Source organism: Sphaeramia orbicularis, chromosome 7 (assembly GCF_902148855.1).
Source record: "Sphaeramia orbicularis chromosome 7, fSphaOr1.1, whole genome shotgun sequence".
NCBI lineage: Eukaryota > Metazoa > Chordata > Actinopteri > Kurtiformes > Apogonidae > Sphaeramia > Sphaeramia orbicularis.
The window spans coordinates 21,632,186-21,776,364 of NC_043963.1; the positions used below are offsets into that span (position 1 = coordinate 21,632,186).

Genomic DNA, 144,179 nt, shown 5'->3' on the forward strand with positions numbered 1-144,179 from the left:
TCTGTGGATACATAGTGTTGATTTGTTGGAGGTGTTGGCAGAACTAAGTACGTTCTGGTACATGACTTCCCTTTGCTGTGGAGAGTTTGGAGTAATAAAAATACACATAACCCCTTACCCCTTTAAGTTATATTTATTATCCCACAAATTTTTCCTTTGCTCCCTGTTCCATTAACCCAGTGTTTTTCAACCTTGGGGTCGGGACCCCATGTGGGGTCACCTGGAAATAATATGGGGTCGCCTGAAATTTCTACTAATTGATAAAAAAAAAAGTCAATAAATTACTAATAAAAAATATCTTTTAATGATTCAATATATATTTCATTATAATTAAAACACCACACATTTTTTCCTAATAACAATCAAGTTCAAATAAAATGCAGGATATAACATTTGAGATGGCATATCTTGATTGACCTGATCATGTGACCGCATGCATTACTACGCTTCAACCTGCGTTGAAACTGGACTGAAGAGAGAATGGAAAGATTTCTTCACCTACCTGGCCCCGCTGGGAAATCTCCAAGAGAAAAATGTCTCCGTTTTGGATGTCTGGGGTCGCCAGAAATTTGTGATGTTAAAATGGGGTCACGAGCCAAAAAAGGTTGGGAACCACTGCATTAACCTGAGAATCAGACACCTTAGGTTTCCTCTTGCAGATCAATCTAGTATCAGTCCCATTCAAACTGATTTCCATGGCCCGGAACAATCACAACCATTTTCCTGCTGTGGGTTCACATTGATTTGTTTTTGTCCATGTGGGAGAGTCAACTAGTCCTTCCTTAGAGGAACTGAGGGTAACATGAACTACATTCTGTCACAGGCTGATCTGCTCCAGTTCTCCAGGGGCCTCGATACAGATGTTAATTCAGTTAATTGTAAGTTAAGTGGTCGGGGACACCCAGCTGCAGTTGGCTGTTAAACTGACTGACTATATTCATCGTATACAGCAGTGGGATTTTTAAAGAGTTAGCAATATGGCCTTTTAACTCAGTTATTTTCAGTGTTGTCCAAATTGCCACAGATATTAGATTAGAAAAATTAAATAAAAAGGAGCAAATCTTGGTATTAAACAGTCAAATCTGATTCGACTGATAACATTCTCAGTCTGGTACAGTGCTTGTATTTTACACAAAAAACAATAAACAACTACACATAAAACCCTACTTTAGAAATAAGACGTCTTCTCGTATTTCCAACAGAATCTGGAGAGTTTAATTTACCAGCTGGCCCAACATCCCATGTGTCATCTCAGATTGGTTGGACATCTGTCTGGTTGGATCCAAATGAATTTAGGTCTGGATAACACAACTTGGAAATCAAAACAAAATTGCCAGGCAACAGCTCTGCAAAAATGTCAGGAAATTCCTTAAAGGGGATTAATTAAAGCTACCAAGATATACCAAAGATGCCAGTGTATTGGATTGTAGAGATATGACCCCAAATACGGTCACACTGACTGACCACTAGACAGCGCAGTCTGTCTCTGTGCCGGTTTCTCATTGAAATTAAAATTAACATCTTTAAAAATGTTAGGAAGTGGTGGCATGTGGTGAGAACCATTAAGAAACAACATGTAGAGTCAAAGAAAGTGATAAAAGCTAGAGGCAGAGTAGTAGTTTTCACCACTGGACACAGCTCGGAATGAAAGAAAATTGAGTTTGATGTTGAAATCACAACTTTTTCGAAACAGATGAGTTTGATTACGAACCTTATGCTATTATAAAGTTATTATGTGACATTTTTATTTTTTGCTAAACTGCCATTTGTTGATCCACTGATCTAGACTAAACTGTGACAGTTCTGACCTTTTTTGGACGATTCTAAACAGATCTTTAGTGCAGCTATTGATAACACAAACCATACAGAACCAAGGTTATAATAGTTTTGGAGTTTTCATTATAGTTTAGTTTTATTTAGTTTTGACTTTTTTTCTCTAATTCAGTTAGTTTTAATTTGTTTTTAGAGCAGGTTTACTAGTTTTTATTAGTTTTCATTTTTTTTTCTAAATGCTTAGTTGTAGTTTAGTTGTAGTATTTTAATAATTATTTTAGTAATTTTATATTTGTCGTATCTTTTGTCTTCTTCACCATCCTATTCAAATAAATCCCATACGGGACTCTGCTTTCTCCCAACTTTAGTCTCCATGTTGCCAGGTAGAGTGTGGACAAGAAGACGATTCTAAACAAGTGACGGACCGTGAAGTACTGTATGGTGCCGCTAGCTAAAATTACTGGAGCAAAATAAATCAGTTTCGTATCAATGCAACATTGACAAAGACGAAAACGAAGGGAATTTTACACATAATTTTCATGTGTTTTAGTTAGTTTTGTAAGCACACAATACAGTTTCAGTTAGTTATCATTTTTTTCTTCTAATTACAGCTTTTATCTTTCGGTTAACAAAAATGTTTTTTCAATTGTAGTTTTCGTCATTTCGTTAGTTTTCGTTAACGATAATAACCTTGTACAGAACATGGAGGTGAATTATGGTTTTACTGTGGCTAAGCTAACAGAGCTATAATGTAACCTATCAGCTGACATAACGTAAAGAGTATAAGACACTGTCATTTTGAACAGCTGCTAAAATGACTGGCCATGACTTATTCAACCTTAAAAACAATCATCATATACATATTGCGATGTATTATGCATGGTAGATACATAATAAAAAAATCCAATTTTTAATCCATACATTAACAAAGCTCCCAGCTTTTATTAGCTTCTCTGTCTTTCACTTGAGGATAACACTTAAACTTGTGATGTGAAAAAAGTGATTGAAACCTCAGGTGTTCTTGTCATTATTATCAGTTCAGTGTGCAATAATCTGCAGGACTACCATTGTGTAACCTCAGCAGCAACATTTCATCACACGATGAGGATGGAGGAGGATTTCTGGAGATGGATTTTTGCAGCGAATGAAAAAAGAGAATATTCCGACATTTCAGACATCTCTGCTACCCCTGATCTGTAGCTTCTCAGAATGAGTAAGCATACCTTTGTCTCTTCTCCCTAATGTGTAGCTTGGAACCCTCTCTACTCCAGGTTATTGGCCCTCTGAAGGTAAAAAGAGGTTTGAGATTGCAAATTTACCCATTATTTCTCTCTCTGAGACTCTGTGAAGGAGACTTTAAAGGAAATCAATAAATGGTTGAAGGCATTTCAGTCAGAGAGAAGAGCCCAGACTAAAGCTGCAGAAAGCAACTACAAGAAAAGTCCATATCCATTTAAATAAGGAAGATATCTCACCATTTCTTTTGATATTACATCGGGTATGTTACATGATTATTGCAACATCACAGTATCATCTTACGGTATTACCTCCTCTGATTAAAAGTGTCCATCTCCTCTTTGAACGCTGCAGATGTAAAAGCTGTGAGTGCAATTTAGATGTCAAACTGTGCTTGACAAGCTCCATGAAGCGCACTCCGGCAGAGGTCCTGATGTCTTATGTGAATGTCCCTACAAAACAACATTGGACTTTTTGTTGTAATTCATTGTGTTTCTGATGACAGGCTGATGGTGTTCAATCCCATTACCTGCATCATATTATGTCTGTAGTCGTTGAGATGACATAAAGTCACAGCGGAGGAAATACTCAAAGAAACGTAAATCCTCCCATGTGTGTTTTAAGAAATGAAAATAAATGGCTTCCCTCAGTGAATCCTCAGAATCACTTCCTATAATGTGCAATAATCCTTCAAATGTGAATTATGTGCAATAAGTATAACTGTGCAATAATCTGTCCTGCAATAACAATGCAATATTTATTCAATATTTATCAAAAAATAAATGCACTATTTTCATATAGACCTAGTTCATAGGTATACATACTGTTTAACATAGATATACATACTGTTAATTCTGTTAATAGAGATGCATACTGTTTCATAAATATACATACTGTTATTCATGGTAATACATACTGTTGATATTGATCATAGATACATATACTGTCACATCCTGTTAATACTATAAATTATGCCGATTCGTATTTCATCCAGTTTTATTTTTTATTCTACTAAGCTTTATTCTTATATTACTTTGTTAAATTGTAATTTTTTTTTTAGGTTTTGTAATTTTATATTTACTCTATTGTTATTTCTGTAGCACTGGTGTTTGTTAATATTGTTACACTGACTGGAGTTGCCTATTCTATTCTATTCTATTCTAAACCATGTTTTGTAAGAAAATGCTAGCATATTCTTGTGACTGAGATATGTATCATCTGTCACAAAAATTAAAATTAAAGACAAAATGTATAGTATTTATGACAATGTTTTCTTGAAATGAAATCAAATTTAAAAAAAAAAAAAAAAAAAAAAAAAACACCCAAGGCTTTAGAATGGAATAAAATCTTCAGTTTTTGCCAGTGTATTACATGAATGAGCCTAATCACTGTTAGTCATTTAATTATGGATTCATATGAGGAATACTCCCCTTAATGGAGAGAAAAATAGAAGAAAAGCAGGGGAGGGGGATGCATCCTCTTGAGCACACAGGCTGTCTGCAGGTGTCATGTGTATTTCCATATATATCACTGAATATTCAAAACGTAATCCAAGAGATGGTTAGCAGCTTCCTGCCAGTGTGGAGAACCTGAGCCACACATGTCCATCATGGTGATGTGGATGAAACGAACAGGAAAGAGGAGAGAGAGAGAGCGAGACAAAGACAACATGTACAAAGAAGGATAGAAAACAGGAGACACAAAGAAAGAGAAGCAATCACGGACAGCAAATGAATTCAATTAGTCAGCACCAATCAATTTGTCACGAAAGAGACAATAAGATAAAAATCGATTAATGCATCACAGTCCCTAGAGGCACTTCCAAGGGACTGTGATGACCGAAGCTCCATCTGCCCCTGAGGGATGGTCGTGTCTCCCATCTGCAGTATGTGCATTCGAAGATCAGCACTAATCCTCATCACATCTTCTTTTACATCAATTAAGAATAACAGCTGTATGTGTTTAACACAAGGAGAGATCGATTCACAAAACAATATCTATCACAGTGTTTGAGTCACCCTTATTCTCCTCATTATCATCCAAAACTTGTAGTGCGTTTTATGTATTGTCACATCACAAAAAAAGGCAAGAGAATGTGCAAAAAGGACAAGAACTAAATGTCTCAACAAAATAAAAGAAAAACAGCTCCATGGTATTTAACAAAAAGAAAAAAAAAAAACTTACAGAACTGGTAAAGGATGAGGTGAGCAAACCATTAAAAGAGACAAAATAAACAATAATGTAATGTTATCTCTGTCGACATACCTTTAATGCAAAAATGCCCATGATCTACCTGAACGTCAACAACTACTGAAATGTCTCCTTCCTGTCTTCCTCTCTTATCTCTTTGTTCTAAATACTCAAGGACTGAACCATGCAAACCTGAACTCACCCTCTCTAATGAACAGCTAACCTCCACACACATAAATAAACCACAAACATACCACCCACATTCATAACTCATAACCATCTAAAGCGGATTAAATCGATCAATAATTGAATCATAGATGATAATGTTGGGTGAACAGGGCATACAGGGTACTGACACTGATACACTGCGGGGTCGTATTTGCAGTGTACACTTTAAAGTACCTACCCTCACCAGTTACATCCATCTGATGAATAAACAAGTGGTGTCAGGCACAACAAACCCCGCCTCTCGAAAGTATTGTATCTTATTTTGGCATCGATCCAGCTGATGTCATAATGTTTATGCGTGTGATGATGTCAGCATAGACATAGACAGTATAAACAAATTTGGCCCATTATAAAAGAAAAAGATTTTTAAAATTAAAAAAAAATTACAACTTTGACCTACTTTTCCCAAAATGTAACTACATCTGTTCTGGGTCAATGGCAATCTTTAAGCCCAATCTGGCATGAATTCAACCAATAGTTTTGCTGCTAAAGTGTTAACAATCAAAGAAACAAATAAACAAACAAATAAGTGGTGCCAGGCACAACAAACCCCGCCCCTTGTATGTATTGTAGCTTATTTTGGCATCGATCCAGCTGATGTCATCATGTCTATGTATGTGCTGATGTCAGCATATCAATTGCCTCTATATATGTACCAAGTCTGAAGTAAATTGAATCAAAATTGATGTTTTTATAGACATTTAAAATGTCGCTCTTTATAAACGAAAAAAAAAAAAAAATTAAAAATTCATTAAAAAATTGGGACTTTGACCTACTTTTCCCAAAATGTAATCAGTTCTATTCGGGGTCACTGGCAATCTATAAACCCAATTTGGTATGAATTCAACCGATAATTTTGCTACCAGAGTGTAAACAACGAAACAAACAAAGAAACAAAGAAACCAAACCAAAAACAATACCCCTCGCCTCCCCTTTGGGGGGCGAGGTAATGAATGAATGAATGAATGAATGAATGCTATTATTACCATTGTACTTTGCAAATACAACAAAATTAGGTGTGTTGATCCTGACTTGAGGATGCTATAATACATTATATATTAATAAAGTCATAGAAATAAAAATCAATACAATTTAAGGTAAAAATCTGAAATGTTGGATGTCATCAAAAGCCAACAAACTCTACTCTGTACACTGCAACTGACAGATCAGTATCTTTACATCATATTGCAGTGTGAATATAAGTTGAAAATTTTCAGGAAAAAAAAAATCCTCCGCAGTAATCACAACAGCACTGAAATTGATCAGAAAATATTCATTTTCCAACCCCATGTTGATGCAGTACCAGAAATCGCATTTGAATGCAGCATCTGGATGAGCTACAGCTGCAGATGACAGAATGCAATTACATCCCAGCTTCATATAAAACAAAGAGAAAGCACAGTTGGCATGGTAATGCAATATCCAGTATCTGCAGCTTCAGTATAATGTGTTCAGAAGTCAAGAGTTCACATAAGCTGGTACCAGAAATAGCATAAGGTCTCAGCCCTGTATGTGGTTTTTTTTTTTTTTAAAGAAGATGTTGTGAAGGTAGAATAATGATTTCTGTGGTCATTTTACAAACTGTCTCCCTTCCTCGCTGCCTCCTCTCAAGAGACTTTATGTTCAGTATGACCTGCATGACTTATTTTTCTTTGCAGGCAGATGGTGGATACTCTCAAAGCACAGAATCCCCGTCGGTGGCTGATGCACGGGTTGAGGTTATGTACTGTGTTGTTTTCAGAGACTTCATCCTTCACTTCCACTGGGTCATGATGAAATGTTTGCTCTTGGAATCATACATTTCTTACAGAGGAAAGAGAAGCACTGAGTTAATGACCATAATCACTACAATTTGGACTTTGCACCTGGACAAAGCATCTGACTCTTATCTGAGTGTGTACATCTGTAAAGGCTTCAAGACATGTTAAATAATATGAAATATCAGAGACACATACTAAATTATCTAGATTTAACTCTAACATACACTGCTTTTATATGCTCACATTAACAACAAACATTTATTCAACTTCCAACTTCCAACTTTGCTCCTTTGAAAGTGATTTTGTAGATTTTGGAAATAATTATTAAGCCACTAGTGATTTTCTGTACAAATTCAGTTCAACATGACCTTTCAGTTCTATGTTCTTAGAATATTAACTGTCTCTAGGTTGCTATTCATAGTCACATATTTTTTTTATTTATGTGCTACTTGTTCATCAGAAAATGAGTTTTTGTTCATTCATTCATTCATTCATTCATTCATAATTATGTGCATTATTATAATGCACATATAATGATGTATAGATTCAAAATTAGACATTAATATTAATTTAATGATTTTTGTCATGAACATTTTGAAACAATAATAATCATAGTAATGTTGTTTTGTAACCATTATTATATAACACCATACTGAGATTATGACATATTATAAGTGTGTTAGTTATGTATTGCAATGCATCATAGATATGGGTTTCATAGAAAGCACAAAAAAGGAAAAAAATAATAATTAGTTTTAAAAAATGCACAACAGCAATTATTTTCCGAGAAATATAAATAAAATTCTATCACATCCAATTCTATCATCTTTCTTTATTTTCTGATCAGCTTTCTCAAGAGGGTCAGTGCCAATAAGTGAAGGTGGTGTACACCCTGAATGTGTCATGAATTAAAATACAACTTATTTATATAACAGCAAATATTAAATGTGTCTTATGCAAGAGTTGTGTTTCATACTCTAGTTAATATTCCCAAACCCTATCTCAGGTCATATTTGAAAAATTAGATAGGAAATATATATATATATATATATATATATATATATATATATATATATATATATATATATATATATATATATATATATATATTCAGCTTCTTGTAGATGACAGTCACTATAACAAAATAATATTGTGAGTTACTGCTTTGAAGTGATTTATTGTTTAAAGGAATGTATTTTTTCTCCTGCTCACACAGGGGTTTAGCATTGGGCTGCTTCGACCTGTGAGCGTAGAAACACTGAAAAAGCAAATACATTAATAATACAGTGACTGATGGCTGCTTTCCAGTTTGTTGTTTTCTGCCATTTCTCATTGACACACTTGGGGACAACGGAGTCTTGTTAATGTTTAGTAAAACTAGTGCCTTCCTATTGTCTTCTCTGTCCATTCACATGTAATCTAATGTTACACAGCCATCGTTTCAATACATAACATGAATAATGCACTTTTACAATATTATAAATACATTATTGATGAGATAAGCATGGTAATATTAATAATACAGCAAAATCTACTGTTACTTTGTGTATAAGAAAGAGCCACATTCGCAGTACAGCTTATTACACTGGTGCTTCCAGAATAAAAGTACTTAAGTTTTTGCAACTATTTGTGCGACTACTAAAGAAAAATTAAGTCAAAAGTGCTAGTTGGTTTCTAAAATATAGGCTTGGGCCAAAATGTGAAATTCTGAGAATTAACAGGAGAATGTTTATTTATTTATTTATTTATTTAATTTTATGGGTTTTTTTTTATTAATTTTAATTAATTAATTGATTTTATTGTTTTATTTATTTATTTATTTATTTATTGAGTGGGGAGAATGGGTTTTATTCAAAAGGAATGTTTGTCTTAGAGCTACCAGATCTACCTCAAAACAGTGTCTGCACATTAAAATACTTTGACTTTGCAGGTTCTTTCTAGTGGAACATTTATGAATCCATTGTATAAATATACATAAACCAACACACTGTATATGAGCGATAGCACACCATCATATACATATTGAAAACATGAGCTAACCAGCATTTTTATAATATGTTTCTGATTCATCTTATTAAAGTATGTAAGATTTAGCACATTTAATGTGTGAAGCAGATATTTTCTAATATATTGTAGAGCAGTGTTATAGATTCAACACTGCTCAAACATATACGTTCATATAGACTGATAACTTGTAACATCTCTTTTTGGTATTCAGAAGTAGACCCACACTCATCAGGCTACAAATGTTTACTTATTCTACATTCCAACCAATTTATCCTGTAATTAAATCACTTTACTAACAAGACACTGTTTCTACAGGAAAATGACACTTCCAAGGGAGATGCCAGCGTTTTAAAGCTCTCATCCTGCTGACGGTGAGCAGTTGATGACCTTTGGCTCAGAGAGCAGCAAGACTCATCCCTGTGGAAATGCTGTCATCTGAATGCTGGGGGAGTTGTGAAAATGAGAAACATGTAGTGTACATCCTCTTGAAAATGGCATGATGGGTCACTGTGGTGTGAAGGTCAGCAAACAGGGCAGGAAACAGAGAGGTTTCTTAAAAATGCTTGAGAAATGTTCAATAGAGGATCTAAGAGCATGTGATTTGTTTGTCTGTGAGCAGCATACTGAGCAAAGTATTGCATTAACAAGGTATTTTCAGCATCTCTTGTATTGATTTTGAAACATTATGTCTTTTTGTGACTTTACTGACCTTTATTCCAGCCATTAGTTCACTGGTGCCCAACTTTTTATGGCTCCATTTTGACATCAAAAATTTCTGGCAACCCCAGACATTCAATTATTTTGCTAAAATTAATTTATTTTTGATCATGAAATAGTTTGCTATACTATGTTGCAAATAAACATTAAATTTAGATGATATTTAGGATTCAAAGGCGTCAAAGGAGTTTATTTATCTTTCCATCACAGAGAAAAACGAAACTAGTTACTGAGGACCCATATTAGCCATAGCGATATAGAATAAATAACTAATAAATAAATGAATACATTAAAATCGACTAAAATCTAAGGCTAATTTAAAAAATAAAGTAAAATATGATATACTCCTGAAAGATAAACAGTACCACAGTGCTTCAGTCTCAGCTTCAGAGTTTGTCATGTCTTTTATGTATTGGGATTGTCTCTCTCAACTCATCACATATTTTTTTATTAGTAACTTTTATTTTTTTATTTTTATCAATTACTAGAAATTTCAGGTTACCCCAAGGTTGAGTACTGGATCAGATCATGAACATTTTATTTTATGAGTATAGGGTCAGATGGATATACTTATTGGTAAAGAACAGCCAAACCCTTAAAGCAAATGTACTTATTCAGATCTGAAATGTACATGTATATATTTAGGAGCCAGCAAAATGTTTTCACAGCAACAGGTGAAGGCATTTTCCTTTAATTTTATATGACAATGTGTTGAAGAAGCGTCATCTTTGGATGTAATTCCATAGACAAGTCCCTGAGAATTACCATTGTAAAATTATCCACTCCTATATAAAGAAGTGTTGTTACTGAAGAAAACATATAAATATCCATTGTTTGAAGGTTAAATCGGTTTCCATGGATACCACATTGTTGCCATGTTACAGAGTTGTAAGATTAGTTGCACCGTGGCATGGACAGACGTCTGATACATACATGCATACATGTAGTTTATATTCATGGTAAATGGAAAGGACGTGGCAGCTGTTGTTTCCTTCCTGCAAGTGATTTCATTTTTTTTTTTTTTTTTTACCAGTGCTTTAAAAAATGATTTCAGTAACACGTCTGAAGCTAAATGCAAATGTGTGAGCTCTGCTGTGAATATTATACACCTTTTCTGTGATTTATAATTAAACTGGAGTCATTGGTGAGAGGGTTGAACATGTTTGTCAAAGGGCTCAGATTAACCCAATTCCTCATTAGTAAAGGTTCATTAATTCACACAGACTGGTTCCTGCTGTCCTTTGTTTTCAAGATTATTTGGAGCCTTCTTGTTTTTGTGTTTAGACTTTATTGAACAGATGGTAAAAAAAAAAACCAACAACAACAATAATTTAGAAGAAAAGGCGTACATAAGGTAAAAAAAAACCCAACATTGCTTCTCCTTCTGCTTCTGTTTAAGTCATTTTTAAGTGCCTGTGTTAAGGACATGTCCGTTTATAACTCAGCAGGTCTGTTGATCACTGTGGCTTTGATTATACCGTAGCTGTGCAAAATAACAGCTGCTCTTTCATTGCTCTTCCTTGGTCTCCTAAGCCATTTAATGGAGCTCTTTGTTTCTTTCATGTGTTTCTATGATAACTGTTATTATTATAGCAGCTGCATATTATTTCTATTACAATATTCTCTCTTCATGTCGGCTGGTTGGTAATTAAATACAAAACTTTAACTAAGTACCTTGAACTTGTGATGTTAAGAACTGAGATGATAAAGTTCCCTTTCTAATCTATGCAAAAAAAAAAAAGAATAAAACGAAATAATAGACAAATAAAGATGCCTTTCCAAACTCCATCGTTTCCTTATTATTTTAATTCTGCGTCTTCGTGGACAAAGTTAGTCACACCATTTTGACTCAGCTTCCTGCTGTTTGACACAGTCTGTGCTGGATGTAAATGTCTTGGACTCGATGTATATGTGAAATGAAGCAACAGGAGGCTTTTGGTGTCTGTTCTCAATTTGGCAGATGGAACTTTTTTTTTTTTTAATCATTTCTCAAAGACAATATGTGCCTTCGGAAATGGCAAACTCTGGATCGGTTAGTTCATCATGAGGTATCTTGATGAAGAAAGGTGATATAATTTAATTTATATTAATTACTCTTTTGCATTTTTTAAGATTAATTATTATATTTTCCATTTTAGTACTTTCTATGAAGCCCATGTCAACAATGCATTGCAATATGTTATTAACACACCATGTGTCATAATCTGTCTATGGTGCTGTATAATAATGGTTCATGACAATGTTCAACAATGGATCATGCCTATATTTTTTATTGCTTCCATGCTGTGATGCTTTTAATGTTTTATATAAAGCACTCCGAATTGTCTTGTACATGAAATGGGCTATATAAAGAAACCTGCCTTACCTTGCCTTATAAAACAGTATTATTATTATTATTATTATTATTATTATTATTATTATTATTATTATTATCATTATTATTGGTTCATAACGTTTCATGACAAGAACCATTAAATATTGATCATTAATCTTCAATTTTGAATCTATACATCATTATAGATATGCTATAATAATCATTATGAATGAATGAATGAATGAATGAATGTCTTAATTGTCATTGTACAGGTGCAACAAATTTGAGAATACTATTCCTTTTTCAGTGCATGAAAAGAAAATAGAATAAATATATATTAAAAAAAAAACTTAAAGTTGTTAAGAACAAATAAATTAAATCTAAAAAACAGTTATAAAAAAGGGAATCTCAGATTGACACACATTCTGCAAGTATTGCATGAGCCCGATGAACACTGAAAAATGCAAATCTATACCGTATCTACTGTATCTGTATCGTTCAAAGCTTTCTGAATGAAGAAAACAATAAATAGGGCAACAAAGTTAGACATATCTACGGTAATGTCATTTGTGAAACTCATTTTGTGCGGTGATGATGTGCGATTACTCTGTGTGCATGAAGTACAAACTCATAAAGCCCATTGCTGATGTGTAGATGGGAGTAAAGTAGTTGGTAAATGGTCTGATTTCTGAGATGAAACCGCTGATGCCACTTTCCTTCCCCTCTGAGACGTCCCTGCAGCTGAGTGCATCTGAAATGCGAGAGGCCGTAAGGTCAGCCGTCCATGTAATCTGATTTACTGGCAGACGTTTCACGCTGTAACAATCAAAACTGTGTCTCTGACAACAATCAGAGGGAGAAGTGGGATGCAGACTGATCAAATGTCTTCACACCATCAATATGATACAGTTCCTCTGATGTCTAGAAACACGTCATTCAGAAGGAAATGTCAATAAATAATGCAGTGGTTACAGATGAAGAAGTAGATCACTAACAGTACAATGTGTTACTGCTGTAGCTGTGTTACAAAAGCAGACAGGATGTGTTCAGCTGTGAAGACTGGATCATTTTAGGACCCAAAAGTCAAATATAGTTACTGTTCAAATGTATGTTTGTACAACACACTTTACCCCAAAACTGGTCTGTGACAATAGATGACAGGTCTGTTGAAAATGAACAATTGTGATCAATTATAATAAGTGTTTGGATAACTTTATTTATTTATTTACTTACTTACTTACTGCAGGGGTGTCAAAGTCATTTTAGTTCAGGGGCCACAATTTGATGTCAAGTGGGCTGCACCAGTAAAATAATAAAATAATTACAAATGACTCCAAATGTGCTTCCTTGTTTTAGTGCAAAAGAGTTACATTAATGAAAATGTTTGCAATTAAAACAACTGTCCTTTTACTTGGAAAAAAAAAAAAAGGGGGGGGGGGGGGGGGTGACACATGAAAACCATAAACAACCTGAAATTTCTAGAGAAAAATAAATGCAATTTTAACAATATTATGCCTCAGTTTATCATTTACACACATGCGCATTACACCTTACATAACTTACAGTGGATCTACAAATGCACAAAACATTTAGTAACAGACTTCTGGAACTGAAAATATCATGTTTAACTTTATGATCAAAAGAACTTGTCAAGACTTAGTGATACCCTTGACTGTTATATTGGACCCTGGATACTGGACCCAGATTGGACCCTGTGGTCTTGGCCCACAGGCCGTATGTTTGACACCCCTGCTTTATTTATTTATTTAAAGAAAGGTTTTTTGTGAATATCGTCACATTTGTAAAGCCCATTTAGGTAAATTTGTCTTTTTATATTGCAATAAATGATAATGAAATGAGATTTTTTTTTTAAAAAGAGAAAGGATGTCTTCAGCGATACAATGAATCATTTGTCAAAATCAGCAAAGAACAAGCAGCCTCAAGATGTAAACCAAAACTAAAGAAGAATGGCTTTGTTCCAGCAGCTGAGTTGAAATTGAAACAAATTGTGTTAAAAATGCACAGATTCACATTTAGTGTTTTTATTACCCCACCCCCGTCCAAAGGGGAGGCAAGGGGTATTGTTTTTGGTTCAGGTTGTTAACACCTTAGCGGCAAAACTATTGGTTGAATTCATACCAAATTTGGTTTATAGATTACCAGTGACACAGAATAGATGTCATTACATTTTGGGAAAAGTAGGCCAAAATTCAAATTTTTTATGAATTTTTAAAATCTTTGTTTTCCCCTTTTACTTAAAATGGGCAAAATTTCAAATGTCTATAAAACATTAATTTTGTTTCAATTTAATTCAGACTTGGCAGATATTTAGAGACAGTTCATATGTTGACATCAGCACACGCATAGACATGATGACATCAACTGGATTGATGCCAAAATAAGCTACAATACGTGCAAAAGGCAGGGTTTGTTAAGCCTGGTACTACTTGTTGTCATTATCTCTATTTATGTATATTGTTTGTTGGAGCAGTGGGTATTTTTTTCTGTATTTTTTACCATATTGTTTTATCATTTTTATCTGCTGTCTCGACTGCATTATTCTTTTTGGTGAAATGTGAGTTGAATGTTTTTTTAGGTACAAATAATACAACCTGAACCTGCAGAGACACATTATTTGACAAGTGTAAAGCACCTAGTGTACCACAGTGTTTAACATGCCGACTTCTAATTAAGTACAGGGCATCATTGTACAAATTACTCAGACTCACTGTGCCATGCATGGAAATTAAATGAAACACATTTAAGGAAACAATGAAAACCAAATAAAAATGGAATGGAATGAATCTCACAGAAAACTATGTGACAGACTTATTATAACTTTAATAACTGCTCTAAATGCAAATACACTGTTTCTGCAGCCCATATTCCCCTATATCAATCTATTTTCATTGAAGTCAGTTCATTTATATAAATTTATATGGATATCCTTCAAATTAGTCCCATTGTCAGGGATGGACTGCATTCAAAATGAGGCATTATGTAAACGCAGGAGCTCCAGCATGGGCGGCGCTGGAGGGAACTATATAGGCTTGAACTATGGAGCAGTGTTTTGCTTGTGTTACTGGTGGTGGGCGGCAGCTGCATTTACCACTGGAGTCTGTTGTTTCCTCTGATTTAATGAGCATCAGAATCACTTCAGAGCTGATGTCACCGTTCACCTCAGCGCTGGAGTGGTGTTTTACCAACCGTTGATAATAAAAGATAATGAACCATTATAACAATTTGGACAAATCGGCGCAGCTCTCCATTCTTTTGTTTTTCAGAACTGTAAAATTGTGTAAAAATAAATAAATAAATAAATGTTTGCACCGAAGGTTGGATGTATTTTATGACTGATTTTCAGTTTATAATGATTTCTGTTGCTGTTCTGTCAACAACAGACAGTTCTATTGATCTCCTGGTCTTTTGACTCAGAGAACAAAAAGGCTTAAAACGTATTTCTTGTAACAGACATTCTGTACAGTTTACAGTTTCTATGATGGCATTATTCTATATCTTATTGTTGTGCTGTCAAGGTTTTCCTTACCGTCCTGAAGAACATGTAAAAGAGGGATTAGCTGTTGAAAATAAGGAAAAGAAAATGTATTAAACCGATATTCTAGATCAGTACAGGGTCAGATATTGAGGTTTGAAGCAGGAGTGTGCTTTCTTACTGTCAGTTGTGTTTCTTCTTTTTGTTTTTATTTATTACCCCGTCCACCGAAGGGGAGGCAAGGGGTATTGTTTTTGCTTCAGTTTGTTTGTTTGCTTTGTAACACTATAGCAGAAAAAACTATTGGTTTAATTAATACTAAATTTAGTTTATAGATTGCCACTGACCCAGAATAGATCTGATTACATTTTGAGAACAGTAGATCAAAGTTACAATTTTTTTAATGAATTTTTACATTTTTTTTCCCCCATTAACTTATAATGGATGAAATTTCAAATGTCTGTAGCAACAAAACTATTGGGTGAATTCATACCAAATTTGGTTTGTAGATTCCCAGTGACCCAGAATGGACCTCATTACATTTGGGAACAGTAGGTCTAAGTTACAATTTTTTATGATTTTTTTTTATCTTTTTTTTTTTTTTCCCAATTTACTAATAATGGGGGAAATTTCAAATGTCTGTAGCAGCAAAATTGTTGGTTGAATTCATACCAAATTTGGCTTATAGATTGCCAGTGACCCAGAATGGATCTGATTACATTTTGAGAACAGTAGATCAAAGTTACAACTTTTTTTTATGAATTTTTACATTTTTTTTCCCCCATTAAGTTATAATGGATGAAATTTCAAATGTCTGTAGCAACAAAACTATTGGGTGAATTCATACCAAATTTGGTTTGTAGATTGCCAGTGACCTAGAATGGACCTCATTACATTTTGAGAACAGTAGGTCTAAGTTACATTTTTTTATGAATTTTTTAAATCTTTTTTGTTTTTCCCAATTTACTTATAATGGGTGAAATTTCAAATGTCTGTAGCAGCAAAATTATTGGTTGAATTCATACCAAATTTGGCTTATAGATTGCCAGTGACCCAGAATGGATCTGATTACATTTTGGGAGAAGTAGATCAAAGTTACAATTTTTTATGAATTTTTAAATCTTTTTTTTTTTCCCCATTTACTTACAATGGGTGAAATTTCAGATGTTTGTAGCCGCAAAACTATTGTGTGAATTCATACCAAATTTAGTTTGTAGATTGCCAGTGACCCAGAATGGACCTCATTACATTTTGGGAACAGTAAGTCTGAGTTAAATTTTTTTAGGAGTTTTTAAAATCTTCCCATTTACTTATAATGGGTGAAATATGTGTGAGGGGCGGGGTTTGTTGTGCCTGGCACCACTTGTTTATTTTGTTGTTGTCATCCCCAGCTGTCACCTGTTGGTTTAGTTTATGCTTTCCTCATGGTCATTTTGTATTTCATGCTGTATTTTGAGATTACCTGCCTTTTATTTTTCTTTCACATTTACTTCCTGTCCTTGTGTCGTCTACCTGATCAGACCTGGAGTGGTGTGTGATTGTCCTCCTGGCCCTTGAAGTATTTAGTCCTTGTCCTCTTTGTCTTTGTCCTTCTGTGTCAAGCTTTCTATAAATATTTTTCCTACTGAAAGATTCTGTGTGATTCGGATTTCTTCTGTTATACTGACAATAGCCTACAGCATATATAGATATATCTGCCAGATTTTGGACCACTGATTTTAACGACCACTGATCTTTCATCTATTTTTTGAGTTTTTGCACCTGCACATTTATAATGTAACTAAGTAAGCGTAAAAGTGTTTCTTTACGTTACTTGTGATTATAGAAAAGGAGTAGGACCATGAAGTCTCCTGCTACTTTTGAGACATGCAGTGTTTTGGTCATAGATATTTAATATGTATTTAGATCTTTAGAATTTGTCATAAAGGTTCCTGTTAATTCTTGTTTTGTTCATTTAATTTCTACACATTTGCAATGAATAAACAATATAATTCTATCACAATTTGCATTTAGAGCGGTTATTACCTGTAAATTCATTCATAAAGCCTTACCATACTCATGTACTTTTTCCCATTGATATGTTTTATAAGTGACTTAAAAATGCACCACATTAACCCTTAAAGACCCAGTGCTACTTTTGTGTCAGTTCCCAAATGAATTTTTCTCTCTATTTAACTTTTCTCAAGTCATTTATCATCATTTATTAAAATATTATCCTCTGTATTTTGTATTTTTTCCAGTGAATCTCAGGTATTTTCCAATATATTTAATTTATTGATCATGTAGATGTTCATAACAGCTCAGATTAAAGTTGATGGCTATTATATCAGAAACAGAGAAAACTGAAGAAAAAGTTACTTTTTTTCAGCAAATATATCAATAACTGAACATAAACCAAGTATATCCATCCACTGTCATTTATCAAACTCCATGGGTTTTACTGGTGAATCAATGTTATAGAAAATGACGGTGTTTCCACTTTCACTACAGAGCCTCTTAACATCCATGAAAAGATGACAAACTGAATTTTACACCAATTATTTATATGGTCTGATAGGATTAATGGGTCAAAAGGTATTATACACTTCAGACAATTTTGTTGGATGGTGGAGGCTGGAGTCTTTATGGGTTAAATATGTCTCATTTCTTCTCAGAAGAACACCTCTGTCCTCTTAAACATTTCTGTAATTGTCTCTTGAATCCAGTGGAGGGCTGTTGAACAACTCCTTACACTTAAGATGAGTTAGACAAGTACTTGTCTCCCTCTGTAGGGCATCACTGGATCTGAACATAAGCTTCAATTTCTTCTTTTTTACACTAGTAGTCAGTGTAACACAAGGTATGAACATGCAGCAGTCTGTATGCATGCAGACTTTTACCCATTTTTTCACAAATTATGTAAAATAAAACTGCAGTTTGTGTATTTACTTCCAAAACTGCAGGTCAAAGTGACATTATGTTGGAGTAAATTATTCAAAGGTTGCACTTTATTCTTATCCTATAAAGACCCAAACAGCAACTGGAGACCAAAATCATCCACTGATCTAAATTTAATACCTGTTAATCCATTTATCCTATCAATATATGTAAATAATAGGTGTAAATACAGTTTGTCATCTTTTCATGGTCATCAGATATGACCAATTTGGATGTTCAAAGGCTCTGTAATGAGTCCGGAAACACCATCATCTTCTACAACATTGATGCACAGGTAAAACTCATGAAGTTGGATCAATGACAGTGGATGGAGACATTTGGTTTATGTTCAGTTAATGATATCTTTACTGAAAAAGTCACTTTTTCTTCAGTTTTTTTCTGTTTATGATATAATAACCTGCAACTGTAATCTGGACTTTTATGAACATCTATATCACAGGTGTCAAACGTGTGGCCCGGGGGCCAAATCCAGCCCGCCAAAGGGTTCAAACCGGCCCCTGGGATGAATTTGTGAAATGCAAAAATGACACTAAAGATATTAACAGCCAAGGATGTTAAAATCATTTTAGGTTATTTCAGTGTAAAGTGGATCAGACCAGTGAAATACTATCATAATAGCCTATAAATAATGAAAATAGCAAATTTGTCTCTCTGTTTCAGTGTAACAAGAAGTAAAATTACACAAAAATGTTTACATTTACAGACTATCCTTTTTCAAAAAATTTGAATATCTGAAATGTCTTCAGAGAAGTATGTGGAATTTTAATAATATGTTATTTAATGTTGTGTGTATTTGTAAATCCACTGTGATCTGTAAGTTGTGATGCACATGTATAAATGACAAACTAAGGCGTAATATTGTTAAAATTGTACTGATTTTACTAAAGAATTTTCAGGTTCATATTTATTCATGTTATGTTCAAGTACAATTCGTAGATGTAAACATTTTCATTATGGAATTTACCTTTTCACTCAAAAGTTCTTATCCTATTATTTATATTATTTTACTGGTCTGGCCCACTTTATATCATATTAGGCTGAATGTGGCCCCTGAACTAAAATGAGTTTGACTCCCCTGATCTACATGATCAGTAAATTAAATGTAGGAAAATACATGATTTTCACTGAAAAAACACAAAATAAAGAAAACATTACAATCAATGGTGATAAATCACTTAAGGAAGGTTAAATATAGAGAAAAATTCATTTGGGAACTGCCACAAAAGTAGCACTGGATCCTTGTGCGGTTATGGTGAACAGCAGATCTATTTAGCTCACAGACTGACATATTAAATTGTCGCATATTTAAATAATGTTTCATGCAAATGTCTTCCATCTGTCCTCCACCCAGTCAGTTCAATCAGACTACCCTCCTCTGTATTAAGAGGAGCATTTATGCACCTGAAGCTCAGGAAACTGACTCATGTCTCTGAGAAAATCATGTGGAGTTTTCAGAAATGTCTGTAAATGGACAATGTCAACTTTATTCTGCACAGACAGCCCATTATACCGAGCCTGTCACTTTACTAGTGCTTCGGCCTTCTTCTTTGGCACTTCAGGGGTCAAACAAGAGCCGGTTCATGTACGGAGATTATTATTTACAATATGGATGCTCTGTATGTGTGGGATTCAAGTCAATGCTAATATTGTGGCCATTTAAGTTGATGCCCTGTTACGCTCTTTGGTTGGATGAGATCAGCGCTGTCTTTGAATTAACACAAAAGCGAGATGAATGAAATGCCAAACTCATCATGTATTTCATTCCTGCTTGATTTCCCTCAGTAAAGCCGTATACAGTCAGTGTGGACTCATTACACCATTGAGCACTAAAGGGCGCATGAGTCATCGTGGCATATCTGTATGAGTGGGCTGGAGTCTGTCCATGCACAGAGGCCCACGTGCTGCTTTTTCAGCCGCGGTGATGTCATAGCCAGAGACTTCCTGAACACAAGGTTCATTCACAGAGCCCTCCTCCCGCCACAGGAACCAAGCACCAAACAAGCTGTCTCCATAGCAACTGCAGCCACTGGGCATGTGAGCTCCCCTCTTTGTATTTATTTGTTATTTGAGGGAGAGGTGGTGTATGAGTGCGTACATGTGCATTTGTGCCTCGGTAAATAGCACCTCACATTTTTAGGTTTATGCCTCTGAATATTTATATGCTGCCAAAATTATAAACAAACACACAGGGTGTCCCATGAGAGTGTCTGTTCCTGGATCAGGGACAGGGGGGAGTTTAGCTATGGGGAGAAGAGGAGGGGAGGAGCTGAACGTGATGAGTCACTGTCTGCTGTGGGTCCACTAATTTTCAATTTTCCTCTCATAACATGCACCATAGAAAGTGAAGAGACACCTTAAATTTTCCTCTACATGCAGACAGTGACAGTACTATCTAAGCAGAGCTGAATTCTCTGGTCTGTTTAAGTGTGTGTGTGTGTGTGTGTGTGTGTGTGTGTGTGTGTGTGTGTGTGTGTGTGTGTGTGTGTGTGTGTGTGTGTGTGTGTGTGTGTCTGTGTGTGCGTATAAACAATAACAGCACTTTAATTCTTGCACCATATTTATTATAACTGGACTGACTGGACTGTATTTGTGCTGATATAATTTTTTTTTTAATATTTGTAACCTGCCAAGTGACTATAGATGCAATTTAGCACTTATGCTTTTACAATTTACATTGTTATTATAAACTATGTTCATTAATGCGCAATGGTCCCTTCCAAATCAAATAAATAAATAATTCTATTCTGTTTATTCATCTGTGAATTCCATCACTGAGGCCATGCGAGACATGGATTAAAAGAGAACAACAATGAAAGTCTGTATGTGGTTATTATTTATTGCTACTTTCAGGAATACAAAAATAGCATGAAAGAGAAGCTTTTTGTTTAAGGAGGAACAAAGTCTTGTAGTTTCAAAATGGGACATATACATGAACAAGTATCAACACAGAAAATAAAATAACAGCGTATTAATAACCTTTTTAATCACGAAAAACTTCTTAAAAGAATGTAATATAACAATAACAAAGGCATGAACAAAAAATAAACTATAATGGGGTTTAAGAATTGGAAAAAAAAAACATTTTATGTTGCAATAAACAGACAAAACATATGATGATACCTTTAAATTTGAGTATAAACACATGAAACATATAAAAGATACATAACAGAAGACAAATGCTTTCTATTTTAGTATAATGAAACTCAAATGTAAAACACACCTTTTTATCTAATATTTACATAAAGGGGAAAACTTATAGTATAGATTACATTCAAGAAATGACAAACAACCCTTGTGCTGCACTGGCTCAATGGGAAATATCATTTATAGATCTTTCATTGTTACCTGCACTGATAAAACACAATAAAACCTTCTGTCAAATAGGTTCATATCAAATATTAAACACTGAGATTCAGTCTCACATTTATAATTACTTTACTTCACTTGCAGCACATTTTAATACAATCATTTAAATGGCACTTGGCACTTTTAATAAACTCCAATTCACTCAGTGAAAGGTTATTATAAAAATAAATTTTTTAACTAAGTCCTTTTTCATTAAAGTGAGCTGCATTGGCAAATCAGTTCTCCACACTGTACATTATCGTGCTTACAGTGTTTGAATACATATATATAAACAATTACAGGAAACTGCTCTACACACTGGCAAGCATTAAGTTTGTGCATAGGCAAGGCAATGAGCTTTGAGTATATAAACAAAATTCAACTATACACGAAACAGTACACAATGCAGGAATTGGATATTTGGTCTTCAATTTCTGTTTTACATTTTGGCAAATGTGTCACAGATTTTATTACAATCATCTTCAATATTAAGAAGAATCCTAAAAAAATAAAAAAAAAAGGTAAGAAAACAATTTGTAAAGCTGCGTGTACAACCTCAGAATTTGTGAGCCTCCAGATATTTTTTTATGATTTTCAAAGCAAGATTAAACTTAATAAAAGAAAAAAAAGAAAAGAAAAAAGGCTATGCTCTCACTATAATATCACAAGCCCCCTTGAGGCCACTTTGGCACATCACCTGAATATAACGCAATATATATTTTAGGAACAGAAAATTATACATTATTCACATGACTCAAATTTTATATATAAAAAAGTAATAACATTGACCCCCTGTTGTTGAAAACAGTGCATATTAGGAGGCGTCACAATAAGGCAGTGTGTGCATCGGTAACACACTCGAAATGAGATGATCAACATGTGTCAAACTGCATAAAGTCACACAAAACAGACACTGTGTGAGAGGAAATTTACAAAAAACATACTTTTGGTCATGAGAAATATCTGACCTTTAAATTTGGGAACTATATTGTTTGTGTTGACATAAATAGATTTTGGCTTTTCTTCAACTTCATGCTACATAACCATCATTTACTCGACAGAGGCAAACATATGGGAGAATGTATTGGCTGGATGCTATGGCTAGTACAGTTTTGTTTCTGCCAACTTATCGTCCTTCATTTGTACAGAAGTTTTATCAGTTTTATTTTGATCATTAAACTGAAGCAACAACAAAATAAGGCACATTCACCTGTTGATTCTTATTGGTCGGTGTGAAACCTGCAGGACGTTATCAGTTATGGGTTAAATTAGTTCTTTTTTTTTGCCAAATGAAACAGGTGAACAGAATGTGGAAAATAAGGTATGAATGCTGTTGGAAGTGCGTCACCACACTGGAAGGTTGTGTGTTTGTGTTTGATATGTTGTCATTTCCTGCTGAGGACCCTCCTCTATGTCTGCCCTCTGGCCTGGACGCCTGTCAGGTCTTTTCTTATGATCTCATTAACTGTAAAGAAAAGAAAGCAAAACAAGAGAAGCTGTTAATTTCACAATTTCTATGACACACCTCCTGGAGTGAATGATAATATCTACACATCTAACAACATTTAAGAGTGAAGCTGCTTCTGTGGTGAGGGTCTGATCAGAATTTGTGCATCGTGTCAGTGGGAGGCAGATGAATGCTGCATTGATGTTGAGTAACCACTAGAGGTAGAACTATGCAAAAACATATAGGCTATTACTTCCTTTATCTAAGCCCATGTGCAACTGTGTGTAGACACATCAACAATAGAGGAAGGGGGTTGAAATGGAAACTTCACAGTGTCATGGTTCTATAAATAGCAGCACAATGTGACAAGATGTCTAACAGTGTCTGTCATATTGTAAAAAGTTCATGAAATAGTGAACGCTTGGGTTTATAAACTACCTACTGTCACAACCTGTAATATATGATGTGTACAACTTTGAATATGTGTATCTAATTCATATAGATGGTGTTATATCCTACTGAGATGCAGGAAAGTAAAAGTTTGGGCTTTTTTTTATATATATATATTAAATTATTGAATTTCCCACTTCAGTTTTTGAGCATCAGATGGTTTAGTGAATGTGAAACTTTTTTATTTTAAAAGGGATTTTTTTTCTTTTTACCTGTACAATGACAGTTCTGTTCTATTCTATTCTACTCTACTCTACTCTACTCTACGCTATTCTATTCTATTCATTGGAAACTGCCTAATGCCTGAGATACATTTTTAATGGATTGTGCTTTGCAGTGGATAGTGTTATTTTTTGTTTTGTTTTGTTTTTAAGTAAATCTATGAAACTCTTGTCCCCTACAGAGGACAAAAATGCACGTCTGGTATACAGACAATATGTAAATGACACAAAGAAAGGAGGAAGTGTAACTGCCTGTGACTGTGCTAGTCTACCTTCACTAAACGCAGCCAAAAGCCACAATGTCAACAGGTAGGATTAAGCAGGAAGGAATGACAGGTATGTGTAACATGTCATCCCTCCAGATACGCCACTCTGTCTGCGTTCAGCTCTGTTTATGTGGAACCCCAGGCCATGAAGCCTACTGTGGATTATGCCTGTGTGTGTGTGTGTGTGTGTGTGTGTGTGTGTGTGTGTGTGTGTGTATGTGTTTCTGTGTACACTGGCACTCACAGACATTATAGACTGGTGCCACAGCTTCCACTGTGCCACGGGGAACTCATTAAGGCTGATGAGTAATATAAGGATTTCAAAGGGCGCCAAAAAAGCTTTTTGCCTGTAACGGAGCTATTACAGAGCATATCGTTTCTGTGATTTTGTATCCATGGCAACTGTCCTCACTTTGGATTTGGGCTGTTAAACTTAAGTTAATGTGATTATGAGGATTAGCAAATTTTGTTACAGTTTATGACAGAGTTACTGCTTTGCAAATTGGCATTAACAAGTCATGTAAGTCTCTATCTGTAGTAACTTAACAGAACTAAAGTGGATAAATGAAAAATAAAAATGCTGGCATGAAGATAATTTGTTGCTTACATGCCTCTATCTTCATTATGTCATTTCAGAGGAGCTGTGATGGGTTGGCGTGCATGAGTCTATATTCAGGCCTCAGTTTACTCTGCACAAAGGGTACAACTATTACATGTAAATGGAATTTACATGCCATCATATGTGAGGGGGTGGCAGACAGTGACGGAAACAGGGCTGGCAATGAAATTTAAGACAAAAAAATAGCTTATCACAACTGATGCAAGGGGATTTCATATTCGTATTCAATAATAAGACGAAAGCGCTTATAATAAATTTGGACATGGGTAGAAAATATGATTCCTAATTAAAGTAATGGGCACCCACATATGCAGAGATGTTTAAATTCTAATTAAACAGAGACTGTCTTGCATTCAATAAACCAGTCCTTCTCTGTTCTTCCCCATGTCTTCCCCACTGCCTTTCTATCTGATCATTTGCAGATGTGAAAGAGAAAGCAGTCGCTTAACACTGAGTACATTTTATAGCCGGAGCTGCCTGCAAAACTGCAGGAGTAGCCAAACTGGATGCACTGCTGTCGTCACAGCTTCATCGTCCCTGTTTATTTTAGTCTGTAGTGGAATTCCCTCTGACACCTAATGCCTTAAAGAAACTTTCATCTCCCCAGCGGTGCCACAGGATTTTTCCTGAGCATAAAACGAGCTTAGAGAAGCAGCAGGAGCGCCGCAGTGGGGCAACATACAGTGAGGCTTTACTGAAGCTAATGAAGGGTTGGCACGGATCAGCTATTTGAGGCTGGCCCGGGGAACACTCGGGCTAGTTTGTTCAATAGGTGAGTGTCTGGCTCCTGGTTTCTGCACCAATGAGCTGCACTGTTTACCAACCATCAGCAGGAGGAGAGTCAAAGAGAAAGAGAGACACCCTGTACAGTAGCTGACTCAGTGGCTGTACGCTGCCTACTGCGAGCTGGAATGTGTGTATCTACATGTTTGTACAGTACGATGCTATAGATGAGTAGTTTGAGAGGCCGATGTGGGTTGTAATGTCAGTGTGAAGATGAAAACCATAAAGAGAAAAGAGAAAGTAGCTTGAGCGCATTTGTAACCACAGATCCGATGTGTCAGCACAAAACACGAAAGAACTAACTTAATGAGCTTTAATACTAATATCACCTCCTGAGAGCAGTGTGAGGATCAGACAGAGTACAGCTACACCGTGTTTGATCTAGCCTTCCAAATGGGATGCAAGTGAGCTGAGACTAATGTGCGTCCACTGGACTGTTGCTGTGTGCTTTATCTCTCCTGCCCTGATCTCTACCTGCTGGAACAATTTCACCTGCTCCACTGCCTCTGGGCCTTATTCCACACCCAATAAATCTGTCACCCTCTGCCTTTGTAAGATATGCCAGTGCCTCCTTTTTTGTTTTTGCAAACTATGTGGCATGCACCGTGCAATGCCAGACATTCTTTCTAAGTGAACAGCAAGTATTAATAGGTTCCTTTGCCGGTAAAATGCTTTAATATGAATATCAGTCAGCAGAGTTTTAGTGGGAGTTTTCTGAGAAACAATAGGAGGCATGGGAACTGAGGGCTTGAAGCCACAGGTTTTATGTGTGGGGGAGATTGAGAGCCAAGGTTTGGTACTAAGATGAAACACATACATGGTTTTCATTTAGCACCCTTCACTACAGATGACACAGTTGAAGCACCTCAGTGACAGTTATCGACCACAACACTGTGACGATACCAGGATGTGGTAACACCCCTTTTACAAAAATGACTCCAGACTGAAACACATGTCAAGATGAGTAATGTTGACAATTTCACTTTGGTGAAAATGTCTTTGATGGTTCCAGTTTAAATAGTTGTTTTGTGGCTGGGTCAGTCTTCATCACCTTTGCAGTAAAACACAGAGGGATTTTTTGACTTCGCTTATCTTCACCACCCTGTTTAAAAAAAAAAAAAAACTGGTTTGAATAATGGGAAGTCCCCCCTTTTTTTTCCTCATAAAGTTGTAACGACTAGAGTCTGTAATGACGTAGGCAGATGGGTTATCACCTGTGGAGTGATAAGCAGGAGACACACCATCTAACTGCAGCTGGATACTGGGCTATTCTACTGAAGTGATGCAAACTACTGCCCCATGAGTGAAGTAGGAAACCAAGATTAAAAAGCAATTCAGTATGCAAATCATAGATGCATGAAAAAGAATGAAAATCTTTATTAATATTATAAAAATTATGAAATATGAAATAACAGCAAGCTTCGTGTAGATAGACTGTTGCCTATAAATCTGGAATAATGTTGTTTTCAGACACATTCCTCTTTTTTTTTCTTTTTTTACACATTATCACCTTTGACCAGATGCAGTTATTACATAAATCACATTGTCACAATCATTTGATTAGAATATTTTTTTCCAGCTTTATGGGTAACAGTGTATCATTATTAAGTAAAATTATTTCAGTAAAACTTCCTTAAAATGAAATTTAGAGGGTTATGATGCAGGACAGACCTTCTTTGAATGCTCTTTCATCTTTTGAGGTTTCCATAAATAACAGATGGCTTTCAGTTAAAACTTATGACTGAATAACTATTGAAATTAATTTTTACTGTGTAGATATCGATTTGCACTGGCTCTATTTATGAAAAAACTCTTAACAATAAGTGAAATGGTATTGTAGAAGTTATTAAAGAACAAAATCATCTGGACTCACTGAATGAAATAAGGCTGTTAAATTTAAATATCTGCTAATCTGCAGTTACTTTATTTGATTTTCCATGGAGGCAGTGATAAGCAGTTTGGGTTGAAATCCAAAAGTACAAAACTGAGTAAAGATGCAGAGTTACTTGCCGTCATCACCTTTTGATGCTGGGAGGATCAAACAGCAAGGCACAGTATGACTACTTCTCTAACTCCTTGTTAATTCACCGACTCACAACACTGTTGCTGTTTACTGTGGAGGGAAACCCTACAAGTTCCATCCAAAAAACACAAATTCCATTGCTGGCCTTTTTTCTTCGTTTCATTTTTTCCATTGAAACACACACATACACGGCCCCTTCCCTTTTCCTGCAAACTACCCTCCACCCTCCTGCTATCTTACAGGGATCAGGCTGGATTTCTGGAGGAGAGCAGCTGCAAATAGGAATTTCTTGTGCCAGATTGGCAGAATCCCGCGGTCGGAAAAAAACCTAATCCTCTAGTGGGTTCCCCCACAGAATCGAGGGGCGTAAGGCCAAGGAGAAGCCCCGGCCAACTATAACAAACAAAGAGGCTTTCCCCAGCTCTCCCAGGCAGCCCGTTCCACTGTTTGACAATGGTTACCATGGAAGTTGTTTTTTCACTTCATAACAGTGTCAACATGTCCAGGCGGTCAGGAGAGTGACACTTTTTTTCTCCCTCCCTCTCTGTCTTTAACGCTAGAGAGAGAAAAAAGCTCATTTCCTGATGTGTGGCGCTGCCAGACAAACCCCTGCGACCGGCAGAATGAACAAAACTGTATGATGACAACCTCAAGCTGCCTTTCAAACCTCACCTTTCTGACATTGACCAAAGACAAAACGTATAGCACTTTCAGAAGCTGTCATTATATTGTAAATCATGATATGGTTTTGAGAACCTTTACCTCCAAAATAAAGGAGCGGTTCAACCTCCTGCCTGCTGCTGGATGTGGCCTGACATTAATACCGCCAGAGGGTAATGGGGTTGACAAGCATAAGTATAAACATATGACTCATAATCCCTGTTATTTCCACCTTGAGTGGAACATAGCTACACCTCCTGGCGTGGATTGTTTTAACAGTGTGAGCCTGTTCTCTTGGCTTTGTTCAGAGGGATACTATAGCACGTAGATCGGACGGGGAATATGCGAAAAGGAGATGGTGCAGATATTGTAAATATCCTTGAATTGTTCTAAGGAAAAGTCATATCTGTGTTGGCCTGTCTTATCATCAGTCTCTTTGACAAAATGGAACTACACATATTCATCACTTTCTCTGCCTTTACACCACAGTTTATCTGATGGAAGCTGCATTTCCACTCAAAGTACCCACAACTTCTAATCCAGCTGCAGTCCCAAGAACTTAAAGGTTCCCTCAGACCACTGGTTCTATCATTATTATACAACCATACACTAACTGTATATGTGTATAAGACCTAGATATCGTTATCCATCCATATGCCACATACTTTTAAAAAATTCTTACTAAAATAAAAGGCTGTAAATGCTGACCAATCAGCTCTCTGTGATGTAAACTCCATCCCCAGATTTCCTGAACTATCAGAAAGTATAAACCCTGACCTTGGAGCTAGATTTAGACCTTCATTTTAATCCCTATAGTAGGAAAGCAGCTACATACACATTCTATAAAAAGATACTCAATGATAAAGTCATGAACTTACACTCACCATCATCTAGGTAAGCCTGGTCCAGATTCTCCTCCTTGACCGTCACCCTCCTCTGTCCATCTCCTGGTGTGTCCATCTGCCCGGGACCGGGAGGAGCCCGGCCTTTCTGCTGTCCCTTCTGGACATAATTCTGCTGCTGTATCACGGTGGGATAGTGCTGGGTGTGTGTCGCTGCCGTCTGAGCCTGTGGGGGTGTGGGAGAGTGGGTGGCGGCCGCCTGTGGGGAGTAGCCGTCACAGTAGATAATCTGCTGGTTGTCAGGCTGAGGAGCAGTGAGAGTTTGAGGGTCTACTGCCCGAAGTAGATGGTGATTAGTCGGGGAGAACTGGATGATAGAGGGGTGTTGTCCTACAGAGTGAGCCGGGGAACCAGTGTGGACCAGGACGGACCGATGGGGGTCAGGCATCATCCCTCCGGTCTGCTGATAAAGGCCAGGGCTGCCGCTCAGACTCTTTCCCCCACGAGAGTAAATGATTGCGGGGCTTTGCTGCTGGAAGCGTCCGTCCTGGTTTGGGAGGCTAGAGCTGAGACGGGCCTGCTGGCAGGAGGCCATACCTGGCACCAGGCCGTTGTCTGGGTGGAGGATGCTGCGCGGGTTACTGTAGTATGAATGAGGGGATATACCCAGGATCTGAGGCATGGCCAACCCCATATGATCAGCCTCATACTCATCTATTGGCTCTGTCTTAATGGATGGAGCTGGAAGAGAAAAGATGGTCTGAATGGTCTGATTTATGATAGATAGATAGATAGATAGATAGATAGATAGATAGATAGATAGATAGATAGATAGATAGATAGATAGATAGATAGATAGATAGATAGATAGATAGATAGATAGATAGATAGATAGATAGATAGATAGATAGATAGATAGATAGATAGCTTTATTTATCCAGTTATTGTTATTAATTATAATTATTATTTATCTAGTGGGCAATTCCATTAATAGTCTCCAATACGGTTTCAGTGGATCATAGAATAGTATACCCCAAAAAAACCCAACAATAATAATAATTTAAAAAAAAATAAATAAATAAATAAATAATAATAATAATAATAATAATAATAATAATAATAATAATAATAATAATAATAATAATAATATGAGCATAGACACAGACACAGAAGTGGATTCTTACATGCCAGTGGTGTGTAGGTGAAATGTTGCGGCTGGCTGCGCTTCCTTTTGCCATTAATAACATAGAAGTTGACTTTGACCGGGTGACAGATGGATGTATCCTTGAAGGACGGCACCTCCACAAACAGCATGTTCTGTAAGACAATGCACTATTATGTGTCTGAATAAAAAGTATTTCATTGTTTCAAACTGAGCTGATAAGACACATTTACAGGTTTGGTGTGTATTACAGGTATTTCATGTCATGGATGGGATTATATGGGGAAACTCTCCACTTACAGGCTGACTTTTGTCTTTGTCCACTGTTGCTTCCATCTCCCATATCTGTCCATCTGTTAAGACACAAAAAACCCCACAGGATTAATGTAAATATGTGAAGATGTAAAGATCATTTCAACTTCCTGTTCACTAGGTGTGTTGCTAATGTGTTTACAGGTTCATATATCTGTTAGTGATGTATAGAGGCTGATTTTATTGGATTATTGTACTTACACTTAACTGTTTCTATAGATATTTTACCTGTTCTTATTACATCAGAGCAATTTCCTTGTATGCATGTACCTGATAGTAATAAATAATCCTGATAAACCTGATTCTGATTTTGATCCAGTAGTCTAATATGAGCAAGGTTGGTCAATAGTCCAACAAATTATGAATCATTCTCTTGTTGTGAGCTTGAATTGTTTTTTTCATTAGCTGAATTTACCAGTTGAATAAAGGTTACATAGATGCTCAGATACTTTTTGCTATTTCAATCTGATTTAAAGTTAGCAATGAAAGAAAAGGCCTTTATAGTTCACAAAGACCTAAAATACATATTCACCCATGTTCCATTCATTCATGTATTCACCCATATTTATAAATGCATGGATGCGTTTCCCATGCATTCATCGTGCGTGAACAATAACACTTCAAGTTTTTTTAATAAAGTATTACAGTGAAAGAAACTAACAGTGACATGCACATTAAGACTGATTACGGTTTACATTTACTCTCAAAGTACGTCACACTCATTCAGGTTACATCGGAACCGACAGTTTGGAAAAACAGTTAAATATCCTTGTAAATGTAAGCTCCATATGCTCTAACACATGTGCTGCAGTGAGTTCTGTCTGAATGTTACTGTAGGTGGGAAACCCTCTGTCAAATTGCAGATTAAAAACACATGGCTTAAATGAGTCAGCAAGAGAAAGGGGGATTCCACACAACCTGCCAACTTTTTTTTTTCTCTAAACGTTATTTTATGATCAGCTTTCTCCACTCCTTTTACAAAACTTGATGACTACTGCTTTCTTGGCACTTGGATTTGTTTGCGTTTTGTTGCAAGTCTACTCTAAGGGATACCCCAATTTTTGTTCTTCCCCCCGGAGATAATTGCGAGCGGAGGAGGAAAGTAGGAGTCGGAGCAGGACTGACTTGGCCGGAGGAAGCTTTCCTTCCCTCACCCGTCCAAGCAGCAGAACCGGGGCAGCTCCAGCCAGAGGCAGCTGTCTCTGATTCAGAGAGATTTCACAGCTGCACTGGTCCAGAACTTTGTGTCATAAAGAAACTCTCCAAAACAATGGCATTCCCTCTTTGTAAGATTTCTTTTTCCGTCTGTGTCTTACTATCCATTACTGTGGTGTGTCGTAACACAGCGGCAGGGAACCCCGAAGAAGGAAAAAAAAAGGAGCCAGGGCATGTGGGTCCAAGTTTTAGTTGAGTACTTGCATTTTAAAAGCCAGGCACTCTGCTCTCAGACAGCAGTGGAGTCTGTGAGTCACAGTGTCGTAGTGAGAGGAAGAAGTATTTTAACATGACCATCCCCATACCACAGAACATTCAAGCAGAAGCTACAAGTACACTGCTACAGCCCTGATTTATGAGCGTTGTAATAGGGCCGACTGTGAAAGTACTATGACTGACCTCTGACCTCACACCAGTATGAAGCATAGCGTGTAATGGTTTCGTCACTTCATTTGATTTGATTTAGTGATTTATTCCGAACATGCAATGACATTTAACATATATGCAAATTAGCAAAACATACATAATAATATCTATATCAAGAATCATAACAATCATAACAATCTTAGACAGAAGAACCGCAAAATAGTTCCATTTACATGCCTCAAAAGGGGCAGGAAGAAGAGCAACTTATTTAATCCCACCCCCTCTCCCTAAAATATTATTAATAACATATATGTCCCTCTTCCTTTTACATTACTCTTTTGCATTTATATATCTATTCACACACATACACACACACTCATTCATCCATATATACATACATACATTTATACATATACACAACACACAAGTACACATACACGCATACAAATACACATCACTAATTATCACACAAATACACATTCATCACTAAATAAAGGGTAAAACATGTCAAGAAATATGTATTAAGGAACTGAAAAATACACTCTTTGTTCCATCCAGGATTAACAAAGTGCAACAAGAAAAAACCCTTGTCATGTGACGTGTCAAACTATTAGTCACACAACAAAAGGTGCATCTCAGTGATAAGAGATCATGGAAGTCAGTCAAAAATAAAAGGGCAAAAGGAAGTGAGGCACGCCAGTGTTATCATCTGGATCATGCAAATAGCTCATGCAAGGCATGGAGCTTCATCTATACAATGATGGTGGTGAAACATGAAAGTCATGAACTTAAATGTTACACAGGCCCGACTAGTTATGAGTCATTAGTTGTCACGGTGTTACCATGACTGCACTGTGTTAACACCAAACTAACACAGGGACAAATTCACTCATAGATTCAGATTCCAGACAATCTGTCACTTTACAGTTTAGCTAAATGGAGTAAATCACTAAAACTAATCTTTTTCAGACTGGAAAATGACTCTGGTGAGCAATGCTGGGGCTGTGGCTGTGGTAGCGAGACTCACCCTGAGTTTTCTCCATAAAAATGACCTTCGAATCGGAGCTGAAGTTCTGCCCAGTCAGGATCATCTGCTGGCCTCCGAGCACAGAGCAGCTGTCCATGTCCTGCTTCTCCACCATGGGAAGCTCATGAGCTGAACGCTGGGCTGCAGAGACACACAGAAGGGCGGTGAGTTACATTTACTGTCCCTCTGAAGTTACACTGTTCAGTCATAACACACAGAAGAATGAGGGAGTAACAGTTTTGAAGCCCTCCACTTCCACCATCCCACAATCCACTGCTATCACTGCTTGTTGAGCTCTCCTCATGTGATTTTTCATTCCAAGCTTAACACTATAAAAACATGAAATTAATGTATTAAATGTAAGGCCAAGCTGTCAGCCGCAACTGGTTTTGTTCATACATGGGTGTACTTTTCTTTTTTGCAATTATCTTTTTATTATTTTTATCAGCATTTTACATCATGTATATAACTTCTATATATTAAAAAAAACAAAAAAACAAAACATTCTCATCTCATACAGGCGAGCAAAGACAGAAATAGCAAAAATATACACAGTAACCTAAAATAGATTTAATGGGAAATAACAGGTGTATTTCCCATTCCATTCTTTCCTTCCAGAAACCCTTTTCCCCTGTATAAGATTACACTGAACATTTAAAGTGTGTAGCATGAACCAAGGGTTTACATGGGTCTATATGCACGTTACGCTTATCATCAAGTAAAATCAGCTCATAATAGTGTTAAAAAATCAACCCAGTTTTTCCAATAATTGGTGAATTTGTCTGAATCAAGTCTAACAGAGAGAGTCAACTTCTCCATCCTACTGATGTCACCTTTAACCTCTATCCAATCCTCCATTTTTGGTGCATCCTTTTTTAGCCACTTCCTAGAAATGGCTTTTTTACCTGCCACCGACAACATTCTGAATAGATATTTATCCTGTGAAAATTTTAGCCCCTGGTTCTCTTTTCATGGATGTAGTTTTCAATTAAACTTTACATGTATATCCAAAAGATGAAGAGGAGTAGCTCATTGAATTGAAATAAGTAATAATGAATGAATGAATGATTTAATTATTTTCAAAATGGGACAGTTCGTATTAATGAAAATTTACATGTAAATACGAGCGATTATAGCCATACAGCTAATTTCCATCTCAAGTCACATAAGCAGGTAAAACAATTAAAAAAAAAAAAAAAAGCTTATAAATAACATAATACCATAACTGAAGTAAGACATACAAAAAGAAAAACAAGCAACAACACAGTGTACACAAATAGACAAAAACAGGGACCAAGGCAAACCACCAACTAATTGATTAAGGTTTATACATGAATGATATTATAAATATCCCATTGTCACTATTACACATGTTTATAATGATAACATTAACTAAACTGTGAATCAAAATCAATGGTATGAATCAAAACAACAGATTTGGTGACTCATTATAACACTTCATAACAACATCTAATATGTAAATGAACTGATGAAACAATAAGTCTGGAAGCTGCCATGTGAAGCTACTGTACTGATTTCTCACAAATGCACAAATACCTATTACCAAGAAATGACTGCACTGTGCAATAAAGAGGTGATGCTGAGTCATTCAACCATCTCACCCCAGTCTTTCACTTTTAATAAGCAGTCATGTTAAGTAACAACTTGAAAGAAGAAACTAAAGTACCAAGATTCTTTTTCAGATGGCTTGAATGCAGCCTTGGGGTATACTGTATTTACAATATGGGACAAGTAATAGAAAAGCCTGACTGTCTCAAAAACATTCAAGACTGTGTCAAAATAGGTTTGTTTTTATGTATGTATTAGTGCACACCTTCCTGATCTCCATCTGTGTTAAGGCTTTCTCTGTGATCGGTGGCACATCTGTAACTCCATAATCACTGATGCGAGCTGAGGTGTCGACAAACAGCCCGCGTGACCTTTGAACAGGTTTATTCGCCCTACTACACAGCGGAGCCGATAAAACAAAGACGATGACATCAACAGGGGCCCCGGCTCTTAAAACACACCATCACTGACACTCTCTGCTTGTCAACAGGCCTGACAGATGTAACATGTAGGTAAGCAAATTTATGCTTGATTGGGTTTACAGCGAAGGCAATTGTTCTGAGGTTCATCTTGTGACAGACAGGCCCTTTTTGTATTGCGACAGATGGGAAATGACGACTGATGATTATAAACTGATATCATATTCTGCGTCATGTTTTTCTTAATATAATAACAGGAGCATATTGTATGCACCCGCTGTCACACTGATATGATGAATGTTCTATCGTGCCCAGGGTGTTGGTCAAACTAGATAAATGACCCTCTTGTTTGAGTTTTGATCACACCCCATGCTTTAATAACACTGTGTACACACGCACTGATGTTCCCAAACACAGACTTTACTACAGCGCACATACAAACAGGTACACAAACACTGAAAAATGCAGCGCCCACCTACTGGATGGAAGCCCTGCTAGTATAAGGCCGTCTTTGTGCGACGGCCTCTGGACTATCAGATCAGCTCCAGCTCATTTGAATACGGCTCCCTTTTTTACGATGTTTATTTTGTATTAAGTTTTGTTAACTGATGGAAACATCAGCAGTTTAACCTCGACAGGAAGCACACATGAGGAATTCACAAAGCGCACACTGTCAGGAATTAAACCCATTTTTTAAAGATACACCTCAATGAGGGGACGGTGAGGGTGTTTTGATGTGTAGCTTACAGCATTCAATGGGATGTGAGGCCACTTGGAGAGAGACGTGCTGTCCTCCAGGCTGAGGTATATGCACACGAAACACTAGACGGACTCGAGTGTTTTTCCGGCCCACATCTGTCTCGCCCTTTCTCAGCTCAATGTCAGCGTTCCTCAGCTTCAGGATCCCAGCACAGTCAATTCTGTGACATAGAATAAATATATAATCAGTGATCAGCATAGAAAAAACACTGTATGTTTAAGAAAACAACTTTTTACTTTTATAGACAAAGATGGAGTGTGTGTTTGCACCCGGCTGAGAAAAGCCACATGACAGCTATTTGGCTACACCCACCACCTCACATAAAAACAACATAATGTAACATGTAAATCTCCATGTGTAGGAGGTCATGCTGGATGAAGCAGACTCAGGATTTTTTTCCCAGAAAACTGTGGTTCGATTGATGTGTGAAAGTACTTCTATTTCTGTGTGAAGGTACTTGGTTTGGGTCAACACAGACCACATCACAACGTTAACTACATATTAGTAAGATGAACATATCATACAATAGTATTCAACACCCAGCTGTGGTGAATACAGTCGCGGAAAATATTATTAGACTATCAAAAGTCATCAAAAACAATGTTTATGCAATCAAGTACTAACTCCTGTGTGTGTCATGTGACTAAAACTGACAGAAAAGAAAACATGGAATGCCTAAAAGCATTGTTTTTGTCAGTACAATGCCATAGATATTGATGTAAAAACTGAAGTAATTTTGGTTATTATCAAGAAAACCATGGAAAATGGTTTGATATCAGCTCTGAAATTAAACTTTTATGAGCTATTTTTGTTGTTATCATTATATTTGTCCAAACAAATGTACCTTTAGTTGTACTAGGCATTAAAATGAACAAGAAATTGAAGAAAACAAGGGGTGGTCTAATAATTTTTTTCCCGCAACTGTAGAATCTGCATTAAAATACACTAAATGAGTTCTCACATTGCTTTCATGTTGTTCTTTGGCTCTAGTGGGATCTCCAGGACTTTGGTGCCGTGGATAATCTTCTCATAGCTGGTGGTTGTGACTGTTTTGCCAGTGATGCGATGGACTTGATAGAAGGCATGGGGTTTTAGGATGCGCTCATCTGCCGTACCGATGAATATCTGCAGGCCGAGTGGCTCCTTGCCTCTGTAGCCATGTAACTGCAGACAGAAATACACCATAAATGGACTTTTTTAAACATCTTCTTTACATAAACTCCCCACTGCTGGAAGAACAGCAGATATGAAGGAGGTATTAACGGCACTGGTTGTGCTTCTCTATATCCGCCTATTCTAACTCTGCTTTTCCAGATGTTGCTCCCCCCCAGAGGTGGGTAATCAGTGTCAGACCCACGTGTAAGAGCATGAGTCTTCTTTCTGCAGCCTTGAATGAAAGCCAGCAGAAAGCTCACATCCTACAACCTTGCACTAGCTCTTTCATAAGTATCAAACACATTAAACATAGGTCCTGTCTCTCATTGAAATGCTTTTGGCATGAGAAAGAGTAGAGAAATCATACTAATTAGATGTCAGAAATAAAAGGCAGGTGGAGGTGAAACTGCAGAAAGAGAGCGAGAAAAGCTACATTTAACCTGAGACCGCCTACTGAGGAAACCTGCAAAAACCACAAAGCATCAACGTGCATCTAAATGCTGTTTTTGTGCAAACAGTGTAGTGCATCACTTTTATCAAAGAATATTACTAGAGTGATGGAACAAACACTGAACATAACAGTGTTTTCAACTGACCTCAACATAAAATAAAGATTTGGGTTCATTTAAAATGTGTTGCAGTGCTAGGTTTGATCTGAACATCTGGCAACAAAAGTTCCCTTTATTGGTGGTATGAGAAAAAAAATGTACATTCATCAAGTTGTAAAAATTATTATTGCCGTTCATGTAACATCACAGCAGCTTCTTAGTGTGAGCAGAAACTATGGCAACATGAATGAGCATGCTACCTCTATGTCCAGGTAGCTGAGAAAGCAAGTGAAACAGTGGAAGCTCACTGCAAACAGTCACCAGGCCATGTGAGCAGTCAGCCCGTTGTCATGGCAGTGGCAGGAGCAGTGAGTCATGTCAGAGCGCAGCATAGGAAAAGTAAAGTGGACGCTACAAGGCTCAGAGAGAGAAACAGGGAAGGAGAGAGTGGAGAGGAAAGAAGGAGGGAAAAACAGAGCAGAGGAGTAGAGGAAGGGAAAGGCGAGGTGAAGGAGTGCAGTCGTGGCCACTCAGGCCTGACCATCTGATTGGCCTGGCAAACCAGGCAGAACTGACCTCAGGGTGAGGCCTTTGGGGATGGGCCGAAAACGGAAAAGAATCAAGAAATGCTTTATTTCCACTAAGTCCCTACTGTTGCCAGCAAAAACGGCTTTAACAAGTTGCCACGGTAACACAAAGAAAAGGAAGTCAAACCTACTCCTGGACAATACAGTCAGCTGTAACTGTGTCACTGCTCATTTTACCACAATGAGCTTCAGTTCCAAAAGAAAGAAATATCACCTGTTTTTTTCTTCCTGCACTCTGCAATTATTTAACCACACAAACAGGCTTTTACTATTAAATATTTTCTTTGCACATGGTGAGTATTACAAGTACGACTTCCTAGTACAAGACCCAAACAGTCAACAAACCAGCGTGTAAGAGGAAGTGAGGGACAACGTGAACACTGATCTGTTTGTGCGGTTAAAACCACGGGGGTGAGGGTACATAACAGTAGACTATATTGAGCAAGAAGAAGAGAAAAAAGTTAAAAAGGAAAAATCAGAGCTACAGTATGTTGCTCACTAACCTGGGTTAAATACTGAGGTGACACCGTGGTTTTCATGTGTCATATGTCTGGTGTTAAAACATGCTTTATTTGTTTCAGAAAGTGAGATGTGGGTAAGATGTGTGCCAGGGGAGTAATTCATGTTGAATCATTTTCGTACCGCTGGCCCTGGGCAATAACATAACCAGACGCATAATGAATAGGAAATACAATAGGCAAATCCTGAATACAGAATACTGGACAGCATGTCTATTTATGTGCCAAATATTACAACTTTATACGGATCACATTAATGTAAAGTCACAAATTTAGTTAAGCAGCAAGGGATCATGGGAGTTATTAATGACATGACTCCAGCAGTAATAACATTTAAACATTAAGTAATAAATGAAAATCATGAAAAAAATATTCTGTTTAGTGACATTAGTGCATCAGAATATATTGAAATGAAGGCCTCATATATTGCAGTATCACCATGAAATCACAGGAATAAGTGATGATAACAAAAAACAATTAATTCTGGAATCAGTAAAGGCTAAGAATGAATAATCTAAACCTAAGAATTAAAAAAGAATTATCCTCAGAACATGGCTTATCATTATGATAAAAGTATATTCATGTTATGTGCTTTCAGTTTAATGAAAGTGAGGCACAAAATGTTAAGTGTTTGCACTAATGGATATGGGATATGATGCCTTTGACTGGAGACCAAATGAATTCAGAAATTACACTGACCATGTAATATAATGTGGATCCACCCATTATATAAAGTATATAACACAGACCCAGGTGTTTTCAGACATTTTTGTGCGGAAATGTGACATACTATGTTTTGGCCATACCTGCACAACAGGATGTCCTCCTGTGGGGGCTTTGACTGCACCCCTGCTCCCCTCTGTCTCATAGTGAGCTCTGTGATGTGGCTTCGGCTGCACTTCAATGTGGAGCTCATACTGGTCTGTTCGACTGGGTATCGGCCATTCTAGCGGAGGGAGAGACGCCACAGGGATGCTACGGAATATGAGGAAAAAGAGGACATAAACCATCAGTGTGTACTTGAAGGATGAGTAGACTGTCTTTTAGAGGACTGAAATGTGTTCACTAAGCTTTGGTCCTACTGCCAATTTACCTGCAAATGCTGGAAACGAGCGGCTTGGACCAGATTGGAGGGATGACAAAGAAAGGCTCTGCAGGAGCTTTGGTTTTATGTCCTGGTCACATGGTACCAGGTAGTTTGGTTCTCTGTTGTTCTCTGGGTACAGAGTGTAAACCTGGTTGGATGTTTTGACTATTTTGGTGGGCACCAGTCCAGGCTGCCCGGTGCCAAAACCATTCATAGCATCAGCCAGGCTGGTGTGGGTATAGTGGGCGCCTATTATGTTGTGATCTTCATGGCTGCTGTGGGGTGAAGGACTACGGGAGCGATGCCCTGGGACGAGCCCTGGATTCCTGTACATGTCGTAGGTGCGTTTGCCCTGAGGGGATGTGGAGCGGGAGCCGGGCCTGGGGGAGGGTGAACGGGCTCCAAGGCAGCCGTCCTCTGCTAGGCTGGTGCGGGGAGAGGTGCCCGGAGAGGTGCGAGGGGAGCCAGTGTGGATGTTCTGTAAGCGAGGGCAAAGGTCACCGGGGTTCTGTCCACTGCTGGGGGACACACAAGGAGACGCCCAGGGTGAGTAGCTCTCCGAGTGCCAGCTGGTGGATGAGTTGCTGCTGGCCGGACTCAGGCACTGTGGTTCACGGTAGGCAAGGTTGTCATGGCCGGGCACAGTGAGAGTGGGTCTGGGGCTAAGGTTCTGGTGGTGGTTGTGCAGGGAGTCACGGCCATGGCTGTAGTGCTCACGTGAGGGGGTGATTTCAATCCGTGGGCTCAGGGCCAGACCTGTGGGCCGGGTACTGTCCAGGTAGCCTCTGGCCTCCTGGTGCTCGTATCCTGAGAGAACCTCAGTGTTGTGTTCACTGTAGGGGGGACTGCAGGACTTGATGCCGTAAGGGGAAGTTTCCTCCAGAGGGAAAGGCTGTGCCGACTCAGCACTGAGGACTTTGTGTGGTTCAAGGTTTGGGTCATCTACAGGGAATAAAAGGGAGACACAAATGAAAACACACATATATGAAAAAAACAGTCATGAGGTGCATTTAATTTGCAATAATAATGGAAAAGTATCCCTGAAATGGTAATGTGCACCTGCAAAGCTCTTGTGTCTAAAGTGAGGAAACACCTCTTCATGGTGGCATTCTCTAACCAAAATACAACCCTAGTGAAAACCCAGGTCAAATTTACTTCCTCTTTATTTATTCCACTCAAACGAACAAACCTTTCAGCCAATTTATTCATTTGGAGCAAAAAAATAAATGAAGAAAGTAAGAGCAGTGAACTCAAGTTGGCAAAAAGCCCCGGACAAACCTTGATTTCCCACAGCAAAGTCGTTGCAAGGTGGCTCATACTCAAACAAGTACTCAAACTGCAAATCCTCATCAGAACAGTTGACTCGACTGAGCTCTTCCTCCAAGTCTTTATCGTTGTAAAAGGAGGTCATCGGTCTAATCTTTTGTCACCCTAACGGCTCCAGACGAAGGGACAGAGACGGTTGGCTGAGGTGTTGGCGGCGCTGATGTGGATTTAGGGAACCTGTTCAAGTGTCAAATGATGCATCGGTGAAGCTGCGAAGGGCTGGAGCGCACAAGTTTCCTGTTCGAGCTCACCGCGGTTATTTTCAGATGAAGGCGGGTCTATTTTCACATTGAACGCAGAATTTTTGACTTCATCTCCGAGTTTAGATCACGCCTCTCTGTTTGTTGATGCGCCACGGGTTTAAAAAGCAGATGCGGAATGGAAGTGATGAGTTCAGAGCCCCATTCAGACAGATTCTGGGCTCTCCTGTCAGACTGTGCAGCCTGGTGCTGCCCCCGGGTGTTTGACATGAAGCAGTGACGCATCAGGGTGTCTGACTGTCCCCAAACCTGTTCAGCAGTTCTCTGACACATGTAATTATAAGACAGAAGGGAGTGGTAGCTGTCATTTCAGGGTTTGCATGTACATAAGCGCTTTTACGCACAGCATGTTAAACTGCATTACGCATTAGGATTCCTAAGGTAGCCTGAATGTCTGAAGGGACTAAAATTCACGACATCAGCCAATATGTAAATCAACTTTTTTTTTAACACTCACTGAAAATGTACTAGTAGGGAGTCCCGAGGGGTTCCCCAGCTTTACGCACGAACCAACACAAATTACATTGCGTTCCTTCCAGCTGTAACCAATAAACTGTGCGCTAAGTCAGCAAAACTGGCAAATACGCACGGAATTATACATGTCCAATCTTTTACTAGTCTCTTATGCTTCATTATTTAATAATTAATGGGAGAATTGTACATATGAAACTTAAAGGAACCAGAACAACGTTAAAAGTGACAGGATTTTAATCCAAAAAACTGTCATAAGTCTATTTTACGCACCCGACAAGCGCAAAGTTGTTGGTAAAGCAACACATTTACACAACACACTGGTGGAAATGTAAGGATATCTGCAACTTTTCCATTTCATATAGATTTGTATAGCTCATTAAGACTATAGAAGTAATAGAAACTTTACTTTATAGTCTCACAAGTCTAATCACACTATCATGCATCTGTCTCTGTTACTTGGTGATTAAGTTAAATGTATTTTATTTGTCTCTTTCCTAGTTCAGACTCACTTCATTAAGCTGCTACTGTTGCTTCTAAACTCCCTACATGTTTCTCTGTGATGCCAAAGCACGCGTTGTGCGCTGTTGGACTGAAGCGCAGCACCCTGTCTCTACCCAAACACCAACATCCCAAACATCTGTGACAGAACAACTGACACCAGGCTTAAAATAACTGAATCAATTGAAAATCAAATGGGTTGATTACCAGATAATCACAACACTTCAGCAGTACCTTGATCCATCGACCTCATGGTGTGGTACTGTGCCAGCCTCCAAGTCTCTCTAAACATCTGGAGAAAAAGTGAAAAAGCAAATAAAAAATTAAAAAAAAAAAACAGAAGAAAAATTATTCTCCTCTGATAATCATAGCAGAAGAGACTCTCTTTGGTTTAAAAATGGTGAAACGAGATTTTTAAAAAAAATAGGAAAAAGTTTCAAAAAGTTGAAGACTGCGACACAGCAGCGACGCGCAAACTCCTTTTCTGTTCAAAAACATGCAGTCGTATCAGCTTCACCAAAGGTTCTGGTATGAAGTCTCCCTTCCTAGAGCTCTATAAGGATTACTTAAGTATCAAGAGCGGCTTCCTTCCCCGCTCTGGGTGTTTATAATGGTCCAATGCTGTAAAATAACGGGATTCCCTCAGTGTTTCCTCCTGTTTGTGCGCCTTTGCCATGGAAACCTGGAGCCGGTCCATGTTGGAGACTCTGGGCTTTCCTGCAAAGCCCCACACTCAGGAATCCATGACGTCTCCAGCTCCTGCGCCAAAGCATTTCTGCGGCTTCTCTCAGACAGTAGCACACAAGAACTTCATTGTGGAACACTGTAGGAGAGGGAGAGAAAAAATGAAAAATTGTACAAGTCTGATTACAGTATACACCATGAAATTTACTTAACACACTTTACCAGACTGTTCTGTCTAGAAATCCAGTCTTTCTTTGGATTTGTAACATGGTTTTAAACCAAACAACTCTAAAAATGTAGTCTTCAGCTGAACATCATTCAACATTTTCTATTTATAAACAGTGAGAATAGAGAATTCCATTGTCCCCAATGAGAGAAGCTACTATCTACTTCCTAATGGAAATCTGCTGCATCTTTCTCATTTGATTTTGATTTGGAAAAAAAAAAATGCTTAACAACCACTGTATGAGTACAACAGCCATGAGAACATGTTCATAGTGAAAAAGGACATCTGTAGGAACATGAGTCCTAAACACTTAGAGCAGGGGTGTCAAACTCATTTCAGTTCAGGGGCCACATTCAACTAAATTAGATCTGCAGTGGGCCAAACCAGTAAAATAATAACATAAGAATATATAAATAACGTCAACTCCAAACTTTTCTCTATGTTTAAGAGCGAAAAAAGTTCATTTGCATTATGAAAAGGTTTACATCTACAAACTATCCTTTCAAACAATGTGAGTAACATGAACAAACTGAAAAAATAAGTGTAATTTTAACAATATTCTGCCTCAGTTTAACATTTACACATGTACATTAGAACATACAGATCACAGTGGATCTACAAACACACAAAACATTTAATAACAGGCAGAATCTTGTTAAAATTGTACTTACTTCTCATGAGACATTTCAGGTTCATATTTGTTCAGGTTATTTAATTTTTTTTGTGAAATTATACTTTGTTTTAGTGTAAATACATGAAAATATTTACATTTACAAAGAGAAAAATTTGGAGTTGTCATTATTTATAAGTTATTATGATCGTATTTTACTGGTCCTGCCCACTTGAGATTGAATTGGTGTGAATGTGGAACCTGAACTAAAAGGATTGTTAATTTTTAGTGTAAATTAGTGTAATTTTTGCATTTCACAAATTCATCCCAAGGGCTGGATGTTTGACACCTGTGATTTAGATGAATGAATGAATGAATGAATCCCTCCTATAGTAACAGTGTCTCCTCCTGTTTGCCATTGAATTCATAATCTAAACTGTGCTCACCTTTTGAAAACTATATTCTTAAGGAAAACCACAATCTATTCTAATCTCTGCTGAAGTTGTCATGAGTCAAGACATGACACAGGAGCTTGTTAAAGTGATCATACTCACATTGTGGCATGAACTTAACATAACCAAAGAATGTGAGTAAAACATGACCGGCACCAACTGAGCTTAAATCTGATCCACCAGGCACAGACTTAGCCGGACAATGGCCTCTTACAAAAAGCAATAGAGAGATGTTTAATCAGGAAACCAGTCATGAAAGAAATCCAAGAAACCTTTTTTTTTTACTACACCAAATCTTTTGCAGAAGAATAATAAAACACCTTGAACAATCTATGTAATTGATTCTGTTTTTGTTCCTAATGTTCCTTTTACACCATACTATATTTTTGTGAAATACTGGACAGTTTTGGCTTGTCAGACTCCAAAAATGTTAGACATTTATGAATAAACTGCAAAGACTTCATAGATATTCTTGTTTGTTCACATCATTAGCTTTGCATAGCAGCAGCTATTCTTCTGGGATCATAAATAATACACTATATCAATATATCACTATATGTAAATGCTGTTTTGCACTATATCGTACTGTACTGAAGTGTACTGTTTTGTAATGTACTGTATTACACTGTCTTGCTCTGTACTGCACTTATTCCACTGTATTGCTTTGTATGCACGGATCATTGTTTATTATATTATTATTTATTAAGTGGGGGCTACGGACGAAAATTAGCACTGACGCTAACTCCGGCATATTTACATGTTTATACTGAAATGGAATGTATAAATGTGCATTAATGTGCACTGTCCTGCCTAAATAAAGATACATGCATACATACACTACAAACAAAAAATTAAGGATATTTCTTTCTTTTCTTTTTTTTTTGTCATTTTTGCCATTTGTAACTAAAACTGTCTGGTCATTAAAGAAATGTCTTTCAATTCAATTCACACAGAAAAAAGTAAAAAGCTCTGTGCAAGAATCCCAACTGAAAAAAAAAGCCCAAAAATTAAAAATATTCTTAACTTTTTGTTTGTAGTGTACATACATACATACATACAATCGATGATGATCAAACAGGTTAATAATAGCTCTAACAAGCAGAATTCCCATAAAGAATAACCAGTGACAAGGGTTTTACATGGTTTTCACCTTGATTTACACAGTGGTTTACTCTGAAATGTAAAGTATGTGAACTGTGTTGAAATATTTTAACCATCGATTACACTGCTCTACAAGTCAAATGCTTCCAGAATAAAAGTAGTGAAATTATACCACATGTGAGTCACTGATAAAGAAAAATCAAGTCAAAAATACTGGTTGGCTGATGTTTCCAAGATACAGTCTTGGATCATAATGTGAAATTTGAGAATTAACAAGAAAATGGGTTTTACTCCAAAGGAATATTAGTCTCAGAGCTACCAGATCTACTTCAAAACACTGTCTGCACCTTATAATACATTCATCTTACAGGTTCTATCTAGTGGAAGATTTATAAATGTGTTGTAAAAATGTACATAAACCAACATACAGTCACAGAAAAAATTATTAGACCACCCTTGTTTTCTTCAATTTCTTGTTCATTTTAATGCCTGGTACAACTAAAGGTACATGTTTGGACAAATATAACATTAACAACAAAAATAGCTCATAAAAGTTTAATTTCAGAGCTGATATCTAACCATTTTCCATATTTTCTTGATAATAACCAAAATCACTTCAGTTTTTACATCAATATCTATGGCATTGTACTGACAAAAACAGTGCTTTTAAGCATTCCATGTTTTCTTTTCTGTCTGTTTTAGTCACATGATACACACAGGAGTTAGTATTTGTTTGCATAACCATTGTTTTTGATGACTACAAGAGATGGTCTAATATTTTTTTCCATGACTGTATATGTGTAATAACACTTTATCATGTCCCCTCCTCCTTTTTAGCATGATTGCACCTAAATGTTGTTTTAATGCAGGGGTGTCAAACTCATGTTAGTTCAGGGGCCACATTCAGCTAAATTTGATCTGCAGTGGGCCAAACAAGTAAAATAATAACATAAATATATAAATAATGTCAACTCCAAACTTTTCTCTATGTTTTAGAGTGAAAAAAGTAAATTTACATTATGAAAAGGTTTACATCTACAAACTACCCTTTTGAAAAGATGTGAATAACATGAACAAACTGAAAAAAATAAGTGTAATTTTAACAATATTCTGCCTCAGTTTATCATTTACACATGTACATTATAACTTACAGATCACAGTGGATCTACAAATACACAAAACATTTAATAACAGGTGGAATCTTGTTAAAATCGTACTTCTCTTAAGACATTTCAGGTTGTTCGTATTTGTTCAGGTTATTCGCATTTTTTGCAAAATTATACTTTGTTTTAGTATAAATACATAAAAATATTTACATTTACAAAAACAAAAAATTGGAGTTGTCATTATTTATGTTATCATGATAACTAGCGACATTGTACCCATGGTGCCATTGTACAATACCATGATGCCCTCCTGTGGTGCAACAGCAGTATTGCACCCAAACGCCCTCCCGTGCAGCAACATCGATCGGACGGACACCGGATGGACACAAAATGTGCATTATAGTAGGATATTTTATTGAATCCTGCCCACTTGAGATTGAATTGTTCTGAATGTGGAACCTGAACTAAAAGGATTGTTAATATCTTAGTGTAATTTTTGCATTTCACACATTCATCCTAAGGGCCGGACTGGACCCTTTGGCGGGCCGGATTTGGCCCCCGGGCCACATGTTTGACACCTATGTTTTAATGTGTTTTGTTTAAATGTTTGTGTTTTTAGTCTATCTATCTATCTATCTATCTATCTATCTATCTATCTATCTATCTATCTATCTATGTATCTATCATATACCTTGAAAACATCAGCAAACCAGCACTTTTGTCATTTATTTTCCAGTTAATCTTATTAAAATACGTAACATTTAGCACATTTAATCTCCGGGGCAAAAAATTGTAGACCGGTGTTACATGAAGAACATATCGAATAAGTCCTTAGAGTAATATGAAGAAAAACATAAAGTCAAAGTAAAAGCTCCATCTGAGCCCAAGAATGAGATGTCTTCACTAAGCATTCTGCACGGCCTCAGGGACTGATCTAGTGCTGACATCAGTCCTGACAGACCCAAGGCCATTCATAGGAAAATGTGTGTACTTGAAAGAGGGGAGGGGGTGAGGGGGGTAATCAGAGGATCTGTTTTGGATTCAGACATGGATTAGTATGAGTGAGAGAGCTGGTGTTGGACTGTTGGGTGAACACGGTGACTGTGAGTGTCTGTAAAGCTCAGTGCCCGGAGCATACGTTCTAGGGGTGACCGTCCAGCCTTGTCTACCAGATGTAAATTCCTCCACTGTTACGGAACTCTTATGCAACTCAAATTATGAATGAGTAAATGAGCAGGGCACACGCTTAAGAAAGGAAAACTGCCTGTGTCCAGACGGCCGAGTTTGCACTTCCGTTTTTTTTTTTTTTCACCCAAAGAGCTCGCTTTTTCCAAGTTCATGCAGTATTTTCCATCACTGTAAAACAGCTCATTGAGGTAAAGTTGTCTGGGTTAGAGCACTGCCTGCTTCGAGTTTTCCAAGTGTAACATACGCGACTGAGCTTTTAAATCCAAGCAGTGGAACTTTGATATGGAAATGGCACATTGTATTGCGTCTCACTGAAAGCTTTCCGAGGAAATTCAGAGGGCAAAGGGACGCACGGCCTCCATTTAGGTCTTTGGATTTGCTCTTTAATTCCAGTTCCATTTTATTTTCTATTTTCAGTTCTTTTTCTAAGTAAAGTATTGACTTATTAACACTTGGAGTAAAACATCCAGTAAGTGATTTCTTGGCTGCCTTTAAGAGGGCTTGAGTGTATCCCAGCATGCATTTAGGGAACAGGTGGTGACCATAGTACCATAACTAAACTGATTTTTTAAGATTAAATGATTTTTATGACTCATTTCATGATTGTTCTAACATTATGAAGCTATAATAATTAACCCTTTCATGCATGAATTATGAGAACCTTAATCAAGATTTTTTTCTTGAGTGTTTTTATTCTTCTTTAGACATGAAAAAAAGAATGCAATTGATTTTTTTTTTTTTTATGAACCTGTTTTTCATGCAGTTCCAAAAATGTCCACTCAGCTGGACACCATGCGTTTAATTTTGGAAGCAAAGAAACATGTATTTACTGATATAATGTGTGAAAACTATGAAATAAAAACATTTTTAATGCTGCTAATCTGCTGTTTTCTCATATTTTAACATACTCTAACACTAGTCATTACTCACTTCATGGAGATATTATGCAAAATAATAAAAAAAACTTTTAATTGCTGTTTAATAACAATAACAAGGAATTAATTTACACTCAAACATGTTACTGCAGATCAAGTTTATCTAGAACAGCAAATTTACAGTAATGGTATGAATTTCAGTGTTTAGGATGATGCATAAGTGTCCACTGTTTTGGCTGATATGGAACTAAAACAACAAAATACATGAATATATAAGAGAGCAGCTGGAGAAAAGCTGTCCACTGTAGTGACCACTATGCATGAAAGGGTTAATCCAAGGAGTGATACATAAATACTCAAAGTAGGGTAGTTGCTTTTTTCCTCAAACTATTCAGGAATTTGTTGATTACTTCTAAATGACGTTGCAGCCTAATCAAACTGGCCCATGTTCCATATCAGTAGATGTTACACAAGCAGCCCTGTAGCTGCTGAAACCACCACTGACAGAGTTTTAGTTTGGGCAGTGCTGGCATATCATTGTGCAATAAGGAATCTTGTTTCCTTCCTGCCACAACTTAAGATCCATGGAAAACATTGCCCCCTTTTTCCGAACTGTGTGAACTAATACGTTCCATCAACATGGAAACTACATACATCCACTCTGGATGAAACCTGCTCATTATGTAATAGGATTCTGATCAATACTCAAATGTTTGTAGAAAGAATTCAAGTGTCTTAAGTCCAGTGGAAAGTGGTGGACTAGCTCATGGATTTTTCCTTGAGCTAGTACAGCATTATGAAATCCCATGAAACAATACCACCACCCCCCCCTTGCCGACACTACTTTCTGTCTGGTCCAGGTTTCCGATTCCATCCTACAGTTTTTCCATAACTTTGACATGTCTCTGTATTTATTAACAGCAGAGACCGCATGCAAATAAATCAGTATTTGCTAGACAAAGCGAAACGGAACAAATTTATTGAGCATTTAATCTTCAAGAAAAGCCTAATCCTATCATCACAACTAAAGAACAAATTCAACAACCGGCTGCATCCCAGTACAAACAATAACAATTCATCTCTTGTTACACCAGTTTCTGTTGCTGCAAGGAAAAATGTATTTAATCCACGCAGTCTTTAAGTGATTCGAGTGGTTTCGTTGGCTTGTTTTGGGGAGGCGTTAACCAGTGTCATTAGAGATCACAGGGAGAGGCAGGGAAACACATTCACAGCTCTTCTTTAACAGTTGTGGGTGCTAAGACAAATCAAAGCATTCCAAACCCACAGAGCTATAAATAGCGCCAGAGGAGGGTGTGTGTGTTCATGCTTTGCCATATTTCTGTGAGGGGCCTGTCATAGCCGAAATCCAGTGTTTACCCAGAGCAATAACAAAGTATAGTAAACAATTCATCTGCACTCGCTTGCTCATTATCTGGTGTCAGTCCAAATCATTCATCATGTGTTTTGAGGTTTCTGTTATTTCAAAACAGGCCACTGCATCGAAGCAGAGGAGCATCGTGTGGCATATGCAAATCAGAGTCACTGCCACTGAGTTCATTTGACCTTTATCTAGTTGGGTGTGACCTAAAAGCAGGGCTGACCCCAGACCCTGAACTGTGCAGCAGCAGCAGCAGCAGCAGTTCAGGGTAGTTCAGGAAATTGGCAAAGGCCCCACGACCTTGTTGATGTGGTCTCCTTGGCCTGAGGGTCGGCTGTGGATCCCACATGGTTCCATGCTATCGCTCGTCTCAACCACTCACAGTCAGGAGCCTGTGGTGTATTCTGTAGCACATTCATGGTAGTTTTCAGTTCCATTGGGAGCAGTGTGTAAGATATTTCCAAGCTGGAAACAAAGTCTTGTCTTGAAGCGCCAAAGATAAAAATGCATCGACCTTGTGATAATTACCATGGATTTGTTACGTAAGCTACCTCTTTTAAAGGCAGAAAATCCAAACCTAGTAAAATGCAAAGTAAATTTCAGAATTTGCTTTGACTCTGATTGGATTGTGGATTTGGCAGTGACCCAGCTGGCTTTGAGAAAACAGGAAAGACCGTGAATGTTAAGGTTAGCAGGCAGCTCTGTTGATTCTGGAGTGGAATTTCAGTTTTCATGGGACTGATTAAGTTAAATGGTTTCTTTTAATGGTATAACTTGCGCATTTGGGCAGTGGAACAAGAAGAAAAAAAAAAAAGTTGGACATACGCTGGAGTTTTAATTTGAACATGCAGTGCTGAGGTGCTTGCCTGCATGTTAAGAAAAAATAAAAAAGGGAGGTTTTTATAGAGAATTTCATCCAACTAAAACCATCTCTGGGCTGTAACTTTGTGTAAGCTTCAACGCTTTTATAACTTGTAACTTCACATGGGTAATTAACAAAATCCCTCTTAAAACATAGACTCAGTGTGGACATGAAAAATAAATGAAGAAATGTTTTCCATTCAGACTTTTAGTGTAAAGGCTCATAGATTTTGAACAAAAATCATACTATTTTCTGTTTAGTCTGCCATTATTCTTCAGTCTAAGTTTGGGATGTGTGTATTCTGGGAGTTACTAGATGAGCGTAGGAGTAATAACAGTGGCTTCAGGCTTCAGGGACTCCCTCCTCTGGTGAGAGAGTGCCAAACATCCTGGTTCCTCCTCCTGTTTGTATGTCCTGTTTAAGTCACACCTCATCACTCACTGTACTGGAACACAACCAGAAAAACCATAATTATTTTTACATACAAACTATACATGCTCAGCTCCAACTCAACTTAAGTACCTGAAGATTTACAGATGAAGTGGAAATCACTGTGGTTTTTCATCATAATATGCACACAACTTCATTTTTTTAAACTTTAAAATCATACAAAATAATTAATTACACCAATAAAAGAAAACACCATGAGATTTATTAATCATCACAATATTGATATGAACACAATTCTCCCTTTTTTTCTGCTCATTTGAGTGCAATCAATAGCATTAAATTAAAAAGTTAATAAATAAATAAAAACAGGTCTTTTACACACAACCAAATCCTTTAGTTTTTTTTTTTTTTTTTCATCGTTTATGTTTTGTAATTATATTAGAACATAAAAAATATAATAATCAATTGTACAAAACATAATAATGTGCAAACAGGTTAAATTCAGTGAGGATTGAAGTTTTTAGCTTAACATATCAGACAAATGAGGAGCATTACTTATGGCACCCTGGACGCTCAGTTTGACACTTGGGTCACATGATCAAAGTGCCCATTGTTCCGAGTTGAAATCATTCTGTGGTAAGTGATAATGGGTTTTTGTTAATCGCAAGTTATTTACAGTATCTTCATCACCACACCACTACTGAAATGAAATACGAGAAGTGAACAAACAGTATCAGTACCAGTTTTTTTTCTCAATGTGCAGTAATACTTATTAACACTATTCACACTGTATCTGCGGAGTAGTGATTTGTTCCCTTTTTTCTTTCGCAGCTAAATGTAGAGGTTAGTAAGAGTGAGAAGTGAAAGGTGGGTGGGGTGGGGGGTGGGGGACAGCTGGAGGCCGGTCACTGGGGTATTTTCAGTTATGGCTTTAGGTCACTGTTACAGTGAGTCATCATGCAATGCTAAAGCATGGCCAGCGCTGGCCTGTGGAGCAGCCACATGAAGGGCTGCACATTCCCCAGTGGACGCGGAGCCCGTCGGGAACCCCGGCTCCAGACCCGGATGCAAATAACCAACACTCCTCTGTGGCTGTTTTGACCGCGCTCCACAAACACTAACAACTTAACCATTCAGGGTCCTTTACAAAGACACGACGACAGATTTAACATCAGACACCACAGGTCATGCTAAAATAAACAACCACACCACCTCCTCCGTGTTGGGCTGTAGCATCACTGTGACGCATAAACAAATATACAAACTTGTAGACATGTGTTTTATGCAAAGTCTGGCCAGTAAACTTTTTTTAAACTTTATAATTCTCAAAATGCGTTTAGAAGTAACTGTTCGGGGAAAGTGTGAATCAAGTCCTGAGTGAGAATGTCAGTATTTAACAATAAAAATAGCTGCGAGTGGAAATGAGAGAAAAGTTAGCAACACTTAACTAAAAATGAGTCAGATGTATTCCTTCCAGTTATTTTCTTGTGTTCACTTCAGAATTTTTTTTTTTTTTTTTTTTTTTAAATACTGCATCATTTTTTAATCAAGTGTTAGTCAAGTTATTACACTACTTGGTTGTTTTTTTTTCCCAGTGCTGACAATAAATAAAACCAGGTCATTTTTTGCTGTGTGTGGACGTGACATTGTCTTCAGTTAGTCTTTGCATTAAACACACACAGTGCACAAACACACACTCCTCTCAGTAAAACGACCCGTACCCGACATGTTTCTGTCACATTTCCAAGCAAAACCTTTCAGGACAAATTAAAGGGGATGAATCCAGGTGTGATTCTCTGGTCTAACTGCAGGCTGTGCTGGGTGAAAACAGGAACATGTTTCTGTAAACAAAGTGGAGGATTCCTGCTGCCGTCTACGAGGTCAGCTTGGAGTAGCTGGGCGGGGAGAAGCGTCTCCGCAGGTACTTGAGGATGTAAAGTGGGAGACAGCTCACCAACGTGATGACCGTCACCTTCCACAGGAACGAGACCGTGGTGATGAAATACACATCTGGAAGAAACAAAAGGACAGGGTGAGGCTGTGGGATACCGACACAAACCCCTGCAATGATCTAAGTTCATTAACCCTCCAGAGGCCGGACATACACTAAAAATAAATACTGTTGAAATAGATCATTGAATTGTAGCTTTCTTTGTTTAATATAAGTTACTGACCACACATTGTACAGATGTTGATACAGTGACAATGCTACATCAATAAATATGAATCATATGAAATATGAAAACCTACTGTTCATCTGTTGTCATTCTAAAAATAAATATTTAACATTAAAGTTATAATTATGTTGATTTATTATGAGCATTTATAATCGTGTATAAGAAACAATAAAAGAACACTAATATCAATAAAAAACATAATTTAAAATACCCTCATAAAATTTAAAACATGTAACTCAAACACACATTGCATAAAACATGGGTAATAAAGAAAAAGAAAAGTACATTTTATCTGAAATTTCATTTTGTTTTAGTTCCTGTTGCATTGTTTAAAAAAAAAAAAAAAACATTTTAATATTTGCTTCAGTTAACCCTTAATTATAAAACAGTCACCAGCAACCAAAAGCATCTATTGATTTAAAATGTTTAATAACTTTTGAACCACTAATCCTATCAATACATGTAAATAATTCAGGGAAAATGCCGTTTCATCAGATATGACCTAGTTCAGAGGCTCCATAGAAAACAGGGACACACCATAATCTTATAAATACTTTGCTGAAAAAGTCACTTTTTCTTCAGTTCTCTCTGTTTTTAATGTAATAACATTTGTATTTCCTCTGAGCTTTTATGACCATCAACACGCTTAGGGAGTTGAATATGGGAAAACAACCTGATTTTCACTGAAAAATGCAAATGCAAAGGACAATATTACAATAAATGGTAATAAATCACCTGGGAAAGGTTACATGTAGAGGGAAGTCACCACAAAAATAGCTGTAGCTTTTTAAGGGTTAACAAAATAAAAAAAAACAAATTCTCTACTAACTTTTGTTTATGTTTTAATTTTAGTTACCTATAATGACCCTAAGTGGTATCTGGAAACAGACCAATAAAACGTGTTGTCCAAGCATCAGCATAACAGCCCTTTAAGTCTATTCCAGTCTGACATCAAGAGGGAGGAACAGTGTCAAAAAAAAGACTACACTTGACCACATGCCAGTCATGATCGCCGGTGGTCAAGATCGTAGGCTGAAAATGGAACTCCACGCCCCACATAAAGCTGAAAATAAAGACTTGGAAAGCTCCGGTTAGAGCGCTCTGTATGTCACATGTCTAAATATGGCACAGCTAAATCTATTTTTTAGACAGTACAAGTAAATAAACCTTCAATAGCCTGGTAACACGTAGGCAGTAATGAGGGTAACACAAACCCCAACAATGCTCTTCATGTTGTTTATGTTTCAGAATAATGGTGAATGTGTTCTTATTTAACTCCTTGGAGAACAGTATTTCTTTGGGCAGTTCTTTCTACCAAATACCCTATTTGCGCTATAAACATAACATCCCTGGCAGCCAGTGGTAACAGGAAAGTGACATGACAGTTGGCATTTCCTCTTTGATGCTAGGGTATTCCTGAGCCACGTCTACAACAGGACAATTTGTCACTGTGCTGACCTTTAACCTTCCTAATATCCAGCACACCCCAGCTTATTGTACACCAGAGGCATTATATGAATGAGCAGGTCTCCCTTATTGTGGAATGATGACGTACTATTTCAAGGTCGTCCAAAGCACAACAACATCAATCAAGCTACAGTGAAACGAACGAGGAATGCATCTGTTTTCTTGTCTTTATGAAACACAATGCAGCAGACTCAGAGTCAGCTTAATGCAGTTGCAATATGTGTTTTGCGTGCATGTGTTTGGGCTCGCTCACCTATGAACTCATGCAGGAAGACGAGCGAGGCGATGTAGCAGGCCAAGCTCAGCAGCTCAGCAACTATTATGAGCCAATGCCACGTCTGAATGGTCAGGGCCACCATCAGCAGCTCGGTCAGGATCAGAGAGGTGAAGGAAATGGCCACGATGTGCACAAATTCCGAGTCGAAGAGCAGCAGCGCTCCGTACATGATGATGCTTCCTATAAATGAAGGAGACCACAACCTGAGACTGAGAACTACCCTAAAAAAATAATTTAAAAGGAACTCAGTTATTTGATTAAGGCTGGACCTGGATGATACAGAGAAAAATACAAATCTGACTTTTTTGGTATTCACGAATGATTGGATGATTCACAAATCAATAATAAAAACTTTTTTGCTTAATTGCTCCGAGTGAGTTCATGCTTTGGTTTCAGGTGCAGTTATAGGATTTTTGTGCTTGTTTTTGTTTTTTGTACATATATGTTGGAAAAATACGGTGTAAGACTCAGAATTTTTCTATCAATATAGCTCTAAATGACTTTTTACAAACTTTATAAAGCACTCTAACACTGTTCTGCACAAAACCAAACCATTCCCACATCATGGAGGTTATGATTTTTTGGCATGACATCAGGCTGTATCTATATTTCTATAGGCTTGTAGAATATGTAGATTCATATATATGTGCGTATTCATATGAGTATGAGTATGTATATAGTGTATGCATATAGATTTTTAATCACAGCAGTTTAACACAACTCTGTATGTTTTTAATTACTTAATTTCAGTGTTTTTTGTTTAACTATGCATTCCATGGTTTTTGTCATTTTTCTCTCCGTGTCCAATGTCTTTCAATTGGATTTGTGCCACTGGTAGAAAAACGAGGCAAATTTCCCTACATCAACAAGAGAATCTTGAGTCTTGTAACACGGCTACTTTTTTTGCTATTATTCCATTGTGTTCTATGACCATTATTCAAATTCACTGTTAACTGATAAAGCACCTACATGTTGGCGTCTCCAGGTGACTGTGTATGTTACTATTGTAATTACAGACAACTGCTGGTGCTGGTGTTTAACTGCAGAGGAAGCTCTAATCTTGATTTAGCAATTCAGGCATTGTTCAAAAAACAAAAACCTGTATTAATCTATTATCCTGAATTAAATACAGACTGTACAGACTGAAAAGTCATTTGAGGCAAATCTGTCATTTATCATATTAGACAATCTAAATAAAACCGAATTGAAAAATGTACTTGACATATTTCCCAGCCCTACATGAGGCGATCTGGCATTTAGGTTTACAAAGAAATGATTCACGCACAAAAATCATCCTCCTCACTTTAGCAGACACATCATTTCTCTCCTGTTATATCCCTGTATATTTTTGAGCCAACATCTTCACTATACAAATTCACAGTGGAAAACAAACAGGAATAAAAGCAATAGCAACAAAAAGGGCAGATGTGTGGAAACTAGAAGTATTTCAGATCAACAATTAAACAGTCCATTCATGTTTAGACAGAAATAGATAAAAGGTTTCAGGGCGTAGCTCAAGATGCCCCTGCAGATGCCTTTTCACAGTAAATGGCCCGTGTCGGAAAGTTACCTCAGGTTTCATCTTTGACAAACGGCATCAACATAAATAAACTAAGAAGAAAGCGCGTGGGCTGACAAGGAGTAATGCATCTCAAAGACTAAGCTGTGCTTGAAAGAGAGTGATTTGTGATAATGGACAGATAAAACATTAGATTTTCAGCTGGTCTGAGTCTGACCTGATGTCTTTTGCATTTATATATAATTATAAAAATCACACAGTGTGAAATAGCCTTCGCATGACTGGGTCTGTGTATATACAGTAAAGCGCCTTTAAACAGTACTCTACATCTTTTTTATGGGTATGTATTGCTCATAGCAGCAGGTTTATATGATTTCTTCCTTACCTTGGTAGATACTTATTAGAACCCATATTAGAAATGTCTTGAATGAAAGTGGCCGACCCTGTGAGCAGAGAACATATTTGTAATTGATGTGTTTAAGTGTTAAGTGTAGCATAGAGATTTGATAAATATGTACCTTCAGAAGATCTTTGTATAACTCTGGATATAACATGGCAACCTCTGACTTAACATCTTTGTCCAACACCAGGGAGAAGACAGGGAACATGGTGTAGATGGTAGAGTAGCTGAAACAGACAACATCAGTGTCAGTTTAGCTGGCTCCACAGTGGTGAACATACTACACATGAAAATGGCACACAGGCAAGAAACATCTCATTGTTTAACTCCACAGTAAAATGGATTAGTCTATTTCTCAATACTTTCATATTTTCCCCCTCTTACATTTCAGCAAGATTTAACACAGAGGAAATGCCAAAGAAACAAGGCAGCCAAATGCTCTCTTGATAAGTCATCGCAATTCAGAGTTTGTGTCTCACCCGATAATCAGGAATCCTTGGTAGAGTGGGACTGAAGCAAAGAAGAAAACAGAGGAGAAAACCGCCTAGAAGAAGAAAATAAGAATGGTTTCATATGAGTATAAAGGCAACATTACAGAAGATAATCAAAGAAATCAAGCGCATCACCTTTATCACATCCATTCTTTACTGTTTTTAATTAAAGACATACTATCAGTTTAGTGGCCAATACACAAAACACATGTGTAACTCCCACACATGGAATTCTATGCCACAACTCTCACTCTGAAGCAGCATGACTGTTACAGACAGTTAAAATTCACTGACTAGTGTGTCAGCGCTAGTACGTAATTCACACTATGAATAACGCAAATACTGGGTGATGGACTGGTCAGCCTGCCCTCCTGGTTGCCCCAAACCAGACAGGTCAAAGCAGTGGCTGTGGCTGGTGTTAATGTGAGACATGTGGAGGAGGGCCTCCCTAAAACCCCAAAGTCCATGATGCAGTGAGTCATGGGTTTCCCTCCATGTGCGGGGGCTGATGTTGGCCTGGGACATGGGAACTGGATTGGGGACTGTGTCGAGCGCGGGGGAGGCTCAGAAGGGCACCAGGGGCCCAGACTTCTGAGTCACCATGGCCCCACCCTTTCATGACCAGCCATGAGGCCTCTCCCTGTCACCCCTAATCATTTATTCATCACATATATCTTGTAGGAGTTGAGGATAAAGTATAACTGTGTAAAACATATGACAACACATCCTCTATACCAAAAATCAGAAATCACAAATAAAGTTTAAATGCACCTTATAAACACAGATGGTATAATATCAGAAGTGTGCTCTACCTGCATGGTGCTGATGCACAGACTTCTGTGGATGACAAACTGGCTGAGGGCTGCAGACCTCTTGTAGCTGTTCCGACCGTGGACCATGAGGAGACGACCTAAATGTTTGAACTGAGTCACAGAGAAGTCGGCAGCCAACGACGCCTGCTTTCCCTCCTGAGGAACACACAGCACAAAGGTTAGTGAGGGCAAGCTACAAGAGATTTCTGCCAACCTGGAGAGTACTTATTATAAACAGAGTGTTGTGAAAGAAATACACAGTAGCTCCCTTATTTGGACTTTCAACAATCAGACTTAAACAGGCTATATGCAGTATTTCTACTTTAAAATGTTTAAAAAAAAAATTACCTAAAATTTTCATTAGAGTGTTTAGAATAAAAACCTTTGCAGTTACGCCACATACACCAATGTATTGGATTGTAGACATCACACAATTTTACACAGATCTATGTGACCAGTCACTCTGCCAGTCTCCCACAGTCAGGAAAGAAGTTTTGAAGTTATTATGTGATCTTATTATCTTTGTTAAGTTGGCCATTTGTTGATCTATGGTTGAGATTAAACTGTGAGTAGTCGCTTTTCCATTGACCCTCAAATTGCGTGAACATAACTTGCGAGTAAAAATGTATCTAATGGAAAAACAACAATTTTGCCAAAACTCTTGTTTTTCGAAGTTTTTGCACTGGCAAGAGGTGGTTTTTTGGGCGCAGCGCAATTGGTACAGTGTATCATACAAAACTGCAATGGAAAGACCTTTTTCCGCAACTAGAATCACGTGAATATAAAAGACCGGATGTTGACAGATGTTACAACAAGCAAAGAAGAAGAGTTTTAAAAGAAACATGGCGTGGTATGTGTGGACACACCAGGAAACCCAATCATTTTTTAAATTTAGCACAGGATAGAGGGGTAATATATAATAATAATAATGAATATATCTGTAAATCAACACAATATTTACATTCATTGCCAAGCTTATGGAATGACCTCGTGTCATCTCACAATAATAAATAAACAAATCACCACATTTGTGATTTAATGGAAAAACTGACATTATGCACTTCTGTTTTTTCGACATTTAGTAAATATCTGTAAAGTTTTGTGCATATGCCCAATGGAAAAGCGACTAGTGGTTCATTGATTCCAAACAGATCTTTAGTGCAGCCATTGACAACACAAACCATACAGAAAAGAGAGGTGATCTGTGGTTTAACTGTGTCGGATTTCCCTTTAACAACAGAGTTAAGATAATAGAGCTATAATGTAAACTATCAGCTGACATAGCACATGAAGACTATAAGACAACTTCATCAGCTATTTTTGTATAAAGAAGAAAACTTGGTGATACCATAATACAGATGTTGGTAAACAATGCGCTTTATACTTTTTCAGTGAGCGATACAGTCCATGGATACATAGTGTTGATTCGTTGGTGGGTTTGGTAATAGTCATTATTTCCTGGTATGTGACTTCCCTCTGTTGTTCTACATTTAACCTCTTTAATTACAACCAACTGCTAACATAGCATTAGTTAAAATCAATAATCCCTCAGGTATCTGGTTTAAAGACTCATTAAAATGTAAAAATACAAAAACTGTTATAAGTCCAGGTTTCACAATGCAGTTAAGACATGTAGTTAATATGCAAATACATGCATTGTTCTGCATGCATTAGTTATATTTCATTGTATATTCTAGTGTATGCATGCAGTATTCAATGTATTGTGTTAGAGACATGGAGAACTTAAATGTAAAATTCATGAGAACAAGAGGCAGACTGATGACAGACTTCGACACAGACACAAAAGCATCCTGTCCTTTTTTTCCCTCTTCACACACACATAGAAGGAAAGAGGAATCATCTGTGCGACTGTCCCTCTACTTCTCTGAGAGAGATCTTGACAGGAAACACAAAGTAAAAATCTGTGAGAGCAGCACGTCAATGTGAGGCGATGAGATGGAGAGAGTCTTACTTTTCCCTCCACTCCCACGCCACAGTCGGCTTCCTGGATCATGCTGACATCGTTTCCTCCATCCCCTAAGAGAAAACAAAAGCCATGGAGGTGTCAGTATTCACATCAGTGACTCACCAATAAAGACACTTAGTGAGATTATTGTGTGCCTGGATTTGCCAAGACACTCCCTCATTTTGGCCTGATTAACAAATCAAAACAGGATCCAAAGAAACATCAGCTTGGCAATCTGCAGATAACTGAAAAGTGATGTTAGGGTGGGGCGTCATAACTCAAATTTTTATCTTATCTTTTTTTATTGTTTTAAATTGTTTTCACGTTGTCAGGGAAGTTTTTTGGTCTTTGTTTGATATTTGGAATTAGTTTTGAATTTTTTTTTTGTTCTATCATTTATTTCATTAATAACACTAATTTCTACTTTAATATTTCTACTTTCTTCTTACCCCATTTTCCCCTGTCTTTTCCTTGTTTTTTGTTATTGTGATTATTATTTCTATATTTTAATGTGCACACATGCACATGTATATTAACGTTACCATTTGTTACCTCCAACAGGAGGTATTGTGATCACTTTGCTTTGTGTGTGTGCATGTTTGTTTGTTTGTTAGCAAGATAACTCAAAAAGTTATGGACGGATTTTCATGAAATTTTCAGGAAATGTTGATACTGGCACAAGGAAGAAATGATTAAAGTTTGGTGGTGATCGGGGTGGGGGGGCAGATCTGTCTTGGCAGAGGTGTACGCTCTTCGAGTGCTTTTTTTGTTTGCAATGTGTACAATATTTTTATTATCACTATTCATGTGTTTTGCATACATGTTCACCAGTATATGCTCTGTATCTTGTTCTGTCCTGTCATCATCAGTTTGGACTAATAAAAATAATAATTTAAAAAATAACAATAATAATTATATATATATATATATATATATATATATATATATATATATATATATATATATATATATATATATATATATATATATATATATATTATGATACCTTAGTTACCTCCGCCAAGGAGGTTATGTTTTTGCCAGGGTTTGTTTGTCTGTCTGTCTGTCTGTTTGTTTGTCTGTCCGTTAGTGTGCAACATAACTCAAAAAGTTATGGACAGATTTTGATGAAATTTTCAGGGTTTGTTGGAAATGGGATAAGGAAGAAATGATTAAATTTTGGTGGTGATCGGGGGTGGGGGGGCCCACGGGGGGGCCCACTGATCAGCCTTGGCGGAGGTCTGCACTCTCCGAGTGCTTCTAGTTGTTATTGTGATTTCAGGGTGAGACATGCTTTTTTTTATAGGTTAACTTGCATTGTCATCTCCATCAGGTAAATTTGGTCTCTATATTTGACTCATCCTTGTTTGCTTTTTAATGTGGACCATGAGTTTGTAATAAAGCCTATCTATCTATCTATCTATCTATCTATCTATCTATCTATCTATCTATCTATCTATCTATCTATCTATCTATCTATCTATCTATCTATCTATCTATCTATCTATCTATCTATCTATCATCCTAATACATAAATACAGTACCTAGCATCAGCAATTAGCATTAGCACTTAACATACATTGGGAGCAGTGAGCTGCCATTGAAAACACTCGGGGACCAACTCTAGATCTTCATCAGGACATTGGTCACAGGCACTGACATTAAAATTACCCTATATGCACCTGTTAATAAGAATTTAGATGTGAATTCCTGCATTTAAAAATCAAGAGGAAAAATGTGTTGGAGAATATTAAAAAACAGCTGAACTGGTGTAAGACGCTGAACCACTCACCTACAGCACAGGTGAGTTTGCCCGTGCGCTCTTGCAGTAGTCTGACTATCTGAGCCTTCTGAGTGGGGGCACATCGGCAGCAAACCACAGCGGGACACTGACATGCAAGCTCCATGAACTCATACTCATAGTATTTCAGGCAGACCTGTGAGAAAACCACCGGAACGAAGGAGACCACCATTTACAGTTTAACTTCAACTATGTTTTAGAAAGTAACTCTAACCACAGATACCACTTCCAGAGATGCTTCAGTTGCAGTGATATTATCGTGCATCACACAGGAAAAATATCAGTTTCATGAGTACAGACATATGCGTGGAAGAGGGTTAGAGATATACAAAAGGTTTACCTCAAGCGAGTCTCCCGATATCACCAGCGCACAGTCGTGTTTTCTTCTGAAAGCGTTGAGCTCCAGGTGGGCTTCCCCTCGTGTTGTCACCTATGGCAGAAGTGACCACAATTTATAAATGTAAGCATAAGCAAGCACGCAAAAAACACACAAAAGTATTATCAATGATCTGCCAGGTCTTGTTGTACTAAAGTGTACCAAACTGGCAACTCAAAACAGTTGTTTGACTATGTGGTGATGGGGAATGCTGAAAACCTGCCAAAAACTCAAATATGATTAAAAAAAAAAAAAAATAATAATAATAATAATAATAATAATGCAGAGCTGAGACATGGGATTGTCAAGACTGTTGAATACATGTAGGCAGGAAAGGAGTAGGAAATCATAAAATAGTCAATCATTTGTGGAGCAAAGTACAAATCAATTATATCACTAACTTTTCTCAAAACAGAAAAACTCAGCTCTTTTTTTTTTAAATCTGGGAAACAGTAACTGCAAAGAGAATTACTTCTAAAATTCTATATACAACTATAGTTGCTACTTCTACATCAAGAAAAACTTCTAATCACTCATTTAAACAGAAGATTTTTTTGCACTACAATCACTTTAAACAGTTGGATTAACTCTACAACTAGGAAATGAATCCTTAATTGAACAACTAAATATTTATGTCATGTCATGTCAACAGTAACTCCACTGAAATCTCAAACAGGATGCCAAACTGCCGTGTAGAACAACATACTGTAAAATAAAATCATCTGAGGTTTGCAACAATTGTGTCAGTTTCAAATATAGACTTATAAATTCTCTAAAAATGCAGCACTGGTGTTAATCTGTCAACAGGAGTTATGCTCTGGTATGAATATCCTTCAACCGCTGACTATTCATACGTCAATTCAGATCATTCCATTGGTTGCGACAAGGAAACTAATCCAGATGTATGTGTTACGGGCCCAGTCAGCACTCCCCCCGTCCCATGAGATAGAGGTTTTAAAGCTTTGCCAACCATTGTTATTCACTTCCAGTAACTGCAGTTGTACGCAAGTTGTAACCTTCCTCTATGGCAGGCTCTCCTTCTGCTTTGGCATGGCTCCAGAGGGGAAGGCAAAGAGGGACTATCAAAGCAGCGAAAGAGCCTGAAACCTGCAAAACAAATTAGGAAGTGAGCCCTCTGCATGTTCCCTCTGGGAGTGGTTCAGCTGGTTTCTCCTCTCTGTTTGAGCGAAGGCCTGTTTGTTCTCTTTGACAGTGGCTTGGATGCTTTCACTGGTGGGAGGTGATTTATTCAGCTGTGGATGCTGGCTTGGGCTGCATGCGTAGTTGTGTGGGGCGATACGACCACGAGCTAATGGGTCGTGGTCTCGCAGAAAATGGATGCCCGTGGGTCGACAGAGTCAGGAAACCGTCGAGCCTGCGCTGAACTGAGATGAACCTTTTGGTACTAAAATTGAGCGCTATCCAATTTATATGCACGCAAGAGTAAAAAGAGGTGCTTGTTCAGCACTTACGGGTCTGAAAATATGGATGTCCTGGTTGCGGGTGATGAGGTGGGCGTTCTTGGCGGTACATGTAGCCGTTTCAAGTTTGTCCCCCGTCAGCATCCAAACCTAAAACACAAAGGCGGAGTTTTGGATTTATAACATCTCATCTTTGATGCAAAATATTATGAAAACTGTAAACAACCAAAATGTACATGTGCATAATCTGTAAATTAAATAAATTTTTTTCCAAGAATTAGGTACTCATTAGGTACTCTTGCTCAAAACATTGCACATTTGGTGCTTGGAGGTTGAATTGGTTTGGTCTTGAGATGTCTGTATACACGTCTTTGGTATTTGCCCATATCCCACTATGTCTTAAATAAACGATACTTGAACTCATGCAATTTAACAGCAACTTAACAGTACATTTAAATCTATAACCATGTCTGCAGCCCTGTGAGGATGATTTTAGGCAAAACTGTGGTTTCAGCTGAGCTTTACAATATTTTGGTGACGTTCAACAAGTTTAGTTACACTAGTATTACTCAAAAACTTGTAGTAAGAGTCCTTCATGAAAGATGTAGCTGAGAGAATGTTATCTTATATTTTAAATGAACTACTCTTTTAAATTACGATTCAAACAAAACCATTAACAGTGGCTTTTTCCTGCACATAACCATCTTATATCCATAACATGTGATAAAATATTCAACCAACCAACGGTGTAGACATAATCAAAAGCCTTTACCGGAGAAAATGTGTAAATAAGTAAAGTACTGCACTCAAAACCTTACTTAAGTAACAGTAAGTGTTATCACTAAAATGCACATAAATTATGAAAAGTAAAAGTAGTCGTGTAGTAAAATGGTTCCGACTTCTTGTGTTTTATTGTTTTATACGATATTTTTGGATCCATATTGTTGTTTATGTTGCTGTTGTAAATGTTTAAGAGTGAGTTTGTGTAAACTAGTTTATGTACTGTGGAAAGGTTTAATCTACATCCCAGAATTAGCACTAAAATATAATTACATTTCACCACTAGTGTTAATTGAACAGACCACTCAGTTTTGTCCAATATTAGTCCTGTCATTTCTATTTTAAATTAAAGGTTTTTAAAAAGGCTTGGTCATGGAGCCAGATCTAGTATATTTCAAGGTAAGATGAAAAACATATGTACATGTCTGGTTTCTATGTTTTGTTGTTTTTTTTAGTTTGTTGCTACTGTCCGCCAGACCTTCATCCCAGCATTGCGGAGGATCTCCAGGGTGGGCCTGACGTCAGCCTGGAGCTGGTCCTCCACTCCAGTCAGACACAGCAGCTCCATCTCCATCTCCAAACTCTCAATCACTGTGGCCACCTTCAGAGAGCGGTCGTGGACACTGAGCTTAGCCTGGACGTATCGCGCCTGGGAAGCAGGGGAGAAATGGGAAGAGGAGAGGGTAAAAAGTGTTAATATCAATGGGAAAGAATCATTGCTAAATTGGGAAACAGGAATTTAAACAGGCCACCAGCTGTGAAAAATATTACTTCTATTTCAATATGAACTTCCAGGTATTTGCTTGTGTGTAGCCATGAAAACCAGTGTATTTAAAAAACAAACAAACCTGGAAACACAAGCATGATCAATTGGTCAACACCCATCTTTAGCACTCCAGTTCCAGTACAATTTGCGAGTGAGATAAAGCAAAAACAATCTGAGTGTGACTCATACAGGAACCCAAACTGCGTGTGTGACTCAGTTGGTGAGTCACTGCTGCCCACCAGCTCAGCTCACACAATTATGCACTTCAGTAATGGGCCTGGGGCTGAAGACTGCAGGGGAGACAACCCTGCCCTGCTCAAACAATGAGTGGGGCATGGGTGTGTGTGTGGGAGGGGTGTGTGTAAAGGCTAACAGAGGTCAGAGGTTAGACTTGTAACCCAAAAACACTCTCTGACATTTGGAGATGCATCATTCCGCATTTGTCTTGTTTGTCAGAAAACAGATTTTGAGTGTAATCTGAGCATAAACCCAAAATAAGACACCATTAATACTGCTCTAGTGCATGGTTATAAGACTGCAGTGGCTATAAATCTGACACAGGTGACAAAACAAGAGTAAGAGAGTGTGGAAATCACACGCTGATAGTAGTAACAATAGGTTCGGAAACTGAAAAAGACATCATGGAGATTAGATTATTCCTATTACGAGAAGGGATTTAGGGATGAAATTAATCAGAAGAAAACCTACATCCAAAGTAATAACTAAGATTGACCATTTATTGTTCTATAAGTAGTGGCAAAAGATAGATAGATAACTTTATTGTCTGTTCCAAGTAAAAACAGAAATTCCTCTTTTATCACAGCTGTAAGACAAAGTTTATAAAACCACATATGCAATGATAGCAATGATACATGAAAAGAAAATATCATATGCAACCTGAAAAAACAACACAGGAAAGAAAATAAATACTGTCTGCAAAGGACAAACAAGAAAAGGGGAGAGAGAGGAAAAATATGAAAAAGGAGAATTTCGTACAGGAAAATATGGGGTGTTAATGGGAAAATCCAAAAATGCCCCTGTAAAAGTACTGTGAAGATAAAATGGTAAGAGTAGATGAGGTAAGATAAAGATAAAGAATGGAAACAAATGCAATTCCCATAACCACCGGTGTGTTATTTTGGAGAGAATTTTCTTGTGCAATAAATATAAGATATTGGTTACAGACACAATAACTTCTTCCATATCAGCATACTTTTACTTTTATAGTAATCGTTATAAAGCCCTTATTAGTGCTTTACTTTGTGTGACTATATTCTTCTAATTATGTTTTTATTTTAACAAATGTTTTTATTGGTGTATTGTTGCTGTAGCCAATGCAGATCCGAATAAACTATTACAGTAAATAATAAATGCTTTATAATGACACATAAACTGACAATGAACTACTATGGCTTCTAAAAATTAACTAGTTAATGGCGAATAGATGTGTCTTGATATAAAATATTTCTTGACCTAGTAATGCCATCTAAATATCAATTAAAGAAAGTAAAATATATTATTTAGACATTTACTGACACATTCTGATTGAAATTTTAGAACGTTAATAGAACAGGCTTTTAGAAAACTTCTAATTATATGGAGAAATACTGGTAAAATATCAAGCTGATGTTTGTCGAAAAGAAGATTATTTATTCTAAATACTGAGAATCAGTGCTGAAGCAAAAAACAAAAACAGCAGAATAAAAACAAAACCCCACATTTAATAAAATCAAGCTACGGTTCCAGACATACAACTGAAGAAAGAAAAATTTGGAATAGAAACTGAATTTCAGATGATGAAATATTACAACCAATCAAAACATAATAGGAGGATTAGTTATATCTAAAAAGTTGTTCAGATTCATATTGCTGTAGGTGGATGTAAAGGCACGCTTACCTCAAAGTCTTGGTACTGTTCTTCTGTCAGTGACTTCTTAGAGACTACCAGGACCCTCAAACCTTCCCTTGCCATATTTCCGCACTAAAAGAAAAGGGTTAGGGATAGATTCTAAATTCTGGAAGAGTGGGACTTACTCTAATTACAGGATTTATACATGTTTGCATCGAATGTGTGAAAAAGATGGCATCTACCTCCTCTTCAAGCCAGTCGTTGTATTGGACAATGCCTGCCATCACCACATCAGCACCCTTCATGTAGAAAGTGATCTCTCCTGTTGATTCATCCTAGAAAACATATACAAACACTTTATTCAGTGTAACATATGAATACATCACAACAGCAACCATCTCTAATATTAAATCAAACTGGATATTAAACCCTGTCCTTATTCACATGAACCCAAGTGTGCAAACACAATTTCATGATTTTGTTTTGCCAAGAAAGCCATAACTTATTTTGGTAATCACATGGGTTTTTCAAAAACGTCTGAAAATATTATCTTAAGGAAGTTAAATTTTGATCCAGGCTTCCTGAGTTTTTTATTCTAGTCAAGCCAACAAAAATAATGTTAGTCATGAGACTTAGTCACAGTTCATTAAAAGGTGACTTTTTTTTAAGATTATCTGCTTTAATAAAAAATATTTTTCTTGTTTTCTTGTTAATGCCAGGTCCTACTTCGTCTCATAGCAACAAAAGTAGAATTACAATATAATCTCTGTAAGTGAGAGCCCTATTTTGACAGAAGGGGAAAAAAAATTATCTAATTGAAGCACTTACAGAAACAAAAGTCCACAGCAACAGCTACTAAGTAGGTTGATAAAACAACAGAAATAATCATGTTTTGATACTCACACGCACTATGATGCCCATCCTCTTGCTCTCATAGGTGAAGGGGAATATCTGTAGGATGGTGAAGTTCAGGATTTGACCAGTAGGTGTCCGCAGCTGCATGGAAGACTGATCCCTTCCCACAAGTGTCAGACCAACACTTTCAGTCCACTGCACCAGCGACACCTATCAATCCAGAATAGTAAAGTCTTTGGTATGCTGGCAATAAAAATGCATTTGTATAAAAAAGAAAAATACAGATTTCAAAATTTATTTCATAGCATTTTTTATACTGTTCAAACAAGAAATAAAGATACGGAAGGACATGAGCAAAGAGGAAAGTGACCATGTTTAGGGATTGTATTATTCTGATTGTAAAATCATTATATCAGCACAATGTTCTATTACTTGAACTGCAAGAAAACACTGACAGACACTTGTCAAAGAGCAAAGTAATGATTCAGTCTAAATCAATGGCTAAAGCATTTTCAGCACTCAAGAGTATTGACTGATAAACTAGGGCGATGTCCACTTTTGAACTGAAAGCATTGTTTTGCTGGATCTTTTCTGAAGGACACAACAGACGACATCTATTAATGTAATGCTAATCTGTTGGGGGTGGGAGCGTAGGAGGAGAAGAGAGGAGATGACATTGCCCAATAACTTCCAGACCAGAAACCAGATCACATACCCAATTCATCATCCATCTCCTGACAAGACTAATAGCAGTGCAGCCAAATGGACACAGATGAGAGCAAACAACAAAGATTGCCACGTTCCAGTGCTAATTTTAAACAACAGATTTTGTGCTTCCAAGGTTACTTATTTTGGAAACAGATGACCATGTAGTCTGACAATTCCTGACCAGGGGGGCTTTAACGTCATAAAAGCTCGGACTACCGTAATGTTTGTCATCCAGGTTGGGAAATATGAAGGTTGTGCTTAGTCACAGTCTAGAAATATTCACTGTGGGGGCACTTTTGGATCTGGTGTCCACCACAGAAGCACTTCCTTTGGGGATGGCTACAGATTTCTATTGGACTGAATAATGTTGGATCCAGTTGTCTTGACTCAGAATAACCACAGTTCTCTTATGAGTAACTACTGAAAAGCTAAGACAGTGAGTAATTAACACATCTTTGACATATGTAGCCTTTTAATTATTGTTGCATATGAAGAAAATGATTGTGATTCATTAAAAAAAAACAAAGAATACTCTCATATCTTGAATTGTAAGTCAGTAGTAAAATGTCAGTTTTGAGTACAGTAGTGAAAACCATGCATTTAACAGTCACTGACACTGTTCGTTGCGCTCAAAGCCAAAACCATATCTATATTTGGACTTCCTGAACGCCAAAGTAAAGCAGATTGAATCTTGGTTGCAACTGTAAAAAATGATACAAAGCACCTTTCAGGATTACATTTTGTGTGACTGATAATATGGAAGAATACAAGAGCTTTAACTCCTATCAGTAATAAATCCATTGCTTTGTCATAACAGTTACAGTGGTCTCCATTAAAATATGTTATCAAGGAGGAAATTCAAAAGGGGATAAGTGCAACGGGCTGGGGAGCACATTAAGGAAATCCGTATTTACAGTGCAGGAAATGAATCAAGTTGAAGTCTGCAGTCCGCTTCCTGATGTTCAAAGAATTCATACTTATCAAGGACATAAATGTGGAATGCCATTTGGCTTGTAAATGCCCCCCATAAAGGAAGAAACCAGTGAAGACAGTCAAGATCCCGGCTCCTACTGACACAAGCTCTTAATGTCAAGATCAGAAGCTGTTCTCATGTTTTTGCTTGGCCTCGAAAAAAAAAATGCTGAATTACAATTAAGTAATTGTATGTTTCCCAACAGGCCAAGGTGAAGAATATCAGTGGGTATTTTTCTGAATGTATGTACGCATTTCCTTGAATACTATAAAATATAGTGTACATTTTGCTGTCAGCCTAGTAAAAGTGGAAGTCAAATGCTTCAAGATTCAAGCTTTTATTTCTTTCTTTCTTTTTTTCTTTTTGCATTTGGCAGACACTTTTTTTTCCAAAGCGACTTACAGGGGAAAACCAATTAAATCACTCAATCAATCAAATTTTATTTATATAGTGCCAGATTGCAACAAAAAAGTTATCTCATGACACTTTATATATAGAGTTGGTCAAAACCAGACTCTAAGCCAATTTACAGAAACCCAACAGAATTATTTGGAATTAACTGATCAAAATATCAAAATAAGACGAACTACAGTAGCAGAAACTGTCATTTTTTGAATCAAAGTATGTCTTGCAATATTAAAAATGAAGCTTTATGTGCTACAGAGATGCCTTGGGTAGCAAATCATTTTCTCCATACATGAGGAATGCGATGACTTATTACAGATCCCAGCCACCTCAAAGCCTTGTTTTTTGGTGAAAATGAAATGCAAAAATTTGTGATTTTTTTTTTTTTGGTCTTTTTTGTTTAGCCCTCATCTTCATCCATTACATGAATAGATACATTTTAAAGACAAAATTCTGTGATTGTACTTTGCCTGTTACTTTCCGCTTTTTTGCCTTTTAGGACCGCCATGTATGTGAATGAGGTGTCGGTCAGTACCTCATCAGGACTAGAAGCCTGATAAACCCTGCAAGTGTCTTCATAGTGCTGCTCAGCTTCAGCCTGGTCTGTCACTCCGTTGGCCTCGTACACAGGCGTCACGTTGTGCACCAGGGCGATGGCCTTCACTGCCTCATGGACTCTACTGCTGATGGTCTTGCGGACTTTTGTGGCTGCCGGAGCCCTGGAGGTTGGAAGGTCATGGGTGGGCTGAACACAATGACACAAAGAGCTGTGATTAGAGGAATAGAAAACAGCAATCTGACAAAAGGAAATCCGGGAACATTTCTTCTGAGATCAAGGTTATTTTTTATAGTGTAGTAAATAAAAATTAACACTAAAAAACAGATTTAAAAACAAAGATAAGACTCTTTGTGGGAAATATGCAGCTTTGGCCTTAAAAACAAGCAGATTCATTAATGTTGCAATGATAGTGGTTCGTAAGCAGAACCAGATGTGTTAAGAAAATATGAATAATTTGCTTCTGCACTGTGCCCTTGCTATTTTTAGAAGACTGTGCGTTCCTAGGGTTAATGGTAGCGTCATTAAAGGAGTCCGGTCACTGCTTTGCTTGTGGGCTAATCCTGTTTCCTGCTTCACTAACCTCTGGTGTCAAGGGGGACAAAGAGTGTCATCTGAGGTCAGGAAGCATTCAGCCAAACAATAATCACAAACTGATATGTTTCTTAAAACAATGCACCAGTCTGTTTGCTTTAGTCTTTTCCCAAGCATTTGCAATTTTTAACATTTCTCTTCAGTTTGTTTTCTAAATGCTTAGAATGTGTCCATTTTACAGGGTTCCTTCCATTATTGTACGGACGACTGCATGTTTTTTTACCTGTGTGTAAGCACTGAACACATGGCTCTGAACTTCATCCATCGAGTCCATCCCATATGCCACAGTTCCAAGATGGAGCCTCCTGAACACCATTTCATTCTGGGTAAGAGTTCCTAGTGAGGACAATAAAGTTTAATTGCTGACACTTCAAAACTAGTGACAATAGCAACATTTTAATGAGAGTCATTCCTGTTCCATGTGTTAAATATGACATGACTTCAACAGTACAAGTTACGAAATGGTGATTTAGACATTGTTTGACTGAAGCAGTAGAATGCCTAATGTCTAGTGTTAAATTTCAGTTTCTGGCCCTATCACAGCTTGGGATCTATAAACATTTACCAGTTATTTAAAACAGAAGATGTATGTCACATATGGTAATTGTAAAAACAAAAAAAAAACAAAAAAGTACATTGGTGAGAAAACCAGAAGCCGTTCCTTCAACACTGCACATAACCTCTATAATCTCACACTCACTTTAAAAGCATTTTCCGCTAGTATATCAAAAAGACCTGAGGGGCCTCGCACATACATTAACCTGACCTGCAGACCCCACTAGCCTTATCACACTCTGAATGGGGAAATGGCTGATCAGTTTATTGGGCATGAGGGCTGTAAATCTGATGGGTAACACCTCATGCCTAAGGAAGTGCACTGGTGGAGGTGTCGGATTAGAGACTTTGGGCTCTTTTATGATTTATGAGTCCAATAAGTAGCATGTCTACAGGAGCCGAAACCCCACCACACAACAAACCACCCCTAGGGAAGGAAATGGCTTAACTCTGTCCTACTGGATGCTTCCTTTGCAAATCCTCAATACTAGAAGTTCTCGTTTTAGAGTGTATAGTGGTTTTCTTGCACATATGCTATTTTCCCAGGATAATCTCTGGCATTCTAACCTGTTTTGTCAGTCAGAAGGTATGAAATACGTCCAAGCTGTTCAGGAATGGTGCTTGCCCTAACCACTGTCCCAGGGATTTTGGAGTCCTTCTTGATCATCCAACTGAAAACCATCTTCCCCATATCTAGATTGACACGCAAACTGCAAAAGAAAAAAGAAAGTAGTACATTCATTGTTATGACATACTTGTAGATACAATGAGAAGTTGCAGACATGTTCAAAGTAGATGATCGCACCTGATGGGTACAATGTGAGAAAGGAGCAACAGGAAACGTAAGATCTGAAGATACCAACGGCCGGCAAAGTGTTGGAGTGCCACCATGACCAGTGATACCACCACCAGGGCCCCAAACAGGATCTTAGTCAAACAGTTTACTTCCAAGTCAAACAATCCAACCTGTCATGAGCAACAGAAGGAAAAAAGGGGAAAAGAATGTCCACGGTCAGTAGCTCTTAGTAAATACATGAAAATATAATTCTTCAACTAAATAAAACTGAATATAACACACTAGATGGTGAAATGCAGGTTTTCGCAGCTCTGGTTCACACTACTGTACCTTATTCCTTGGGTTGGAGGTGTTCATGACACTGCGCAGCTCCTTGCCTGTGTAAATCACAACCCCCACCACTGTGCCTAAAGTGTGTGAGAGAAAAGACCAAAAAAAAACTGCCTCAGACCAATATAATAAAGAGACAACATGAAACACAGAATGTCAAGACGATGTTTCCCAGACGTATAATCTTGACATGAATAGACTTCTTCAATGAAAAATGTCATTTGTGATATGTGATCCAGATTTCCAATTGCTTAATGGATAACACATGTGGAACAGAGTTAACGTGTATTCCATCTAATATGGACAATAAAGTCTTTCCTGGTCATTATCATGAGCTGTCCTAGAGCTATCAGTAAATAATCAAAATATCTGTCTCATTATTTTTCTCTGTGCATTTGGTTTCACCAGTTACTGAATCCTCTGTTACAAAGGAAGCAAAGGTCCATCACAGCTTTGTAAGAAACACTGAATCACAGGTGTGATATTTACCAGAGGCTACAACGGTGCTGGCCCACAACGTATTCTCAATGCTGAGGCTTTCATTAACTGGAGGGTCTCCATCTTCCTGTAACAGTTAAGCAAACATACAAATAAACAGAATGATAACCTTACAGAAGTCAAATAAATGTTATCATAGACAAACAGGCCTTGCAAACAGAGCAACTAGTTTGAGCCAGGAGTACACTTACCCTGGTGAATGTTCCAATAAAGTTATGGATATCAATGTTTGGTTCTTCTGCATAAACATATGACCTGATCTGAAGAAGATCCTGCAAAACAAATAAAACAACACGCTATGACCAACATGTAAATGATTTCATAATTACATAAGATCTAATACTAGTTATAGAGACAGGTTTACTTTATGGTCTGAAAATTGTCCTTAGCCTATGTTCAGTTTGCAGACCCAAAACTACTTACAATACAGCTAATGACGTTCATTTTGTCGCCTGTTAATGTAATTATACTTTTCTTTTTTCTTTTGTTCAGACAAGGTATAGTTTTTAGATGTTACCTGCTTGACAGTTTCGACTATGACTCCAGTCTTCCTCAAGCAAGTAACATCTAAAAAGTATACCTTGTCTGAACAAAAGAAAAAAGTATAATTACTTACAATACATGCTCTACAACTTAATGGAACCAAGTAGTTCAATGTCAATAAAACCCAAATATACCTCATACATTAATATGATATGCATTGCTTAAGCACTAGGAACTTTTACACGAGGCTTAAATTGTTGCTTATCTAAAACTGCATGTGTCACATTAACAAAATGAACACCACCTGACAAAGTTAACATGATGGTTATGTCTTTATTAACACATTGAATTGGGAAAGTTAATATCTCCTTGACTTTATTGTAATTTTACAGAGCTATTATGAACATATTTTCATAATGGACTAGACATCAAGGTTGCAGTGTCTTACTGTGTATGTATTAAGAAGGTGTTTCAGCTATACTTTGGATCAAATTCAAAAAATAACAGACTGACTTTCTGACTATCTTATTATTCAGACACTTCTGTACATAAGGCCTGCATTGAAGCTTTGACCTCTTAGTCATGAAACTCTCTGATGATCAGACCACCCTGCACTCTAGTTAAAAGACTTCTGTCCAAATGAAAGACTTGCCTCTCTTAACCCATTGTTAAGATGTGCAATTACTGTTGTGTTCATCAAAGCTCTGCCAGTAATTGCACAAAAAGAGGCAATTCAAAAGTGTAACAGCAGTGTCGCAACATACAATTTTCTCCTGCATCCCTGCTACCTTTCCATCTGTATTTTATGACTCACAGCTGCAGTTGGTAATCTCTGTGTGCAGGCCACTGGGAGGCGTAGTTTCCAGTCCGTCTCTCCGTCCAGCTGGTCAGTCCGCAGGAAACAGGAACCTAAAGGAGGACAGGGCAAGAGCTGCTACTGATGCCAAATGGAAATACATTTACCCCTAGAGGGCAACAATAGATTGGCTTTAAGATGGAGCAAAACCAAGATTACTACTCTTAATGACTGCTCAGTTTATAGTTTATTGCATACTGAAGGCTATTGTCAAATATTTTATTAAATAAATAAAAATAACACACATTTGGAGGCACTAGTGATGGATGGTCCTGTCTGTGAAGGGGACTGAGCAGAATATATTGTAACTGTAGGTTTCACATTGAGATAGAAATGTAGGCTCCCACCAAAGCCCCTCCCCCATCCAGCTTGCATGTGTCATCCTGCCCAAAACTCCAGCCCTGGCCTAGGTCCTTCATAATTGACCTAATGGCCTCCACATGGAAGAGAGATAACCAAGCACTATTTCCAGTAAAACAAAGCTGGTGTTTTTCTTTCGTCAACAGGAAGATGCAACAACAACATGCATCTAGGTTCCCTAACAGGTTGTTATTTTGAATAGACTTGTATATATTTTGTATATGTGCAAATAAACAGTGCAATGCCATTTACAGAGTTTGTATTATCACTGACCAGTCGTGTCTTAATCCATATTTGATTATTCGGATGAGCCATTGTCTTTCATGGTGTTGCATCGGATTTTTATGTCTCTTGATTTACCTTTTCATTATCTTCTCATTTGAAAGACAAAATTAGTCTGAGTGTATGTCATAAACAAAGATAAAGAGAGAGCACTGTTTTGGCTGCAGCGTCCATCTCAGCATTACATGCAGCTCCATACAACTCTACACTTTGACTGATAATTTAGTACTAGTCCCAATCACAATTTAGACATAGTTGGACTTCCTGTCTTGGCTCAAGGCTAATCCCTGCACCTCAGCGCCTTTTTAAACAAGTCATTTCCCCAGCTAGCAAGCCTGTTGTGGAGATCTGGATGAATGACCAGCAGATGTTTACCATTTCTTTCAGAGGTCCTTAAAAAGATCATGTCAGCAGGAACACGCTGGTTCTACAAAGAAAGGCAGAAAGAAAAACACGACATCAACATTACTTCCTGATCCCGGACTTTTCCCTCCTCTGCTTTTTAACTAGAGTAAACTAAGACTTGTGGCGTTTCATGTGCCACATTACCTACCGCCAGTCAGTCAAAATAATAAGCCCTCCAGCAAATCATCCTGTCGTGGCCTGAACAGGACCCTGACCATATTCTACACTCAGCCTGACCCGGTCATGCCATGCCATTACTCAAGAGCCAATGGAAAATATATTTTCATCATTTTCAAATTATCAGGACAGCTTTCCAAAAATGTATACCTGTGCATAGAATAATATTAAATGAGTGCTGGAAAATGAATGAATAATTTATTCAAACACTGTTTATACATTTTAAGGCATTTTTTGTGAGTTTCTAGTTTCACCTTAATGGGTGGGTAAAACGTGTCTTTAACTGTATAACACATAACATTAAATCACTCAGTCATTAGTAAAATGTTTAAGACAACACATGTGACCTTTCTTTCAGCTGTGTTGAGATGACTGATTCAGAAGGAAGCCCTCAGCTGGAAACTGAAGACAGGACCCACTTCTCATATTTCATGTACAAAGACCACAGCGAACCCACTATTTCCATGAGAAAAGCCACACCACAGACCTCTCGCTAAGTGGGACTAAACAATTGTGAAAAAAATATCAATAAACAGTACTTAACTGAATTTGTGTTTAAGATCTAATTAAAGGGCATTTTAAGTTCACATCTGTCAGGTATGCATTGAGTTTGACAGGCTGAATCTCTGAATTGATCACAAAATTACAAAATCTTTACTAACTCCTTTCAGCTCAGCCACCAGTCCAGCATAAAAGAATAACCTTATTATTTGCTGTCATAAAAACGGTAACTTGACAATCTTAAAAAGCAAAACTACTTGCAGATATAACAAAGCACAAACCTTTTCTACTATTATGAGGTCTCCAACTTGAATACCGCTGCTTTTAACCTTCACTGTACCTGAAATATGAAAAAAAAAATTCTTACAGTTAATAAAGTGTTGACTATATGATGAAACACATTCATAAAAATTTCAGCTAAAAGCAACTAAATAAACTTCTCACACTAACAAGAGTATGTTCTTTAACCAAATGTGGCCTTAGAGACTGTGAACAAATGTCAGCTGTTGCTCTGCACAGTTCAGAAGCCCCTCCAGTGAATTTGTGGAGGTAGTTTTCCATGCAGATTTGAAAGAATGCTAAAGAATGCTGGGGGAGTTGAGCCTTTTCTCTCATTCCATTAGGAATGAACAGGCAAAATTGTTTGGAGGAGATCGCTGACCCTTGACCTGTGGTGTGACCTCTGGGCTTTGCATATGTAAGACATTAAAGCACATTAATTTTGCAGTGCATTAGTTTCATTGGACACATTTGTTCTCAAAATTTTTTATACTTTGCCAAAAATGTTAGATTTTAGAAGATTGCATTTCAGTGACACTGCAACTGAAGACAAAAAAATGCTTCCATTTGTCAAACATACAACAGCAGGAAAAGCTGCCAGGTTTTGATTTATAATAAAAGGTTTTGTGCAGATGTCTCATTCACATTTGTGGCTTGACAAAAACAACTCCAGTTAGGATTGTCTGCAGTTACAAACAACATGCCAAGATCTGACACCATAAAGTTTCAACAAACCGCAGATATGCACGGGGGCCACTATCATGGAGGCAACCAGTCATTGTGTTTATGGGTAAAACAAGCTGCCACATCAAAGCACCAAAGTGATGGAAACCACAAGAGGTCTCCTGCGTTTTATTGCTGGTAGCACTTTATACCAAGGCCTCTTATGTACACTTTTACATCTCTGCTTTAAATTACCCACCATTTCCCTTAGCCCCAATAAGCTTTAACAGGATCAACCTCCTACAGTTCATAGAGGCTGATGGAGAAAAATAAGTAACAAGGTTTAGATATTAACTAAATATAACAGAAGCATCTATTGCTCACCTCTTGTTGAAAGCTTGCTATAAATCTGAGAGTTTACTTCTTTGTCTCGTAGGTAGCATCTTATTTCTTCAACTGCTTCTCTTGTAATGGTGATAAGCAAAACAACACCCTGTAAAGTGTCAAAGTGAAGTTATGTAGGTAAAAATGAAAAAACAAAATTCTATACATTTAGTAGTACTGGTTAATCACAAATATTAAAGCAAGATAGAATTAGTTGACAACAATAATAGGGATGAGACTTTTTAAAACGCTGCATACCAGAGGGACCCAGTAGGTGTAGAGTGCTCCTAAGCGAAGCTCATTGACAAACTGAGAGCAGGCCAAAAGCAAAAAGTACAGGTTGAAGAAGTACTTGAACTGATTGAAGAGCACCTGTGAACACAAAAAAACACATTTCAGATGCTGCAGGGGTGGGAAATACATCAAATGAACTACATTAATTGTTGTTTTGCATTCTCAAACTTGGGAAAATAAGCTTAAATCACAAAATTTAAATTATTCCTTGAGATGATTTCTTGCAACAAAAATAACAACTTGCTTGATTCTTGTAATAAATTAATTGTAAAAATGTTTCTCCAGTCAGATTTGGCAAAACAATTTTAAAAAAATTATAAATTGTATATAATATTTAACAAAAAAGAAAAAAAAAAAAAAAAAATCAAGATTAGATTTTTTTTTTTTTTCACCCAGTACAAGGATGCAGTACAAAGCTTAATATTAAGTATTTAATATTTAATGCAGTGTCTGTGTTAATGTCTGGCATAAACTACTGTACTGTATACTTTAATGACATGAAGGCTAGATTTTGATTAAAAAATGGACTATACTGTATCTACACAGCTCTCATCTTGATGGGTTTTGGTAAACCTTTTAGGATAAATGTAAACCTACGTGTCTTTGAAATTTCCTTCAGGCATGACATCGAGTTGTTGAGAGCCATCAATAAAAGTCTATTGAGCAAAATGCTCATGTATCCTGGATTACTTTAACTGGGCTATCAAAGGTTTCTTTCATCAGACAAACAGCTAAGTAGATTTTCTTGCATCAGTGTTCCTAAAATCAACACCAATGCTACAACTTTGCCCAATTTCATTACCACCACTGTGTAAAATTACTACAAAGGAAAGCCTGTGTGCTCACTTTACTACTCTGTCATTTCACAAGAGGAGAGTGAGACACAAGAAAGTCTGCACAAAACCATAAAGGTAAGAATATATTTGAGTACTTCTTGACATGAACCAAAGTAAATAACAAAAATCATTATTTGCATTGCAAACATGCTTGCTCTTCTCCTTTGCTTTCCAAACAAATTTGAGCTACTTTCAATGTCTGACTTCATACACAAAAAACTCATAAGTTCTTAAGACAACTAGATGTCTGGAAAACAAATGCATATGTAAATCAGGGCAGGAAAATGCGAGAGTCAAAAGCACACAGCTTAGAGACTGCTGCCCATATTGTCACGGGTACGAAATCTCAAATCCATGTCAGGTCTTTCACTGTCGTTCTAAGGATGCAAATATGATCATAAGATCTGGTGCCAAGAGACTGTGGAGCTGGCTCAGCCTTGTGTGGGATATGTTGCTCTTGATATTAATTGAAGATCATTAAAACAAAAAAATACCCATCAGACTTTAAGGAACTGTTTTTAAATAGTGAAATATATGTGACTTAACTTTAGGTAACAAACAAAGCCTCACTAGCAGATCAATTGTATTTAAAAATAACTTTTTTCTGTAAAAATGTATCCAGTATCAATGTGTCTGAAAATGGGAACAGCTAGAATAGTCCTTCTTAGACACATTATAAGAGTATACGCAACATAGATTAGAATATGCATAAGTTAAACAACTGAGACGTTAACTTCAACCTCTTTTGTGATACCTTTCCAGTCTTCTGATGTCCAACTTCAATTATTTAAGCTCGGACACTGGAAAACTAGGTTCACAAGATAACTGTCTGACAATCAAATCCCCATTATTATGAATATATGAAAGAAAAAAAAAACAAAACAAGTGTTCAGCAAAGTGACATAGACTTGAGGCCATGGTAAGAGAGGTAAGTACTGGAGCTGTTGGGGTTAAAAGGTGAGAGGATGGTGGGGTAACCTTTGACTGACACTAACCGCAGGCAGGAAGGTGAAGAAGTTGTATTTCTGGTTGTTGATGACATTCCTGGGGTACCTCTGCTCCCTCTTTTCTGGGTGGCCAAGCCACACTGTGCGGGGACGGAAGTCACCCATGCCACAGCACCTCGACCATGGGCAGCACCTGAAACGGAGGGACAGAAATAAAAAAAAAAAACTGACAGCATTCTGAAGATTAAGATTTATTTATGAGATAAGATATGACTATATTTATCCCACCATGGGGAAATTTCACAGTTAACAGCAGCAACATACAACAAGCAAGTGCTGAGAAAAAGGCAGGTAGAAAAACCACAAATGAGAGAAAAATTAAGTATAAGGAGAAAAATAAGAAATTTGGTATTTATAAAAATATTTACATTAATACAAAAGTAGAATGAAAAAAAAAAATTACTTACTATTACTACTGTAATTTGATTTTTACATGTAATTTTATTCTATACATATATGTATTTAGATATGTGTATTTGTATTAATTTATATAGTCCAATAATTGAGTTGATTAGTTATGACATAATTTTTAACACATACCCTCCACTCAAGCAAACAAACAAACAAACAAACAAATAAATAAATAAATAACTGATGAACCAAGGAGTATGTGAACCACAAGTATACTACTATTTAATTTTTTAAATATTTTTTTACCCTAAACATATGCAGTATTTGGGCACGATCAGTGCCATAAACAAGGGTCCAGTGTTTCTCTCCTCCTGATGTTAATCCAATTAAAAAATATTCACAATATTCAGAAAACTGAATATCCTATGTATGTAAACCGTCAGTGTTGCATTGTATGCATTAAAATAACAGTAGTTAATTCATTTCATCTCACATCTCTGTTAATGTGTAGCTTGGTATAACTATAACCCCACACAACAGACAAGGCTGGGATTAATACAGTCTGGAATGAGTAGGACTGAAAAAAAAAAAAAAAAAATGACGTTATCTGGGGAAATGTAGCCACTCCCTACCTAAATAACACATTCCATGGCAATTCCCAGAGTCTAGTTACAAAGTGATTAATAACTGAACTACTCTGCAGATCATAAAGCAGACAATAAACAAAATATACACAATGTGAGAAATACAAAGCCTCTCACAACTATAAAATGTTATTCTGTTTGGTGTGAAGGCAGAAAATAACTGGTAAATTTCTTAGAGTTGACTCATTCTTCCTAAATGTCATTACTAAGGAGGACCAAATAAAGCATATTTACAGTTCAAAGGCTGTTTGCCAAGCATGACATCTACTGCTACTACTTCTCCTGCAGTCAATTCTTCAAGTCAAATTGTGCTTACCTAGCAGAGGGTGATACACCAAACCTACTCCACTTTATTGGCTAAATCTGGTTCTCCTGCGTTAGTTATATTCAGGAAAAAAATCAAACATACAATAACTACTGCATCGGGTGTAAAGCATGTGTCCTCATGTAGTTCCTAAATGCCAGAAACCCTTCAGAGATGACCTATGGATTGGACAGCTATTAAATAATCAGCACTATGCTTATGGAGGGTTTTGATTAGAAGATGAAATGATGTAATGCATAAATGGTGGATTTCTATATAGGTAAAGACCTATATTTTCTGCATCTTATCAGCTATTCCACTGCTGCTGATTGTTGCACAGTTTCATTACAGGATATGACATCATTGGACTGCATTTCTGTTTATCATCCATGCTCTGTGTACACTACATGTTTCTCCATCATTCAATAAAGCCCTGCCCTTTACTGCAAAAATAACACTTAAAACATCATTTTAGGACACAGAACTCTTAGTTGGGCCTATATTTGGTTAGTGGTTTTTTGACAGAATGAACACTAGAGTCACCATAGCAAATATTGACATGGGCGTCAATGCACTTGCTACAACTGAACCCCGGAACAAGGATGTCAATAAAAGCTAAAGCTAGCAACAATGATATTAGCCGAATATATTGTTAGCATGTATTTATTATCTGTGTTAACCCCTATTTTAGATTTTAAGAGATATATTTATCCTGTGAAGCCCAAAATATTGAGTTATAGGTAAATATCGAAACGAATAAATAATAAAACTGACACAAGCAGAAGCCGAACAGCGGTACATGATGAAGTGTTAGCTTAGCATGGATGTTTGAACGCTGTTTCATGACCTTACCCATTTCTGTTTTTACTGTCGTGTCTTTTCGGCCGTCTGACGGGCTGGAGGGGGATGTTGTCGGTCATTCCTGCGGCCCCTGGTACAGAGGGTGGACGCGGTAGACAGGCAGGCAGCCCGGCTGTAGCGGTTCTGGGCGGAGGCTCCGGAGCCGCCTCATATACAGACTGACAGCAGTGAGGAGGCACCGGGACGGACACCAGCTCAGCACACACAGGCTGCACACACTGGCACACAATAACACAACAAATATGAGCAGAAAATAGACACCTACCTGTGGCTTCCATTGTTTTTACTTCACAATTTAGAATTTTGATGTATTACTTGTTTTACTGTATGTTTTAGTGTGTTTTTATTTATTTTTATATGTATTTTTTATTCATTTTTAAATCTTGTCTATTGATTTTATTTTATTCTGTGGTTGATGTGCAGTCCTTTTGTCAGCTGAGGTTGTTTTTAAGTGCACTGTAATAAATAAATATACATTGACTTCCTATACTGCAGTTCTATTTCTTATGTAAGTATGTATAGTCTATAGCAGGGGTGTCAAACTCATTTCAGTTCAGGGGCCACATTCAGCCTAAAATGATATAAAGTGGGCCGGACCAGTAAAATAATATAAATAATAGGATAAGAACTTATAAATAATGTCAACTCCAAAGTTTTTTTCTATATTTTTCAGTGAAAAAAGTCAAATTGCATAATGAAAATGTTTACATGTACGAACCGTACTTGAACATAACATGAACAAATATGAACAACCAGAAAATTCTTAAGGAAAATAAGTACAATTTGAACAATATTATGCCTTAGTTTATCATTTATACATGTGAATCATAACTTACAGATCACAGTGGATCCACAAATACACTTAACATTTAGTAAGAGGCAGAATATTGGTACAAGTCCACATACTTATCTTAAGAAATTTCATTTTATTCACATTTTTTGTAAAAGGCTAGTCTGTAAATGTTAACATTTTTGTGTAATTTTACTCTTTTTTTTTTTTTTACACAACAAAGAGAAAAATTTGTAGTTTTCATTATTTACAGGTTATTATGATAGTGTTGTACTGGTCTGACCCATATGAGATTGAATTGACCTAAAAAGATTCTAAAATCCTTGACTGTTAATATCGTCAGTGTAATTTCTGTATGTCACAAATTCATTCCAGGGGCCAGATCAGACCCTTTGGCGGGCCAGTTTTGGCCCCCGGGCTGCATGTTTGACACCTGTGGTCTATAGAGATTTATTCCTGTTATTTTTCTTGTAATTTTAGTTTTTTCCACATTTTCTTGCATCTTATCTTATCTTATCTTATCTTATCTTATCTTTATCTTGAACAATCAATCCTTATCTCAGACACAGAGGTCCATATAAAAAACAACATAACAATAAAACTACCACACACATACAGTATAAATTTACAGTAATTTTTACTTTTTTTTTTTTTTTTTTAATTTACAGTAAAAGTTTGAACTACAGCACATATAAGCACTGTCTCCTGTACCTCTAAAGTCCAGATGTGTACCTGACACTGCTCTCCCCAAGTCTGTCAACTGCATCTATAATTTTGTTCTGCGACAGCTTCAGTCTGCCTATGAATTTGTACATCAGGTTTCTGATGACAGCATCAAGAGCAGGAACGTTATTTTTTGCAAAGAGCTGACTTGCACTCGCCCACCGTGGGACTTTCAACAGTAAGCACAGTGCATCATTGCATGCAACCTGCAGCTTCTTGTATTTGGCTCTGCTGTAGTTCCAACACAAGTGGGCAGTTAACTTTATCTTATCTGATCTGATCTTGACTTAGAAGGGTGAATATTTCAAAAAAATTACTTCTTTCTCCATGCAGCTAACAGTATTTATAGATTATTATGTTATTATTGCAGTGGTCTGACCCACTTGAGATCAAATATGGCTATATGTGACCCCTGAACTAAATATCCTGGACCTTTATTGTTTTCAGTGTAATTTTCACACTTTGCAAATTCATAAGCCAGATTGGTACCTTTAGTCTTGAAAGAAATATTGATTTGACATTCATCATAATTATTGACAATGACTGCCATGAACATTTTTTATCATGATAACATTTCATATTGTCTGGATTGGAAAATCCTATAAACTGTAGGTGTGATGTGTCCCAGTATTTCTGTCCACATAATGGATGATTTGAATCTGCAATCGGCCCAGATTTCTGTTTACACTGAGACAAAACATTGGCCTAATTTATGAATGATTGACTGATTGATTTTTTTGATCGGTAAGATTTTTTTTTACGATGGACTTTCAATACACCATAAATCAACAAAAAAGGAAAACTAGAGACCTATCATAAATTATAATCTTATACTCCTTAAGACACAAATGTTTCTGACAATATCTCCAAACTTTAAAAGAACCTTAAGCTTAAACAACCATTCCATCCTGTCATCATCAAACAAAAAATTCTGGATTGTGAGCAAACATTTAATTAAAAATAGACATTCTTAACTCATAGCAAAAGAAAACCTGATTCATTCTCATTGTCAATCAGTCTAACCAGTTCACACAACCTGTCGTCTTTTGGAATGTTTTCAAAGCAGCTTCCTTCCAGGTTCTAGTGGAAGGAGTCCTGTTCTAAACTAAGCAACAAGACCTTTGACTCCTTTCAGTGACTTATTGCTCAGGTCGGTTTCTTTATTAAATCTCCAGGCCTCTTCTATTTAACTAGAGAAACAAATTCACAGCATACATATAATAACAAAGAAATGGGTTGCATTTTGTAGTTTGTAGTCAAGTAACAAATATACTGAGAGGAACAATATGGGAATATTAAGTAAAAGTCAATTCAGTACATTAGCCAGCACTAGCAGAATGTTTTGAACATGATCCTAAATCCTGCTGAAACATATTATTAACTATTCAGTCCAGTTTTTCATAAAACATGATAAAATATGTTTAAATGAAGTAATTCACATGAATGGTATCCAAAGTTTACTTTGCTCCCTTTTTGTTTGGTTTTCCTTTTTATTGAGCTGATTAAAAGAGTGAATTTCCTGATGGGGATCAATAAAGTTGATCTGTATGTGTATCTGTGATGACACAAGGGGTCAGAAGAGTTATGTATGTTTATATGTGTATGAAGTCAGATAAATAAAAGTTTATCTTTAAATAAATATTTGAAGACATTAGAATGCTTAAAAGTCTATTATACTCCGTGATTTAGTGCTTAAATTACGTTTTCTTCACATAAAGACAAACTAATAATATAACACAGAATTCCACTGAATCCTAAACTCATGGTTATAAGAATTTAGAAAATTATAGTGATACCTACTTTCACTATCAGGACAAACTACTTACCTACAGCAGACAGGTACACTGTTTATAACTGAGTATAACTTCTGACAAAATTACTTGTGACACTGTAATCCAGAAAAGAATTATTTAAGTGTTGGTAAATGTAAAAGCTACATGTGGTTCATGTTGGATTGGTTATTGTAACAGTCTAAATATGCAAGTTTTTAATAATATAGCACAATGGTCCAGTATGAGCCCACCACACAGAAGAGCTGTCAAACAGACTCCCAAGACTTACCAAATTGTTAGATGTAAATCACATATGCATAAATTATTATTTTGCTGCAAGAATGTCTATGTACTGCATGTGCTGTCTCACTGAATGGCTGTTTCTGGTGATGGAATGACAATGCATAGTGTTGTATCATCAGAATTGTTCAGGAAAAGGCCAGTAGAGCTGACCCATATTAGAATTGAGGATGGACATGGTGAGCATGCTTCAGCTGTGGATGCAAATAACATTTCGTAGAAGATGCAAAAGGGAAAGGATTAATAGCTACTAGAGCATCAGCAAGACAGAGTAAAGTATTTCTATGTGGATCGCTTGAAGGTGAATTAATGTAAATTAGGGATTAAGTGCACGCGAGCCTGCCGGGGCTTGAGCTGGGGAATCAGTTCAGTGACTACTACAACTTTATCAAATGCATCCATGCTGTAGGGAGGGGTGTGCACAAGTTTTGTCTTAAAATGCAATACTGTTTAAGTTGGGGGAAAAAAAAAAAAAGCATTTAACAAAAACTGAAAAAGTGACCCTGATTTTATTTTTCAAAATCAGAAAACATTTACACGAAGAAAACATTTGAAAACCAAAAAAAGAAAAAAAAAAAACCATTTACATTGTAAACAGGCCAAACTGGCTCAACATTACTTGAATTGTACAGACACCTTGAAAGCAGTTTTGACATGGTTTGCTAAAGAAAGGCACAACTTGGCAAATGCATATTGGTAAGGAATGTACAGCAGGGGCCTACAAGCAATCTGACCATTCTGAGTTGTGTAAAGTGTCCAGTGATACATTCATTACTGTTCAACTCAGCAGGTTGAAAATGAAAAATCTATCGCTTACTCACGAATGTATCGAACATGTACAGAACATTGCATTGAGAGCAGAGGGCGTAAAAGACAACTATAATCTAAACGAGGTAGAACTAACCCCCTACACTCAAGCACTTCATGTATTATAAATAAATTAATGCTACAAAATGATAACCTAAGAAGGAAGTCTGACAATTACTATAACTGGTCTTTAAGTCAAACTAAATCCTTCAGGAGGAAAGTTTGGGGGGGGGGGGGGGGGTTGATTTGCCCTTTCCCTTGTTGAGCATTCAGAAGCGGTTATAATGAAATGATAAAATGTTACTAAAAACCTGGAATAAAGTGCAGGTGAGAATTTTAATCATACAATAGCCTTCAAAATTCACCTAACTAAACTGACTTAGTAGATTTTAAGTATAATATATGTAGGGGAGATTGACTTTTGTAAACTGAAAATATGAAGCACATGCAATGCTACACAATCCAACATACTAATATACTAATCTACCAGCCAATGTTAACTTTATGGCAGTATCAAAGAAACATACAGCAAAAAGTACAGTTAGGCACTTGGAAAAATGAAGTCACCAACTACTGTATCTTAGCACTGATCGACGAAATATGTAAGCCAGGTTTTTTCATCACTATTATACGAAACTATTGATTGAATGGTTGCACCTTGATTTAAGACACAAGATGCCGGAACAATCCAGTCTGATCAAAAGGCCGCTTCAAATCTAATCATGTTAATGACATTTACCACAACAAAACTGTACGATGTCATAAAATCTATGGCACACGACAGGAAGTAGTCACATATAGACACATGGTTAAATATACAATTGTTTCTCAGCAGTGACATTTTGTCCTTAAAAGTCTAGCCCTGAAACAACTTCTCTTGGGTCAAAATCCTTCTCAGTACCAGGGAGACAGTCTGAATTAAAGCAGTTTCAAGTAGGTTCTACATTCAAACTTTTGAATAGACAGTCAAACGAAAACAAAGTCAAAGAAAAAAATAAAAAATACCCGCATGTGTGAATATATATGTATATAAAATAAAATACAACTACAGTAGTTATACCATGGTAAACTAAAATAACACTTGAGAGATGTTTGGATCAGGGAGAGAGCTACTATGAATTTTGAAGAAAAAATTAAAACCAAACTGAGTTCAATTATACAAGATTTCTCAATGTTGATTGTACCTCATTTGTAAGGAGACATTCAAAAACAGTTAAGGTGATACACTGATGGGCAGGTAAAGGCCTAATTAACGGCAATTTTACCCTCCTCCATGAAATGTGGAAACTGTGCTTTTGGCACACTGTCAGAGCTGTTCTTTTCCATTTCAGCGATAGTGGCCGGCAAGCCAGAGTGGGATCCATCCATCTTCATCAGCCCTCCAGTGGATCCAATCAGAGGCCCACCAGCAGGGCTCCCAGGAAGTGGGATGCCACCACCCTGGATGACAGAAATTTCATTGGCCTTCATGGTGAGGCCGCTACTGAAGGCAGCAGCATACTGGTTCCACAGAGAAGGGTCAAAATTCAGTGGTGGAGCAGCCAGTTCTTTTGAGGGTGGCATCATTTCTGGCAACATTTTAGCCTCTGTGCTCATTGCCATCAGAGCCATGGGATTATCCAAGGACAGACGCTGGCCTCGGCGTGAAGAATTGTTCCACATGTGGGTACCGATATGCACCTAAAAAGTAAAAACAGTTACTGTTAATCCCTTCAAAATACTTAACTTCAAACACTGTAATAACACTTGAAACTGACTATAACTAGTCTTCATAAAAGTTAGATAACGGCTTCATTTACCTTTAGATTTCCCTTGGTGGTGAAAGCTCTGCCACAAATGTTGCAGGCAAATGGCTTCTCGCCTGTATGAGTTCGCTCGTGGATCTGCAGTGCGCTGGCAGATGAGAAGTTCTTGCCACAGACGTTACACACATGCTGCTTAGCTGATCGTCTCGGTGCAGTGGAGTTGGAGGATGGCATGGCTGTTCCCTGAGGCATATGGGAGCTGAACAATCCTTGAGACCCCAAAGGATTCTCTGGAGGAATCTTCATCTCCAGACTGGCTAGACTTGGAGGTATCCTCATGAAAGGCATGTTACTAGGACCTGGTGAATAAAAAGGGGCAAAAAAACAGGCAAAAGATTAGATTAGATTAGATATGAACTAGTATTCAATTTGACATGCTCAGAATATTTTGACTCTACTCACCATAGTCTCCATTTGTGAAAGGTTCTTCCTTAATTGCTTTAGGGGTAAAGTTACTGGAAGCTGTGAGGTCAAGGGCTCCACTTGACTCATTTCCATCTTGAGCACCACCATCAGAGTCTTGTTTCGAAGCACTGCTGGCAAACTCATCAGCAACAGACTCGGGAGACTTGCTGGTACCCATGCTGTTATTGTTTACTGGTGAAGATGAGTGGAATGATATAGCGGAGTCTGAAATGGCTGGGCTGCGACCATTCGGATATTCGTGCTCTCTAGGAGCTGGTGGGGATTCTTTAGAGGGTCCCTCACTCTCTGAAGCTGTGCTACTCTGGCGTTTCAGTGCAAGGGCAGAGGTGAGATTCTTCAAAACGTCTAGACTGGAAAATGCCGCAGGAGCTGTTTGTTTCTGCTCCTCTGAACCACTTGCAACTGGTTCGGAGGAATCATCCATCTTCTGGGGGTTCAGCTCTGGTTCTTGTTCCTCAATGCCTGCATCAAAACTGCTGGTATCCATAGACTTCTCATCAGGGAGACAGGACTCCATTGCTTCTGCTGCTTCAAACTGGTTTTCTGCCACTGGGGTGTTGGGGATCTGCCCACCCATGTGCATGCGGATGTGCTGCTGCAATACCACAGCATTTGTGAACTTCTTCTGGCAGATTGGACATGAGTGTTGCATTTTAAGAGGAGTGTTAGCCCTGTGCACTCCATAATGGGCTTTGAGGTTACCCTTAGTGGAGAAAGCACGGCCACAGATTTTGCACTTGTAAGGCCTCTCACCAGTGTGTGTACGGTAATGCATTTTGAGTGAGCTCTGGCAGCTGAGCACCCTATGGCAAATCACACACTCATTGGGGTCATTGGTTCTCTTTTCCAGGCCATCCACCATCTGCTGAAGTTTGGCTGTTCCAGAGCTTTGTTCTCCAGAGAGGCTATTACCATTCATATGCTGCAGTGCTCCAAGGAGATCCTTTGAATCTTTCTGATTTGGATCCAGTGGAGAGCTTTCACTTGTTGATGTGGACGGTCTCTGGGAAAATGGGTCACCTCCAAAGCCATCAAATGTTGTCTTGAATCCAGGTATAGATGATGGGTGGAATCCAGCAGATGGGTGTCCAAGCATAGGTTTAATGTCAGTCATATTTGATTCATCCATAGGCACAGACATGCCAAAGGGAATGCCACTACTGGTAGGAATATTGTCAAGATGCTCTGGCACAGGATGAGGGTTCATGGTGATATTGGGATACTTGTCTTTATGCCTTTGGAAATGTACTTTAAGGTTGCCTTTGGTTGTGAAGCGATTCCCACAGATATTACATTTATAGGGCCTCTCTCCAGTGTGAGAACGTAAATGTATCTGGAGAGCGCTGTCATTGCCAAAGGTCTTTCCACAGTATTTGCACTTGTGCTTGTATAATGAATCCCCACTTTTGGATTCTGGTGGGAGGGGGAGCATTTTGGTCTTTCCTTTTTTAGAGGAATCATTTCCTGCTTGGATACTATTAAAGGTGCTAGGGAAACCCATGGCTCCAGGTGACTGGGGCAGTAGTGCTGGTAAACGGCTGGCCAAATCCGGAATGCCCTTCAGAAGGTCTGTTTTTGTGGCCACGGTTCCCAGTCCTCCAGTTATAGAGGTACCAGTGGGCAGAGGTAGTTTACCTTGCTTCATTGCCTCCACAGAAAGGCTCTGATTGCCTGTTCTTTTTCCAATAAGGGCTGCTGCAGCAGAGAGCTGTTGAGAGAGATGTGCACCAAGGGCTTTCAGTGGATCTACTGATGCTCCTAAGGATGACTGGAGACTCTGTGGAGTCATCATGGCTACTTGGATTCTGATCTGTTCAGTGAGCTGGATTTGTTGTAGCTGCTGTTGCTGGAGACACACCAACTGTTCTAGGATCATTGGGATGGCCTGGAGAGCTTCCTGTGATGCAGTCAGAGAGGTGTTATTTGATAGATGTTGAGAGACGGCCACTTTAGTGTCAGCCATGGTTTCAAGGGTGACATTTGAGTCTTGTGGTGAGGTGGTGAAATTCATCTCTGCAACGGTAGATATATCTGGCTGGTCTTGCTGTCCTGCATCCTCTGCATTAATACTGGTCTCTTCTTCTGTTCTTTCCAGCTGGTCTGTGTTGATGTTGGATAGGGAATGACTACTGGACTGGCCATCATCATGGTCACTGTTAAGGCCTTCAGGAGATCCATGAGAAAATTCCTCAGGCACATCATTGCCATCTCCATCTTTCATAATCACTACTTGCTGACTTTTAGTGCAATTTTTCTCATGTGCAATAAATTCTGCTTCGTCAAAGAATTCAGCACAACACTTGGTGCAGACTCTGGTCTCGTCCATTCTGAATCGCTTCATTTCATTTACACATTCCTCAGCTTGATCACCCCCAACAGTCCCTAAAAAGTAAAGAAGAAAAAAAAAATAGAGAAGAAAGAAAGACAAGTTGAAAATTAATATACAGAATCTTGATATCTGAGCAAAACAATATAAAACAATACAATATTTAAAGATGCAAAATAGTGATATTTTGAGGCCTAATTTTATTGGTATTCTATTGTTTAGAATAATGAAACTGTTGTGTTAGATAATCTTGTAAGGTCCATTACATGCATTCTTTTCCTGTAATTCACTGCACTGACTTTAACTTTGCTTTTTGTCCATAAGGCCAGCAGAGGGCAACCATTTACCTTTAATAATACCTAGAACAATGTCCAGGAAGACAAAAGACCCAAAGGCAACAGATTACAATGTTTGTAAAATAACTTGCCCAACAATAAACTCAAAATGACACTTTTTAGTGCCTATTTGAAGTGGCGTTTTGTGGGGCCAGATGCATCCCAATATTTATATTCAGGCGCAAGTTCCTGCAATAAACACTTTACATAAAACTGGATGCCCCAGATGGTGTGAAATAAAGTTTCTGGTGAGAAACATAGACTGGAGAAAACAATAGAGTGGTAATTTCTTGTATAACAGCATTCAAAGTATTTTCTCAAAGTGTGAAAGCCTGATAGGTGCTCCAAATGTGCATTTTAATTTGTCTTCCAACCAAGAAGCCATTTCACAACTTGGTCTATTGTCATATGCTAATGACTTAAAGAAAAGGAACAGACCACCTGTTTGCATTTGCCTGAGGAAACTGTTAGACTTGTTAATTGCTCACCAGGAGGTATTGAAGAGGTGTCATAAGTTTCATTCATCCATGAGAAACTATAAAAATAGTTGCATAATCAGAAAGACACTTTTCTGTGGTTTCAAGTAAATGAGTTCTTTTTGTTTAAGTAGACAATTAACTTCAATCTGAACAGTAAAAAATATCACCCCTTACTCATTTTTAGACCTCAGAACAAAATCAGCTTATCACTGAGTAAGTAATATGGGTCGGCAACGCATTACTTTGCCACTTGACGGCGCATGACCTGATCACCTTTAGTGGGGTACATGACACGAGGTCAGACTAAACATTCAATTCCTGGGTATAAGAATGTTATCCATCAAATGCAAATGTTCTGACTGAAATCAGAAAGTGTACTTGGTGTAAAAACATCACATTACTAATTTTTGTCATTGTAAAAGGTGAGGTCGACGGCTGCACTATGGCAACACCAAAACGCACCCCCACCCAGTCTCCACAAAAAGGCCACTGCTCCATCCCCCACCTCTCCACATATGTACGAAAGGAAACAGTCATGCATTAAACTGGGGGATTTATTGCCTTTAGGTCAGCTTACTCCAGACTCACATTTCATACAGTTTTCGGATAACCTTTGTTTTAAACTTCCAATGGGTGCAACTTGAAAACAATTTCTATCAACATGAACTACCAAAAACACATGCAAGTACAGTAAAAAAGTAAACTAGTGCAACCTAAAAGTAATATTGATAACGCGACAACCCAAATGTTACAATTCCTTCATTCATATCGACTCTGAGTGTTTGTTTTAGTTGATGCGTAATTGTACAAATTTGGAAAATCTATGAATGAAAACTTTATAAAAAATGTGCCTTTTGGCCACGCAGTTTCTTACAAAGTTCACAATGCACTAACATGAGGGGAAAAAAGGACGAAAATAAATAAAGAAAAGTTTCAGTGTAATCAAAATAAAGTTCAAAGAGACTTTGCGATCCTTGATATTGCGCGCATCAGCCGTGCGTAAAAAGGTTTATAAGTGGAATTTGCAACAGTTGAAAAGGTCAAAATCACCACAACTGTTACGTTTTTAACGGAAAACAGTCTAAAATGTTACAGGTAAAACGCAAAATGTGGTATTTACAGAGTGGGGTCTTCATTTGGACTAAAGTAATTCGGAGCTGAACACCTGTACTTTATTACAAAATAATTATTTCGGATTTAGTGTGAGCACCGGAGCGGAGTTTAAAACCTGGTCAATCCAAAGGAACAGTAACAGGTCAAAGTGCGAGGGGAGCAATGTGAAGTCAAACCCAAACTTTTGCGGATAAATGTCGGTAGTTTTTCGCATGGCATGGCGAAGCTCCAGGTTACATTTTCTGCCTAGCTCGCACTCTTTGAACTTTTTTTTTTCTTTTTTTCTGTGTGCGTAAACTTACCATTTTCTGCCGATCCAGGCTCGTCGGAGTTGATGTGCTGCGGTTTGGCTTGCTTGCGCCTCGACATGGTGCAACCATCAGGAGCGAAGACTTCCAAACAAATTTTCCTCCTCTTCTTCCACAAATTCTTCAGCTCGGAAAATTAGCTCCTCAAGTAGAAATGCGCATGTCAGCGTAATTATTATTATCAATAATGCATTGCGATTTATCACGGTCCTCTGACAGCTGATTGGCTCCAGTCCAAGTGCTCACACATTATTCAAATGCGCTCCCTATTGATGAGAGGAGCGCAGCGCCGGGAGGGGGCGGGAGGAGGCCTGCGAGTGGATGGACCGCAGGATGGAGGCAGGGTCAATAACACCCAACTTTTCCTTGTTCATGAAAAAAAAAAAAAAAAAAACTTAAAAAAAAAACACACGTAGACATTGTCACCGAAGCACACACAGAAACCCAAGTAACTTCGTATTGTCCCCTACAATTTAAAACAACTGATTAATAATGCTTATATTGTCTCATACTCAATTCTGACTTCTTTTACGCATTACTTTTTGGTAGATATTCATTCAACGCATTTCAGGAAGCTTAATATTATATTTGACATCTTTTTTCTCTTTTTAATCTGATTTACTCCTGCAAGTTCAAGGGAAATCATAATTATATTTCCCCCTATATATTTTAGATATTTTGCTCACATTGTGTAGATTTACTCTTTTTAATGACATTAATCATCACTTTTAATGTCAAATCTTCACAAGTAAGCACTTTATGTGGCCCATACAGAAAGCACATAAATATTCATAGATAAAGAATTTTTAAAAAATGGAATTATAGCCTAAAATAATATTTGACTGGTTAGAAATACCACTATGGATGGAGGCAGGGTCAATAACACCCAACTTTTCCTTGTTCATGAAAAAAACAAAACAAAACACGTAGACATTGTCACCGAAGCACACACAGAAACCCAAGTAACTTCATATTGTCCCCTACAATTTAAAACAACTGATTAACAATGCTTATATTGTCTCATACTCAATTCTGACTTCTTTTACGCATTACTTTTTGGTAGATATTCATTCTACGCATTCCAGGAAGCTTAATATTATATTTGACATCTTTTTTCTCTTTTTAATCTGATTTACTCCTGCAAGTTCAAGGGAAATCATAATTATATTTCCCCCTATATATTTTAGATATTTTGCTCACATTGTGTAGATTTACTCTTTTTAATGACATTAATCATCACTTTTAATGTCAAATCTTTACAAGTAAGCACTTCATGTGGCCCATACAGAAAGCACATAAATATTCATAGATAAAGAATTTTAAAAAATGGAATTATAGCCTAAAATAATATTTGACTGGTTAGAAATACCACTATGGATGGAGGCAGGGTCAATAACACCCAACTTTTCCTTGTTCATGAAAAAAAAAACAACTAAAAAACCACACTTAGACATTGTCACCGAAACACACACAGAAACCCAAGTAACTTCTTATTGTCCCCTATAATTTAAAACAACTGATTAATAATGCTTATATTGTCTCATACTCAATTCTGACTTCTTTTACGTATTACTTTTTGGTAGATATTCATTCTACGTGTTCCAGAAAGCTTAATATTATATTTAACATCTTTTTCCTTTTTTTAATCTGATTATGCTCCTGCAAGTAAATGTGATGCATCTGTTTTAAGGGAAATCATAAACATATTTCCCCCTATATATTTTAGATATTTTGCTCACATTGTGTAGATTTACTCTTTTTAATGACATCAATCATCAGTTTTTATATCAAATCATCACAAGTAAGCACTTTATGTGGCCCATACAGAAAGCACATAAATATTTATAGATAAGGAATAAAAAACAAAACAAAACTGGAATTATAGCCTAAAACAATATTTGACTGTCGAAATCCCGCTTCCTAAAAGTTTGTGTCTCTGTCCAAAAGGCAGCATTTAGTATAAGCAGGGATTACTTTGTGTTTTATGTGGAGTGGACCATTAAATCCTTATTTAAAAAAAAAAAAAAAAAGTCAGTTTTAAATTATTTCATCTAAACTTTAAAGCTGACACAATGATCAGTGCACCAGATGATGTCTTTACTTGTGCGTTATGATCCGTTTTTGGTTCAACTCTCATATAATAATGAGACTAAACAGTGATTTGAAGACATGATTTTATGGAAATGATTGGTATTTTACATCTCAATGGACAAATTACAGATTGTGATAGAAAGTTACCCCAGTCATATGTTGATTCTTTTTCACATTCACATTCAACAAGCAGACTCTGAAACATTATAGGGAATAAAAAACACAATGAAGAGATTTCATACATATAACATAGCATTAATGCTCACGTGTAACACATATTTATAAACTGACATGTCTGGTGCCTATTTTTTATTTTTTAATGTGCTTTAGTCAGATCGAACAAAATGCATTATTAAATAATTAATACTTGCATTTATGATCCGGTATATATCTACTTATAAAATCGTATCCTGACAGATTCAGTGACAACTCATGTGAAACTTCAAATGATTTCTAAGACAGTAATATGGAGGGGATCTCAGTTAGAATATTAGTAGCATTTCCATATAAAACAAGCATTGCTTGCTATTTTTACATTCACTAATGGGCACAGGGATTTATTTTTGGAATGTCACATACCAAAGACATACATATGCTGCTGTAGATTCTGGAGGGGTCAGATAGGTTCAGAGTTAGTGACTGAAAAATGTGCTTTATAAAGATGCAATGTTTTTTTAAGATATATTTCAGTAGATGCTATAAAGTAGCAAGAATCAGAATTGGGAATAAATGTTGCAAGATACGGTTTTCAACAACGCAATAAAGACTGATATCTTTACATATAGTCAGTAAACAGGGAAAATAAGTGGAATTAATAGCAAACAAATAAGATACTGGCACTATGCAGTCACGGAAAAAATTGTTAGACCATCAAAAGTCATCAAAAACAATGGTTATACAATCAAGTACTAACTCCTGTGTGTATCATGTGACTAAAACAGAAAAGAAAAGAAACATGGAATGCCTAAAAGCACTGTTTTTGTCAGTACAATGCCATAGATATTGATATAAGAACTTAAGTAATTTTGGTTATTATCAAGAAAACCATGAAAAATGGCCAGATATCAGCTCTTAAATTAAACTCTTATGAACTAGTTTTGTTGTTATCATTATATTTGTCCAAACAAATGTACCTTAAGTTGTACCAGGCATTAAAATGAACAAGAAATGGAAGAAAACAAGGGTGGTCTAATAATTTTGTCCGTGACTTTAGGTAGGGGTGAAAATAGGAGTAACAAAAAAAGAGTAATGAATGTAATGTCATGATAATCTGGAAATATTTCAAGGTTTCAGAGACTAAACAATATGAGGACATAATGTAGGAATTCATGAAATAGATATGAGAAGCAGGAGACACCGGATTAGTCATTTTTCTTGTGGTAACTGTGATAGACATTTATCATTTTGATTTTTCTAAAAGTAGGCAGTGCATTAACTAGTACAAAATACAACATCAATCACAAAATGAATAATATGACGGTACACAAGTGCAAAAATGAAAAATGACGCTCCTTTCCTCTGGCCTTTCTCATCAGCTTTACTCTAAAATGTTTCAGCATGTGTTATATAATGCACACAGCTGATAACTACAAGACAAAGACGAGCCAGTATATTCAGATAAACAAATGCCCTTTACGGGACTGGCTGAAGGTGAAAAAGAGGGGAGTGCTGTCTAGACGGTTTATTGCCCCAATAAGAAACTATGCTTGAATACGCTGTTTCTTCCACATTCAATCTAAACAACTCAAACTGTGCACAGCCATAAAACTGCTCTTGTGGGAACCAAAGGGATATCACTTATAACCGACCCCCTTTTTGAAAATGAAAGAATAAAACATATACAGTAAATCTATAATAATAATAATAAAAAAAACAAAAAAACAAGCATAAACACTTATGAAAGTAGAATCAGAGGAGAAAAAGAGGTAGTTGCTAGGGGGGAAAAAATCAATTAACCTATGCTGTGGTGAATATAGTATAACATACAGTTTCTTGGCATTTTCCTCACTTTTTGTTAAAGCGATAATTATTAACTGTTTGGATCTATTGTATTTATTTTGTACAGGCCAATGTCAGTTATGTTGTGAGGAAAAAGAAATAAAAAGTGGTACAATGCAGTAAGCGCAGAGAGCAAACATAATACTGTGTCCTTCACCGGGTCATGGATGTCACAATTGTGGATCTTCATGGGTCACACCTCATAAATGAAGTGTGGCTTGAAAACAGCTTCACAACAGTTACTGTGTAGTTTGTATTTTCTATATCCTGTCCTTTTTCTGATTTTCTTCCTGAGTTTACAGTTTACACTGAGGAAGTTAAATGGTTCACTCAGTGTAAGAGAGATGTGAACCTAGTCATAAACGTACTCAGAAATTGCTTTAGGGTGACCTTGTAGCAGACAAACAATAACAGCCTTGCTAACACTTGTAGAGGAATTGTGCATTCAACATGTGTTTTTTAGTACATAGTAAAAGATGAAAAGCACAGACCTGCCTGGAACTGATGAGAAAATTCACGTCATTGTGATAATTGTTAGTGTTTTTAGGATTAGCTTCTTCTTTTGTCAGGTCAGATATCTCGATTTCATTACAAAGATAGTTAAATCTTCTATCTTATGAGCTCTCACAATTACACTTTATGGATGACGTTACAAATCCTACTGAAAAAAACACAGTAAAAGATACCCAGCACGTTGTCAGATTACAATTTCAGATGCCACTTCGACTCTTATAGGCCTTTAATGGTTGACCAGTTTCTTGTTTAGGATTGCTTTTGAGTCCATTTCCTAGATCCTGTTTTATTATTTTATACTCTGTTGGTTTTCTTCAGGTGCCCCTTAAAACATTTCCTCCCTTGTAGTCATAAATAACACCATTAAACCCTCACAAAGGACAATGGGAAAAGGGTTTTTTTTCATGCAAGACTTGATTCCCATGAAAAGGGTAAGTAATGCTGAGTATAGACGAGCACGAATGAAAACAGTTCAGGTGACCTTTTGTGTTACTCTCACTAGCCAGATCCTGTGTTTTTTTCCAGTCGTGTCACATCATAAACTTCACTCATAGGGAATCAATGCACATTTTTTTTCCTGTGAGGGCACAGTTGGGACTATACAGTAATTTTCCCCTCCATCCTTTGTTTCCTGTGATCATACAATCATCTAAAGGTGGCATTATCTAGCATATACAAGAATAGAGGCTTGCAGCAATTACTATAGTGTATACTGTTTTCATTATTGATCTGCAAACACCCTTTCAAATGTGCTCCTTTTCATGAACACATGTATTTAGTCCTTTTGTTTGGTAACATCAGCCTAGAATAAAGACTGAGGGCAGTGAGGTGAAATGTGTTGGATGTTTGTCTGCTGTACCAATATTGTTTTTCCCCATTGAATGTTGCTCTTTTGACAAGGATTATACATATGAGTCATTGTCAAACATAAGCACTGGGCACCAAGCCATATGAGGAAAATTCTTGATTAAATATTAATATGTTACTTGTAAATTGAATCTGGCAAATACATAAAGTTTGATTAAATAGAATCATTTGCATGTTAAGAGTCGAACTGGAAATGGTTGCAACACCTGGTTGAAACAGGAAGTATAAATGGCTCTGCCTTTAAACCAAAGACATGTCTCTAAAGATAACAAGATAACTACTCATTTGTCTCACACCACTGAGAGGTTGGGGGCTGGGAGGGAAGGAAATTATGTGCCACAGCATTCCACAAACAACTTGCGCTCCGGTCATGATTTTTTTTTTTTTTTTAATTCAGTTTAATAACTCTTTTCTTAACATTTTACCCTGAAATACTTGCTAATATCTTCTCTTGGGTGATATCTTGACTAAAGACAGCCCCCAGATTTATTAGTTTTATTGTTGCAGTTAATAGTGATATTAACAGTCTAATATCCTGCTAAGGCCTGGGTGTGTGGTGTGTGTCTCTGGTGCAGGGGCTGGCGGGTGAGGGGAGAGATCAGTGGTCCACACATGGCTGTAATTTAATGGAGAATTGCCCTGTGTGGTTCCTGTGCAGAGGTAAACACAGCAATAGTCAGGCTTTTGTTATTGCATGACTATGACAACTGCCTCCATCAATAAACAATGGAGTGTTAAGGGGACAAGGACTCACTGTATTAAGAAACCCCACTGTGTCCACTTCTCACTATCACTACTAATCGGCCACACATTGAAACAGCATATGAATAGATTGGGTAATAATAAGCTTGGTGAGTTGAAGTGACACACCAGAGAGAAATTCACCCCCGACGGCAAATTTGAGATGCTTTTAGACTATGTTTTAATTTTAGTGATCAATGCATGTAAAGGAGCCGGAGTTATGCGGTTGGAGAATCTGTGACACAATAAACAAAGAGATAGAGAGAGCTCAGCAGTCACCATCAAGCTGTGAGTCAACAGGGGGCCAATCCTTCAAATCTGAGATGCAATCTGGGCCGGGGTCATAAACATTTACAGGGTGGGAAGTGCTGAGCAGAGGGGCTGCAGGATATCGGTCCTCTTGCAGTTGTAATTAGCTTATGAGAGCACACTAGTCATAGCTGCCAACTCATGGTTAGGTATTTTCTATTATTAAGTTGCTCTGTGAATTGAAAAACTAGTGAATTAAGACAGTAAATTAATAGAAAAAAAGTCCTTAAATGTGCTTTTTTGAAGTTACAGGTTCTTGGTTCTTAAAACAAATGTGAGCGGGTGAGTGAGCAGGGCACGTTTTAGGCTTATTCACTCTAGCGGATTAAGTTTGGTGCCGAGTGCCGCCAGATGGTAAAGTGTCCAGAGTATAGTATGGGGTTGATGAAACATTGATGACTGTAACACACCCATGTTAATATGATCTCAGGCTGACACACCCGTGAACATATGCACACATTAACAGCTTCTTTATTTGCAAAAAAAAAAGCCAAAAAAAAGTGTATTGGTTTATCACACTGGGTCACTGACATAAAGAAATGAAGTCAAAAGTGCTGGATGGGTATAGTTTTGAAGATACAGTATCAGGTCAAATTGTTTCACAAAGGGAGTTTTTATCTCTAAGCTATCAGTTCTTCTTCAAATGACTGTCTGTACATTAGAATTGACTTTTCAGATTCCTTAAGATTTGTCAAGTCTGCTATAGAAATATACAAATAAATGATATATATGTATTGACACATCTTCATAATTTTGAAAACATTAGCCAACCAGTACTTTCATCATTCATTTTGCCTTTCATCTTATCAAAGTATATAACAGTTAACACATTTTATTGTTGAAGCAAAAAAAAACCTGTAAATCAGTGTTATATTCAAGTCAGATTTGTTTTACAGCGAATCACTGACATTAAAAGTTTTGACCCACTGACAAAAAGCAGCAAAAGTTATCAGGACAATGTACAAACACCATACAATAATGACTAAAAAAAAATAATAGAAAGGGAAAAAAAATCCTTCCTCCATTTTAAACATTAACATAAAACTGTTGATGGACACATATTAAAATGCAGTTTTAAAAAGGCTGTAAAGTAAAAACACAATAAACAACTGTCAAAGAGGCTCTTGGGTGGTAAAGGGTAAAAACTGCCCTGACTACAAAAGAAACACACAGTATAAAGCACTTGACAGTGAATGTGCTCATTCTCCACCGAGGCTCAAAGACCATAAGACACCTGGTGGGTTTTCAAGCTCTTCAATGTAGGTTTACAGTGGTCATTGACAAAGACAGCCGCGGACCTCAGAGGTATTGACTGCCTTCTGTGACCACTGAAAAGAACACTTAATCCCCCACAGCCTCTGCCTACTGTATTCACTGAAAGGCATTTAAAATCTGTTCAAATTTCTCGTTACAAGGGTTAAATATCATGCAATTATTGTTTTTTGTGCGGCTGAAATCAAAATATTGTATCTGAATCTCATCATAAAATGCTTTGTAAAATAAATTCAATATGTAAGTTTTTCTTTTGTTGAAACAAAACAAAACAGATATTTTATTCACAGGTTATTTGGCTTAATGCCATGTCAATAAGTTTAAAGAATCAGGGCTCATACAGGCATGAGTGCTGCACACGGACATGGATAAGAGTGTATTATGGTTGTTATAGCAACCACAGAAGTGGCTTCTATGCTGAACAATGGTCAGATGGGCCTTGGGGAGGCCCAGTCGCAGCCCCCCCTCCACATACACATCTGCTGTCCCCACATTCAGACTTATGGGATGTTCTGCTGATTATTTTCTGTCCTGCTTCCCCCTTTCAAAACTGACAGGCTGAGAAAATGAGAATGAAATTAAGAATTCTGCCAACATCTGTCCAGGAACTGTGATTCAGTAAGCTGTGGTAGCAGAGTTTAGATAGGAAGTGAAGGAAACAAAAAGAGACATAAGAGGGGCCATTGAAGTTATTCAGCTCAGTGGCATAAAGAGTGTGTGACAAAAGTTCTTATGTGCACTCCAGAATTTATAAAAGCAAATAATCTCAGATGGAAAGCCGTAACCACTAGTCGGCACATAGCAACCAGAAAAGTATGCAAATGTAGAATAAGTCATGCATACTCACAGGAAATTGAACTTATTGTTGAATAAGTATGTATTTGATCATTAAGGGCAACAAGTCTAGAGTTTCTGTATTAAAAAGATGATAGAACTAAGAATGCTTCACGTTCCTCTCTTAAGAAAAACACAAAAGTGTGGGTGGCTGTGCATAGGAGAGGGTGGTTTACTTTACGGGAGGCAAAACTGTAAATCACAAGCCAGACAAAAAGGAGAGAACCATATATCGCCTTTGTGCTTCCAATCCTCATGGACAGCAGCCATGACAGAACTGGACTGAAGCCACCTGCTTTTCTGCAAAGCCACTATGCAACACTCAGTAACAAACACTGACCACTGCTGCTTTTCTATGTGATCAGTGAGGTGTATAAATGGTTACATCCCTCATGTTAAATCAAGAAATCTTTAATTTAAAATGAGATTTTTTTTTGTATTTTAGGCCAACATATGTGAAGGAAAATCTTAATGTCCTATAAATTCACACCAAATTAAAATATATATATATATATATATATATATATATATATATACATATATATATATATATATGTATGTATATATATATGTATATATAAAAATTGTATAAAATGACAGTTTAGATTTATAGAACGATCACAAATAGAAATGATGACGGCCCATGTTGTTATTTTCATTGCGCAAACTTGTGGTACTTGTAATCCTTGCACTGTTCTATTCAATAAGCTCTTTCCTCTCAGGTATGCATTTGCTAAGTATTGTACTCTCACACACACACACACACACACACACACACACACACACACACACACACACACACACACACACACACACACACACACACAGAGGCAAACAAAAACCTGAGGTAGCCCAGAGTTTTCCTAATAGTTTCCTTAGTTGTGACTTGCTGATGCATTTATATGCAAGAAAGGAAAGAAAGAAAGGCTTCTGTTCAAGGATGTATCCAAACCCCCACATCCATATTGATTAAACAAATTTGCCACAAATCATTTTACAAATGCCCAGTGGGGGGCTATAGAAGTTGGTGGAAATACCCCATTCATGCTCTGTCCTCCCCCACAGGGCTGAAGCCTCGACTCTTGGCACGTTTAAGCGTGCTGACAGCCTCTGATCCTCTGGCCATCTGCAGGGTGGGCTGGCCAGCGCTGAGGGGGCTTTGTGTTGGAAACTTTTAAGAGATTTAACTGTGAAACAAGAAAAAAAAATCCAAAGGTGATGGATACCCCTCATATTTTTTGGTTCTAGCTCATTTGCAAGAAACACAAATCAAACTGTGAAGTTTACTCAACAGGTGCTAAAGGGAGTAAAATGAGCAGAGAGAAACGTATTACTGACATTATAAACTGGAACCATACTGATATGAGCTTTATGATTCATCGACTTGTTTCCATTTTAGCAGATTTTCACAATAGACTTAGGCCGACAAGTGACTTTTGCTGCAGTACATAACAGATGCCTGGCGTGCGTTTCTAGTGGCTCATACAAATTTGGGTCAGAATGAGCTCCGCCTCCATCACCAAGCCTCTCTTTGTGAATGAAAATGGGTGGAGACAGCTACCCTGAGTGTAAGTGCATGTGTGTGAGGGAGGATTTTTTTTGTGTGTGTGCTTGTGCTTGTGTATGTCCATGTGTGTGGTGGAAAATAAACAGGCAGGTTGTACTGTGTGTTGTAATGGTAGGTATGACAACATTCTCTAATAATCAAGTTTTGGGATTCAAGATTTGCAATTCAGATTAAGTCTGTTTTAAAAAGAACTGTCAGACTTTGTAGATTTGATTAAACACAAATGCATATTTCAGAATTTACTGCATGATGTTATTAATTAAACAAAAATTAAGCTGCATGTTTTGCAGGATACATTTTAAAAGCGCAAAAAGATAGAGTAAATATGATCAAACTAAATCATTACTGGTTCTTATAGTGTTGAAATTTGCCAGTTTCAGATGTAATAAATAATGCTTCACCATGATACATTCACTAAATAATAATGTTGAAGTAAGCTGCATTATGTTCTACTTTTAGGTCTGTGTATGGGTTCGTCCCTCCCCTTCTCCTAACCTCAAACACATGGTCAGCTCTTATTATTTTAACTGCTTCCAGTGACTTCAGATCTCCTCGACCTCTGAGTGCAATCAAGGGAAGGAATGGCCACATTAAAACAACCAGGCCCACAACAGCTTAGGTTACCCTAGATACGAGGGGTGGAGAAAACAAGTCAGACAATACTGAAAAAACCACAAATGTTAATCGGCAATGGATCAGTTTTTAATTTTCTTTTAAATCAGAAAACAGTTTTATGAGGTAAAATTGTGATTATTATAAGGATATTTTCATTTACAAGGTATATTCATCTTGAGATGTGAATAAATATTCCTTTGGATATTGCAACTCTTTGTATATTTACTGTGAATGTGATGTTAAGCTTGACCTCCTGTGTATCCCATTTCTTATAATGTGGAGAACATGTCTGGAAATTGTCTTGTTGCTGCTCATACAGAAGTCAAAAGCTGTATGACGAGTGGGCTCAGAGGGAGCAGCTGAGAACAACAAACAGGTAATGCTTACAGCAGCTGTGTGAGTATGTATTAGATCGTAGCTTCCTCCTGCTGAGTGGGGTTTTTAAGACTGTTACAAAACACATGATTAGATACGAAGACCTTCAAACAAAGCTAGATTCACATAAACCACATACACTGGATTATATGGATATCAAAACATGCCTCATTCATACTCCTGATGTAACATTTATTAGGATCTTGAATCTATTCCTGTATAGCTGGTCTTATAGGCTGCCCCTAAATGCTTCCCCAGAAACCTAATCCAACAAAACAGCCCATCGCTCATAAAGACGCCACATGAGTGATGTGAGCAGAGCGAGTTATAGTGACCTTGGGACACACAACTCTTCCCTTTCCCAAACACACAAATTCCACTGATTTGCGCCCATCTGTGATCTCAACCAACTGTCACATCAGTTTCGGGGTGGCATTTATAAAAATCTTTTCATACACTGGTTTTGCATTACCTGTAAAAGTGGCAGTTTGTTTGAAAACAGAAGAGTAGCGGCTTTACATAACCACACCGCCTACATTTCGATCCACTGTCTGATTACTGCTATTGACACGGAGCAGCTTTTGAATTGCAAAGACATTAAATCAATATCTTTTCTTGATACTGTTAGTGTTGGCGGGGGTATAAAAGTCTACATCAATAGTAAACTTGTGATAATAGAAACACAACCTAGAGCTTCTTTAAAAATAATGGGTCCTCTGTGCTAAGTAGCTTGCATTTATAACATACTGTAAAATCCATAGTTGTGTCTGAGATAAATTTACAAAAGCAGAGACTGAAAGAAGATCAATCGGTTTGATGAAACGACCTCTAAGCCTGGAAAATTAAGGAAAATTAGGATAAATGCATACTCTTTGTGATAGAAACAAATGATTTTGCTTGAATAAAATCAACAAATGACTATAATTCGAAAGTTTTGCACTTTGGGATGCGCACACGCCCCTTTATGTACCCACAACTTTTTTTTTTTTTTTGACCCACCTAGTTGGAAGTTACAGAGGCTTCATCCTCTACACAATGAGATAAATATACTACTCCACTCTTGCCTGCAGATTTTTCTCATAAAAATCCCTTTGATAGTTTAGCCATCTGGCCGGAGCCGAAAAAAGTCCTCATAAAAGAGGCCCAAATAAGGTCAGGGGTCACTCCCTCCCTAGGTCAGGGGCCCTGGAAGGTTGTTATAGTGGACTTTACTAAAGTTGTCAGCTCAGATCCCCTTGACAAATTAAAGCACATTCTTCTCTTTTTAACAAGTATTCCGTTACAGTCAGTAAAGGAAATGTTGTTCATACTTAGTTTCATTATGGGGAGGGCAGGGTAAAATGGAGGAGAGAGGTAAGTTGCACATGGAATATGAACTCACCTTAGTGAAATCAGACAAAAGGAAAAACACATAAAAAATTAAAAGAATTCTTTTGCCAGAAGTAGCTTGATTATACTGTAAACAGAAGCCATATACAAAGCACAGAGCTGCATCAATGTACAATTCCAAAAGTCCTTTTTATGTTCAACCTCTTCGTTTTTACCATTATCATTACCCCTGTGTAGATGAGTAAGAGGCCTTTACTCAACACATAGTACATTAAAGGTTCAATGACAACCTGTCATTAACCCTGACCTGTCTGTGTCTCCGTCCGAATGTCCAGAGGATGAAAGGCTTGGGTTGGACTTATCACACAGACACATTTAGCCGGCTGCTGTCTGTGTCAGCGAATTGACGCTGCCTGCTAACACGACACAGACACTGGGAACTTTGGAATGAGACTGGGATGAACATCTTTTTCAGTAAAATATGAGATACTGTCATGTTTTTGGAACTATTAAAGTGTGATTTCTTATGGCCCAAGTATTAAGTGAGAAAAAAAATGTTATTGGAGAAAAAGAATGAGCAAAGCTACATCTGTCTTTATACCCTGTGACTTTCACACACATAAGAATGTGTTTGGTTCCACCCCACATGCATTCAAAAACCCATCTAAAACAGTCAAACAAATGCTCAGCATATGACAGCCCCTATGCAACTGTGGGAAGAACTGGACAAAGGCAAGTGTTTTCCACCACACAGCTGCTCGGTTGGAAATTTGTCTTGTGTTCATTGTCTTACGCTTAAAAGAAGTGTTAAAGCTCTCGCTCCATGCTCCAGTCACTTCCTAAGGATGGTGCCGTTGGATGATACATGGGCACAAGTGTCCAGTTTCAGGGGAAATGGTGAAAGAATTGGCAGGGGATGTTGAGCTCCATTAAACACCACAGAAGAAGTGGACCTCGGAAGACTGTGTAGAGTAATCAATACTGCACAAGCTACAGGTGGGGTATGGGAAATGAGGCCCCATAACACGGCAATCGCATATCATTTTGTCTCAATTTAGTGTGTGGGTATGGATTATTGTCTACTATGCAGTCACAGAATGGGATGTTCAAATAAAAGAACCAGAATTAAAAGTTTAAAACAGATCTCAATATACTAATCTTTATCAGAAGTGACTTCTTTTGCTAAAATTTTCAATTACCTGATGATGAAAGGTGATGGGTAGTGGGATGGGGTGTGGTGGGGTGGGGTAGAAGGGGGGGTTAACAATCTCCAAATTCCACGCAGACAAGAATGCAACGTCTCCAGTTTCTTATAATCAGCATGACTATGAAGGGTGAAAACAAACAAACACTTTTCTCTCATAGAATTTTGCCTCAGGGACTCACGATGAGGAGGGGTCTTCATAAGAGCACACTGTTATTAATCTTTGTTAATTGTAGGCTTCTCCATTCAGATGTCCCACAGCTGTATTTTTCATCATTAAGCGTGTGTTTATAGTAGCAGGAAATTGACCAACAGGATAATTAAATCTCAAGAACACAGATTTGTTCAAACGGTGTGCGGTCAACTAACAGGAAATAGTCTAAAGTTTTGTGTGTGACCCGCGATAAAGTCCCACTGTTCATCTGTTTCTACATTTTTTAAAAACGCAGGGGTGACAAAATACATCATCATTATATATTTACCAGTACTTTACGGATTCAAAAAACATCAAACACTAATGGGTTTTAACTCTGTGTCACTCTTTTAGATATGTGACCCTGTGACAAGTATATAAATAGAATACATTTATATAAATAAACTATCCACACATATTTAGTTTCCCACTGTGTGCATTTGTGAGCACCTGTTTTGCTGTTTCTGATGCTACTTTTCTTGAGCAGTGGGAGGATGTGACATGCCTTTAGTGGCCATAACACAGCTTGCATTCCATGTGTTGAACAGTGATGGTATCCTCTGCTGAAAAGGAATGCATCATGGTGGAATAATTGCCCTTACTCCTCTTTGGCCACTTAGTTAAAAGGGATTCAGATGGTTTGGGATCTCTCTCTTTTTTTTTTGCGCTCCGTCTCTCGGCCACCCCTCCTCCCATGGGGCAGAGAGAGGAGGAGGAGAACATGAGGGGGATGGGTGTGTTTGACTTGGGAGAGCTGAATTTGGAAGGGGGTGAGAGCATTTACATAAAAGAGCAAAGTTTTTTTTCCACCTTCATTTTTTATCTGTGGTGACTTACTGTTTTGCCATGTGACAAACATAGCTCTAAACTACGGCTTACCCTCTCCGTTACAAAGACATAGAAAAGAGCTTGGGCTGGCATTCCATAGAGATTCCCTGAATTAACTTCCAAATACAAAGTGACCTGCACAACAGACACAGATATTGGATTATGGTGGAGTTTTGGTGGTCACATGATCTGCATGGATCACATATCGACTTGGTTTCTTGTCACCTCTTGTTGGCTGGACTTACCAACTGCTGGGAGGTCCAAATGGACCATACTGCATGTTTGGTGGGACAAGTGATTGCATGTGGCTATGGCTTATCTAACCCCTACACATGCATGTTCCCACACATACGCCCGACCTTTCATTGAAGCTCACACTCTTTACCAAATACTCTTGGTCTTGTCCTGTTTGATCCTCCTCTCGCTCTTCCTGTGGAAATATAACCTTAAGTAACAGGGCAGGGGGCAGGGGGCAGAGATGACTCACATTGCATTTGTTTACTGAATCGGGACAAACAAGTGTAACAGGTTTTTTGAGTTTTGCAATAAGTGCTGAAAATGACAGATGACAAGAATTAGTTTTGGGGGGTTTATTGTCTGTGTCTGTGTGTTCTGCAGCAGGTATGTCAAGCAGGACATATTCACAACTACCCATTTGAATTCCTCACTGAAAGAATGCGCATTTTTGCTTCATTTCTTCCACCATGAGGAACAAACAATTCACATTATTCAGTGTCTTTTGGTGTAATGAGATGAATTGTTCTAGGATGATTAAATTCTTAATGACATGCAGAGAAAATCATAATTACAACTTCTCGATCCAAAATAATTTATGTACTTCCTCCGAGTCTCTCAATACCCACAGTTTGACTCTATAAAGGTTGGAACTGACTGCTCATTTGTCACTTTTTTCATTTTAACAAATTTTTCTCTGTTCCTAACACGTGTCTGGCATCTCCAAGCCTGTAGTATCATGCTCCTGTGATTTTGTCAATCCCATTGAGTCAGTCTTATGTTTTCAACCCCACCCCCGCCGTGGGGCTAATTAAAACAATTTCAAGGACAAAGGAGGGGAGTCTATTGTATCACACAACCAGCAGTGCAACGGATATGGCGCAAGAGGGGCACAGTTGTCAAAGATTAGCAGCCCTCCGCAGATGCAGATGGATGTATAAGCCTCTCACCGCTCCTGATGAGGGTCTGTCTGTGTGAGACAACTGCCTCAAATGAGCTTTTAGCAGGAATTTAGGTGTAGTCAAAAGAAATGGAATAATGAGCAAAACGAGCTGCCCTAATAGAATGAAAACACAACTGTGAACAGGTTTAGGATTAACCTGTAGCTGCTGAACTGGGTGGTTGAGGCATAAATAATGCATAAGTGGATCTTAACCAACAAGCCTTTTATTTTAAACATTTTCACAATACTGTAGTTGGTCTTAGAATTTATTTTCCTGCATAATATAGACACTAGTGAGCAAACCCTGATCAATTCAATGTAAATTGATGAATACGCATGTTAAGCCCCATAGATTTTTGTTCATACTTTTTCAATTAGTTTTGAAAAAATCCTAACATCTTAACACCCAGGTCTTTCTTTGCATTCCTGAGCCGTGTAGAGCCCACCCCCTTCTAAAAACAGAGAGATTTGCTGGTGACAAATCTTCAAACCAACTTCCTCTTCTTCCTTTCAACTCAAGTAACAGCCCAATGAACTGGATTCTCTCTGTTCTGACTCACATCCTCCATGCCATAATATTTATGCCTCCTATTCAGGAGCTGCCCTCATTAAATTTCTTCGTGAATCACGCTACAGGTCCGGCTTCACCATAATACAGCATGACTAATAGTCTGAATATTAATCTTGTTGGAAAAGTATTGTTGGAAACATTAGCTTGCTTAATACATACATAAGTAATTGTTTGTATGTTTTTTTTCTTAGCAACTCAACTGAACTGAGCCTGAGCATTAATCTGAGTGGGAGTTCTACAAACCGAGGTGTTGACAGTGAATGTCTCATCCATGCTTTTAAGGCATTGTTGTTATCTCTGTGGCCAGGCCATACTTATCTCACAGAAGGAACTGTATGTGAACAGAAACAATAGGCTTGATTGAGTGCATTCCCAAAAAGGTGTAAGGTTACATGGGCCTGGTCTATTTAATAGATGATATCTGTCTGAAGAGACTTTGCCATGAGATCTTTATCAAGTAGCCTTTGAGAAATGGTGCATCATTCATAAACTAATTAATTATCTGACATGAAAATGTGATAAGAGCTGTTGTCCTGAGGCCATGTGTTGTGGGTTAACCTGAAACCAATACAATAAGGAGTTTGAGATGGTCTATTTTTACTAAAACACATAAATGCAACCTTTACCACTTTTGTTCCCAAATGGTGTCATATGTAATGAAGAAAGCAACAGGAAACACTATTTCATTTCCATGTGAACAAAATAAATCTCATTAATAAATGTGTACATTCATACATAGGCCCACATACCCCCTACTTGAATTTTTTTTAAAGCCACAATAATGCAATTAGCCTAACAAAGAAAATGGTAATCCACCAGCCAGTCTGAATGCATGGGTGGGATGCATCTGTAATGACCTGAGAATGACTCTGAGAATGCTTCTGAGGAATTTTCACACCAATAAGCTCTAGGAGCGCCAGACTAAAACTTTGCAGAGTCACACACATGCATTCATATAGTGCTAATCCCTATGCGCTGCAATTAGGGGGAAAAAAAAAACATTTTGCATATAAAAGCACCCCCTAGCAAAGTCAATTTCCTCTCGTAAAACTCCAGGTTAAAATTCTAAGCTTTAAATATGATTTTAAATCACACCTGACTGATATATTTACGAAGTTTGGATACAAGGAATTCTCTCTGTGTGAGTTTACAGTTATCAGTAACAGTATGTAACATTATCAGGCCACCAACAGATACATAGCTGGGGGTAGAATCACATATGCTAATAAAGCAGATGTCCACAGTCTTCAACACATTCCAGGCACCCTGTAAAAACAAAGCTGCTTTCTTCCCCAAGGAGCAAAGCCTCATCTCTGACTGTCTCCAACACTCACAAACCTTCATATAAACATTTAGTGTTATAACCTGATGATCCCAGCAGGGCTCGCTCCCTCCCCGCCACTGTCTCTACAACAACCACAGCAATCTGATTCCCTCGCATTTTGGGAAGACTCTGTATGTTTGGCCAAGGTGTGGGTGCTTGTCTGAAACTTTCCATGACACTGGAAGTTTCAGGGCACGTCTCCACGCTGTCCACTGTGCCCGACACTGGCTGAATTCATCAGCCATTGTTGTCTCTGCACAGGCATTTATGATGTCACTGCAAACATAAGCTTTGTCCTTAGATGAAGGATCAGCCAGGGTTCATGCCCTTATGGGGTCAAACAAACAGCAAATATGGACAGGTTATGTTTTAGATCATGGGATTGGGTGGACATCATGGTGGCAGAAAGAGAATGTAATTTGAGGAATCCTTTTAAAATTCCCCAAAACAGGAGATGTGCTGTTTTCTATTATTTGTAGAAAATTATTCAAAAATAGCTCTAGAAGGAGTGATGGGTGAAAAAGCACAGATTTAACCTTATCTTTCGCTCTTACTTCTATCATCATCCCCTCTCTTCACTCATGCCATATCAAAATGAAAACAAAAACATTTCCTGCGTCTGCCACAGACATCACCAATGATGATTGTTCTGACCATCTTGTAAAACCAGCGCCTGCATATATCGAAGTAAATCACTCTTATCGTTTGTGTGAAAAAAAACTTAAATATTAAGATATAACAAATGACAATAATGTTTAATCTTGATAAATGAGGCAGAACAAAAAAGAACACATGGATTTTCTTTTGAACGTAAACATTACCTACTCTACTTATTACTCACTATCATGTTGTGAGTTTGGATGAGCATACGTTTGGCAGCAGCAGCAGTATGTGTGTGCATTAACACTTTAAAAGAAGGCAAGGTAAACACAGATTTAAGGACACACACATGGATGTGAGCATTCACACACACATACACACAAAGACACAACAATAGCTTGTATGTGTAAAGATCAGATTTCCATCATGTTTGTTTTCTTAGGATAAGGCATGAGTGAACAAAGAAAATATTTTTCTTGCTCATAGCCATCTGTGGAAACCAGTGGAATTTCTAAAACTGTAAATAAGTTTGTTTGGTTAGACAAAATGTTTATTTAGTAAGATATTCTTACATTTCTCTGTTATTGATGCACTTCTCTGTTTAATTGTTACTTGCTTCCTCCTTGCCTACTATCAACTGTGTCCTTATTCCAAATGTCTATAAAACCTATAAATGATTGATTTCTTAAGAATGATCTAATCATGTTATAATGGCACACTGGCACTGAAAGCAAATGTTGACCGAACACAAATGACTGTCCGGCTCTGCAACTGTGAGAATGCACACAGCGGAAACACAAAGCAACATGCTGACATGTGAGAATGATCAGAGGCTGTGGCAAAACCAAGCATAAAAAAACAAATCCTGTATCTGTGCAGGGCCTGAGAATGGACAAGACTAATAACACTTAGCCAGTGTTCCCAACTTGCATCTCCCAAAATATGGAATAAAAGCAAACAATTGAGTGATTGTTCTTGCTTCAATACATGGCACCATGTGCACGGTCAAAACCATGCAAACATTCATTTGTTTAGGGTTAGTGGCACAGAAACAGGACAAGAAAACAATGGCCAAATGTCTTTGTTACCGAATCACAAAAGCTGTTAGCTGGTTATTTGCATTCAGAAAATCACACTCGGCGGTCATTGCTAAATGGTGAAAACTACATCATTATAAAGGACATTGTTATAAAAGGCAGTGGCTCTGTGTTGGAAAGCAGGGGATACTGTAGCATTCCTTTGTCCCTTAAAGGACTTTTATGGGCTTGGTGCTCTCACTCCACCAATGCCTATTGGCTCAAAATTATACTTATTTTTCTGCCCCCTGAGGACTGGTTTTAAACTGCTGCTTTCAATCTTTAAGAAACAACAACAAAGAGCCTGTCAGGGAAATGCTTCCTGACAACCCAAGATAGACAAAAAGACAAAAACAACACCCTAAACTCTCAAATGCCAGATGAACATCACAAAGAAGGTGACAATGCTTTCAGGCCCAGATATAAATAAAACCTGATTGATTAGTGAGAAGCAATTAATGTGTCTAATGCGGAGATTTAAGTAGACAGTTGCTTTCAAAGAAACTGTGCTTGATTTCAATCCAAGATAAAAGAATAAAAATGGAACTCAATCAACCCCACTGGAGCAAAAACCAGCAAGTATTTGCCTTTAGGTAACGTTATTGATTTAACTCTGAGACACTACAATGGCCTAATAATGTTTTAGCAAATAATCACATTGCATTCAGAAAGGCAAATTAGGGTGTCTTTTTTGTTACAAGGCTGCAAAAGCCTTATCAAATAGCTCAATCATCTTGTATTTCTGTTTCACAGACAAAAAGGATTGAACAGAGACAAGATAAAAGCCCCCAGTGTACCCAGAAATCAAAACTCACTTAAGATGTCAATAGTGTCACAGTAAAAAAGATGGTTGCATTGGAAAACAAATCCATATCAATACTTACCAATCAGTTAATTTCATTAGAGCATTCAATGCCATTTACTGATGGGATAACAAATTGTATGCAAACAAAGCAAAGGTCAGAAATGTATTGTTAAAGTGAGGGAGCATGAAAAAGAGTTTGCAATTTATAGCCCCCTCTGATGAAAGAAATGAACTGTTATAGTAAATTCATTAAAGTCTGTTTTACAGCCCATTTAGGGTTTCACACTATTTAAAGTACCTGACCTCTTTTTACTAATGTTCATGTGTAGTCTTGTTCTGGCAGTTGTTCTTCCATCACCTGGTCCTCTCTGGATCTGTTTATGTCCAGAAGGAATGCATCACAACTTACGATTTCTTTAAGCAGCTGTGAGTGGAAATTGCTTTTTGGGGAGACATTTATGACCCCATTCAAAGGCTGACATCTCAAACACAGGAAGGAAGGAACTGAGAAGTGCCATACAGTATCAAGAGGTCCCTTTAAAACTCCTGCTACCTTTCAGAAAAAAAAAGCTTTCAGAAAACTATAAACCCATAAATAAAGAACTGCAACACTTACATACATTTAAATACATTTCCATATAAAGACACCTAAAGCACAAGCTAAAAAAAGTAAGGTGTTTGCAAGCATTCGTTCACAGTTCAATCAAAGTCCATCATATGTACAGAAGTTAAATTAAGCTTTGCATTATGGTCACAATTTAAGCTGTCCCTCAAAGCAAAGCTCTAAAAATGTCGTAGCCCATAGAGAAAGCACTTAACCTGGCTATGGTGTCACATGTGGAAAAAGAGAGGGGGGAAAATGGCCTCTCCTCTTCAAGGGTGCACAGGATTAGGGCCTGGAAGTCTGTTAGATAATAGATCAAAGAGATAAACCAGAGAGTACTTCTCCATCTTTCCCACATTTACACTCATCTTCAAATATAATAGAATCTCCAGAGCATTCCTACCTGAAACTCAGCACCAGATAATAGTCCTAACTGATACCAGTAATGATTTTAATGACAATAATGTAATGTAAGCTCGGATGCGGGTACTGAATATGTCAGAGAGTAAGATATCCGAGTTCAGAAACAATGATACGCTTTTTATGAAGTGACTGCAATTTTAGTTGGAAATGAATGATATAACTGAAGATTCAGATGTCTATTTGTCCACTCTTCAAGTTTCTTTATATTCACACTCCATGGCAAAGTATATTAATAACAAAATAATAAAAGAAGATGGTGATAATGGGTGGATTGGATATGATTATGATCACATATTTACACAGTTACTCTCATTCTGATTCAATATTTTAGTCTACAGAATGTTAAACAATGATGAAATACTTAATTATAACCCACATTTATGGGGTTTAATAGCTACAATGTGAAGTTCTTTCTTTTATATGCTCACTTAACTGCAGAGCGAAACATTTTTGGGTCTTCGTCTTATTTTGCTTCTTGTGAGATCCATCTCCTTCTCTGAATGACGACCATTCCCTTGAATTGAAAACTCAAGACAACCCTGAACTTAAAAGCTGGTCAGACCCACTTATCAAATAATTTTATCATAGTTTGTGGCCATGCTGAGCCAGAAAATGTAATGCCATTAGTGGTGAGGGACAAGGAAGAAATCAATGACCAACTGTTCAGAGAAGCTTCCTATTCAGGAGCAGCTTTTATTCTCTGCAAATACTAAGTGCTGAAGTCTGAGTGTAAAAAAATGGCCAGGAATACATATCGCAAAGAGAAGAACAGGCACTTTATTGAAAATCTATTGGGGGACTAACAAGGCTTTTAAAACCTGAGACCTTGATATGCTGTAAATGTTCTCTATAATTGACATCTCCTGTCTAGATTCAGAATGAAGAGGAGTACCTGAAATTATCCACAAAAGCTACACCTATAGAGTATGCACAATCAATACTAGAAGACTTCAATACACAATGTCAGTGATAAATACGCCCTTTAGCCGAATCACTCTGCTGCCACCTTATGGACAAAAGGGAGAAATTCATAACGCATACTTCATACAAAGGAAAACCATTTCATTCCAAGTTATGCTTAAGACTTTATTGTTTTTTTTTAATGTCTGAAAACAAACCAGTTAAACAAAAACAGAGTGTCTCAAACTATGTCAGAAAGGTCTAAGCAAAGATTAACTTCCATGTTTCAAAGTCAGTAAACATTACAGATGACAACATTCTGACCTCAGCTTTTGTGCTGCAACAATTCATTATTCTAAAATCTGAAAACTAAAACATGTGTTGAGAATCATGACATCACTATTGTTACTTAAGAGTTTAATGATTAAACAGCTCAAAGTAAAAGCTGTTGGTGTTAATGGCCTGCACAGACATAACATTCAGGATTAGGTGTTTTTACTGGCAAAGAAATAGCTTATCATGCAGGTACAGTCTTTTCACTTTTACAAAAGTATAATCACACGCCCTACACTCACTGCGGGATACCTTCCAGTGTGTGTGAATCAGAGTAGAGGGTGTGTGTGAGGTGTTCTATTGTATTCTGCTGTGGCTGAGTGGATACTATCAATGGGACCCCGTGGATGACCACATTCTGGCCACCCAAGCTGATGTTTGGCACCAGTAACGCACTTTCCTCGCAAGCTAAGGCACTCTCCTCAACTGTTACCGCTGGTCTGGAAATGTCCTCCGATTGGCCACACACCATTTCAGTGGGATTAGCTGTGGTGACCATGGCGGTGTTACCTTCAGTCACCACTGTAACCTCTGTGCCACCCTCCTGGATCAAGGCTTTGAGGCCCTCTAGTTCCGAGCAGGTGGTGATGAAGGTCTGCGTACCATTGCTGGAGTCCTGAGCTGTCATGGTTGTCTGTAGCAAGGCCTGGTGGAGCGGGTTGTTGGTGTCGTCAGTGTTGAGCTGTGTCAAGAGAACTGCTTGAGGTTCAAGTGCTGCCTCTGCGGTCTGAGATGACCCCAGAGGTTGCATAGGTGCCAGCAAGTTCACCTGTTGGATCATGGAGTTGACTACCAAGTCCTGGTTTTCTGGGCTTAGTAAAACCATGTTTGTTTTACTCTGACTATCTACAGTAGCTGGGATTAAAGAGTTCTCTTGGCTCAGAGGGTGAGATACGATGATTTTGAGCTGTGCGCTGCCATAAGGTGCCATTGAATCTGATGGGGTGGGAAGCTCGAGCTGGGTGTTGCACTGCGATGTTGTAGCAGGAACCAAATTGACTGTGCTGGTTTGGGTGGAGAGTTGGAGCTGCAATACATTCTGAGTGTCTCTGTGCTGCTTCTTATGGCTCCTCAGAGAGTCTTCCCTTACAAAAGAAGCATCACAAGAGTCACAGCAGAAGGCTCGGGCTGCGTCTAGTTTAGCCCGGTAACGAGAGCTGACAGGTTTTGGAGAGTCAGCCCCTCCACTTTTACCTCCACCTCTGCTACCTTTCCCTCCGCTGCATTTCTCAGGTTTATCTGAGTGGAACTTTTTTGAGTGGATGACTAGGTTGCTGCGCTGTTTGGAGGCAAAACTGCAAAACTCACATTTAAAGGGCCGCTCCTCTGAGTGGATCCTCTCATGGACTTTGAGCGCCCCCTTGCTTGAACAGGAGTAAGTGCACTTGGAACACTGAATGGGCTGAGTGGGTTGGTGCTCCCGTGAGTGTTGACGCAGAGCAGTTTTATTGGTGCACTTAAAATCACAGTGCATGCAGTGGAAGGAGTTCTCTGTGCCATGTTTGATCTGAATGTGAGATTTTAAGTTACCTTTCATGGCGCAGCGATATTCACAGAATTCACACTTGTATGGCTTCTCGCCAGAGTGAATCCGGATGTGTCTCTTCAAGTCTGAGTTGATTTTGAACTTTGCATCACACTGTTGGCACTGGAAAGGTGCATCCCCTTAGAAAAAAGATGGAAAGAAAACAAACCAAATTTCAGTGTTTTGTAAAAAAAAAAATCACCATCTCTTTAGGGGTGTTTAACCACTAACCAGTGTGAGAGCGGAGGTGCACGGTGAGCTGGCTGGAGTTGCGGCTGGCGTACGGGCAGATCTGGCATTTAAACGGCCGTTCATCATAGTGGATGCGCAGGTGCTTCTTCAGACTGCTGCTATCGGCTGCTGCATAGGGACAGTGTTTACACTTGTGTGGCTTCTCGCCTGTGTGTGAGCGGCTGTGCATGTTGAGCTTATCCCGTCGACTGAAGCGTTTGTGGCACAGTTCACATTCAAATGGCTTCTCACCTGAATGGCAGATGATTAAACAACTTGTGTCAATATCTGCTTTTTAAGTGCCCAAATACCTCTGAAACCCACATGTGAGTTAGTGACATACCAGTGTGAGTTTTAAGGTGCCGCTCCATATCTTTTTGGCCATACTGTGTTTTAAAAGTGCAACCTGTAGATCAAGAGAAAGTGACTATTTGTTGAGAGTGTAAACTAAGTGGGAATTTAACCCTAAAAGACCTCCATTTACTGGCAATTAAAACCATCTACTGATCTAAAACGCTTAATAATTTTTGAGCTACTAATCCTATCAATACATTGAAATAATTAAAATAAAAAGCCCTTTCTCAGCTTTTCAGTCCCATCAGATATGGCTTATTTGGACATTCAGAGGCGCTGTAATGAACGTGGAAACACCATCATGCTGTCAACAGTGGTTGTAGACACTTGTTTTTCTGATCAGTTAATGACATATTTTGCTGAAAAGAATGCTTCTTTCAATCGTTTCTTTTTTGATATAATAACCTTTGAAGTTACTCTACGAAATCTACATGGTAAATTAAATATGCACTGAAAAATGCAAAATTCAGAGTATAGTATTATAATTATGTGATAAATCACTTAGATAAGATTAAATCTGAAGAGAAACTCATTTGAATGCTTCCATATCTAAAAGGGTTAACATAAAATAAAAGCTAATAGACAATGTCAGTAGTTGATGATGCAGATGATTAAAACGCTGAGCAAAAAGCTATAACTAACACCAACTAGTCAAATTCTCAAAACAGAAATAAGCATACTTATGCACTCATAAATAAACTACAACTAATCTATAAATTAAAATCTAAGCTGTAACTATAACTCTATTTGGGACTTCAGTGGTGGGAAGTACAGTTGTCTGGTAAGAAGCAGGAGGAAAAAAAACAGATTTCCAACAGTCGTAAAAAGACAACAGTCAGGCACCAACCTGAGAAACAGCAGCTGTGTCTCTTTGAAGTCAGGGAAGGTTTTAATTTTTTGGAAGGTGTTTTTTGTGCTTTGGTCAGGGTCTTTTTAACACCTCTCACGACACAAGTCTGGTATGTTTCCTCAAAAACAAACTCTGTGTTGGTATCTGAAGAGAACAGAAAGGCATCAGGTTTAGACTGTCCAGCACATACACACTTTTAATGCATTTTGCAGGCAGCCATAATGACAAAACAAGGCGTAATGTATTGTACCTGCGAGGGTGGTTGTTGCAGTGGTGGCTGATGGGTCTGAAGTGGGTAGAGCACATCCATTTTGCTTATGAGCGAGAAAGACTTGGAAATTGTTATACTGCTGTTTGCAGAAACCACAGATGTGGATATCTGGGCTCACTTCTACCACCACTGAATGTCCTGTAGCGAATAAAGACGGCAGAAACACAACACAGTGTCATATATAATGTACGTATGTTCAGAACACACGCATCTCGAAACACAGACTATTACGATTGACGACTTACATCAGTGATGTCTGGTGGTTTTCGGGTTTTGTTGTTAACTGTTTCCCTTACCTTCTGTGTTGTATGTTGCCATTTTCTAGCTTGTTTTGCTAGGAATCAACTCATTTTCTGGCTCCACAAAGCGTACACAGCAATCATTACGATGTTAAAGATAAATCAACTCCTACCAAGACGGAGCAACAGTAAACATTACTCATTTCAAAAGACGAAATTTACAACGGATTAAATACTAATGGGAACAATTATGTACTTCTTTAACAACACTGATGCAGACCGGTTTTACGACAAGTTACGTGTGGTTTGCGGCAACGGGGTTCTCAATCATTCGACGTCATATGTTGCTTTCAATGTTATAGGAAATTTTCTATTCTAAGACAAACCAGCATTATGAAAGTGTCTTCAGCGTATTGTTATACATATATGTTATTTTTTGTAATATCCCACATTTTTGTCACGTTTTATTTACTTTAAATCACCAAAAGTTCTTTATTAACAATGAATATTTTGTATGTATACTTTGTAGACTGTCTTTTAACAAATTAACAACCAGTAAAATGTCATCAGGTGAATTTGCTGACATAAACTATAACAACTGAATGTCACATCACCACCGATGTTGGATTGACAGACATTTTTAAAAAAAACTTTCATTCTTAACAAAACTATTCCATAGTTTTACAATACGGATTAAGCTTCCTTTGTATAAAGATTAACTACAGTGATCGCCCCGGAGTATTGAAAAGGAATACCCGTCGGTTATTATCGTATTTTACAAACGTGTTTTACAAAGTTCAACAAGATCATTAGTGCCACCTGTTGTTAAAAAATTATATGACATGTAATTGACCTACGTGTACATAATAATATATGTGGGTGTAAAAACTCTGCTGTTAGCTTAGATACTAAAAGAGTAGCCCTGGGCCTAGCATTAGCTGACTGCTGTATATAACTTTGGCACTTCCTGTGGTGCCTTCGACGACTTAACAGAGTATTTTTCGTTTGAGAGGTAAGCTTTCAGATGTAGCAATTGTCGTAGGGCACTTAAATATCCACACTTTACCATCTTTCAAGTAAGGGCAATTTGCTGGGCTGTTGGGGTGAGGGAATGAGAATGCCACTTTTTATGCCAGAGCAGTTGTGCTAGTGTGAATAAGCCATGAAAGTGACTGACATACAGCTCCATTTTCAGTGGCAGGTCCTTAACTGCCTGATTGCCACTGTGAAGCTCAGGAATTTCCTTACGCTGACTTTCCTGCATGGCAAAGGCACAGGACTGATTCCTTCCCTGCTGAAACAGCAAATCCTCGAGACAGACTGGAGGTGCTCTCTCTCTCTCTCTCTCTCTCTCTCTCTCTCTCTCTCTCTCTCTCTCTCTCTCTCTCTCTCTCTCTCTCTCTCTCTCACACACACACACTCACACACATACACTAACATACACATAAACACATATAAGGCATATAATGACACAAACGCACACACCAGGCCTTTTCATGGCCTGGATGCATGAACCTGACTAGTTGATTACCTTTGTTTTTGTATTTGATCTTGTCAAGCCTGTCACTGTAAATTCACGTACACATATCATGACTTTTATTGAAATAAAGCCTCTTTGACTTTTTTGAAGACATACCCTCAAAGGCAGTAATGAAATAAATAGGTATGACCTAGGAGCATGCAAATCACATGCACATAATTCCCCCTCACACATGAACAGCTAAATGTACATCAAAACAGCACATTTACATGTGACAGACAAATGACACGGATATGGGCTAATTAAAGAAATCCTTGTGTCATCCCCCCCAGCGCTGGAGAAGGGGCTAGTGTGCTCCATGCTTTGATCAAGACTTTAATTTTTACGCTCAATAGAATTGTGAATCTTGGTTTTCACTTTTCCTGTCCCCCAGCTTAAGGCTCTCCTTTTAGGCCTTATGTTTGAACATATATCATTGGTTGGAAACATTCCCTGCAAATAATGTTCACAAGCCCATCAGTTATACCAAAACAGTAGTTTTCTTTGAGGAAGATGCAGTAATATTGGTTTGCACTTTTCTCAGTATTACTTTTCCTTCTGGTTTTGGTTATTTCTTTCCTCCTGAAACAATAAACTATTTTTCAGTTGTTGTACTTATAAACAAAACAGCTCTTGGACATCCAGCTGTGACAATTCTAATTTGTCGACGTGTCCCTTTCCCATTCATTGAGACAACGGAGTATTCAGTGAGTGATGTAATGTCCCTCTTTTCCCCAATGAGACAAGGGCAACAATAGGGGGGAGTGCCTCTGTCACATTATTTTCCCCCACCGAGGCACGCCAGCTGCTTACAGTTGCTTAATGGCTACGAGCTGTCACAAGGCATCACAGCCCGCTGCCACACAGGAGCGGCAGATGCTTTAATTGCACAATGACTTGTAGGTTGTCAACAGCAATTATACCAGGCTTCCACCTGAGGGCACCCAAAGAACACCATCTACTTACTTCACTGGCAAGATCATGAGCCTCAGAAGCCGACTGCTACACATAAACCTGATCTCTGAGTGTTGCTTCTGTCCAGACAAGAGGCACAGACAGATTCCAAGTCTCTTTTTAGCTTAATGGTTAAGCCATGTGCTGCAAAGACCTAGGCGGGATTGTCAGACATTGGCTCAGGACCCCAAAATCATATTTAGACATAAAATATTTATCCAGCTTTGTCACCTTAGGGCCCACTGCTCACCGTGCTGCAGCAGGTCGTGGTGTGAGTTTGAGTAATTTTTCTCATTATTAATTCATGTCATTTTTTTCCTTTGCAATTCAGGGGAAACTCATTCACTGCTGCTGGTCCTTTGGTTATTATCATTAAGAGGAAGCAAATAAAATGGTGAGTTCAAAGCTATGCCAAAGCACGCACTGCTTCAAGTATGTTGATAGCTTGTTATATATACAGTTCTAAGAAAATAGTGTGTAATGCGCTTAGATTTGTGGCCTACTCTATTTATAGCCACCCCTGATATTATAATCAAGCAACACAGAAACCAAACACACACAGTGACCTTATGTTTGTGTCATGTCAAATTGAATGGGTAAAAGATGTCCCAGGTCCAGTGTTTGTTTTGAGCCGTAAGACAAATTATACACACATGTATGAATTCCTTTGGTCAACAGCTGCCATCTCAGCATCAGATAAAACAGAGCCAAAGTCTGGCAACCATCAGATGCCTCCAACACTCCTACTTTATCATATAAAAAGACAGCATGCATAAGCACACACCGTGCACACTCACACACTCACACTTGCACATACAAGCAAGTGCAGCCGTGGCGTACACAAAAGGCGCACATGCTCACACGCAAATCAGCACTATGCTCTTTGTATCTGCCAACTGATGCAGATGATAGGGCTGCAGATGAGTGCAGGCTAACTAGAAACTAGAGGGTACATGTGCCTTCACAGACAATAAAAGGCCATAGCTTTAGGTGGAGAGAGTTTCAACCTTAAGAAAGCTTTTAAACAAGTAAACTATGACCTGTTTTTTTTTTTTTTTTTTTTAGATATATATAACATGAGATAGAATTAAAAGTGAGAATTTTACGGTGATAGAGGTGAGCTGATATTGCAGGTATATTGAATGTAAACCTAAGAGACATCAAGTTTTGCATCTTATCTGATTTCTAAATACGAATGCTTTTCCATCAACACTGACTTATTTTAGTCCCTGCCTTGTATTTTGCTGTAGTGTCAGCAGGGGGTGTCCAAAATCAGGCTAGAGAAACAGACCCTGTGCTTGTTTGAAGCAGCTTATAAGGCATTGCTCCAGTTTTCAGTCGCTGACATTTTGGAACCAGTGGGTCAGCAAAATGGAGAAACCATGGAGATGTATCAAAAGCAGCGAGACTTTTGATCACGCGACAGTTGTGTGTAATTTATTGTGCTTTTTTTTTTGTTTTGTTTTTCTTTTTACTGAGTCCTAATTACAGTCACTGTGCACTGACCATTAACATTATTGTACAAGTAGGTTTCAGGTGTTGCTTACTATTCCCAAGTAGAACAGAGCTGGAAATGAGGCCATGGACTGAATATTGTGGGTTTAGACACAAACGCAGAGCCAAATCTAAACAAAAGATGTGTGCTTGTGTGTGCATGCATGATGTGCCAATGTATGTGAGCACCCCTGCTTTTTTTTGTGTGAAATTGTCAGTGATGTCATGATGGAAGAGGAAATCTTGATAGTTAGACAGATAACAATGAGCCTGGCTTATTCACGCCCTGCACACACACACTCGCAGGCACACACACGGCATCATCATCGTCACAGAGGGAGCAAGGCTCATAATTGGACAGAGGTGTCTGTAGATAATGAAGCCAGACCTCACACCTGCCAAACCTTGGGGATTTCACTTGACTGGCCACTTAAATCTTCCTCACTCTGCGGGTCTGGAGGGCAAGAGAGTGAGTAAGGAACTAATGGAAAAAAAAGCATGCGCTACAGGGAGGATCCCTGTCAGCATGAGTGTAGTGTGGACCCCCCCACACACCCCAGCCCAGCTAACTCAGCCCCCACAGCTCGTTCCATACAGCACCCACCTCACTTCACTTCACTGTAAATCCTCTGGTGTCAAGGATTTCAGACGGAAATGGGGAAATGCTGCACCAGCTATTTTGTTTCAAACTCTCAAAACACTCGCTTCTCCCAAGTTGTCTTTGGTGACAGCGTTGTGTGCGGGAAGCGTATTGTGCCAGCTTTTAGTGGGGTGTCATTCGAGGTGCTGAAAAGGAAATCAGATAGACGCTTCAACGGAGAAATACTTCTGTATAGAAAGTTTACCTGACAGTCATCAGTGAAGGTGTGACACTGTATCAGTGGTAGCAAAAAGCGACACCAATTAGGGACTGAGTTTACCTTGGCAAAATCTTAACAATTTATGAGAAACAAAATGGATTTTCTCTCAGTCTTTTTTGTATGACGTGATCCATAAATGAGGCTTGGGAATCATTGTCATTCTGGATACAGATAAGGTAAAGAGAAGAGATGTGAAGAAATTTAGCTTCTGTTCTATCCTATAGATGCGCTGCAGTGAGACACAGCAGGGGGTATCACTCTTTGTTTGCTTGTCATGAAGTCAGCCATGTCACTTTTTACATATGTGGTTGTGTCTGCTGTCAAAAGGTTGTAGTGGTGAATAGGAACAATCAATAACTTTGTAGTGCTAACAGACACAAATAGGGACTGGTAGCATTGCTTGTGGGTTAGCTGCATCCAGATGGCCTGGGTATATCTGTCATATTTTATTCTTTATTCTGCACATATTGGATAAAAAGGATAAACACGAGCTTGTCAAACTCGAGCTGTCTCGTGGAAGTTATTTTGTGTCTCCAGTGTTACTACGAAGCCGAGCCATGCATAAATGCTTTGACTTTGGGGCTAAATCAAGGTTACGCAGAGGATTCAATCATATTTCTCATTGTGGACAAATGCTGATACAGAAACAATACTGATTGCTAATGGAGATTTACATGCACATTTGTAGCTCACAGAGTCAGTCAGAGAAGCAGCTGTGTGTGAGGGAACTGCATATGATGGCATTCAAGCTGGCGCATTAGTGGCAGGATAATGCCAGTTAGTCTATTGGTTATTAGTTCTGAAATGTGCATTATTTCTTATTTTCAGTCAGCCTTTCACTTTTGATTGTTGATGTCAGTTTAGTTTTACATGGGTATAAGTGGTTTTGTTTTTATTTTGAGGAACGGAGTAGCTGAAGTATAATTTTGATTTATTTAACAGGTATTAAGAGGAAAGCATTGATTTATAGAAGGTGAAAAATCTAAGATGTCTTGCATGACTGTAACTTTAAAAACATCATTGTTTATTAGGCATTTTAACACTGGGAGGAAGCTGAGTTTACCTGCAGTGCTGTATTGTTTTAGTTTGTGTCACATTCTCCATTGTATTTTTTATTTCCTGTAGGTAATTTTGAAACCTGACATTTTTTAGTTTTATTTCAGTCAATAAAATATTTTTTCACTATTAGATTTTGACTTTGTCTTAGTTTTCAATAATAAACCCCGGACAGAGCTGCACAGTATTAAATTGGGTGGAAAATCTGAGTGTATTTTAAAAATATCCCCCTTGTGAGTAGAAACAATGCCAGAAAAGTCTACCCAGGAAATTTAATCTTTAGACATTTCCAGTTTAATTTTCACCTGTCCAGGCCAGGTGGGGCGGCAAATGAGCCCAGGTGGCCCGCCTGGCCTGTGATGCCCAGGAGGGAAACTTCGATCAACAGCAACATAAACCAAGTATCTTTGACAGATAGTGTCACATGTCCACCTAGTGTTACTGCTTTAAGTGCTGTGCATACTGAGGTGACGGTTCACCTCCTCCTCCACTGTGATAGATTATAGATAGCCGGAGCACAGCCAGTTGTAGGAAGTGTGCTGTAACTGGAGACACTGGACTTTCATCATCCCATCTTTTACTAGCTTAAACTGCCATGTTCAGACACTTTTAGTAGTTGGGCAGCATTTGCTAATGTAGATCTTCTTTCCAAATTGCAATGATAAGCAACACCGAAATGCGCTCTGAAATGAAATCACGCGGAAACCGAAAGCTTATCAAGATGAAACTGTGCAATAATACAAGAATTATCCATCACCATCCATCATGTATTTGTTTGCAGGAAACAGATTACATGGATCTTAATTGAAATATTATTTTACCTTCATTTGAATTATTTATGCGGTTGCTGACTACATTCATACCTCAGAGAAAAACACGGACACATTATGTGGTGCAAGAACGTGTGTGTTTGTGACTATTTCTCATATATTATTCAAAGTGTAGAATCAGAATATGGTCTTATGTAGCTCTATGAAGGATATCAACGGGCCTGTCTTTGATACAATTTACTTGAGATCCACTGGCCAGAGCTGAGCTGTCCATTGGCCTTCCATTGCTAATGAGATCGGGGGGTAAAATTGAGAGTGGTGGGCTGGCTGTCATCCGCTAGGTGATGGTTTTAAGACTAAGCAGTGATACTTCATTAATTAACCTTCACATTCTATGTAGATCTGCTCATCAAGATGCAGTTAATTAAAGAAAGGTCATTCCAAGGGCTGCTGGGAAGCGGCATTATTACAATGGAGGGATGGCACTGCTTTGAGCGAGATAACACAGGGGAGGGGGCAGGGAGGAGGCGATCACCCAGTCATCACTACTGAAATGGCAGGCGACTTGTTAAAGCCAGTTTCTCAACTCCTTACTATGGACATGCACATCAGTTCCAGAAAAAATGGAATTTTTACTTGTTTGTTTCTTTCTAGCCATTCCCGTCTTTTTTTTTTAGATTGAAAGACACTGCTGAAAAGCTCTAATGGAGAAAGCCTCAGTAAAATATTCATTACACTCAATCGACAGCATCTATCTTTTAGCATCTTGCTATAGTTTTTTTTTTTTTTTGCACCCCTGTGTCTTTCCTGCCAATTTCGAGAGATCTACTTTCACTGACCTTGCTCAGTGTACAGAAAGAAATGCCTGCCATCGTGAGTAAATAAAAGGGCGGAACATAAAATAGTTATGTTATCTGTAAGAGAAATCCACTTCTGGTTTGTGACTTATTCATTTTGATTCCTTTCTGTCCATCCGTCTTTCCTGCTGTCGGCTGAAGCATATTTGAAAATATGTAGTCTTGTGGTTTTAAGAAGTAGGTGAGGTATTCTGTTAGTATTTAAAAGTACCTTATAGGGTGTTACTTATCAAAAGAGTGATATTTATGCACAGGTATGTGCAGTGACGTAAAAGCAGAGCTATGAAACGCTGTACAATGGCCAATTGTACAAGTAAGATCAGACTTAGTGTTACAGATGGCTCTGCTTAATGTTTTTGCCAAGCTTTATTTTTTGATAACTGCACAACCCTCTCTCAACACTGTCTTGTTTAGAACCTTGGCATCAGTTTTTCAAAATATTGCTCCACTGCAAAATTGTAGCGAGACATCAGCGCCTCCCCTGTGTCCACTCAGTCCTCCAGCAGTCATCTCTGAGTGTCTTTTGGCATTGCCTTCAATGGCAGGTGTAGAGACAAACGAGGAACGGTGCGTAAGTTTGCGTGCATGCGAGCATCCAAGTGTGTGTTTGTATGTGTGTTTATTTCCCTCCCACCCTGCTACGATACAGTAACTGCTGACCCTGGACACAGTGCCATTATGGCAGACGAGGCAGGGCTCCCCTGGCAGCGGCTGGGGCGGCTGGTTGCTAGGTGGAGAGACATTACCGCGGGCCTCTGCAATAATTTATCCTAAGAGCGCGGCGAGCCGTCATGTAGCCCCTGACAGAGAGCTGCAGTACTTTATCAGCCTGCCTGTAAATCAGCCATGTGTGGGTGCAGACGGCAACATTGTTTGATCTCTTTCAGACACTCTAATAATCTGCTCCCCTCTGATTGATACCTTCACACAACAAAGCACATTACACCAGCAAACCACAGCAGCCATCAGTGTGTGTGTGCACGTCTGTGTGTGTTTGACTGTGTGTGTGTCCGTACGTGCATGAGCTAATGTCTGTCTGTAAGAAATATGCGTGTGCGCGTCTGTCCGTGCGTGTGTGTGTGTGTCTTTCTGGTGGTCATCAGTATTGCCAGTGGCCTGCGGAGGGAGAGGGAGGGGATGAATGAGTCTTCTGCAGAAACACAGGGTCATTTGGAGTCTCTAAACCAATGACAGGCTAACGGGTTCACAAAACGATCACTGGATGAAGGGAGGGGTGGGGAGTCAGACAGAGAGAGAGGAGCAGTGCCACCAACCTCAACAGAAGAAATACAGCAAACAGATAAAGAGCAACTGAGGCAGTTATTATTGTATTAAATGGAGGCGGAGGAGGTGTTATTATAAATGGAAGTTTTTTGTTTTTTTTTAAAGAAACCCTACTATCACTGTGACATCAAGAGGATTGTAATATCTCTGTTGAAGTAGCTCTATGTCAACATGATAGTTTTTTTTTTTTTTTAATTTATAATAAACATTAACTTCAGAATTGATTGCTGCTGAGATAATATTTGAGTGACAGATGTATTTGAGATATATTTTTTGACATTTTACAGACAAAGCAGTTCATTATTTATGGAGAGATAATTAGTGCTGTCAAAATTAATACACTGCAATTAACTGGAAATAAGCAAATATAATTAGTGGCGGGTTAGCATCTCACCAAGTAGAGGTTTTACCAAGACCTGGGTTGAGTCCATCCCAGACCCTTTACTTCATGCCCCTTTTTTTCTCTCTAGCTTGTTCTAAAAATAAAAATCAATCAAATTAATGCAAGTAACGCTTCTGCGTTGCGTTGATTTTCATGCAGCTGAGGTGTTGGCAAGCAGGTGTCGCGACAGGTAGCAGTGTTGCTAATTTATCGATATTTCTCCATAATTTCGCTTTAAACAAAATGATTTTCACAAGCAAGGACCACTATCTCAAATAAGTGGAATTAATGTTTATAACAGTAGAAATGGATGTTTTGTGATGACGATAGAGATGATGACCACATGATGTAGGTGGTGATCATGATAAAGGAAATTTGTAGTTGCTATTAAACATTACAGTTTCCTTTGTATTGATTACACTGATCCTATCATTTGACAATTCAATATAGATTATTACAAGCTTCAGTCTTACAAAGAAAAGACACAATTACTCACAGCAAACATCTGGTTAGTTTCATTTTATTGACTGCCCTAAAAATAATGAACACTTGAATCGATAATGACAGGCATCTTTAGCGGAATGCTTATTTTTCTTTCTAGTTTTTGCTTCTTAAAAATTGTTCTTCCAAATCTTACATAAAACCGCACAAAAATTCTCCAACATGTTTTGGTTATTAATATGTATTCGACGCTTCAACACAAAGAGCAAATGTAGCCCCACAGCTGAATGCTCGTATCTTTTCTTCAAAACGCTGATATTTATTTTTTTATTCCGTTCATGGCCCTCTATCAAATCAAAGTGAATTGCATCGTCTAAATTGCCTTCCAACTCCTTGCTTGATATGGCTCATATACAAAGGAGAGCAATGTCCCGTCCAACAATACCCATACCATTTGTGCCGCTCAGCTTCAGAATGTCATTGGTCTGAGTGTGACAGTAAAACATAACTCTACCTTTTCTCCGGGTTGTATTGGAACATGGCTTCCAATTATTCAGCTCCAAATTCAATAGCAATTTTCTGCTCAATGAAATAGTGGTTTCTATCTCTGGAGTAATGTCACTTTAGAGAGATTTTCAAAATGGCATGTCTGTGAGTGAATAGATGGACGCGGGAGGATTCATTTTGCTTGAGGAAATGATACTTGTCTGCTGAAGCTTGTCATTTATTGATGAAAAAAAGTCTTCTTCAGATACTATAGAATCCACAGTATAGATGTGGTGTTTGGCCATGTTTTTACTCCAGTCATGAAATCCAACAAATTACACTATGTCTAATTTGTAGCTTTTAGTCAAAAAGTGGATAAAAGATGCCAGCCAAATGCATAACCTTATGATTTTGTTTGGTCAGATGGAGCCCATTTTGCCTGGGTGCAGCATTAAAACTAGCACTGAACAATAAAAAAAAATGCAATTATAAGTGTGTTTGTGTGTAATGTATCAGTAGCCCATCCAGAGCACCATAATGAATGCAATGCAACGTGCGATCACTGAGCCGTGCGTATGCCCTGCTCAATGCATCTCTGAAAATAAACAGAGCAATGGAAATGGTTCTCATTAGTGTTGTTTTCATATTAAGTCCCTCAGACAAGGTTGACAAACCCAGCTCCCTGTGCCAGGCTCCTCAGGGACCATTGCTTCAATACAGCTAGGGCAAACAACACCAGCCGATACCAACACCATTACCACCTCCTATAGTTACTTATCCTCCCCTCCCTCCCTGTGGAGTGCTCTGTCTACACAGACCAAAGGAAAATGCATTAAGATCTTCCAGCAGCATAGAGAAAGAGTCCTGCTTTCATTTATCACCATTGCTATTGGCCCTAAAAGGGACAAACGTCTGTTCTCCATCTCTGTGCTATTAGAATTCGAGAAATGTGTGCTGTGTGTGTGAGATGGAAGTTATTTTGTGCTCCAGAGACGATCCACTGCGAGGCTGTTTAGCAGGAAGGGAACAGGTGTGCTGAGCTTCTGGCTTCCACCATGTGTTCCAGTTGTTTCATCTGCACCTGTTCCCCGACTCCTATATATGTTGATCAAAACACTTTATTAAACATAAAGCATCCTCCCTCATACACTACACTACTTCTGCTTCTAAACATTTGTTTCCCGCAGTCACATATCATTTAAAACTACCGATTTGACAGACAAGACATTGCATCAAAAGTTGCATAATTCTTAGTCATAACGTCTGTACTAGACTTTTGCTACTTTGGTCATATTGTGCCCCAGAAATGAGTCTTAACATGTGGTAGTGAGTTTGCATGTTGAACCTCCTGGTCATATAATAAAAATTCTATAATAATATCGCAGTTAATGTTAAAGTATGTAACATTTTTGTAAAAAGTAGGCTCACACAATAATAAGCCCTGTCAATCATCACTTATGTCCTAATACAAATGTGTGGTGGTGTATTTACCTGCAGAAACACTGCCCCCTGCTTGTATTTCCTTAGTAATATGTCTCTGGGTAGTATGTCTCTTTATAAAAACATAGTGACCTCGGTTACAGAACTGTCTTCTCTCTCAGATGTACTCTGTATAATTAATCCCTGCTTGTTGTCTTGTAGACAAACAACAGGAAGACACATGTAACCTTCTCTGGTGGTTGCGTGACGACGTGGGCATATTTATTTGTACTTTAGAACATAACCACAGTGAAACAACCAGAGGATCAGTGTCTTCCCTGCTGCTCTTTGAACATTAAAAAAAAAAAAAAAAAAAAAACTATATCAAGAATGCAATGCCATTTATTTGACTATTGAAAAGTCAGTCATCTTTTTTAAAATCAAAATTTAATACAAAATATTATTAACGAAATGGACAGTTGCCTTGATCAAATCTGAAATCCTTGGTGTCTGTCTGTAATCTATTATGCATTATTGTAACCATTGTGATGAAATCTTCAAACCTCAATTATGTAGATATTTTAATCCAAACCACAGACTTTCACTGAATCTAAGGCCCTGTTTGTTTTTATTATTTTGTATATGTGACATTACTTTGCCACTTCTGTTGGAGTTGTTAATGTAGAATTTACTTTATAAGCCACAAGGGACATTATTGACCACAATGTTGTCAATTGGCAAACAAACAAAAAAAAGAAAAACTTGCCTTATTTTTCTTTTCTGCAGCAAAACTGTGGTTTGTCAAAATAAAATGAACAGTGGCTAACACAAGAAAATGATGATACAGAGAACCAAAAATACCCAAACCACATTTTAATCCATAAAGACCCAAACATCCACTGGTGATTGATCTAAAATATTTAATAACTATTGATCCACTAATCCTATCAATACATGTAAATAATTGGTGTAAAATGTAATTTTCCATCTTTTTATGATCATCAGATATGACCCATTTGTTTAGAGGCTCTGTAGTGAATGTGGAAACACCGTCATCTTCTACAACACAGGTGTCAAACATGCAGCCCGAGGGCCAAGTCCGGCCCGCCAAAGGGTCCAATCCGGTTCTTGGGATGAATTTGTGAAATGCAAAAATTACACTTAGATATTAACAATCCTTTTAGTTCAGGTTCCACATTCAGACCAATTCAATCTCAAGTGGGCAGGACCAGTAAAATACTTATCATAATAACATATAAATAATGACAACTCCAAATTTTTCTCTTTGTAAATGTACATATTTTTATGTACTTACACTAAAGCAAAGTATAATTTTTGCAAAAAATGTGAATAACCTGAACAAATATGAACAAACTGAAATGTCTTAAGAGAAGTAAGTACAATTTTTACCAATATTCTGCCTGTTACTCAGTGTTTTGTGTATTTGTAGATCCACTGTGATCTGGAAGTTATAATGTACATGTGTAAATGATAAACTGAGGCAGAATATTGTTAAAATTGCACTTATTTTTTCAGTTTGTTCATGTTATTGACAACTTTTGCAAGGTTAGTTTGTAGATATAAAACTTTTCCTAATGTGAATTTACTTTTTTCGCTCTAAAACAGAGAAAAGTTTGGAGTTGACATTATTTATATATTATTATGTTATTATTTTACCAGTTTGGCCCACTGCAGATCAAATTTAGCTGAATGTGGCCCCTGAACTAAAATGAGTTTGACACCCCTGTTCTACAACATTGATTCACTAGTAAAACCCATTGGAGCTGAATCAACGACAGTGGCTAGAAACACTGGGTTTCTCTGATATTTTACTGAAAAACATATTTTTTTTCTTCAGTTTTCTGTGTTTTTGATATAATAACCCTCAACTTTCTTTTGTGCTTTAATTAACATCTACATGATCAGTGAATTAGACATTGGGAAAATACCAGATTTTCATTTTAAAAAATGAAAAATACAGAGCTTAGTGAAAGAATAAATGGTGAGAAATCACTCAAGAAATGTTGAAAATGAATTCGGGACCTGCCACAAAAGTAACACTGGGTCCTTATGAGTTAATACTGCAAGACGTGCAGGACAGATCAGCCCTTTAACTGTTTTTACAAGTTCACCATCATTGGGAACACAACGCCCTGTACAGTATAGTTCCGTCCGCTTTGGGTCTCGGGCGCGTTCTCGGCCTCTTCCCAACATGGAGCGTCTCCCTGACCCACCTGAGCAGTGATTTGGCAGGGCACATCACAACTGCTCCAGGCTACTGTAAATATCACCTTTCTTGTTATCTCCAAGACCTGCTTTTCCAGTAAATAGGGGAACATGTAACTCAATACATAGTGTCGAGCCATTTGCTTTCAGAGGACATCTAGGTGACATGACATAGTGGCCCCGGAATGAACATAAAGATTAATAAGTAATGGCCATATAAAGATGATATTTGCACTCAGATATCCCCTTTTTTTAGATTAATGCTTTTGATCACAGGGAAACTGGTAATACAAAACGAGTTGCAGACAGCAGAAGGTATGACCAGTCTACACAATCTGCCACTTTAGGATTCGGGCCCATTTCTAGAGTGTCTTATACTATCGATTCTAACAAAACTTTACAGCTTTGTACTTCATTGGAGTCAGTGATTTTACTGCTTTAGCATGATATCAAAAGAAATTATGAATTATGCAAACGGTATAATACATTTTTCCTTATGATGTTACGTACGAAGCTATGGTTGAGGTCTCCAACTAGCTTGCATGTTACAATTTATTGACAATAATGATAGTATTGAACTGCATGCCCAGCACTCTAAAATGAAACAGTATTTGGTTCGTCCTCTGTAATACTGTTGTTGGTCCCCCTGGCATTTTGTAATTTGTTGCAGTGTTTGTGTTCTCTTTCACACTTTAATATCATGGTATTGCTTCAATTTGAGCTGCAAGATAAAGTTCTATTTCATTTTGCGGGATTAACTTACTGGGAAGCACACGTCTCAAGGTATTTGTTGTGTTTTGTTTTATCTATGAATTATTTAGAAGCTTCAAAAATAGAGAATGGGTTAGAAGACTTTATGTCCTGTCTCTCTCAGCTATCTCAGTCAGATGTTTAATTTGGTCCGCTACCGTGGAAAAGCATTCACCACGACTGGGATTAGGTGGTTGGCTGTGTAATTTCCCTGAAGGAGGAGCATGCTGAATTGGAGAATAATGATAAAGCAGGAACTGAACATTTGTAATATGAACTCATGGTTTTTGCATGTTGGAAGTTGTCATGGATTTTTGTCTCTAACATAATGTTCTGTGTTATAACATCAAACTACGCAATTCAGCTTCTTTGTTAAGTCTGCAGCAATGCTATAATTTTCTTTTATGAAGCCATCTTTCATAATTTACCCACAACATAACTAAAGTTCACTAGGTCTATTAATGTAGGATTCCCTGTTTTTCTTTACACTATATAGCACTTTTTAAAAATGCTAATGGACTCCAACAAGCACCTGAGCAAGGATGAAAGTGCCCTAATTCCTGCTCAAAAGGTCACAGAGATGAGTTATAGTGGTATAAGCACCTGAAAGCTATTCCCTTGTTAGATTTGACAAAGAGAGGCTGCCATTTCCCCCCTTAAAAATAGTGTTGGGTAATAAATGATCATTTGTGGAATGTGGTTGCTACCGGCAGTGACTTTTCGTCTGACATAACTTTACTGCTGGCTGATTTACATCCCAAAAGTTGTCCCCAAAATATTTAAAATGAGCGTTTTATTCATGATGCACAGCAGACGGCGGTGACACACACAAGAGCTCTTATTGTGACTCTTAGGGGAAATGGCTAATTAGTTGACCATGAAAAATGCAGGCGTGCTTTTTTTTTTTAACTATCATCCTCCGTTTGACTCAACAACACTTTAGGCTTTTGTAACAGATTTGCAGATATATACACAGAATCAGCACAATATGAAGTATCTGAACGCCCACACTTTGCTTTCACATCACTGAGTTACTGACACATGCATGCTACTATCAATTATGAAACATACTGGTCTCTGGATAGGCGTGCCTTCTGTACAGTAGGTGCTGTGTGCACCTCAGCATATGTGATAGTCCTTCTCAGCAGCCCTTCACGGGTCCCTGAAAGGTGCTCCTGGTGTGGATGCAGGGCTGTAGAGCAGGGATCACAGTGACAGTTTCAGGTGGAGGAGTCTATTAATAGTTTACCTCTCAGCCAAAGCATTTCATCATTTTTGGTGTCTGAGGGCTTCCTGCTTCAAAAAAAGGGGATGAAGTTATGCATCTCAATCTACCCCTTCATATTTCATGCTGTTGAGGATTATAAATAAAAGGACAGACTTTGACCTGGGCTATTAGTTACCCGGGATCCTGTGGGTGGATGGTGCTTTGTCTTCTGTCAGCTTGTGGTGTTTTTCCTTCAGAAAGCAACAGGATTACAATCAACGTCTTTGGGATACAATATGAGATATGATCCCTGCTGCCTACAAGTGAAAAGAAGAAAGACTGTAAGTCTTAGAAACAACAAAAAGCAAGAGGAAACAAAACCAATCAGTCAAAATCAGCCAAAAGGGAACATCAAAATGAAACAAGGTGTGGAATTTGACAGTAGGTCAAACTACGGGTCAGTCTAAAGTACCACTCTGGAGATTGCTGTTTTCCCCTTTGTGTGACTCTCTTGTTTTGACCACACAACAGGCCGAAAGGCTCTGGAGAGAAGACTCTCTGACAGTGTGATGAGGAAAATAGTAAGCTAGAAAGCTCTCACTCTCTCACCTTCCCCATAGTCCAATAGATGGACCCAGCATATGCCAAAGCAGTCTGTCAGCGCTGCTTGTTGTTGGACAGACCTTTGATCTTGAACAAATAGAGAGAAGAGTCTCAGAGCTGCTGCCTCGGGGCATAAGGAAATATGGGCATTACAAAGGGTCAGATTCTGGAGGAAGGCAGTAAAATTAAAACCTTTATTGCTATCTTTATGGCTTCATTCCCTATGGCAATTACATTATCTATGGAAAATGACAGAGCTTTGTTCCCATTATCAGTGAAATCTGTAGTAAGGAGTGTCTGATGTGCTGAAAGAAAGTGATGTATGCCATTCTGACTATATTATGGTAGATGTAGACCTATCATACTGTGTCAAGGTGGATATAATAGGCAATGAAACAAGCTAAAATCGTACCACTTTGCACAAACAAACACAAGTCATCAAGTGTAGAAATAATCAAAGAATAATGAGAAAACTTTTTTTTTAGCCTTCAGAGTGTTTCTATCAAATCTAGATTGACAAGCCTCACTTGAAATTGATTTTATTTTTCTGTGACCACTCAGTTGCTAACCACCCGAAACCTCACACATTGACTTTTCTCTACAGATTGCAACTCATCCATTTTTTAATTGCGTTCATTTTTACCTGGGTCCCACCGGACCTGCAGCAGTGGTGGTCGTTGTCATCCGTCTGCTCTGACAGGAAAAGAGAGGGAGAGAGTGGCGCCACGCCACTTTCCAACCCAAGCTGATGTGTCAGGCTTATCACACAGCCGAGCGATCCTGAGGTGACATCCTCCACTGAATCAGTGACATTTCACGGACGGTGCAAATCTATCCATCTTTGTCAAGCATCCGCCTCGATTTTAGCATTCCCGAGTTAGCATATTGATCACTAAGAAACGCATGAGTGAGGAGTTCTTGTTTTCTGCTTCTTAAAATGGGCATTGTGAGTCCACTGGACTCCTCTGTCAAAGTCTACTGCTGTGGGCCTTAATCTGCCCTCTTCAAAGTCGCATAAAATATGGAGGCCTTTTGTCATTCAGGACCAAGAGGGGCCGAATCACTAAAGACCTTACTTTGTGTCAGAAAAGTTCTCTAAAGTGAAGTCTCCTAACAAAGTTTCTTGCTTTGTTATTTCTCCTGTTATGTTTATTTAAAAAAACATGCACGTTATCTTTCATGTAAGTGGAGCTGGACACCAAACTTTAATGTCACTGACCAAACTGATTAGACACTAAAAGGTATTGAAATGAAAGGGCAAATTTTAATACCCAAGAAATAAATCTCATCACTCACTGCATGCAGCATGCACAGTTTTTACACATTTCTATTAATGACTTTATTTTAACAGAAAACTTCAAGTCATGGTAAATAGGTTTATTTTATGCTGTGAAACTGCTTTGACTGGAAAAATGCCAGGGTTCTGAAACATAAAACCAAAGAGTTGAAACAGTCACACTGTGGTAAAGAGGGTTATACGACTTTATTTATCAAACTCCAGAGTATAAAAATCCAGTTGAGCTGAAAAATATCATGAAAGATTTGTACCAGAATGAGTAATGTAATTTTCATTTTGTTAAAATGGAAAATTAGTCTAAAAAATAGCTCAGGATCCTGTATCAAAGCTAAGATTATTATCACTGCTTATTATCACTGCTAGTATCAAAGATGTCATACATATAATCTCCTATGTGAGACTTCTATTTTGATCCAGTTAGTTTTTCTTCTTATATTTTTTAACCTAAGCTTAACTTTACCAGCATCCCTATAAAAGGATTGTTTGCATAATTGTTGAAATGGTGTGGGTGTTTAGGCACACATGTATTCAATAAACCGACAAGCTAGACTTTCCTTGAGCTGCTTTAGATCACAACAATGGAGCTTTGTTTCCATCAGTTAAATTGCTGTGACGCATTAGGAAGAAAGACGCCTGTTTGTGATGGAGAACCACCTGGGTCCAGCCGTGTGTAAACTATAGCAGCTTCTGTTATTTGTGTAAGGGCGTTCGTGTAATAATTGATTAATAATGCAAAGCTTTAGGGGAAACTATAACCCCTAAAATGAGGGCGATGATTGTGCCTGTGCCGAAGCAAATCAACAGCGACAGAATAGCACCAGGGATTACAACATCTGCAGTCTGTGGTGTCGAGGTTAACTTGTCCTGTGATTACAAAACGCATTTCCCGGGAGCAGGTGTTGCATTGACATCGCTGCGATCATGTATGTGCAAATACCGGCGCAAGTGCACACATACACACACAAATTGAAGCGCCCGATTGCACAAAAAAAAGGATGAGAGAGCCGAATAAAGGACGGCTGCTTCCTCAACCATATGCTTTTGGCCTCTATGCCTGTGAGACCCGTGTGAAAACATGAATGAGCAGCCTGCAAATCGATAGGGACAAGAGATCTAGTGTCTAGCAAATCCAGTGCAGACTGACATGTTCTCCATGTAATCTCCTGCATTGTGCTGGGAGGGGAAAGATTATCCTTCTCTGACTGGCTGGTAAAAGGTTGCTTTGCTGTAGTTCGTGTCTGTGTGAAGGGAGGGAGCATATGCCTCTCTGTAAACGATGCTGGCTCCCCCTCCTCCTCTGTCAGAGGCTGGATTATGTCCAACATTATCCACCCCCCTCACACACTCGCACACACCCGACTCTCCAATAAAGGGCTTTCTCCCTCCTCTTCTCCTTTCAAAAATCATCGGATTTATGACAGTGGATTTCGGAAAAGTTCTGCGCCAATTCTGATTCCTGCTAAGTACCCCGGCAGGATTAGAAGAGGCCTCTTGATGTGTGCACTCCAGTGTGTTAAGCAGTACATTGTGGTCAGGGTTATCAACTGAGGGAAAAAAGGCAGTAGTACAGAGTGCATAATGATAAGGCTCGTTATACACATCAAGTGCTGAAAGCAGAGAGTGAGAAAGAGCATGTGTGTTTGTTTAGAATCAATGGAGAACACTATCACATTTAATTTGTCTCGTGCTGCCTCTTCCACCTCTTTGCTTTACATTCATAAACAGCAGACTATAGGAGATGGCTAGCTCCACTGTAGCAGCACCATTATGGCAGATGCAGGGGAAATGGCGTTGGAGCTGTCTTCTATTGCGTGAATGAAATGACCGCTTACATTGACAGTAAATTGAAACTTAACACTGCGGCACAATTTACAAAGGGATAATAAAAGGCAGCGACTAGCTCAGGATAGACTTGTAAAAAACGCAATATACATGTTGTAAAGTGTAATGAAATACAGCAATGACTTTGTTCTGATCTAGAAATAAACAGGAAAAAGTTGTGAGATATCTGATGCAAGATTTATTGTGCCACGCTCGTATCTGCAGGAGTGTGTGTTCCTCAAGTCTAGACAAAGGAGGCAGACAGTCACCTTCACAGCCTGCAATCCCGCCGCAGAGTCCACCTGCGTTTCCGTCTGTGACGACGTTTGGAGGCCTGTATGTTGCAGCTGTAAATCCAGAATCGCTGAAGCAGCTTTGACAGGCCGTCCACAGACTGTCCGTCTGACACAAGGTCTGGCTGCAGGCAGGTGCGAGTCTAGGAAGAGCCAGGTTAGACTCAGTTAATAAAGCCTCAACCAGTTCCTCAGTCTGCCCTTGGAGATCGCTTACATCAAAGCACCAATCAAAAACTGGTGCAGATATAATTTGTCATCAGGGATTTCCTGCTGGAGAATTATAGAGAAGATACAGGCCGATCAATACTATGGATTTTCACTGCAGTGGCTGATTGTCCAATTGCCGTGAAACATGTACCGAGATAAAAGGGCACGCCTGCCATTTTGTAACAGACTGCCGAGTCAGCATAGAGCTTGTCAGATACTTATAGGCTGCTGTGATAGAAAATTATCATGCTGCAGTGTCCAAGTACTATTTAACACATTCTCCCTCCATGGGACGTGATTCATCACAGATCCCCCCTCTCTCTCTCTTCCTCTCTCTCTCTCTCTCTGCTTTTGAGCGGGCATCATTCTGCGTCATTGTCAAGTGCGGCTCTGGCCACACATGGATGGTGTTTAAAAGGAGCAGACACACACGGGTGCCAGCGCAATGGAATCTCTCCGCTAGAACATGTCGACTAGAATTAGGAAAGACGGTGGCGGATTCTGTTAAATCCCCTAAACGCTACTCAACTTTGACCACTTAGGGCATGTTCTACTGACTTCAAATAATCTCCAATCATTTTAGATTAACTTGAAAAAAAACATGCACTATTGTGTGTGGGTTTTTTTTTTCAGGACCTGTTGCATCCACTGGCACATGCTTCTAGTCTCACTGCATATAGGACAGAGACACCATACTGTATATCAGTCAGGGATGACTTAATAGATATTTTTAAAGATCCCTTCCAGACACGTTTTAAGATGTAATTAAAATACTCTTCGTTAAATAATAATTTATGCCTGATATAATTTTTTCTCTACAACACAGTTTGATGACCTTGTTAAACTGACATCTCCTCCTCCTCCTCCTCCTCCCCCCTCTCTGAGAAATCCAGATCCTGAAATTTGCAAAAATTGTTAATTCCTAGACGCACCAGTTAATTTCTGTTCTGCTTTATGGTTTTTAGGTTTTCCTCAGTGCCACGCAAGATCAAAACTGGCACCCAAATATAAGTCCTCTAGGCCAAAAATCACCAGATTTTAGGTGAGTGCTTAAGTACGTGACAGTAAAACAGTGTCAGACTCAGCAGAGACATCATTCTTGTCAGTGAAACTTAAAGATTACAGTGAAGGAACATGAAAAAAGGGGAGGAGGGACATTAAGGCTTTCTAATGGCACTAATCAAGGTCTGCCAGGGAGCTTATATCTCTGTTCTTTATCTGGTTTGACACTAATCATAAAAACTGATGGACCAGAACCAGGTTACAACCTTTGGACAGTGCAGCAAATGGACAGTGGTGTTACAGGGGAGGTTACTTTACTTCCTATGTAAAAAAAATTAACATATAACTCTTTTAATCACTTCATCAAAGTAGTGTAACTTATTGCACTTGATTATTACTTTTCTAACATTTTTCATACCTTTGGCAATAAAGGTGAAAAGTCGTAAAAAACATACAGTACTATACAACAGTCTCAGGCCACTTTTAGCTTTGTTGTTTTTGCAGGGTTTAAATGAACATACATATGTACTGTACAGTCGCGGCAAAAATTATTAGACCACCCCTTGTTTTCTTCATTTTCTTGGTCATTTTAATGCCTGGTGTAACTAAAGGTACATTTATTTGGACAAATATAATGATAACAACAAAAATAGCTCATAAGAGTTTAATTTAAGAGCTGATGTTTAGCCATTTTCCATGTTTTCTTAATAATAACCAAAAAACAGTGGAAAAAACAGTACTTTTAGGTATTCCATGTTTTCTTGTCTGTCTGTTTTAGTCACATGATACACACAGGAGTTAGTACTTGATTTCATAACCATTGTTTTGGATGACTTTTGATGGTCTAATAATTTTTTTCCGCAGCTGTATTTCTTATTCTGTTTTCTTCTCATACAACAACAGCTTACAGGAAATATGTGCACAGCCTTAAAACACACACAAAAAACTGAACTGTTGTAAAGGTTAAAGTCACTTTTTAGGTTGACCCCTGACCCCTATGACAAGAAGCAGCAGAAATAGAAACATCTGACATGTGTTGAATGAAACATGGTACAAAACATCAGAAAAATAATGCAATAAATCTCATATTGTCTGAACAAAAGGGTTAAAGACATGTTAAGTGCAAAGGGAGATCACACTAAATACCACCACTTTGGTTTATAGAAGCCGTTTTTTCCCTGAAACTTTTGTCTTTAGTGCTGTGCGTACTTCACTTATATCCAGATTGAATCTGAATACAGACACTGAGAAATGCATATATGTGGTCATTAGAACTTTACTAAACAAACAAACCCAATGTTGGCCAAAGATTTTTCACAACACCATACATTTAATCCTTAGAGTGTAATCTTCACAAATGTACTCTTACTAAATGTTTTTCACAATAATGAAACTAGAAGCACTCGGAGAGCGCAGACCTCCGCCAAAGCTGATCAGTGGCCCCCCCCCGTGGGCCCTCCCACGCCAAGGAGGTTATGATTTGCCAGGGTTTGTCTGTCTGTCTGTTTGTCTGTCCGTTAGTGTGCAACATAACTCAAAAAGTTATGGATAGATTTTGATGAAATTTTCTGGTCTGCGCCCCCCCCGTGGGCCCCCCCCACCCCCGATCACCACCAAAATTTAATAATTTCTTCCTTATCCCATTTCCAACAAACCCTGAAAATTTCATCAAAATCTGTCCATAACTTTTTGAGTTATGTTGCACACTAACGGACAGACAAACAGACAGACAGACAGACAGACAAACAAACCCTGGCAAAAACATAACCTCCTTGGCGGAGGTAATAAACAAAATACACTGTTGCTCTTAAAGCTGGAATAAAACACATTTTGCCTCTTCTCATGAAATGATTGTGACAATGGGATTTATTTGTGACAGATAAAGTATAACTGGGACTCAGCATGTAATTATTCCATTCGGTCAAAGGTCATTACTGATGTGTATAAATAGGAATAAAAAGAGGAAAGTGTCTGAAAACAAAATTATTCCAACTTTATGGGCAGCAGTGTATTATTGAGAGACAGATTTTCAGGACTACATTCAGGTATATTGAACTCAGGTTACATCTAATGGTTACTTTCATTGTTGATTAATCTTTCGGCTGTTATCTCAGTTAATCAACTAGAAAAGCACTCGGAGAGCGCAGACCTCCGCCAAGCGCAAAAATTCCCCACATAATCGGTGATACAAATCCTACATTTATTTTTTAAAATAAAATCCGCCTTCTGAATCAGATCCGGATCAGCATTTGAATTGTGATAGAGGACCCCATTGTCAATTCCTGAGTTAAATTTCATGAGTTTTGGTCAATAATTAAGCGAGATATTGGGAAACGAAAATTTTGGCCCCATTTACCACAATGTTAACGAAAATTTCAAAGTGATCCAGAATCCAGGATTTCTTTCGGATCACCCCCAAAAGTTAATCATTTCTTCCTTATCCCATTTCCAACAAACCCTGAAAATTTCATCAAAATCTGTCCATAACTTTTTGAGTTATATTGCACACTAACGGACAGACAAACAAACAGACAGACAAACAAACCCTGGCAAAAACATAACCTCCTTGGCGGAGGTAATTAATTGTTTAGTTTGTAAAATTCTAGAAAATTGTGAAAAACCACAAGATGATGTCCTCAAATGCCTTGTGTAGTGCACATCCCAAAGATATTCAGTTTACTGCCACAGAGGAAAGAAAGTGATAAAAAATAAATAGTGATATCAAAGATATATCATTGATCAAAAACATAAAAAGTACATTTTGTCTCCTCAGATCCACTTCACATGAGTTGGCCTTTTCTGCTCCTGGTGAAAATAAAAAGAATAGCAAAATTGAAAAAGTAAATAATTTAGTGCAAATAAAAAAGTGAACAAAATAAGCAGCTGATCTAAGTTTCTGGTAGAGGGTAACTTGTTTTTCTTAAAAAAAAAAAAAAAAAAGGCTTAACCAAATAATCGATTATAAACATTGTTTTCCCAGTTTAATAGCAGACAATTAACCAGCAGATCAATTAAATAAATTAATCTTTTTAGCCCTACTTAGATCCACACCCTTCTCATTCATGTGGCAAATGAGAGTGTATGCGGATTTATCCGAAAACTGCCAAATATGTATTTAGAGACGACTCCACGTGAAATATCCTACTCACACAAAGTTATATTCTACATTTAAACTTTTTAGAGAAGAATATATTTCCTTTTCAACTGCCATTAATGGTAAGTGCAGTTTCTTTAGGTGTGTTACTTTAAATTGGTAAGAATTACAATTATTTTTATTTTGCAGGTTAATTATTTAAAGAGCAGTTTTGCCTCCATTTTGAGTCTAACTCCACCGATGATTACGTCTACAATGTCTATAAAGTCAGAAACAGGCTAAGAATGTGGAGATCAGTGTCTGAATGAGTTCAGGGACATCTATATGACGGAGAATCAAGAAGATAACTATGGAGAACCATATAAGACTGTAAAAGCAAGGGGTCTGCAGGTTGTCCTAAATTAATGCCTTAATCCTCCTTAAAAT

General features: G+C 37.9%; 4 protein-coding genes across 4 annotated transcripts; all 4 read right to left on the reverse strand.

The window, feature by feature from the left end:
- Positions 1 to 23,213: 23,213 nt before the first annotated feature.
- nfatc2a (nuclear factor of activated T cells 2a) lies at positions 23,214 to 41,719 on the reverse strand. Its single transcript, XM_030139841.1, is given in 11 exon segments — positions 23,214 to 23,465; positions 29,354 to 30,052; positions 30,496 to 30,628; positions 30,774 to 30,826; positions 33,394 to 33,534; positions 36,129 to 36,301; positions 37,103 to 37,305; positions 39,756 to 39,924; positions 40,043 to 40,115; positions 40,118 to 40,978; positions 41,315 to 41,719. Coding segments are annotated over 11 exon segments (2,694 nt in total). The 5' UTR covers positions 41,448 to 41,719; the 3' UTR covers positions 23,214 to 23,409.
- Positions 41,720 to 51,706: 9,987 nt separating this feature from the next.
- Positions 51,707 to 82,584, reverse strand: atp9a (ATPase phospholipid transporting 9A). Its single transcript, XM_030139001.1, has 28 exons — positions 82,517 to 82,584; positions 80,354 to 80,498; positions 78,487 to 78,600; positions 78,229 to 78,337; positions 77,184 to 77,242; positions 76,195 to 76,246; positions 75,136 to 75,230; positions 74,030 to 74,110; positions 73,830 to 73,905; positions 73,341 to 73,417; positions 73,020 to 73,180; positions 72,782 to 72,924; positions 71,883 to 71,995; positions 71,045 to 71,254; positions 68,472 to 68,633; positions 67,811 to 67,903; positions 67,617 to 67,700; positions 65,432 to 65,602; positions 64,225 to 64,323; positions 62,717 to 62,806; positions 62,368 to 62,512; positions 60,582 to 60,646; positions 58,610 to 58,765; positions 57,786 to 57,850; positions 57,425 to 57,533; positions 57,292 to 57,349; positions 55,364 to 55,567; positions 51,707 to 53,476 (listed from the first exon to the last, which is right to left on the reverse strand). The coding sequence occupies exons 1-28, from the start codon at positions 82,582 to 82,584 to the stop codon at positions 53,340 to 53,342; spliced, it is 3,141 nt and encodes a 1,046-aa protein (XP_029994861.1). The 3' UTR covers positions 51,707 to 53,339.
- A 4,069-nt stretch (positions 82,585 to 86,653) lies between these two features.
- On the reverse strand, positions 86,654 to 93,901 carry sall4 (spalt-like transcription factor 4). Its single transcript, XM_030137899.1, has 4 exons — positions 93,704 to 93,901; positions 89,125 to 91,530; positions 88,717 to 89,021; positions 86,654 to 88,597 (listed from the first exon to the last, which is right to left on the reverse strand). The coding sequence occupies exons 1-4, from the start codon at positions 93,768 to 93,770 to the stop codon at positions 88,163 to 88,165; spliced, it is 3,213 nt and encodes a 1,070-aa protein (XP_029993759.1). The 5' UTR covers positions 93,771 to 93,901; the 3' UTR covers positions 86,654 to 88,162.
- Positions 93,902 to 116,097: 22,196 nt separating this feature from the next.
- zfp64 (zinc finger protein 64 homolog (mouse)) lies at positions 116,098 to 120,017 on the reverse strand. Its single transcript, XM_030139722.1, has 6 exons — positions 119,786 to 120,017; positions 119,469 to 119,627; positions 119,216 to 119,362; positions 118,358 to 118,420; positions 118,015 to 118,266; positions 116,098 to 117,923 (listed from the first exon to the last, which is right to left on the reverse strand). Exons 1-6 carry the CDS (start codon positions 119,805 to 119,807, stop codon positions 116,497 to 116,499), a joined length of 2,070 nt encoding a protein of 689 aa, XP_029995582.1. The 5' UTR covers positions 119,808 to 120,017; the 3' UTR covers positions 116,098 to 116,496.
- Positions 120,018 to 144,179: the final 24,162 nt, after the last annotated feature.

Coding starts and splice junctions, on each gene's coding strand:
- atp9a (XM_030139001.1), bottom strand. CDS start 82,584: ATGACCGACAACATCCCCCTCCAGCCCGTCAGACGGCCGAAAAGACAC. Junction 62,513..62,716: donor TATCGGGAGACTCGCTTGAG/GTAAACCTTTTG, acceptor GTTTTCTCACAG/GTCTGCCTGAAATACTATGA. Junction 57,851..58,609: donor TGTGCATCAGCACCATGCAG/GTAGAGCACACT, acceptor TTCTTCTTCTAG/GCGGTTTTCTCCTCTGTTTT.
- zfp64 (XM_030139722.1), bottom strand. CDS start 119,807: ATGGCAACATACAACACAGAAG. Junction 119,628..119,785: donor GGCAACATACAACACAGAAG/GTAAGGGAAACA, acceptor TATTCGCTACAG/GACATTCAGTGGTGGTAGAA. Junction 118,267..118,357: donor GCACCTTAAAACTCACACTG/GTATGTCACTAA, acceptor TCTGCCATTCAG/GTGAGAAGCCATTTGAATGT.
- sall4 (XM_030137899.1), bottom strand. CDS start 93,770: ATGTCGAGGCGCAAGCAAGCCAAACCGCAGCACATCAACTCCGACGAG. Junction 91,531..93,703: donor GCCTGGATCGGCAGAAAATG/GTAAGTTTACGC, acceptor TTTACTTTTTAG/GGACTGTTGGGGGTGATCAA. Junction 88,598..88,716: donor CCACCAAGGGAAATCTAAAG/GTAAATGAAGCC, acceptor TTTACTTTTTAG/GTGCATATCGGTACCCACAT.